Raw genomic sequence first — 144,179 nt, 5'->3', positions numbered from 1 at the left:
ATGTGAATTCACCACCTCTATCGGATCGAAGAGCCTTTACATCATAGCCACTTTGTTTTTCAACAAGTGCTTTAAATTTTTTTAAAATTCCATACACCTTCGATTTTTGTTTAAGAAAATACACCCATATTTTTTAGCTAAAATCATCAATGAATAATAAAAAATAATTATTCTTACTAAATGATGATGGAGAAATTGGACCACAAACATCCGAATGGATAAGTTGTAGTGGTGCCGTAGCTTTTGTGGTAGCTTCTTTAGGAAAACTTTTCCTTGATTACTTTCCAACGAGACATCCTTCACATAATTGATTTGGATTGCTAATGAAAGGCAATCCCTTCACCATCTTGTTTTTGCCCAACAACTCTAATCCTCCAAAGTTCAAGTGCCCAAGTCTCAAATGCCAAAACCAAGTTAAATCATTAAAACAAGCCTTCAAACATTTAGCCCCGTCTACTTAAATATCTAGCAAAAACATCCGGTTCTTTGTCATTGGAACCTTGGCAATCAAATTACCCAATGGGTCTTTTATCGAAAGACTACAATCCTTCATGGCAATATTATAGCCTTTTTCTAAGAGCTGTCCCAAACTCAAAATATTGTTCTTCATATTAGGCACATAATAAACATTAGAGATAAATTGAAAATGCTCATTCCTCAAACAAATCAATATATTACCTTTCCCTCTTACCAAAATTTGTGATAAGTCTCCAAATGTCACCTTGCCATTAATTGATTCATCAATATCAACGAACTTCTCTTTGCTACCACACATATGGTTGCTAGCACCGGTGTCAAGATACCACACATCTTCTTCATTCCTTTCACCTTTGTATGCCAACAACAGAGTAGGTTCCACTTCTTCATCAACATAATTGGCCTTTTCTTTAACATCGTTAGCAACATTTCTGCATTCTAAAGCATAATGACCATACTTTTGACAATTGTAACATTAAATTTGAGACTTATCATACCTCCTTAATTCCATATGACCTTGAGTAATTTCCTCTACTCCGACCTCTTATTTGTTATGAGTCATGGACTTTTTCTTCATTGTTGGTTGTGTGTTGACGGCTTCTTTCTCCTCTTCCACGGCCTCTTCCTCTTCCTCTTCCTCGGCCACGTGCATTTCCATGTCCTCGGCCCCTTTGATTTCCTCCATGTTTTTCGTCTCTTTCGTTCAACGAAAACTTTGTTTGTAGTACTTGCTCCAAAGCTTCTTGTTTATTTACCACCATTTCTTCATGAGCTTGCAACGAACCCATGAGTTGATCTACAGTCATGGAATCCAAATCCTTTAACTCTTCAATGGCTACAACAATGTAGTTAAATTTAGAATCCAACGACCAGAGGATCTTTTCAACTACCCTAGTATCAGTCATGGTGGTTTCGCCATATCTTATTAGTTAATTTACAATAGCCAGGACCCTCGAAAAATAATCTGAAATTGATTCAGATTCCTTCATATGCAATGCTTCAAATTCACCCCGTAACGTTTAGAGGCAAACTTTCTTCACTTTATCAACTCCTTAGAAGGAATTTTGAAGAATCTCCCATAGTTACTTTATATTTTTTTCACTATCAACTCTTTGTAGCATTCCATCATCCAAATATTGATGGATGGTTATCACCGCCTTTTGGTCCTTCTTTCTCATGACTTGTAAAACATCTTTTTCGGCTTGAGACAAAGTTGCCTCATCTTCTGGCTCGTCATAACCTTTGGAAACAACTTCACACACATCTTGTGTAATACCCCTAATTTTAAAAGGATAGTCCTGGTATTTTAATTAATTATTTTGTTTGCATTTTTAAGTATTTAATTGTTTTGTTGCTTGGGTAATTAACTTGTTTGGATTATTTGATTTAATATTTGATTTAATTACATTATTTGTTTTATTTGTATTACTTAGTTTAATTAAATTATCTGAATTATTTTTATTATTTATGTGTCCTTAATTCATTATGTAATTAGGTTAAATGAATATTTATATTATGTTAATAAATTCTTTAGGGTTTCTGTTAGAAGTCCCGTAGGTGGAAGCCGACAAAGTTTATAACGAGGGTTGTTCGTAGGCCGAGTTAGGGCTCTGTCTCTAATATTACAAGGATTAGGGTTTTAGGGTTAAGCTTATAAATACACCATTATTCTTTAAGGCTAGGGTTTATGATCATAACACTTAGCTTTTAAACATGAAGTTAGTTCTGTAAAAGCAGAGAGTTACAGAGTGAGGTTTTGAGAGAACAGAGCACGTTTGGTGTGGGTTTCGACTGAGGATTCAAGGTCGGACCTAAGAGAAGGGAAGAACAGAAGTAAGAGGAAGATAAACGGTAGTTCAGAGTTGCCGGAATAGTTGACACAACGCCGAGATTTCATAACTGAAATCACAGGCAAGTTTATAACGAGGGTTGTTTGTGGGCCGAGTTAGGGCTCTGTCTCTAATATTACAAGGATTAGGGTTTTAGGATTAAGCTTATAAATTGATAAGCACCGAATATTGTATATTCAAGCGCCCTAAATTACATTAGTTAAGTTCATCGTTTGATTATTTAAGTAGATTATCTTCATTTGTGTGTATGTATATATTTTCAGGTCCATTTGCCAAAAAAGGAGCAAAATCAAGGCTTTGTGGAGTTTTGGCCATCAAAAGGCACAAGGCTGAATTTCTGGCAGCAGTGGAACCTAACTTTTGTTGCCATTTTTGACCTAGAAAACTCAAGAACTGGACTTCCATCATAGCATTAAAGATTTAGAGCTCTGAATTAGCTTTCTAAATCTTCAAATGGTTTATCATTCGGAGCTTGGAGCAGAGAGTTATGGCCTTGTTACCAGAGGTGCGCAGAACTGCCTGACAGCAATGAAATTCTGCCTTGATCTTCATTTTTGACAAACCATCCTTGAGAATTAGATCTCCACCAAAACATGCAGTATTTAAAGCTCTGAATTAGCTCTCCAAATCTTCAAACGGTTTGTCATTCGGAGTTCGGAGCGCAAAGTTATGGCCATTTCATCAAAGTAGGTCCGGGCGGAGCAAGGCAAGAATGGAGCATTCTGCTCCAATTTCGAGTGCTCGAGCCCTTATTTCGAGTGCTCGAAATTAGGGCAGAATTGCATCCGGAAATGGCCCATTTTCAGCCACTTGCATCTTGGGTTCGTCAATTCTAATTTCCCTCTTTAATGATTGGTTGGAGATGTTGGTTGGTGGGGGTTTTTAGAGGCTTATCTCTAGAAGATAAGGGAGGGAGGTCACACATATCATTAAGCTTGATTTTGGGAAGATAAAAGGGAAAGAAGAGAGCAAGAAAAGGAGGGGTTCTTCAAGCTCCAAGAAGGTTGCACGAAAATGGCCATGAAAATAGAGCTTCTTCCTTCTTCTAGCTTGGCAATGGGTAACTAACTCCCTATCTAGGGAGGTGATGAAGCCCTACTTTGTAAGCATGTCTTAGTTTTGGTTTAATCTTGGGAAATATGTATATATATGGCACTTTCATGGTCTAGAGCTTGTATTTGATATAATGAACATAAACTCTTATAAATGATCATGTTAAATATATTATCTTCTCTTAGAGTGTATGTTCTCATGGTTGTATTGCTTTCATTTCCATAGTGACAATGGAAACAAGATTGTGAAAGTGTTTTTATTGGCATGTATTTGAGAATCTTGTTAATCCATAGCTTAGGGTCCCCCTTTGATGGATTTATTCTTGATTCTTAGCTCCATGTGCTATCACCATAGTTATTGAGGGGTTTGATAGTCCCTAGCTTAGTGAATATGTGAAGCTACAATTTCATTTAGGTAGTCAAGCATGTATAACTTTGAGGGATTATGCTTAAATCTTGATTCTATGAAATTCTTGGAGATAGTGTAGTAATTTTGTATTGCTACATATCATTGCCATATATCTAATTTGTTTCCCAAGTTAACCACATACTAGCATGTTAATAAAGTAGGTAGTGGATTCATCTCCCTAGTCTTTTCTACTTGTATCTCACTTCTTTACATTCCTTACAATCTACTAGTTTATTCATCTTTACATTTCTAGTTTAGTGACAAACAAACAAACCCTTATTACCCCTTATCATTCTAAGAATGATTCTAGACATTTAGGTTGCCTTAGACTAGCGCAGTCCCAGTGGTTCGACTTACCCGACCAATAGCCCTATTTTACAATGATTCGTGCTATTGCGAAGGTTGATGTATGATTGACCAACCGATCATAAATACACCATTATACTTTAAGGCTAGGGTTTACGATCATAACACTTAGCTTTTAAACGTGAAGTTAGTTCTGTAAAAGCAGAGAGTTACAGAGTGAGGTTTTGAGAGAACAGAGCACGTTCGGTGTGGGATTTGACTGAGGATTCAAGGTTGGACCTAGGAGAAGGGAAGAGCAGAAGTAAGAGGAGGATAGACGGTAGTTCAGAGTTGCCGGAACAGTGGACACGATGCCGAGATTTCATAACTGAAATCACAAGCAAGTTCTTTTCTTCCTCCTTCCCTTTAGTTCATGTTCTGTGCACCTAAATAGTCTCTAGGGTTTAATTAATCATTAACTAAGACTTACATGTATGATATATGCGATATTGATGATCTGTATGTGTTGTAATCTACTCTGTTTCAGTTATGCTTGTTTGAGTTCCAATGTTATTCTTTAAGCATGATAAACTAGAAGTGTTGTAATTACTGTAACTGCTTTTAACCACTGTAAACCAACCATGGGGATGCTACTAGGATTAGATAAGACTCCTAAGTTCAGAATTGAAGAGGAACAGAGGGGTTGGAATGGCCGATGTTAGGGAGCAGACGGGCTGAAACGGAGTGTATCGGAGCAGGAGGCTCTCAGAGGAAGTGAGAGCCGGCTCCATAGAAGTAGGAGCCGACTCCCACAAATGTAGAGCCGGCTCCAGGCTGATTGGAGCCTGCTCCCAAAGTTTTGGAGCAGGCTCTCTTCAATAGTAACATTCTTATGTTTTTTTTTACGCGTTGTGGTTACTGTTGGAGCATGGAATCTATTCTGAAAATTTTAGGACTTCACAGAGGGATTAAATGGTTTATTTTGGGTGTTATTAAGACCTTAGGTTAATCAAAGTTAGCCTCTGAGTTAGTAGGACAAACAGTATTAAATTAGTAAACTTTTTCTACTGTTAACGAATAAAAGACGGATTAATTGTTTAACTAAATTTTAGCAATTTAATGGGATTTGGAATGTTTTTAAAACTTATTTTAAATGCATGATAGGGTCATCTATGTATTTGTTTTGATCTATACATGTTTTGGGATGCTAATTGTGAAATATTAAACCTTTTCTGTAATTACTTGGATTACTGTTGGATTGCAATTGCTAGAATAATAAAACGTTTTCTGCAACTACTTGGATAATGGTTTGGACTGTAAATTACTAAATTATAATTTATATATTGTAATTTACATGGATATAGAGGATTGTATGCACCAGTATGGGACGGTGACATACTAGAGATGGCTTAGCTCAGAACTCTAAGACCTACCCTATTGGAATAAGGGAATGGATTCTAAAATATTGAATCCTACTTATAGTTGGGTCAGATCAACTGAGTAAGTTGAGTGACTTTCCGGATTAATTATTGTTTGTGTTTAAGTCAGATCAATTGAATAAGTTGAGTGACTAACAGGATTAGGATTCTTATGTCATATCAATAAATAATTGAATGACATACTCTGGTTCGGACAGACTTTAAATATATGATTATGGTACCACGATATGAGCTTGAGCCTCAGAGTCGTTGGTTAGGGCGCGTATATGCAGTGGATGCGTAGCTGGCTAAGATAGGTTGAGGTGTACCCTGTTAGGTCTAGGTATTCATGCCCACCTTTTGGGCGCGTTTTTGCATGTTGCCTTCTATTCAGGTTGAGACCCCATTCGTAGTCAAGTGAATGTCCCTTAGTGTGGATATATATATGTATGGGCAAGATAGATATTGTTGAGATATCTAAGGTGTATCTGCGTATCGGGTCACTGTATGGATTGCAGTTAGATTAGAACTTGTTCGTGGACCTGACCCACTCTTATATTTTTCAGGTATCGGACAGTTCCAGTCTTTGGCTTGATCGTGCTGAGCAGAGACTATCATTCACTCTACCGACAACGTAGGATTTCTTTCCATGTTTTAGTTTTGGTTTTATTCCAGTTATTTTAAAAGTTCAGTTGGGATTTTATTTAAGGGTCCACTAGATGGATTCCCGAGTTGTATTCTTGGAGGATTTTTATTTTATAAATTCTTTCAGCTTCATTATTTAATTCTTAATTCTTTTGATATTCTGTGTTCGTTATAAAGTATTAATTGTTTGATATTTCCTTCGGGTTTGGGCTTGGGCCTGATCAACCCATGTCTCGGATCCGAGGGGTATCACATCTTGTGCTCCCAAAATTGCCTTAATACAGATACACCAATTTTCATAGTTATCTTTGGTGAATCGAGGCATTTGAAATAGAACTGAATTGTTTGCCATTTCTTCTCTCTCTCACAAACTAGCTCTGATACCACTTTATTGGAAATAATGGCCTAGTTACATGCACAACACAATACTATTTGGAAGAGAATAAAAATGGAGGAAAACACCTTTTTATTTCACTTGATTGAAAATGAGTACAATACATGGGTTTATATAGGTTTCAAAATATAAATGTAAATGAAAAATTAACACCCCATTAACATAACGTTTAGTAGGCAAAACTCTCACTAACCCACTAACATGACCATTACTAGTTGTAACTCCTATGCCCCCCACTAACTCCAATAAAAACTCACATAAATATAAAATTAAATATCAAATAAAAAACATTCATAACCTTCAAAGACATTTAAAAATATAATCAAGTTTAATTTCTAACAGTGTGCTCGGAACACGGATGACGGTGTGCTCGCCTATGGAGATGGCGGCATGGGCCCACGAGCTTGGAACGGAAGGTGGAATGGACCAGTGAGCAAGGAAGGCTAAACGGCGGGCAAGGCGGTGACGACGATGGGCTGGTGCAACGGTGCAGAGAAGTGTGATATGGCTGGCGGATCTGGCGGGTGGTGCAACGGTGCGGAGGAGAAGCTCGGCTATGAGCTTCTCGGTGGTGAGTTCGACAAGGATGATGGTGCGGTTATGGCAGAAATTCGTATATATCATTATCAAATGAACAAACCCATTGTTGCTCGATATCGTAATACTCCCCATGCTCGGTTAGAAGTGTAACAGCATTGTTGCCTCTGCAGCCCCCTCTTCTCTAAACCCTAAAACCACGAAATCCCCAATCTTCTTTCCCCCCCCCCCCCCCCCCCTCCCCACCAATTCTCAACATCAAATCCACTGACACAATCACACAAAAGTGACGTTGACAACTCAGATTCAGTTGAATTACTTGTTTCGTGCCTTCTTGGAGGCCAATGCATTTGAATAATTTGTAATAAATTATAGTTTTGTGTGTGCGTGTTTGTGTGTGATTTCAATTACAGATGAGAGTGAATGAATCAGAGTATGTTGTTTGTAAATTTGTAATCACTTCATCTCTCTTCGAATCGGAGTAGAAAATGTAGAGAGACAAAGTGTTGTGGCGGCAGCGACCGGGGCTGAGGTAGGAGGAGGAGACGGATCACCATTTGCATTAAGTGTGATTAAAACTGTGGTTTTTTTACAAGGATAACATGGTCTTTTAACTCTTTCGGTACCGAAAAGTGAGCTGAGGGGGTAAACTATAATAACACAATAGTTCAGAGAGGTTTTTTGCAATACTCTAATAGTTTAGAGATTTTTTTATACTTTTCCATTAGAAGTTTGAGTCTTTGGAATCTTTATTTTTCAACAATATTTTGTTATTAGAAGGTTTAAGTTTCGATGGTGACAAGCCTAGTAATATTTTACCGTCTCTACTAGTGTGGGATAAAGTGGGTGTCATAAACAAGTCAATCAAATTTTGTCACCGACAAATATTTGCATTTTACTCATTTTCTGACACTATTAAAAAAAGTATTTTATCAATTGTTAATTGAAGTGTAGTGGATAATTGAACTGTCCTTTTTGTAAATTCCAAATGTATGCAATCCCGTGGCCCTTATTTACATAAAATCAAACCGTTCAAATTAAAAATCTATCAATAAAGCAGCTTCAACTTCAAGATGAGACTTTGTAGCTTCTAATCTACGAGGCCAGTTTCTATCCACTGGAATTACTTTGCAGTGTGATGTTACTCATATGTATATTTTATATGTATAGAAGAAAAAAAAAAAAAAAAAAAAAAAAAAAAAGTGTTGAAGTAATGATGGTAGCTGTCACAGAGGAAAATTCTGAACACGAATCTAGTGGCCCTGTGATGGCACTAAGCCAGAAATATGAACAACATTTCTCTGAATTTCTAAATTAGCTCAACCAACTCACACTTGCTGCCTAGAACACACAGCAAGTAAAACACTCTCACACACAAGTATAGTTGCAAGAATGTAAAAACAACACCCACGAATTTACAGAAGCACAAGGCTTCCAACCTTTTACTATTATTCATAAAACAGTACAAGGAAAGGCCTCAACCTGTAGAAGCATACAAAAGTCTCTCACAACACAACTCTATGTTTCACTCTCAATCTGCCCTCTCTACAGAATCCACATTAGCAATATATAGGCAAACTCTCAAAATCGCCCATAACTGCCCACTAAAGTGGTGGATGACATCCCCATCTACCTAAGGTCATGTTGGCACCCACTAAGTGTGCCAACACTACATATGTAGTTGACAAGCCCAACTACTAACTTGTTGGCACGCTCTAGTCATGCCACTTGTCCACAGGAAGTTACACATTATCTGCCACCTTCTACATATCAGCATAGTGGAAGAAAATCGACTCTAACTACCTGTGTGTTGTCCCCTCAGATCTGTACCACATACATGGGAAGTAACTCAGCACACCCCTACTCCCTATAATATATGCACACGAGTGGGAAGTGTTAGTAACTTCCCCCAACCAACTGAGCCCACTTAGTGGGAAGTGTTAGTAACTTCCCCCCAACCAACTAAGCCCACTTAGTGGGAAGTGTAACTTCCCCCAACCACCTGAGCCCACTTAGCCATCTTCTGTAACCATAAGCCATGTCTGAGTCCCCTGAGCCAACCTTGCATGCTGAGTAACTCAGCACACCCCTACTCCCTATAATATATGCACACGAGTGGGAAGTGTTAGTAACTTCCCCCAACCAACTGAGCCCACTTAGTGGGAAGTGTTAGTAACTTCCCCCCAACCAACTAAGCCCACTTAGTGGGAAGTGTAACTTCCCCCAACCACCTGAGCCCACTTAGCCATCTTCTGTAACCATAAGCCATGTCTGAGTCCCCTGAGCCAACCTTGCATGCTGAGCCTTGCCTACGTCCACTGCCTTGTGCTCATGTCCCTGACTTGACTATGCCACACGTCCCTGACTTGTGTGGTCCATGCTTTAAGCAACATTTGAGCCAACCTTATGAACTTAGCCCGTGCCAAGCCCACTAATCTGCACCCACATATAAATGTCTCAAAGTGCACGACATCCAAATCGAGTGCCGTCTGCGCCAACCATCTTCTATGGACTCAAGGTACCTCCTATAAAGATCCCGAGCCAAAACTCCAAGCGTCACTTTTTTGCCATATTTACGAAAATGTCACTGGGCACCCCCAATGCACGCTGACAGCATCCTATGGCTGTTAGGGGGCTTGTCAAGGTCCCAACCCCGTAACAAACCTCCCCCACTTAAGAATTTCAACGTCCTCGTTGAAGCAATCACAAAGTGTCACAAGTCTCTGCCTGCAACTTAGCATGTTGGCCTTGACCAACCTGAATGCTGAATATTAACACTACAATAACTCCACTGCTGCACTTGAATAATGCCATAAACCCCAACCTCCTCATCGATTCATGACATGAATTCTGAACACCTTTGGATTCTGTCCTCACAACCAGCAACTCAAATCAGAAAAACAAATAAAGAGGGAATTCACCATTACCTACCTTGGCAATAACTCCGTGAGCATCTCTGGCATAGCCTTCCCCCGAAGCCACGCGCCCACTTGCACCTATCATGACTGCATGACAAGAGGATTGACCCGAACATTACCCTCATCCGAGTCTGAATCTCTTCCATTAGCTTCTTTAGCAACCATATCATTCACCTTTTCCTTCTTAGGACAGTCCTTCGCCCTGTGTGGACCCTTGCAAATGAAGCAACCACTGTCCAGCTTTGGCTTCTGCTGGATGAATGTCGCCTCTGATTTACCTTTGTCTTTCTCTTCCTCAGCAACACCATACCTCTTGGGCTTGTCACCGAACTTGCCCTTCATCTTTAGTTTGCTGGTGAAAGTAGAGTCAGACTTTTCAATCTGCAAGTCTACCAGGATATCTGCTGCAACTATAGCAGAAGAGAGGTCGATCACTCCACTCCTCCTTAACTCGATTTGTGCCCATGATTGCAAGCCTGCCATGAAATTAAACAATTTGTCCCCCTCGGACATATCTTTGATATCCAGCATCAAAGATGTGAACTTTTTCACATATTCACGCACTGTACTCGTATGCTTGAGTCTCCTCACCGACTCCCTAGCCACCTAGCCAGAATTTGCTAGAAGAAACTGCTCCTTCAGTTCTTTCCTCAGCTCTGTAAATACAGCAATTTTGAGGCGTAACTCGTCCTCCACCCGAGTCCGCCACCACAATTTAGCATCACCAGACAAATATATACTGGTAATAGTTACCTTGTCATTATCTGGAATGTGGGCTGCTCGAAAATATTGCTCCATATCCCACAAGAAATTCTCCAGATCTTTGGCACTCCTCTTGCCCCCGAATGACTTTGGTTCTAGAATTTTGATTTTGGAAGATGATGGTTTCTCTCCCACAACAGTCTGATTGTGCATAGCCCTCTTCAACAAAGCCACCTCGCCCTCCAAATCCTTCACATGATCTTTGAAGAGGTCTGTCATGGACATCACATCATCCGTCATAATCTGCATCTTTGAGTTTGTCTCCCCCACAAACTCTTCAAGCATTGATCGTCTTGTCTGCAACTCAACTGCAAATAATTCCATCTGCTCCGTCAAGGCAGCAGCATCGTCAGATTATGGAGCACCCACCAAGGCCTTCAAACAAGTCACACGATCTTTGAGAGCTTCTGTAGTATTACTGTAATACCCCTAATTTTAAAAGGACAATTCTGGAATTTAATTATTATATTTAATTGCATTTTTATTTGTTTAATTGATTTCTTGAATTATTTGATTTAATTGTATTTTTTGTTTTTAATTGAAGAATTTAATTAGTATATTTAATTGCATTTTTATTTGTTTAATTGATTACTTGAATTACTTGATTTAATTGTCTTATTTGTTTTTAATTGAATTATATGATTTAATTGGTAAATTATTTTTATGGGGTGTTACTTTTGTCCTTAAATTATTTAGTTGTATTTTTATTTGGCTTTTATCTATTTATGGAGATTAAATTAGTGTAATTATTATAATGTTAAAATTTGTTTAGTAAATTAAGTTACGGTTATAACTAAATTAAAATTCACGTCTTAGTCGACATAAGTTATGATTTAGGTTTTATTGGGCTGACTAAGAGTTGCACTAGGGCTCTAATTATACAAGGATTAGGGTTGGAGTATTAAGCCTATAAATATAATCTTATGTGGGTTTAGAGTTTGAGAAAATACATAAAACTCTATTCATGTTACAGAGAGTTATGAGAGACAAAGACAGAGAAAGAGAGAGTGAGCTTGAGTAATTTACAGGGAGATTCAAGGACGGTTGGACGGGGTGTTTTTGGGTTGAACCAAGAGCGCCGGAGGAGTAGAACAGTAGTCGACGACGTTGACGGATAAATCCGAGACGGAGGTTTAGAGTTTCAAAGTCTGAAACTCAAGGCAAGTCTCTGTTATTCTCTTTCCCTTTAATTCGTGTTCTGTGCATGCCTAGTTAGACTCCAGGGACTTAATAAAAGCTAAAATGAATGTAATCAAACATATTAACATGTCTTTGATGCAAATATAAACTCTGTTTAGTCTCGTGTATTAACTGTTGTATAACTTTTGAAATTCTGTTATTTGGTCCTACTGTGGTGTTTACGTTTTAAGCTTTGATGAAATTGAGATCATAAGTATGTGTGGATGATTTGTAGTTGATCTAAGTCTAAAATTAAACCCTAGAACAAGTTCTTTAAAACAATGTTTAAATTCATGGAATTAATCTGTTTTGGGTTACTGAGATTGCTAACTGTATCTCTGTAGTCGTTGATTCAAAACCTGTGTTCAACACATGTTATGGATGGATATCTATGTTTAAGATGAACCTAGGACTAAGGTGGAACCTATAACAAGGATTAAAAACATCACAGAGGGTCTAGGAAAACACCGGAGTTGAGGAAGATGAAGCAGAACTGGACAATGGCAACTAAGGGGAGAAGAGCAGGCTCTTTCTACCCTTAGAGCCGGCTCCCAAGGAGTTGGAGCTGGCTCTACCTTGCTAGGAGCCAGCTCTAGCTTGCTTGGAGCCGGCTCTTGTTGAAGAAGAGCAAGCTCTACTTTGTTTTGAGCCTGCTCTAGCCCAGAACTCTCAGAGTAGGTTGGTTTTTGATTTTTTTTTTTTGCGTAGTTGAGTTGTACAGTGTATAACATCTCTTTTAAATTATTTTAATTGACGTGTTGGGACTATAATAGACTTAATCTAATATAGAAAACATTAATCCATGATTGAGCTAAGGAATGGAGCAAAATAAATCTAAAGAAAAACGGTAGGTTACAAACTGGGTTTTTGTGCGTCGTTTTGACTTTTCTAAGTATTTCTATTGTGTTTAAACTGTTTTGAATATTGAATGGAACTATTTTAGACCTAAACTTAGTATAGAGGAACATTAATCTATAATGGGATTAATTGAAGGAGCAACATAAAGTTTAAGGAAAACTTAAATGATGCACACCGTTTTGCTAGTTTTGTGCACTGGATTTTAGCAGATTTTTATTATAGGATTCAATGATATATATAATCATGTTTCCTCAGTGTTTTAAGTATGGTGACTTATTTATAATCAACTATACTTAGGTTGGACTTAATTGGTACTTAAATTGTATTAAATTGTATCAATTCATGGATCTTGTTGGAGGATGTAAATGTTTACATATATTATAACAGTTTACAGCATTGTATGTGGTTTTTTGGCCTGGTATTGAATGCTTAATATTTATGTATATAGATTCATATATTTATGCATAACTTGGAGTATGGTTGATAACTATTTAATATTATATTGTCAACTATGTTAATTGGAGAATTGTATGTACCTGTATGGGACGGTGACATACTAGATATGGATTAGTTCAAGGAGTAAATCCTACCTAATTTGGAATGAGTTGGATTAACCATAACAAGGTTAAGTCCTACTTATATGGATATATATGAATCGGTATGGGACGATGTCATATTAGGGCTGGCTAGTTCAAAACACTAAGACCTACCTATATTGAGAATGGATTAGTTCAAAATACTAAGTCCTACCTAATTTGGATTAAGGTATGGATTAACCATAAAGGTTAAGTCCATCACCTACTTGTGTCATGTCAATCAAATAAATTGAATGACCTATTATGGTTTCAGAATGGATTTGTTATACATATATCAGACCACTATACAGATGGATGATATTTTGTATTAAGAGTACGGACTTTATATATTTATTATATGTGTCATGGTATGAGCTTGAGTCTCAGGACCATGGTTAGGGCGCGTATATCGCCTAGGATGGATAACTGGACATAGCTGTTGTTCCCTGGTAGGTCTAGGTACTCATGCCCACCTTCGGGTGCGTATTCGCATGTTACCTTCTATTCAGGCTGAGACAGCCTACTGGACTAGCAAGTGTCCTATAGTGTGTACTATATATACATATATGGACTACTCTAGATATTGTTGAGTCTTTCTAGGATGTATCTGCGTATCGGATTACTGTTTGGATCGTAGTAGATCAGGACTTGCATGTGGGCCTGACCCACTCCTTTATTTTTCAGGTGTTCGTTAGTTCCAGGATTAGAGTTTGGACGTGCAGAGCAAATACAGATATTCATTCCTCCGATTACGTAGGAATCTTCTCTATATTAGCTTTAGACTTTATTTCAGTCATTTCAGTTTTGGATTGAGAATATTAATAAGGGGTCCACTGGATGGATTCCCGAGTTGTAAACTTATGGAGTTTTGGGATTATCAGATTTGAATACTCTTAGTTCAAGGTTTGTTAATTTAGTTTCTTCCAGTTATTTAATTTTATTTCTTATTTCATTTTGTATTCTGTGTTCGATTTAAAATACTTTAATTCTTTGATATCCCTCGGGTTTGGGCTCGGACCCAATCAACCTGCGTCTCGGATCCGAGGGGTATCACAATTACCATCGGCCATGATGAACCAAACTCTGGGCTCTGATACCAATTGTCACAGGGGTAAATTCTGAACACGAATCTAGTGGCCCTATGATGGTACTAAGCCAGAAATATGAACAACATTTCTCTGAATTCTAACTTAGCTCGGCCAACTCACACTTGTTGCCTAGAACACACAGCAAGTAAAACACTCTCACACACAAGTATAGTTGCAAGAATGTAAAGACAACACCCACGAATTTACAGAAGCACAAGGCTTCCAACCTTTTACTATTATTCACAAAACAGTACAAGGAAAGGCCTCAACCTGTAGAAGCATACAAGAGTCTCTCACAACACAACTTTGTGTCTCACTATTAATCTGCCCTCTCTACAGAACCCACATTAGCAATATATAGGCAAACTCTCAAAACCGCCCACTAAAGTGGTGGATGACATCCCCATCCACCTAAGGTCATGTTGGCACCCACTAAGTTTGCCAACACTACATATGTAGTTGACAAGCCCAACTACTAGCTTGTTGGCACGCTCTGGTCATGCCACTTTTCCACAGGAAGTTACACATTATCTGCCACCTTCTACATATCAGCATAGTGGAAGAAAACTGACTCTAACCACCTGTGTGTTGTCCCCTCAGATCTATGCCACATGCATGGGAAGTTACTCAGCACACCCCTACTCCCTATAATATATGCACACGAGTGGGAAGTGTTAGTAACTTCCCCCAACTAACTGAGCCCACTTAGTGGGAAGTGTTAGTAACTTCCCCCCAACCAACTAAGCCCACTTAGTGGGAAGTGTAACTTCCCCTAACCACCTGAGCCCACTTAGCCATCTTCTGTAACCATAAGCCATGTTTGAGTCCCCTGAGCCAACCTTGCACGCTGAGCCTTACCTACGTCCACTGCCTTGTGCCCATATCCCTGACTTGACTATGCCACACGTCTATGACTTGTGTGGTCCATGCTTTAAGTAACATCTGAGCCAACCTTATGAACTTAGCCCGTGCCAAGCCCACTAATCTGCACCAACATATAAATGTCTCAAAGTGCACGACATCCAAATCAAATGCCGTCTGTGCCAACCATCTTCTATGGACTCAAGGTACCTCCTATAAAGATCCCGAGCCAAAATTCCAAGCGTCACTTTTTCGCCATATTTACGAAAATGCCACTGGACACCCCCAGTGCACGCTGACAGCATCCTATGGCTATCAGGCGGCTTATCAAGGTCCCAACCCCGTAACAGTAGTCGATTAAAGTTTTGTTTGTACAACGAGTAAACTTAAATGGATCCATCCAAGTTGCCTACTCTTTTTCTTCTTTGTCCCCAACGTCCGAATCTTCTCTGCGCCTTCGATACTGAATCCTATAGCCTGCAAAGAGCAAACAAAAACAGAGCAGAGATCACCTAGTCCCCCTCTGCCTCCGCCTGTTCACCTGCATAAAAATTGATGGTGGTTTAGATGATAAGGTACGAATAAGAATCTGTACATATATAGATCAGTGGAACCTACAAAAATCTCTTGTCGTCGTCTTCAGGAGTCACATGTTATATATTTCAGTTATGTGATCACATTTGTACCTGTAATCTGTTTTTTGAAATTAGGGAGAATGTCCCTGTTACTTGTGGAAAATGATTTGAACCACCAAAACCTAAACAACCTCATGTAACGCCACCATCATCTAGTACTAAAAATCTAATAAACAATATTGATGTCTGGTTCTATGTATCAAATCTGTAGTTTGTTAAGCCAACACCCACATAACCAATTTTTTATTTTATTTTTATTTTTATTTTATTTTATTTTATTTTAAAAAAAAAAAAAACATTAGAGCAGATGCACACTCATTCCCATAGCATACCCTGACAAAAACATTTGTAAATCAATCAAAAGAGGAAGGCAACTTAGCCGTTAAGCAAGAGTTATGAAATATCCTATTAGATGCACTCGATTTATTATTATTGGGTTAAGTGCAAAAAAACCCCCTTTACTATCGATATAGTGCATATCAGTCCCTGTGTAGTAAAAAACCCCCCTATACTATCAATTTGGTGCGATTGGGTCCCTGGTGGTGTAAAATGATGATAATACCCTCCCTTCAGTTGAATAAATAATGATTATAAATACAGGTCATGTAAAATGACCCTTTTTTTCAAATTTGTATAAAATGGGGTTTGTTTGGCAGAAGGCTAATATAAATCTCAAATTGTATAAAATTGGGATAACCTAAATCTGAATATAATTAAATCTATAACCAAACATGCCGTTTGGTTCGGCAAATTGTCCTCATCGGCAAATCGAGCTGCACCAATCTGCCGTGGTGGTGGCCATTTGCGGCAACGATGTTATGGTGGCTGGAGGGCAATATGCAGCGACGACGGCGACAATATGCAGTCACCGTCGCCGCACTTATCTCATCGGCGACTATGGGTTTCCATGAATTCAGGTGATTGCGGCATCCATCGATTCTGGCATCAATCTGCCATGTGTCGGAGTAAGGGATCAATTGCGCCAGCAATTAGTGACGGCGAGGTCGAATGATTGGATTTGGTTAGGCAAATTATCCTCATCGGCGAATCGATCTGCAGCATAGGCAAGGATCTGCCGTTGCGGCGGCAACATTATGGAGGAGGGCAATATGCAGCGACGTCGGCGACAACTTAATTTCCTGTGATGGCGACGTTGGGTTCTAATATTGGGTCGAGGGAGAGAGAAGGTTGGGCTTTTAGGATGAGAGGGAGGGCAATATGTAGCGAACATGCCATTTTGACTTTTCAAAGAAACTGGCAAGGCACTAAAGGACAAAAATAAAAGAAAGGTTACGTATTAAAATGGCATGCCATTGGGTTATTTGGGTATTTACCACCGTTGTGCGGCTATAAAAGTAGCATTAGATTAAGCATTCAAGGGATGCTTACTCAGAGATTCACATTCACTGAACACGTATTTGATCCATGTCTACTTTCTTCTCTTCAACCAAATTTCTTCCCTGAGCCTCTCATATTTGTAATTTGATATCTCTAGTTTTTTATTGCATTATGATAAAAAACCCCTACAAATACTTATAATTTTTTATAAGTTATTTAGGAAAAAAAAAAAAAATTATAAGTTGACGAGTTTAATGTGACTTTTTAATTTGTTCAATAAAAATTGGGAACAAGAATTCGTGTATATGCATGGTTGCCATTTTAATTAAAATTGGTGCTAATATTGTTTTGTTATAATATATAATAATTTAATAAGTATAAGATAAATATTATATTTTTGTTAAAAAAAATAAATAAATATTACTCCATACAAATTCTAAAGTTGAATCAAACAGAATTAGAATTCTAATATAATTAAAAAATAATAAATTGAACTAGAATTGTAATTTAATTCCATAACCAAACGTACCCATAGTCTTTTTCTTTTTTTTTCATTAATAGATAAAAGTTGCCTATTGATAAAAAAACAAAAGAAAAGAAAAAAAAAAAACAAGAAAAGGGTATATTTTACTAGTAATGATAAAGTGAAATTTAATTTATTTATTTTTGTTAATGTTCTTTTTTTCTGTTAATATTTTTTCTATATCAAACATTTATTTTGATGTTGATGATACATTTATTTTGACTGCTGAACATAGTATGATGGGAGCCTTTTATGCACAAATGCTGAGGGTCTTTTATGCACAAATTGTGAGGGGCAAAATGGGAAAGAAAAGGGTAAAATAGGGTTTTAAGTTTTACTTTTCGTAAAAAGTTGTCAGAGGGACCTGTTATGCACCTTTTTTGAATTTTGAGGACTTGCATGCACTTTTTCAAAAAGTAGGGACTTGTTCTGTACAAAGTCTATATATGAGGGGGGGTTTTCTGCACTTAACCCATTATTATTTGGGTAATTAATTTGATGGACTTTAATTAATTAACCAACAAGTACGATTTGATAAAAATTAATGACATTGAACTGTATCAGAAAGCTTGAGATTGTCAATCCTCTGATTTGGATTAAAATAGCATTACATATTTGATTAATTATATTCAGATTTCAGCCTCCTGCCAGCCTCTCAAAATGGATTTCCCCTTATTTGAAAGAGTCCGTGCGCCAAACATCGTGTTGCTACACTACAGAGACACAAAACCTAATGCAAGCCAGTGTTGTGGCTTTGTGCGTCGTTTTGGCGCACAACACCATGTAATGACTCGTGGGATGTGCATGAAATCGGAGATTGTGTCCTGTATTTTTAGTTTCGTATTCTCAGTGGTTTGTTGCTATATGTATATAATTTGGCTGATTTTGAGATCCAGTGGAAAATATGGTGAGACCCAACCAAGGGTATACTCGCTATAAACAACATTTTATCCTAGTACGCTAGTACGTAGAGTTCAACAATACTTACTTTGTACTGCCTTTTGGTTTCGTGTATATATGGATAAGACAAACCAAACATGATACCTCATTTTAAATGCATGTTGTCACTGTAACTTTGTCGCAATTAGTTCCTGGCTACTGTTGAATCAAACTACCTTTTGATTTTCAATGGGGACAAGCCTAGTACTACTTTCTCGTCCCTATGGGTATGGGACAAGGTGGGCATAATAATTTTCATAGAATATATTTACTTAAAAAATAAATAAATAAGTCAATCAAATTTTGTCACCGACAAATATTTGCATTTTACTCATATTCTGACGCTCTTAAAAAAAGTATTTTATCAATTGTTATTATTGTAACGCATTTAACAATTTAATCTAAATAATTGAAGTGTAGTGGATAATTGAACTGTCCTTTTTGCAAATTCCAAATGTATGCAATTCCGTGGCCCTTATTCTACATAAAATCAAACCGTCCAAATTAAAAATCTATCATTAAAGCAGCTTCAACTTCAAGATGAGATTTTGTAGCTTCTAATCTACGAGGCCAGTTTCTATACACGGGAATTACTTTGCAGTAGGGTTCATGTCGATGTAAAGATATTATACTAAATAAGTAAATTCAAACCCAACCCATTTAATAATTGTGTCAAAAATTTCAACACTAACCTAACCCGTTTATTAAACAGGTAAACGTGTTAACTCGTTTAATGACCTGTTTATTAAAACGAGATATTTAATATTTAAACAAATACTAAATAATCGAAAAAAAAAATTGTCATAATTAACCCAAATATTCAAAATAAAAAGAAAAATCATAAGGCATAAATAAGATTTATATTAAAATGACTTAACTATTCATAATAATTGAGTTTAAACAGGTAACATATTACATAAGTTATAATCACGATTATAACATATTGAGTTAAATGGGTCATAAACAGGTTACACGGGTTGAACTCCTTAACCCTAACCTGACACGGTTAAGTAAACAAGTTAATCGTATTGATCCTTTTATGACCCAAACTCGTTTATACCAAACCCAAACTTTTTTAACTCGTGTTGGGTTCGTGTCGTAATTTGTCACCCCTACTTTGCAGCGTTACTCATATGTATATTTATATGTATAGAAAAAAAAAAAATTAAAAAAAAAATAATAATAATAATAATAATTTTGAAGTAATGATGGTACCTATTGAAGTTTTGTTTGTACAACGACTAAACTTAAATGGATCCATCCAAGTTGGCTACCATTTTTCTTCTTTGTCCCAATGTCCGAATCTTCTCTGCGCCCTCGATACTGAACCCTGTAGCCTGCGAAGAGCAAACAAAAACAGAGCAGAGATCACCTAGTCACCCTCTGCCTCCGCCTGTTCACCTGCATAAAAATGATGGTGGGTTAGATGATAAAGTACGGACAAGAATCCGTACATATATAGATCTGTGGAACGTACAAAAATCTCTTGTCGTCGTCTTCAGGAGTCACATGTTATATATTTCAGTTATGCGATCACACTTGTACCTGTGATCTGTTTTTTGAAATTAGTGAGAATGTCCCTGTTACTTGTGGAAAATGATTTGAACAACCAAAACCTAAACAACCTCTTGTAACGCCACCATCATCTAGAAATAAAAATCTAATAAACAATATTGATGTCTGGTACTATGTATTAAATCTGTAGTTTGTTAAGCCAAACCAAACATGATATCTCATTTTAAATGCATGTTGTCACTGTAACTTTGTCGCAATTAATTCCTGGTTACTGTTGAATCAAACTACCTTTTGATTTTCGAAAAGTTGAATCAAAAGCACTTAATGTAAGTGTACCAACTCTTTGGGATTGCCTTGGGTGAGAAAGCTGAAAAGACACCAGACGTGAAGTTTTGAACACACACATAAAGAGTAGCAAAGGTGATTTGTACCTACTTAATGTAATAATAAATTTGGTAATGAGATAACATATTGAGCTTCTTTCATGATTTAACGATACAGCATCACACATAAATTTCATCACTCAAAAGGATCTATCTCTAATATAATATAATACGTGCCAAATTCATTAGCTAGCTGGCTATTTCTGGCGATAATAACCTGCCTTTTGGATGGCACTTCACACCTAATTAAACTAACATTCATCCTTTGGTACATTATAAACTTAATAACGTTAGTACCTCTCACCTAACATTCACAACAAATCAAAATTAGACTATACTTTTTAAGGTTAAACAAATCAAACTATCAGTCCTCCAATGACAATGATGGAACAATTACAAAGGCGCAACAAAATTACAGGCTTATGGTGAGAATATATATATGAAGTACGAGGCCAAAGTTTTAGTGGGTGACATATCACATATATATATGTCCATGCGTGTGATATGGATGTGCAGTGTGTTTTTCAGTCGACGAGGTGACATGTATGTTGCGTGCAACTGTACGTGCAAGTTGATCTAGGGTTTGAAGCACCTTCATTTATGTTAGTCGATCTCATGCATGTTTAATATGTGTCTGTACGTGTGTGCATATATATATATATATATATGAACTTTTTAAAAAATAATACTAGCTAATGAAAATTCCAAAAACAGCTTCTTCTTTTTCTTAAACATAATAAAAATCTGACAAATGTGTTTTTCAAAAATATTGTTTTAAGATTTCTTTTCATATTGTTTACGTTCTTTCTGTTTTTTTAAAATAAAATAGATTTTAAAAAGAAGCGAATGCCAAATAAATCTTAAAATGAGTACTCAATACTCATGCATATGCAAGACTTCCCTTTAACCAAAGATACATAAAATATCTTACAGAATTTATATGAAGATTAAAATAGAAAGAGAGTGAATGGTTATACATTGATGGAAAACTTTGTTAAATTAAATTAAGTTATCCATTGCATGTTTGGTGATAAGCAAACGTGGCATAAGTTTCTAAACTAAACAAGTTTCATTGGTATGCTCTTGTTCTGATTCTTCTAAGATATATCCACTCTCACTCCATGAGCGTGGATTACACATTCGTCATCCAGCGGTTAACACTCGAAGCAATACTTAGACAACCTCCTCAGATTGAAGCGTGTGCTGTAATCGTAGCCTTGAAGTCTGGGATATTTCTCTTCCCATGCAGTCCAAACGAGCTTTTGAAGCCAATCCGTACGACTCCTATAAACAAGGTTACAACTATGTTTTTTGCATTTGTTAGGCAAAACAAAAGAGTGAGAAAATTGCGTTTGACCATTGCAAAACCCCAAAGCTCAAAGTTATTCTCTGACAACCACCTCCGCCGCCGCCGCCACCACCTCTACCATCACCACCACACTCAGTGGATGTCAATAGAAAGACATTTTCAATCCCCTAACCCCTATTGAATAAAAGAAACAAATAAAAATAGCCACCTAATTTATAAAAATCCTTGATATGATACCTCATAGCACTCAGTGTTTGTTTTGATTTTTGATCAAACAAACATTTGAACATCCAAAACGTTTTCTCACATCTCATTTTCAAGGAAAATCCAACTCTCTCTCTAGAACATATATATTGAGTTTTTGTTGGCAGTTTGAATATATATGGCTAGTGGTCCGCTTGGTGTGGCCATGGCGGACAAGGTGAAACTAATTCTAGCGAGGCCGATACAGTTGGGTGATCAGGTGGTGAAGGCGGCCGACAATGTGAATTCTATGAAACAGGAATGCGCGGAGATCAAGGCGAAAACGGAGAAGTTGCTGGGTCAACTTCGGCAGGCGGCGCGTTCCACCAACGACATCTATGAGCGGCCCACGCGCCGCATCATGGACGACACCGGACAAGTCCTTGACAAGGCCCTCAGCCTCATCATCAAGTGCAGCGCCAACGGCTTCAAGCGCGTCTTCACCATCATCCCCACTGCAGCCTTTCGGAAAATATCTCAGCAGCTCGACAACTCCTACGGCGACGTGTCTTGGCTCCTCCGAGTCACCAACCCGGCGGAGGAGCGCGATGACTATCTCGGCCTCCCTCCCATTGCCTCCAACGAGCCAATTCTGTGCCTCATTTGGGAACAAATAGCCGTCCTGTGTTCGGGGTCACTCGACGAACGATCAGATGCTGCAGCTTCTCTTGTGTCTTTGGCTCGGGACAATGATCGATATGGGAAGCTTATTATAGAGGAAGGTGGGGTTGTGCCATTGTTGAAATTGGCCAAGGAAGGACGACCGGAGGGTCAAGAGAACGCTGCGAGGGCCATTGGGCTTCTGGGTCGTGATCCGGAAAGCATCGAACACATTGTGAATGGTGGTGTGTGCCAGGTGTTTGCGAAAATCCTCAAAGACGGTCCCATGAAGATTCAAGTCGTGGTGGCTTGGGCTGTCTCGGAGATGGCCGCACATCACCCCAAATGTCAAGACCATTTCGCTCAAACCAATACCATTCGTTTGCTTGTGGGTCATCTCGCATTCGAAACCATTCAAGAACATAGCAAGTATGTTGTCCCAAACAAACATGCAATGACCTCCCTCCACACCATTGTAATGGCTTCGAAAACCGACAACAACAACGACGACGTTAAGCAATTACATAGTCAGTCTTCTCATCCATTGGGCAATAATACTACAAGCTCAATGCACAATTTGGTTAGTAATACCATGACCATGAAAAACCCATCCAACACAACCCCATCACAAAGCCACCCTAACCATGCCAAGAGTAATCACACCGCCACCAAGTCAAGCCGCCCCCAAAAGCAGCAACGCCACCAGACTCACGGCCACGATTCTGTAACCGCCGGGACTAGCCATAAGGCGAAGGAATCTGTGGATCCGGCTACCAAGGCTCAAATGAAGGCGATGGCGGCGAGAGCCCTCTGGCACCTCTGTGCAGGGAATGTCTCCATATGTTCAAGCATAACGGAGTCAAAAGCACTTCTATGCTTTGCAGTTTTGTTAGAAAATGGTCCTGATGATGTTCAATATAACTCAGTCATGGCACTTATGGAAATCACGGCGGTGGCAGAGCAAAATGCCGACTTGAGGCGCAATGCTTTCAAGCCCACTTCACCGGCTGCAAAAGCCCTTGTGGACCAGTTCATGAAAATAATCAAACAAGCAGACTCGGACCTCCTCATTCCCTGCATCAGAGCTGTTGGAAACTTGGCAAGGACTTTCCGGGCAACCGAAACAAGAATTATAGCGCCAATTGTTCAGCTGCTGGATGAAAGGGAACCTGATGTTTCGAGAGAGGCAGCGAATGCTTTGATCAAATTCGCGTGCACCGACAATTATCTCCATGCGAATCACTCCAACGCCATAATAGATGAAGGGGGTGCTAAGCACCTAATCCAACTTGTGTACTTTGGTGAACAAATTGTTCAATTACCAGCATTGATTCTGTTATCTTACCTTGCAATGCACGTACCGGATAGTGAGACATTAGCGAAAGAAGAGGTGCTTATCGTGCTCGAGTGGGCAACAAAGCAAGGGCCTTTGGTGCAAGATCATGAAGTTGAAGAGCTACTATTTGAAGCCAAAAGTAGATTGGAACTCTATCAATCCAGAGGGACAAGAGGATACCATTGATTCAAATCATTCAATCACTTTGTACATTATTTCTGAGAAAATCATGAAAAAAATTTATGCTTTTTTTTTTTTTTTTTCATTATCAAGGAGTGTATAGAGTTATCTTTTATGTAGTCATCAATTTTACAGAAGAATGCCCAGTTGTTTTTTTTGGTAATTATACTGATGGTCCTTATTATAGCTTTCCATACTATTTCATATATGTATATATATATATATATATTCTTAGTTTCTTACTCTTCTTGCTGTTACATCTGTTATTTCTGTGCTGGGGCTAGCTGGTATTGATTTGTTTCTGTCCCAGAAAAGTGCATAGGTGGGGGTTGATTTAGGGTTTGTTTTGATCATGAATACATTGGCTGCAATTAATTTATGCAAGTAGAGTTGGCTTAACTCAAAACATGAATCAATGACCTCCCATGGAGGCTTGGTTGAACAATGCATCTGCGCGCAGTGACCTCCCATGGAGACTTAATTCCCATTATTTCTTTTTTCTTTTTTTTTTTTCTTTCAAGGTAAATACTTTCTGATCTCGATCTTCTTTTTCTAAAATATTAAATCTCTATTATATTCTTTAAAATAGACACAACGTACTTGAGTTTCTAGTTTGACAAAAAACATTTCTTGTGATCATTTCTCTAGATTCAGCGAAATGATTATGACATCAATTGATCATGTTCATCAAACGGGCTTTTGATCATTGCATGTGCAGACTTTTCTTGCCAATAATAACGATTTTATGACACCATGCATGTGAGGATCTCAGAAATTATCAGATGTTTCTGTATCATTAATATTTAATATATTAGTTAAATGCATACTAATGAATTAAAAAAAATGATGTAAGATAGTATTAATATATTACAAAGTCTTATGATAGAAGAGCTTTAATTGAATTAGTTCACCATATATGTATTGAATAAATCAGACCATCAAATAATTTCTCGTGAGGACAACTAAGTTTTAAAAAGTTTTCCAAGCATGGGTCTGTGAAAGCTGAAAATGATGGATCTATTATGAGTAGTGATGCTAAGGTCAAAGAAATTGGCAAAATTTGTTGATCGAATACTCTTGATTGCCCCCTTCCTTACATTTTGATCGAATAGATGACCAATTAAAAATATTTACTCAAGAAAATCTTTACAACTCCTCGACTTTAAAATCATTTTCCATCTTTATTTGTTCCTTTCTAAGTCATGGTACTTAATCTTCTATTTTTTTGAAAATCAATTAGGAAGTACTTAATCTTCTATTTTTTTGAAAATCAATTGGTACTCAACCTTTATATTACATTTGTGTTCACTTCTTTAATCAGTTCCTCCATCACTAAATGATTATTTTCAATTAAAAAAACAAATGGTGAGTGTTTATTTATATAACAGAGTTACTAAATTGTCGGTTGTCCCTTGTAGCGCAAAATATACCATTTTCCATGTGATAAACCAAAGTAATAAATCAAGATATTACAAGTTTTCATAGAGAATGACGGGAAGGGAGGGGAAAGGAAAAACATATTAATGAGCAACAAAACCAAAAAAAAAACTAAATAAATAAATAAAAAGAAGGAGAAAAAAAAAAGAAAAAGAATAAAAAGGAAATACTTTTGGGGGAATATATACAGAAATTATCTTATTGCTGATAGGATATAAGTGTAAAAAAAGATAATTTTAAAATAATAATTAAAGAAAAAAAAATCATATCCAACGCCTGACTATATTTGGTGTGGATAATTTATTGTATGTGTGTGTGTGTATAAAGGATATAATGGATAATCCACCAACTCACTTAGCTATTCTCTCAATTTAATGTACTCTCACTTCTAAAGCAAAGGTGACGGTGCAATCCAATCACTTCTCTTCCTTTTTCACTTTTAACATTGCTTTAGGATGGAAAGAACACACAGAAAAAAGATAAAGGAGAATGGTCTAAGGAGAATCTTCTTAATTTATTTGGGGGTTTAGTTGAAGGAAGTGAATTAAAAAATAGAGAGATTGACAACAATATATTCCATTTTTGTTTTTCTGAACAATATATATATATATATATAAGAACAAGAAATTGACAAAAATAACATGTATTAATAAAATTGGAACAAATTAAATATGCAAGTGAACCTTGGTGGTTGGTGCTACCTTATCGGGGTATTGTATCATAATGGTGAGGGCCATCGCACTTACAGCCCTAAAAGGATTAAGCCCAAGCCCAAGACCATGACGAATCCATGCCTACAACCGGAAAGAGCTGGGTCAAATCATCATCGGTTGGGCAAGGGAAATTTCTGTTTTAGTAATGAGAACCAAAATTACACATGAACTTATGCCATCAAATCTTTCTTCTTGTCTGTAAATGTGTTAAAATATCATTTTCAATGTATGTATGGAAAAGTACTTCTCATTACAATAGCAAAAAGAAAAACAAAGGCACCACCAGGAAAAGTTTTTTCCACCCCACACACCCCCCCCCCCCCCCCCCCCACAAAAAAAAAAAAAAAAAACCTCTCCATCGTGATAACAACTACCCTGACTTTTCTATATTGTTTCATTTTATTGAGATAATTTTTTAAAATCGATAAAAATTTAAATAAATTATTTAATACATTTTTTAATATTGAGTAAATTTTCGATAAATCAGGCATATCACGTCATTAGTATGTCCAATCAATAAAAATTCACCTTGCAATGAAAAATGTATTAGAGTTGTCTGTTCTTGCGCATGTTGTGTACGAATGCCTCTAATGTGCCCGGTGTACCTAATACCATCTCCAAATATGAGAGATTCTCATGTTAATGGTTTCTCTTTTCTTTTTGGATTCTCAATTTCTCCCTTTTCCCATTTGAAAGGTCAAGAAAGATAAATACTTCTTTTCATTAATATTCTTCAAGTTTTCACAAAATTCTCGATGTAATATGATATATTTTTAAACTTCAAAGAATGGTTTAGTAATTTTAGAAAGAGACAATGAATTAATAACATTTCAAGTTAATACGAAAGAGACTATATGAACCCACTTCAATACATTTGAAGACATCTCAGCTCAGACTAATGGGCCAGACTATTTGCTTTAAAAATTATTTTTCAAAAAACTTTTATCTCACAGCCATCCATATTTGTGCAATAAGTACCAATGTACCAAATATTCAATTCATTTCTTTTTTTTTTCACTTTTGTAGTAATAATTCTCCATATAAGTTGATCCGTTGAGATTTGTTTTTTCCTTATAATAATATTTCAAATCATACAAAAATGACAGTTCAGTGTGATTGGGATACGTGAAAATCATGTGATCTTAGATTATATATGTAGTAATAATTTTTTTTTGGTACTTAAAGTTCAGATGATGTAATAATTTTTCTTATTTGAGGCATTGTTTGGATTCTAACTTAAAAAATAAATAAAATTATGTGTCAAGTATAAGTGCCTTTCCAAAACTTAAGTCTCGTGTGTTGTGAATTCAACCAATGATATTAATTACTGTCTTTTTGTGATTCAACTTTTATTGATTATTTTTCAAAGAAATCGCACGCAATAATTCAAATAAAAATATTTTCTATTAATTTCATGACATTCAATAAATATTTTATCTTATCACTTCATCTTCATGACATTCAAGAAATTATTTGATCAAGACAATATCAATACTCAGTTTTTGAACACATGGAATATGATCATCCACGTGATGTTAATGTCATCCATTTCCTGTTGAGTTAAATAACTTGAGAATTGCTTTTCTTAAGGAAATTCATGGCATTTGACTTTCACCTTATTCCAGTAAAGAAATCCACATGAGCAAGTAAATAATATATACAAAGTAAAATTGGAAAACCATTCCATTTACTAATTAAGAAATCTAAGAACAGCCATATATGCTCTTGAATTTCGTGATCAAGGAAGAAAAAGCTTGAATTTAACGGAAATGGTTAAAATATATATTTATTGTAGTGTGTTTAATTTTGTCATTTAAAAATGAAAGAAATATGGTATTATAAAATGTTTTCAACTTTTGAATGCAAGGATAGTGATATCTAAACTACCTCAAAATGAGAATATCTGCGAATTTTCAACCTAACATGTTTTTAATTTACCCCGACCTGCAATAGTGGAATCCAATCTCCTTTGACCCGCTGTGGCTGAAGCTACGTGACTTGTCTAGGGCATTTTAAGATAACATAGAGTATTTTCAACCTTTGAATGCAAGGAGATGTTATACACACACACACACATTTTTCTATCTTCCGCCGAAAAAGCAAAGATAATAGCATAATAACTAAGGGCCTATTTGGAATGTATTATAATATTGGTTTTTAAATTTAAACTCATATTATATTTGGACAGTTGATATTATTTTGAAATAATTCATAATATATTATATTTTTTTATTCAAATTTATATTACCAAATTAGTAATATTATATGTTTTGACATTATAATGGAAGAACTAAAACAAATTTTTTAATTTCTTAAAAACAAATTTTTGTTATTAAATATGGTTCGAATTTATACGCAAAACACACTTATAACAAAACAATTATTTTGATATTGACCTAAAATGCGCCCTAAGGAATGAGAGTATCTTGCTATGTTCACACTAGCGGAATTCTTTAGCAGAACTCTTAAAAATACTTGTATATTAAATAGGGTTAACTGCGCTAAACTCCCCCAATCTTTATTCTCTTTCCCAAAAAAAAAAAAAAAAACCTGAACTATCCTGTAATAATCCTAACATTTGATTTCCAGTAAATCCTCGACCCCAGAATTTCATGGTCAACAAACCATCGCAAAGGAAAGCTTGTGATACGATAGATAGAGTAGTGGGTTTATGGTTCTAGTATGATTTGAGAAGGGATGAAAGACCAGGTCGATCCAATTAAAAGGAAAACAGCCATAAGTATGTATGAAAAAGCATAAGCAATACATATACATACACATATATTTATTGATAGACACATAAAATGCAAGAGAATTAGAGGAGGATGCAGATGGTTTGGTAGTCAATGGATATATATATCTATATTTATACATATACACCATATAAGTATGTGTTGTATGTGCAAAAAAATAGAAATGTATTGAATTTCTGCATAGAACAGTGATTTGGGGTCGATTGATTTAGCACGTAATTGAGGCAACTTAGTGCTAAGGTGCGGATCACCTGAGAACTTCGGGTTTTAAGGTTTACAGAGCATCACTGGAACAAATGAAGGAGATGATGAAGGAAGAAAATGAAGAACGGAACTGTCCAGCGCTAGAAATTAAATATAACCGTACAATATGATAAGGTTGATGTGGTGTCACTTTTTTATTGGATGTTGAAATTACATTTGCCACATCACGAGCTGAAGTTGCATAGAACTCAAAATCACGCGGTTTAGTTTTAGGGCTAAAAGGTAATTTCATTTTTCTGTTAACAGACTTGATCACTGTCTTATTTGTGTTTTTTAGTTCAATTCGGAATTCTTGCTAGGGATGACAACGGTGCATTTTGGATGGATGTACCTTCTTTCGATTTCACAATTGTTTAGAAACTGTTGTGCCTATCCTCGTCCAAAACTGCCTAAATGGGAGATCTTTCAATCTCATTCCTGCCCCGTTAATTTTTTTACCCCCGCGAGCAACTGTCTCGTCTAGTTTCAGAATTTTTTTTTTTCCTTAAATACAATTATATAATTAATTTAAAAAATTATAAAAAAATGGGCAATCAATAGTTTAATATAAAATTTAAAAGTACAAACGTTCTAAATTTGTAGGGCTCTGTTGCTCATTAGAACTATTGAGAAAGAGAATAAATGTAACTTAAGGTTTATAGAACTAACTATAAAGTGAGTTAATGTAATTTAAGAATAATTTAGTAATTTATCTACTTAAATAGGAGGTTAAGGTGACTTCCTCCTTCCTTATCCTAAATCCGTGTGAGTTTTTATTATTAAAATTCATTCTTATCTATATAAATTAAACAGTCTTTTAAAATTGCTACAAGGGATGGACGAGTGTCCGTTTCCTCCCATCCCTAATTCTTGCAATGGCCTAATAGTCGAGGGAGTCAGTGCGAGAGAAATGATGAAAGAGAATGTTGATGGATAAATTTGGACGGTTTCTTTGGTCATAAAGAAACATTAAAATATTTTATGATTTTTTAGTGATTTTGTGCATAAATTATAACGAGGTAGAACTCTGGTGGTGTTTGGTTGCAAGGACATGATTCGCATCGATGAGTCCCGTCTCACACATGCTTTGACTGACATCTGACTTTTTGACTGCCATTTAACTCTTTGACCAGGTCGTTCAAGTTGTACCCCCCTTCTTTTGCTCAATGTTGTGGATTACATTGAATAACGAGAGGAATTAAAAAAAAATTGAAACGTGAGGTATTTTAAAAGGCATTTTGAATTTCAAGAAATTGTGGAGTTTGGTTGGAAGAAAATGATAAGGAAATAAAAAATTTAAACTTTCTGTAAACTTTAAAAGTTTAATAGGAAAAATATATTTTTAACTGTTCATAATCACCTAATTTTATAATCTTGGTTTACTAATATATATATATATATATATATATATATATATATATTTGATTTGTTGAGAAAAATTTATGGAGTTAGAATAATATATTTTCTTTTATGATTTTATGATAAATTTGATTCCGTTCAAATCATAAAATTATTGTTTCTCATATATATATTTTAATATTAATTAAATACACTAGAAATATTTTTTTTACAATTCTTTCATTTATTTATAGTTCGTTTGGCAATAAAAATTATTTTGTGCCAAAGTAGATATAATGTTTATGTTATAACATATATTTTCGAGACATGTTTTGTAACATATATCAGTTGCAAAAATTTTTAAGCAAAAACATAAGAACATGAAAATATAGTTGCCATAAAAAATGTTACAAATTTAAAATTTTAAATAACTTGTTAAAAACATTATTTTAGGATTTTTCATTTTTTTTTAATGAAAATTACTTTTGCTACAGTGTGCAATCAACAATTTGATACTTTGGATTGTGGCTGCTTTTTTATAGAGACTTCAGTATTATTCAAATAGTAATAAACGTGTGCTTGGTTTGTACTATAATACACTATTCGAAGCAAAAATAAATAAATAAATAAATAATTGCCAAACAAGCCCCTTAATTTAATTTTACTTTCATTTTCTACTATTTTTTTCATCCAAAATAAAGCTTCCACTTTATGACAATAGAATTATATATATACCAAGTAAATACATGTCTGTCATTTGTAAATTTGGCAATAAATAATATTTTCTCTCAAATTAAATATCCATTTTTTTATTTTTGGCTCTTAAAAAATAAATATTTTATTTAAAAAGTCAAAATATTGTTTTAGTAACATAACAATTTAACTTTCTTACATTAAACTTATAGAAAAGTAAATTAACACATCATGTAAACTGCTATAAACATATTTGATAATTCATTTACTATTAATACATCAAAAATCTATTAAAATCTATCATCTTAAAAAATTAAATTCTGAAAAAGTATGTCTAATTTGATCCGGATGGAGTAAACACAATATTCTTTTACTATTGAAATAGAATGTCAGAACTACCAAGCTCCATAGGACTGACCCATCACTAACACCTGCGTAAAAATTTTAATTTGGTCTGAAGAAATGGAGATGATCTTGAATGTATTTTTAATTGGGTTAATTCTGTTCATAAAAAAAAATGAATATAAATATCTAAAACTTATCTTAAACTTTGAAGAGCTTAATTTTTAAAGGATTGATATACTAGAAACTAAGCTATATAAAAAAAAAATTATAACAGTATATATATATATATTGGTAATTATATATATATATAAGTATAATTACCAATATATAGAGTTAAGTTAGTAGTTAGATGCTTAGACGTTAGAACTAAGAACTTGGGTAATTGTCTCAATTATGACAAAGAAGGTACGAGTATATTATATACAGTTCACATTTTGTATGTGACCAATGGTTGAAATATAGTTGACCATTCCTCGCCCATTCCCAGTGAGGCTCACACACCAATACTTTTCCATCCAACGGCTTAAACAAACTCATCAATGAATTCCCTGGCCGTTGGATTCCCACACACTACCCCACCTGTCGTTCCGATTACCAACAGAAGCGAAAACGGACCCCACTAAAATCCCCATTTCTAGAGAAAAAAAAAAAAATCCCCATTTCCTGCTGACGTGGCACTCCACCCTCTTGCAATTTCGGATATAATAGTGAGCCCCCCACCAATGCAAAATCCACAAGACAGAAGTTGGAGAGAGAGAGAGAAAGTGAGACAGAGAGAGGGAGTAGGGTTGGGTTGGGTTTGCTCTCTCGCTCCGAGTTAGGGTCTTTTGTGAAGAGGGTTGGATTTGGGTTTCAATGGAGGAGGGAGGTAACAGCAGAATGAAGGGGGTGGTGAAGTGGTTCAACGATCAGAAGGGTTTTGGCTTCATCACTCCTGACGATGGCGGTGAGGATCTCTTTGTTCACCAGTCATCCATCAGATCCGAGGGCTTTCGCAGTCTCGGAGATGGTGAATCGGTCGAGTTCGTGATCGAATCGGGCGGTGACGGACGTACCAAAGCTGTCGACGTCACCGGTCCAAACGGGGAGAACGTTCAGGGGAGTACCCGTGGCGGTGGCGGAGGAGGCGGTAGCGGCGGAAGAGGTGGTTCTGGTGGTGGGTATGGTGGAGGTGGAGGTTATGGCGGTGGAGGTGGAAGTAGAGGTGGACGTGGTGGAGGTGGCAGCTACGGCGGTGGAGGCGGAGGTTATGGAGGCGGTGGAGGCGGTTATGGAGGCGGCAGCGGCGGCTATGGAGGTGGAAGTTACGGCGGCGGAGGCGGCGGTAGTAACGCTTGTTTCAAGTGTGGCGAGACTGGACATATGGCGAGGGACTGCTATCAGGGCGGCGGCGGTGGCGGTGGCGGGGGGAGTTATGGCGGCCGAGGCGGAGGTGGCGGCGGAGGCAATGGTTGCTTCAACTGTGGGGAGGAAGGGCATTTTGCCCGAGAATGCCCCCACCCTTCTGGCTGAAATGGGTGAAAAAAGCAGGGGTAAATGTGTCGTTTCACGTTTTACTCCTCTCTTTTGCTCCTAGTATTAGTTTTACAGTTATTAAGCTTGTGGATGGTGAACCATATGAAATCTTTGTTTTGTGGGTGTTACTGTCATCATATGGCCACCTCTTTAAATATGTTCTCGTGTCTGCTTTGTTAGTCTTTTGACGGATATGGTGATTGTATTTTCTCTTCTCTCTTAGGTATTATGTTTGTGGTATGGTAGTTTAAAGAAGACGATTTAAGAGAGCTTTAGGGTTTGCTTTATCTGTGGTCTCTCTCTAGTCATATATATACACACATGTATATGTATACATGTTGGTTTTATATCAATGAACTGGGTTTTTCGTAATTCATTTTTTATATGTTGGTTCTAATTATCTTCTGAATGTGATGGTGATGATAACAATGGAGTTAATGGTCCCTTTCTTGTGTGTTATTTATTGTTGTTGCTTTTCATAAAAATTGATTACATTTGAACTTGATGGGAAGGTGTCTTTTTCTTGTTTATAAGGTATGTTTGGAATAGGGTAGGGCCGTGGTGCAAATAGGTCCAATCTCTTGCTTTCCATTGTTTGAGAAGTTGAGGGAAAGTTTTCATCAATAATTCAATTACTTGGGTTTCTATTGTTTGGAAAAGTTTTGAAACTATTGGTGGATAACCACATGAATAATGCAACATAAAGCAACCCATTATGGAATGTATCACATGGCTTTTTGGTTTTGTGCTTGTAGTAGTGTTCATACTTCCTTCATGCCTTGGCTCTCTCTCTCTCTCACACACACACACACACACACAAACATGGTCTCTTTATTGTTGAGACTACTTTTGTCTTTTAGACTCTGAATAATTGCTCCTTGCATTCCCAACTTTCCTAAAACAAAGAAAGAGAGAAAGGATAGAAAATATTTTCCATAATATATATATATATATAATCATGAAAGTGAAGTTAGGTTGTTGGGACTTAAAATGTTTAGCTGTAACAATGTGTTTTGAGTTCTTGATTGAGTTGTGAGAGGTTAATGGGGCTTTATTGGGTATTCTGGTAAATTCTAAGTTCTGGCAGTTTGATTAATCTTGATCTGGTTTGTTTGTGAATTTTTATACGTAGTATTTATTTTTCTTCAATTCTGGGGTTGCAAACACATAATACTGGTTTCTCATGCATAATACTAGTGCCAGATTTGGCTTATTATTCACTTTGTTATATGTTGGTAAGCATTTGGTCGGTTATAGTTGCAGTGAGCAAGGTGTTTAATGAAATATTTAAAAAGAAAGAAGGAAAAATGGTATTTGGGTTATGAGGTTACTATTATTATACAACAAATGGGCTAAATCACAGTGACCATTTGGTTGGTTAAATAGTCTTTTTTGCGGTTGGAGTTATATAGGGAAGTAGTATTACTACCGGCTTTGTGGTGGTTGTTTGACTGCAACAAATGGATATGGACTGCACAGGTTTAGTTCTAAATCACACACACCGAGTATTAGGGTGGGAGCTAAAAACGGCAAAATTAAATTAAATTATAGAGAGTTGGAACATGAGAGCTTCACCCGAAACTTGAGAGCGGCACTAGTTTAGCAGTTTAGTTTCATCAGCATATCACTGGATGCAATAGGTAATAGTGTTTTCATAAAGATGTATTCTAGAAAGAGAACGAAATGTGGTGGTCATCTACAGATTTGAATATAGTTTTGGAACTATGTAGCCCCTTGAATGCTGAAACGACATTGTTTAGTGACCTCATAAGCACTCGACCAGACCATTTCAAGAATTAACTCTGGGTGTAGCCATTCATGGGAGAAACTTATGAATTGTTAAGTGATTATGGTCTTCTTATTTATTATCTGACCATGGAGGTTGTTCGGGCTGTGGCATAAAAGTAAAGGATTGCACTTCTGAAATGCATTTGGTTTCTTGAGGTAGAAATTATTCATTGTAATTCTTGCAACATGATGTAGAAATTATTCATTGTAATTCTTACAACATGATGTTCAACAAAAGCAATGTAAACCTATAATATAATCAAAAAGTTGATATACGTGTTTTGGTGGAGGATTATTTGTAACTGGTCATCCTTGCAACAGTTATAATGAATAATTTTTCGTTTTTCAGGATGTTTACCATGTTTTTTTCGTATGTAATTAAATCCATGATCATGGATGTAATTTTCAAATTTGATAAAATTAATTTAATCAACCCAATATATATATATATATATATTCTGTTATTAGTCGAATAAGGAATGACGGCAACGAACTTGTGATCCAACTTAACTGTTTCTATTTTTATGTATTAATTATTTATTTTAAAATTTCAATATTTCTTTGTACGAGGTATTTTAAGTCGTTTGACGGGTTGGGCTGAATTAAGGAACTAACTAATATAAAAGTCTTATTCAAGATATTGAAGCTTTAACTTGAGCCCATGAGCCCAACTCACATTCACATTTTTGAGTTCGGGTTGGGGAAAATGGTTTAGTTTCATGTTAGATTACTATGCATTTAAAAAATTCTGAATTGAATGAAAGTTTCTGAAAAATAAATTAAATAAACTGGATATTAATTTTTTGAAATGAATAATATATAATAAATTAAAATACATAAAAAGGAAATTTTTTTATCAAGATTTTGAATTATATAGAATAAAGCTAACCAATATTATAAATATATAAAAAGTAAGAATTATAATTCGGATATGGGTATGGGCTGAGTTCGAGGTGGTTGAGATCTCAGAAATGGATGCCTAATATTACGAGGGCTTCTGATCATTCCTGAAATTGAAGCGAGGCCCATTTCCGTCCTTCACTCTTGTCACCCTAACAACATGCTGTGGAACAGACATACCCTTGTAAATTTACAATCAACGTAATACTTTGTCATGACCAATTTAAACATGAATTATATGAATCTTATGAATACACGAGTACTAGATTAAGGTTATGTGTTTAAATAGAGCAGAATAAAAATTGAAAAAGAAAAAAAAAAAAAAAAAAGACTTGATTGTTGTCGTGGACATATACTTATAGACAATACCTACGAGTGTTTAGTGCTTCTCTGTTCAACCATAATTAGAAGGAATAGTAAATTTAAGCGTTGGTAGAAATAATTCCTAAATTGTTTAAAAGTTTGAAGTAATTTGAACTAAACATTGAATTTGAACCCACAACATACCAAAAAAAAAAAAAAATTCATATTCAAATATTAAAATATGTCTAGCAAATAAAATGAGGACAGTTCCTAGGGGTATAACGGCATTGGTAGGAATTTGAAAAGTAAATTATTAAAGTCTTGTTTTCAAATCGCAATCTTTACTTAAATACTACGTGTATTGTAGGATCCATATACGTATTATAAGAGAAATAATAATAATAATAATAATAATAATAATAATAAAGTGGGAACAATATAAGAGAATAAAAGGGCTTTTTAAACTGAAAAGAGAGAGGCCTTTATGGCTTGGGTGATGAGGCTCCCATGCGCTAGATTGAAAAGGGATATTTAAGCAGGGTCTGACCACGACATATAAGCTTTTGCTTTTGGTCATGTATATATTCCATCAATGACACATCGAGCTTCCAACTTCGATGTCACACAATCCTTTGATAATGTCTTTCTGGTTAACTCTTTATCATGAATTATTCAACTATTCCAATAATATTGAATTTGTCTTGTCTAAGAATATGAGGATTCTCTCCATTACAAACATCCAAAAACTTGGTTGAAGACAAGAAAGATAAAGTCAAAATTTTAGTTCCTCTCCAACAGTTCCTATAAATAAGATTAAAATTGAATAATATTAGTTTTGTGATAACTCGCCTCAGAGAAATATTATTCAATATGAAACACACATCTACGCACATCCACTTGTACCAAATCCATGTCAATGGAGGTCAAATGGGTTAAACTTTGAAAATAAATTTTTAAAAAGATAAGCATATTTAAGGGTTCAATAACATTCCCAAACAGGTTTTTATAAGACCTATTTTTTCTTTTATTTATTTATTTATTTATTTTTGGGTAATTCACTTCTTCAAGTTAAAGGACAGTTTCATGGTGAAACGGACACAAATTATTTGCAATTGTAAGAAGCTGCATTGGTTTTGTCTATTTGTGTGTGTGTGTGTGTGTGAGAGAGAGAGAGAGAGAGAGAGAGAGAGAATCCTTCCTCTGGAACATTTAATCATTAAGCATAATAGGAAAAAGATTCACATATTGCATAGAACAATTTAAGGTCTAACCTAAACAAAACATTTGGTGAGAAGTGACAGAAAAAGGGTGGGGTTTTGTATGCTTTATAGGTAGAGAGAACTGATAAGAACCAAAGACACGTTGATGATCGCGATTGACACTACACTTTTCGTGATTGAGATCAATGGTGGGCCCGGAAGAGATTTTTTTTTTCTTTTTCTTGAAGGGGTAATTTCGGAAGTGAAATAGGTCCTCAATTCATAGAGCTCTGGAGTTGGCAAATGTGGGGAATAAAATAGGCGGATCAAGGGTTGTGAGACTAGTGGTGGTGCTGGTGGTGGAAGTTGGCCGGAGATGGAGTAGGTGCGGTGAAGTTAAGGAAGTGAGGTGGTGGTGTTGGTGTCTGTGGGAGGACTTGAGGAGGGCACTGGTAACACTTGGTGAAGAGTCCAAAAGTGTCAATCTGGTGTATAAAGTTTGTCATGCTCGCCCACCCACCGAATCCGAACCCAACCACAAGGACCCACACTACCACAAACACATTGATCGTATACGTGCCAGCCCACCTGCCGAAATACTTCGACGGTTGTTCCACTGCATTCTGCATCAAAAAAATTTAATCAAACGGTTAGGATCACTCCATAAAAGGCGCGTAGCTAACACGCTCCAAGCCTTTAAATTATAGTACCAGAGAAAAAAGACACTTTCATGTGGAGATTTTGGAGTACTATCTAATCTTTATGTAGGGAATCAATCATGTACCACCAACAGATATCCTGCCCCTTGGTGCAGCAAGAATCTCGTGCTTTTACAGTACTGTACCATATTATATGTATATATATATATACACACATATATGTGTTTGTACATATATAAATTAAGAGGGAATACTGTGAACGACTTTTGCAATCCAATTTTTTGGCACTGTTTAATTGAGAGCGAGAGGTTTTAATCAAGGACAATGCTACTGTAGTCTAATTGAAAATCAAATAGGACGTCCAAACGATGAGGCAGTATGATGGATGATGTATACCTCTCGGGCAGCTGCTGATTTGAAGGTGAAGATGTGGGCCAGAGCTGGGATGATGTAGACGGTGAAGCTAACGAGTAATGATCCAACGGTGGAGTTGATGGGCCCAAAGAAAGGGAAGACGATGGCCAAAAACCATATGGGGACGACCACAGGCAATCTCGCCGCCGCGCGCTTGCACATACTCTTGCACTCGTGCATGCCTACCGCCTTCTCCCACACAAAATATAAGGGTGTGCATGCGAACCCAAATGTAATAAACTGCATGCCATTTATCAAATCAACAATAATTAATTAATTAATTAGATCACTTTACTAAAGTTAAACCAATTAATTGCATTTATATATATATATATATAGACAAACAAAATGAATAAATGCTGGTGCATGCCTGATGGATAAGCATCAAAACGACAGCCATGTCTCTGAAGTGTGTTCTTGGGAGGAGAGCAAAAGCGTTGGAGTGATTGAGAAGCAAGTCGCCAAATGCCCAATACACTGCTGCTGCGGAGGGAAGCGTCAGTGTCAGCACATACACTGTAGCCACCAGGTATATGGCCTTGAACTTTTGTGGCTTCCACATTGCATGCATGATCTCTCTGCATGCCCAAACCAATCATATTTCACTATATTTCATTATCAATGCATATCTATCTATTGCAAAAAAATAATAATAATAAAAAAAATAAATAATAAAATCTATATCTATCTGATTTGACCTTAATTTTTATGTGGGAAATGATTTTTTTTTTTTTTCGCAATAATAGTTTGGGCCTATCCATAATTTACTTAAAAATAAATAAAAATGGGCCAGTTCCCAATTTAATTGGGCATACAGGTCTCTTGGGCTCAAATCCCTTCTTATGAAGCCCAGCATATATGAAAAAGGCCATCCGGTCGAGCATTTAGCTGTGTGTTTGGTTATCAAATTCTTAAAAAAATAATGCTATTTATTGTTTATTAAAATATAGAATATTTTTCCTCGGACGTTTTGCTCTAAAGCATTAAAATAAAATGTAGACACTCGAAAAAGATGGGAAAACATGAAAAGAAAAGAAAAAAATGTCTTGTAAAAATTTAAAATTTTCATTTTTCTCAGTTCTCTTTTGATCTACTAGTGTTGGGCTTTCTGGTGGGAGTACTAGGCCTTACTCATCATCAACCTCCCAAACCCTAGAAATTAGTACATGGTCTGCGGACTAATCCGATTTTAGCTGACATGCAAATAAATATTTAAATAAAATTAATATATTTATTTATGTGACAATTTAGTAATTGGCACAGGAGGACCGCGAGATTTTTATATTTTTACTCATTAAAAGCAATACAAACAGAGTACTACAATTCAATGATCAAGTGGGCCATCCCATGAGAAAAGCAAAAGTTACTAGAGAAAAGGAGGTTCTGGCTTTTCTAATCGAAAAAGAGTTTCCTAGAAAGGATGACTTTTTGTCTCCCACGCCTAACAAGGGCAATTTCGGAATATTATTTTATGAGAAATATTGTAAGGAATTTTGGGCTTTATTCATGATAGGATACGTACCTGAAGGAATAGATTGGTCCATGGTCCATATTATCAGATGGGTCAGATTTTTGGGGTACGTACAATAAGCTCTATGATAAAGATTGGTCCATTAGATCACATGGACAGGTCTTGTCAAAACGAACCAAGGTTAAGTCATTTTCACATGGACGTTACAGCATGGACTTTACTTTTACGGTTTTACCCAAGCTCAATTAAGGCCTTTGCACATTGATAAACGTAGTCAAATCTGTAATTAACGTAAAAGTCACGAATATATATATATATATATATATATATATATATAATCTAGGGTTGTCTTACACAGTGACGGCATGTCCCCCAAATGTGTAGAGAATGTTTGTGGCTCCTGTGAAGTAGAGAACCATCTTGCTTGCTCCCGTATGTTTTACTCCTTCCACCTAGCAAAATATAATATAGATATATCAATATAACATTATGTTATCTAAATTAAAGTTAATATGATTAAAAACAGAAAGCTTTTAGAAATTTTTTTTTTTTATAAAAAAATTAAATTATTTCTGTTAGTGTGTTGGAAAATACTAATCATTTCCTATTATGTAAAATTTATAAACTCTTATCCACTTCACTAATACTTAAAAAATAAATTAAATTAAATTAAAACTGTTTTCCATGGTGAAAAACTCCATAAATATGACTAATGCTCACTTTTTATTTATATTGCTTGAATATATTACTTTATAGGGTAGAAACAAAGAGGTTTAATTATGGGAATCTTTGTGCCTTAAAGGTCACACATTACAGTAAAAGAAGCAAAACTCATGCAGTGTTAATTTTCAAAATTTTAAAAGCCACGTAAAAATATCACTGTAGCTCACATGCACGTACGGAATAAAAAACATTGGATCCCACTGAAATTATTTTAGTAACAAGATTGTTTTCCCATCATTTTCAATATACGGTCATGGGTTTAGTTGTCAATTTTCATAATTACATACGTACTGATATATATATATATATATATATATATATATATTGTTGTTGTATTACCTGTCCATGGAGGAGTGATGCAACAGCAAGGTACCAAGCTGTATAAGTGGTCATTATTAAGCCTAGGAAGGACCAAATTCTGTAGTTGTGAAATGAAGGAATGAAGACTGTAGTGGCACAACAAGCTCCAAAGATGTAGGTCCAAGTTCTCTTGTCCAGATTATCATTAATGTAATATATATTGCTGCATAAATATATATAAAAGATGCCTAGTTAGTTTGCAGAAACTGTCAGTACTTCAAATTTTTTTGGTTCTTTACTCATTTGAATTAATTAAAATAGTTTTTACACATGAAAAAGAACGATAGGGTTAAAAGAAAAGGCCAGAGATATGGGTAATTAATTACCTAGCACAAGCAATGAGTTGAATCACAGATCCAAACAGAAGAAAAGTGCAATTGAATGCCAAACCCACGTTCCTCCAGTGCTTTCCAAGTAGCCCATCAAGAACTTCAAACCACTTCAATTGTAAAATAATGCCATACAAAAAACACAAACCCATGTGAGATATGTATTCTAAGTTGAATATAGTATATATAATGCAATTTTTAGAGATGAAAATATATAATATTTTTAGAGTGGAAATTAATTATATAATTAACCTGAATGACATGGTTTCTGAAATCAACTTTTTCTCTTTCTTTTCTGGTTCTGTACTCTACGTAGAGAACGCTAATGAGATAGGCTGTCCAACTACCCATCAACCCATAAAAGAGCTGAAACAGTATGCCAGAAACCATCCCAAGCTGAGAAAATGAGTATGGCAAAGTCAGCAGAACTTGAGCCACCTGCATATTATAAAACAAACATAATATTAGGGTTACCTTAGGTAGTTTGAAAGTAGTAGTAAAATTTTGTCACGATTAATACGAACATGAATTTTATGAATATTCGTTAAACATATGATTCATGTAACGGATTCAAGTAAGAAAATAGTATATAATTGACCTGATTTGAAGCACAACTAAACCAGGCATCATAGACAGAACCACCATGCCAGAAGAAGCTAGATAGTCTCGATTTGACATCCTTAGGCTTCCCTTCTGTTTCCATCTCTACATAATTCCCAACCATCACAGTCTCCACCACCTTGTCTGATGATGCCATCTCTCAGTCTCTCACTAGAACACACACACTCTCTCTCTAGAACTCTTTTCTTTCTTATATCTTGTATTATAATAATAGTAGTAAGTGTATCTATAAAATGTGATTGAGATTGGGAATGAAGGAATTGAATGAGGCTTATAGAGGTGGTTGATATGAAGTAGTAAATCTATGTGTATATTTATATAGAGAGACGAGAGGTCTCGAAGGTTGGGAAGGCTGTGTTTGAAAGGTATAATAGAGAGCGGTTTTGGGAAGCGAGTAAAATCCGCTTTTGGAGCTTCAACTTTGTAGCTTTGACGAAAACCCACTGGTTTTCGAGCCTTATGTTTGTTCTTTAATTTATTTTTTTTGTTTTTTACTATATAATTAAATCACCAAATAATTACTCTTTATTTTTTAACCATTGATTATAGGAGCGTGAGTGGTTGGTCCGCACGAGTGGGTTTTCCTACTTCCTAGACTAAAAAGTATTTAATATATTTTTGTAAACCTAATATATCCTTCTATTTCCAAATAATTATTAATAATGCCATTAATTCCACTTAAATTAATTGAGGATTGTTAGCAACAGTCACTTGGGCAAATTGACGCTTACCTGATGTGATTAATTGCCTGCTGGCATTGTTTTTTCTACAAATAACAAAAACTTGTAGTTGTGATCCAAATTCTTGTATTTGAGTGAAAGTGTGAATTTCACTACATAAATGTGACCTACACCTTACTCACATCACCCTCATAGCATTCTTTCGAATTCAGAGAATGTATCATTGTCCATAATAATAATAATTTATTTGTAATTTTAATAAACTGTTACAATTGATTGTAAATCGACTATTGCTAACATTCCTCAAATTATATATTAAAAAATCCCATTTTCGTGTTTTTTTTTTTTTTTTTTTTTTGGGGGGTTGGTGTTAGAAGGGATTTCATCTAGCATATATATCCAAAATAGATTCATTTAATTTTGATGAAAAAGCTGTGTAATTACAAATAAGAAGAGGGTTATTATGGGAAAAGAATAATAGTAGCAATTGAGAATGAATTAATAGATCGGGGAAGGTATTGGGGGGAGACAGAGGAAAGAGAAGAATAGTATAAGAAATGGGAAGGAGTGAAGAGATGAATTATAAGAAAGTAGACCACATGATTGCAGCCAAACGGGCGTGGTCGCTTTATAAGAAGAACAAAGCTGCTTTTATCACATGGCCATTTGCCTTAAAATAAACCCCCCCCTGTGGACTCGATAATCCATCACTCCCTCCGAAGCCCAGAACCCAAAAGTCTGCTTATTCACACATGGACCGGGGACAAATGGACATTTGGGAAGCCCTTTGGAGAGTTGTTCTCTATCATGTGCCCTTGGAAATACCATTCCTTTTCTCTATTCTTTATTATTATATATTCAAGATATCAATATAAATATATATATATATATATAGTTTTTGTATTTTGTTATTTATTACTATTCTTCATCATTTATATTCCCTTCAAGTACAGAGCCAAAGGCAACTATCTTTACACTTTTCTTTTTCCTTTTTCCCTAACTTTTTTTTCTTTTTAAACTTGGTAAATAGTGAGTAACTAAATATTATCATTAGTATCTGATGCAGAATTTGGGCTTTAATAAATGGATTTTTTATCTATCGATGCTCGTGATTTGTCAATGAATTTAAATTTGATGTGATAATTCGAATAATTCATTAATAATTCAAATTCGATAATGTGTTAATTAAACAAAATTCTATATAAATTATGATTGATTCAATTCAATAATAATTGGATAGATGGAATGATACCATGTAAATATATTTTCAAATAAATATAGTAATTTAAAAGACAAGGACAGGATATATAGAAAGGGAAAGAGAATCTAACAAAATTAAGTATAGTTGGAGCCACTTGGAGGGGATAAATATAACATATGAACATAATACGAGCTTAAGGAAAAATAATTTTTATGAAAATAACTGTCCACAAGAGACAAAATTTGAATACTACTACACTAAAGATATTATGACCTATTAACCCTCCTCTCCTAGTCCTCACTGTCCCAGAATTCTCTAGGTACAACTTTCTCCTTTTACATATAACCATGTTATTTTGAATTTTGAAGAAGCTATAAACCCAGAAAGATTTTTGATTATCTTTCATCTCATGATGATAAACTATGATGATTTTGTCTATAATAGTTGGCTAAGCATAGAGCCAGCATTGAAATTATTGTGAGAGCTTATTTTCCAGGCCTCAAAAAGCTTATTGTTTTGGTGCAGTGAAACACATTTATGGGGTTTGTTGGACATCACATCTCACATTCCCACTCCTTGTTAGGTCATGCTTTCTACCCACTTGGGACCAGAAACATTCCCTGTGACTTTGTCTCCTTGACTGCATAGTGCTGAGAAGAGCTCACACACCATGAGCTAATGTCTATTGTTTTTTCAATATCAATTTGGACATCAACTTTGACTGCATTCATCATTTGAATATGAGTCGATATGTTTGATTACAACAACCATATGTACGTTCTTCACAGTTCGAAATTTTGAACTATAGGTGAGTGGTGACTAAAGTTCGGGCTTGCATTTGAAGCAAATTCAATGAAGAATGACTTTCTTTAGTGAAATTTGACACAAAATTTGATCACTAGCCTTCCACTGTTGGTCTTAACATTGTAATTATTGATCCCATTCTCACAAAGACAAGTGTCGTTTTTATAGTTGCATTTCTAGTTAAAATTGAAGCACCAAAATAAACTTAACCTTACTAACAAACATTAGCACATATGGTATGAGCTCTCTCTCAAATGCGAGGTTGAATGTTCAAAAATAATAATAATAAAAAATAAATAAAAAATAGAAATCTAAAAAACGATTACTAAAATTGAGGTTGACCAACATACCTTCCACATAGGCATTTAATTGGTCTAGATTTGTAGCTTTAAAATATAAGGTAAAGTACAGGCACACCCCTTGAGATTTAACAAAAAGACACTCAGAGGAAATTTAATTATTTTTTTGACAAAGACACTTCCGGAAGATTAAAAAATGGACAAAGACACCCCTTTTACATGAGAAATTGACCAAATTACCCTTTGACAGTTTAGGAGACTTTTTGAACTTTACAATTTAATAAATTGGACCAATCTACCCTCATGAACAATTTATGCATAAAAAAAAAATGAAAAAAAAAACTTTATATTGTTCACTTATTATTATTATTATTATTATTTTGTTATTTACTTTATAAATATTCCAACTTCTTAAAAATGTAGACGTCTAGAATGATTTTTTGATCCAATACATTTATTTCAAATAAATTATATTTTGTTATTACTTCTTTTTTTTTTCTTTTTTATTTTTAAATTAAGACGCTTAATTCTTTCATCTAAAAAAATTAAACCATTTTTTTTCCTTAAAAATAAAAAATATTGTTCCAGTATAACTTTATGCATCTTAAATTATATATCAAATATTATGCATTTCCTAACATAAAAGGGGAAAAAATAATAATAAAACAAAAGGAAAAAAAATAATAAAACAAAGGAAAAAAAAAAAATAACGGCATGCATAAAGTTAAAATGCATAAAGTTATATTGGTACCTATTTTTCTTTATAAGAAGTTGGGACATTTATAAAGTAAATAACAAAAAAAAAAAAAAAAGAAGTGAACAATTTAAAGTTTTTTTTTTTTACTTTTTTTTATACATAAATTATTCATGAGGGTATATTGGTCTAATTTATTAAATTGTAAAGTTAAAAAAGTTTTTTTTAAAAAAAAAAAAAAGTGAACAATATAAAGTTTTTTTTTTTTTTACTTTTTTTTTATACATAAATTATTCATGAGGGTAGATTGGTCCAATTTATTAAATTGTAAAGTTAAAAAAGCCTCCTAAACTGTCAAATGGTAATTTGGTCAATTTTTTATATAAAAGGGTGTCTTTGTCCATTTTTGAACCTTCAGGGGGTATTTTTGTCCAAAAAAATAAGTAAGTTTTCTCTAGATGTCCTTTTGCCAAACCTCAAAAGGTGTGGCTGTACTTTACCCTTGTAGTAATTATAGGCTCCTAATATATTTTATAATAAAGAATCTTACCACAAAAGGTTTTGTATTGGATTTGGTTGATGATTGTGTTTAATTATAATCAGTTATATGCCCTACGCTTTGAATCATTTGAACACAAAAACCCACTACTAATACGGCGTGGAAAACAAATAAGCACGCTATGCTCCAGCAGGGTTGGTAGCTGATGGCTTAGAATCGTGGCTGGCTCATGCCAAGTCAACCTATGATGAACAATTATTTGCCCAAAATGATCCATGTTTCAAATGTAGTATTAATTAAGGATAGACAAAACAGACAACTTAGCATTAATTAGTTTGTTTGAAATCGACTCTCAATCATATGAATACCAAACTTAATAAAGCACCCTTTTTATTCCCACTTCTCCTTACCAAAAAAAGATGTGAATGCAACACACAAGATTTCTTTTAAACCAACCTAATTTATATTTGGGTAAATTAATAGAATGTCAAAATAACAAGAATTTTTTTTATAGTTTCAAAAATAACACTGATCTCCTTATTTAATGTCGTCTGTCTATCAAACACGTAAAATGACAATTATATGCACATTGTACTTTTACCATTACAATATATGGACAAAATTGTCTTTTCAAGCATTCTAGAGGCAAAATTGGGTATTCAGTTTAGACATGACATTGGTAGACAACACGGACAAATTTTATGACAAGGGAAGTTAGTGTTATTCCGACTACAATTATAATGGAGGTTAGTGTTATTTTTTAGACTAGAGAAGAGGACTTCTGTTATTAAGACATTTTACACTGGAGGCCGACGTAATATCCAATTTATATTTTCATTGGATGCTTTGATATGCCACACACACACATAAACGTAAGTATACATATTCTTAGCAATCATTAAAGGTGTTTTGTTGGGTCAGTCTTTAGCATTGTTTCACATAGCTTTTCATTGAACAAATTGTATGAGCTTTTATGTGTGGAATAGAGAAGCACAATTGCTTTTTGGATGGCTCAAAGGGCATGGAATTGAGAACCTGCATTGACTTAGTAGAATGCAATTAGAGAATGTGGGGTTTGTTAGCCTTTTCTCTACGCATACATTCAATGATGGTCAACTCCATTAGCAAAGCAATGGTTGCCCTTATTTAAGCATGCATTATAATTGAATTGAAGTCATTTATCAACAACGCCATCATTCTCAATTTCCTTTTCTGCAGGCCTGGCTACCAATTTTAGGACTCAAAAGAATCTGAGCTTTAACGAATATATATATATATATATATATATATATATATATATCTATTGTCATGCCATTCTTTCCACACTATTAAAGCTGCATTGGGCCAATAATTCGTATAATTCATGATATGATTTTGAAAAAAAGAGTGCATTGCTTGGTTAAATAATAAAAGTTTGGATTGGAAATACTTTGAGAATATGGATTCAAATTTGAGATTGACCAATTTTCTACAATCCAAACATCGGGTTTCTCCAATTTCCTAAAATCCAAACATGAGGTTTGGGTAGGCCAAACCAGTCTTCCACTTCCTTAAGCCCGTAGTTACATTTTTGGCTATCTGGGCCCATTCATAACGTAGGTATATATATAGGCCTTTACTGGGTTCTAGAAATCTATCGAGGATTGGATTTGCGATACACTATTTATAGACCAACTTCTTAATTGCTCTTTCCATATATCTTTAATACGTAGTAGTAACCAGCTTTAATTTATTCCCTACTATAGTACACTTAACCTTCCATTTGGTGATCGATCAGAGTTCATAGCATTGCACAAGCTCCAAACTTTGCACCACAAAGTTTTGATGTAATCTAAGTTTGAATACCACAAGTTTCATATATGACATTATTTTGTTGAATACACTCGGTCGCAAATGAGAAAAAAAATAAAAATAAACTTCCCATGAAGCCTTTACTTAGTGTTTTTTTTTAATTATATGTCAGTCATTTTATACACCTTAAATTTTTATATATAATATAACATGAATGCATATATTAAGTCTAGCTCCGACATTGTCTTGCTCTATTTTAGCTTGTGGTGGGAGTTTATATTTTTTGTGTTTGTACTTGTGTTTATGTTTATGCTCCGATATTATTTTGTTAAGAAAATAGAGTTTTTGAAATTTTTTTTTAAGTTCGTTGATCTCGAAGAAAAGTTTAATCTGTTTCATACATTTAGAATTAAAATATTCACATCTAAGATTTGAAGCTCATGCCATCACTTATTGAATATGAATAACATTTCTTCCGCAATAACTACTGAATATTTGTTTTTACAACCAAATAATAATAAAAAACTTTCTAACAATACATGATCTACATGTATATATAATCACATAGGATGGGAATGGGAGTTGTGGCCATTGATACCCCTCACCACACACTAGCCAACCCACTGTCACTCGATTTGCACTTATTAATGTTTATGTTCCGACTCAAAGCTTTGTACAAGGCAAGACTTGTTGGGTTACAAATGAGACTCCTCCCCTATTTATACAAATTGCTACTATGCATTTCAACCAATGGTTAAAATGACTTCTCTAGAATTGTCTTCTAAAATGTCTACCAATCTAGACAATATTACAATTCTTTATAATCTTGTAACAGTTTCTACAATTCCCAACACAACTCTAGAAGATTTATAATCAAAATATCCACACCCGCCATGAATATTCTCACTGAGTGCCTGGTCACTTGCGTCATGCAACCTCCAGGTGTGACACCGTGCTTAATTCGATGGATTTTTTTAATTGATAGGCCCAGTAAAAAAACATATGCCTCCATCCCAAATTCTACAATGGACTTAGTGTTTTAGTTGACACTATATATATGTGAGATTCCTTTGGATAAGGACTTTGATCTTGATAACTTCAACACTTAACTCCACCCACTAATGGAGCAAATATGCATGTCCTGAATTCAGATTTCATGATTACTCTACTTATTATAATTGAAATATGTGATTTCATGGTTATTCAACTTATTATAATTAAAATACGTGTTGAATCAAAAGAAGGGGTGATATAAGAGGAAGTGTAATAGAAAATTTAAATATTAATGTTATAACTCCTTTAATATCACTAAACACCCCATGTTAGCTTTTTGTACCCCGTCAAAACTCCTTTAAGATCACTAAACAAAACACCCCATGTTAGCTTTTGCGTAATGTGCCAAAAAAGTGTGAAATGACATTGTTACTCCCATTTTTAAAAATATCATAAATATAAAAGGACTCTCTCCCTCTATAACTTCCGCGCCCCAAAACTTTCGTCTCTCTAACGCACACCACCGCCATCACTTTGTAAGTAAACATATGGTCCTAACATTTTCGGTAATGGAAGAAACCGACTCGTTACTCAAATTGAGTTTGAGCTTAAAACTTCAGGTTCCCTGCATCTAAAATCATAGTGATCAATGAAAGAGTTTCTGGACTACTTTTTTTCTTTCCTATATGCAATTTAAAGATTTAGCACATTGAGCAAATGTGGTTAAAATGAAATTTATACATGGTGTGTCCACTAATTTTATTTTTTTATTTTTTTTCATTTTTCGTGGAAGGTGTAATAGACATATTATGGAGAAATCCATTATCCCTTTGTGTGGTACACTGGTACTGAATTAATTCACATAAGATTATGTAACTATGATATCCTCGAAGGCTTACAACCCAGCAATCATTGCAATCCAAGAAACTATATATAAGAAGATGGAAAAATGATATATAAAATGGGGAAACATGGGTGGTGAAAAAGGTTGGATTTCCATTTGGAGCTGCATATATAAGCAATTAAAGAAGTCATGAAAGCTAAATCTAACTGTGATTAATTTGTACAATATATTAGATTTAAGAAGGAACCTGACATTGTACAAAGCTGCAATGAAAGGAAATTGGGAAAGCGAAAAAAGATTGTTTGCCCAAGATGAAGCTGCTAACCTATGTTCATAATCTCTCTCCTTTTTCTTTTCTTTTTTTCAAAATAATTAAAAACTAAAGCAAAAGAATAATGTGAAAGGTTTAAAATTATATTATCTGTATTTCTTTTCATCTTCCTCTTGTTTTATTAGAAACCAAACATTTTTTTTTTCCCTTTCTGAATTGAGCTGAAGATTATTGTTTTCAATTATATTACATTGGGAAGTAATCCTTGTGCAAGGCAACTCACATTAGGTTGATTTATGGGGATAAAGCATTATCATTATCATCTGATGCCCTTGGTGTTCAATTGTGGTGATTCAATGGCACTTCAACTAATTCTGTATTTTGTAGAATTCTACAAAGGTGCTTCAATGGCAGTCGATCACTTTTCTAAACAATCAAACAACAATGTGGAATGATTGGTCCAAGTCTGATTCACCTCAATCGACATGGAGGCACCATGTGGAGTGATTGGTGGGTGTGATTACAAGAAGTGTTCAAATCGATCAGGTCGAGGAAGCCTAGGATTGTGCGTTGCCACCTTCTGCAATGACAATGAGCATGAATGGTTGTTTTTTATTTTTTGGCAGTGATATTCGCGCTCCATAAATATACTAATGGAGCTTCATTAATTCTTTTATTAAATTGACTGACAAAATAAGCCTGGGCCCTAATCAAACTTTCCTAAACTAGGCTCTCTTACCATTTTTTTTTTTTTTTTTTCTTCCTTAAAATCATTATTTTCTTTCCTTTTCCCGACCTTAACAGTTCATTTCAAAGACTCCTGGCTTTTTCGAAGGCCTTATTTGATATGCGTTGTGTTTTTGGAGTTTTATTTTAGCCTAAAACAAAACAAGTGTTTTGTTATGAAGTGTTCTGAGATGAAAACGGAGATATGTTTGGTGACGAAAATTTACAGTGAGAATTTCGGAAACAGAAACATGCATAACATGTCTGGCAAGGTCTTTCGTTTCAAGAAATTTAAAAACAAAACATGTTTGGCAGAGTCAAACTGTTACCAAAATCGGTGAAACAAAAATAAGAAACATATTTGGTAAAGAGTGTTTTTATTCTGTTTTTAAAATTTTAAAATATATTGATACATCTTATATTTATATATAAGAGTATATTTTTTATATGGTTTGAAAATTTTGTTACACATACTTTTTTTTTTTTTTTCCTTAAACATTTGGAATAAAATTAGAAATTATGGTTTAAGACTTTAAAAACTTTATTCTTATTTTAAATAATATATCATTGTGATTGCATCATTTTCACAAGTGCTTGCAATTGAAAATTTCAACTAAAAATTGAAAATTGATATTGCTCATTTCCTATTAGTAATTGTGAATTGCATCTACCTAGTGATGTTAATCAATTTCCCATTAGTGATATTACTCCATTTTCCATTACCGAATTGCATAGCATCTATATAACACTTGCAATAAATCTGTCACATAACCTGAAAAAAAAGAAAAGAAAAAACACAAACTAATAAGGCGAAGACAAATAAATTCCAACATCTGCAAAGACTTGTATTGCAATCAATATTGTCAAAGTTACATCAAAGGAAAACTGAAGTTAAATTTTCAAAGGAAAAACTAATGTCAACCTTCTATCGATTTCAAATCCATTAAAGATACAACATACACAAATAACAGTAGGAAATGAAAGCTAGCCTCCCTTGTTACAATGATGGAAATACAATTACAGATTGAAGATTACAAGGATGTTACAAGCGTGTAAAATGACATTTCTGACTTTTATAGTAACGAAAATACAAAGGATGATACAAGTGAGAGAACATCCTTGACACACAACAACAATAGAACCTTTTCTTCAACCAAAATGCATCATTTCTTTGCAACCAGATTCTCTAAATAATGTGATTGAACACAAGACACCGAACCTTAGCTTTGAAGGTTTGACTCTGAGTATGAAGCAATAACCGATCAGCTAGATCACTGAAAGAATGCACACTAGGAAGTGGAACCCCAAGCCAATCAAACAAGATACTCCAAACTTTCTTGGCAAAGGCACAAAACCAGAATAGATGCTCATTATGATCTTCTGCAGCCCAGCAATTTTGGCATATGGCAGAAAGGCACATACCTTTCCTTCTGAAATGATGCCATGGTGTAGTGCATCATTTCTCTTTTATGGCCCTTTCAATTCGCTCAGCATGTTAGCATTGTTAGTCATATGGTGCGACCGAGCGTGTGCACAAAATAATGCACAACACTTTAGGTTTAGAAATAATGTCAAGTGGGTACCATATTTTAAAATTTATAAAACCACTAAACACTTATACTATGGAGTATGAAGTGAGCAGGGATCGTCCCAAGAGATCTAAACAATTATAGGTTTACTAGAATTGAATTCTACTTTAGTGCTTATGTGATTGCTAAAAAGGTTTGGTTTTGTGATTAGACTAATTTTAAATTTAATAATGCAAATAAAGAGTAGAGTATAAAAAATTGGAAAGAGACTTAGGGTGTAGGATTCACCACTAAGTACATTCCCTAACTCATTAACTTTTAACTAATTAGGGAATAAAAATGTGTAATCTAGAATGTGGCTAATAATTGCAATAAAAAGTATAAACCATCAATTTCAAGCATGAATCAACTACCTAATGACAATTAAACTAAGTGTAGTGTAATTCACCAATTCAAAGCATGATTTATCAATTTAAGTTACAATTTCAACACACATTAATCTAGAGGGTAATGCAATTGTGACAATAAGTATGGATTTCAAGCACTAGTATGGATTGTCTACTTACCTAGGAATTAAATTGCAATTAAATTAATTAACTTTAAATTAAACTAACTAAGCCTGAAATTAAGCTATTTAGACAAGACATTAACCTAATTTTGTAGTACAACCCATCTAATAAAAGCAATTCCCATCAAATCAAAACACAATTACATCTAATTAATACAATGTATAGCCATCACAAGATTCAAGTCACAAAGAAATCAAGTGTAGAAATTGATTATCATTCAAAAACATAAAAGACAATATGAAATTGACATAGACAATCAAATGAAAGAATTAATATATATATATATCAAGGCTATAACATAAATTACACAAATTAATCCCCAAAAGTCAAGAGTTAAGAATTAGGTTACATGCTTAGGGTTTATCCAACTCTAAGTTAAAGAATCAGCCACTCATGGTTGATGGATGCAAGATGTCAACAAGCCCCATCCTTTGATTCATCTGGCTCATCTTCTTCTTCTCTGAGCTTTTCTCTAGAACCCTAACTTTTTCCTTTTCGTGTTTTCCAGAGAGAATCAAATATCGATACAGAATACTAAAAACTTAATAATAATAAAAAATCTAATAATATTCACCTAAATAAAATAAATACTAACCCTAATCTAATGGCTCACTGGGCCTTAAGTAACAACCCTATTAAAGCCCAATAGTTCACAAAATAAGCCCAAACAATAAAAAAAAAATCTGTAATGTTGCCAAGTCCTGGGGGATCGATCCCAGAGTTGGAAATTTCCTTTAAGCCTTATTTAGCTCCATTTTGGCTCCGGGCTAATTGGTTTGCTTCTTCATCTTTGGGAACATCATCAAAGGCCCGAGATTGACCGCTTTCGAAGAATAAACACACTATACGAGCAATGGGCTACGACATCTTTTTGTCATTTTCTGAACTTTTTCTGAATATCTTTACTTGACTCCAAAAAGGCTTTAATGGACCGTTTTTAGCTCATTTTAACTTTATTGCCCTGAAATACACATAAATATAAATTAGGACTAAAACATGAAATTAAGATAGATGAAAAGACTGAAATACCTTAGCTTAGGTGCTGAAATGTGCAACATTTAAGCACTTATCACACCCCTAAACTTAGATATTGCTAGTCCCTAGTAATGAACTAAAGCATGGAAATGAAACAAACATATGTACAACTATGAACTAATAAAGCAAATAGAGATAACACCACTTTCGTAGGGATCACGGTTGCATTTAGCATATGCAACAAGCCTTTTAAACCCCTAGGTTACCCCTAGTGGACGAGTAAAGTCTCGTGAGGGTTTCCAGAAATGGTACCCACAAACATCAAAAGCTCTTTCTTACTTGAGAAGCAACGACACATATTAAACAAGTGTTGAAAGTAGACTACCTCAAGTATGCAAATTTTTGCCATTTCTAAGCTATTATCAATATTTCAACATCATGTAAGCAAAAATGGTCCTCCACACATCAATCAATTAATCATGCAAATTGAATCAATTCTGTTATCCTTTTGAGTGAACCGGCATCAAAATGTGTTGCTATCCTAGCAAATCAAAGTAATGGCATAGCCTTACCCTCAAACTAGCATGCAGATATAGTACCAGACATCAAGACATTGAATGAATCTTGTTATTTAATCAAACATTTTTTTTTTTTTTTATTGATTTCATTTTTTATTTTTTTTTTATTTTTATGTATGACCATGTGTAATGTCCAAGTTCCTTAAGCTCTCTAATCACCCCATGTAACAAGCGTTGAGCCAACTACTCCCAAACCAGATGGTCTTAGGGCGTTAAGTGTAAAGACACTCCTAAGGGCGTAATGACTCGGAATGGCTAGGCTACGAACTCAAACTAATCATACATCTTACATTCTTTCCTTGTCTTCCTTTTTAATCAGTTGACATGTTGAAAGAATGCAGTTTTTTTTTTTTTTTTTTATTCCTCACTTTTGGTGGGTGCTTTTATTTCTTTTTTTTCTTTTTTTTTTTTTTTTTTCTTTTTTTTTGCAAGGTCATTTTATCAAGAATGAAAGCTTTCAAAGCATACTAGCTCAATTGGGATAAACCAAGACAATAATCAACTAAGCATGTACCCCAGAAATTGAATGCTAGTGTGCGCAAGTGCAAGTGTAGAATTCTAGAATTAACTCTCAATGCATTTTCAACCAACAAGATGATTTGTACCACAAGAGCAAACATGATATCAAAAATTAAAAATTTACCCCTAAATGACATCCTAGAGCATACAAGAAGTATTAGACCCTAATAACTTGCTTTTCAAAGGAACTATACTTCAAAAGTTCGAAATCATTGCCAAACACATCTCAAATCTCATCATGCATTTAAAGCTCAACTTAAAATAGAATAAATCATGATGACCTTACCCCCAAACTGAAACTGTACATTGTCCTCAATGTGCAATGAGAATAATGAAAAATGATGGAAAGAGTATACCGTGATGGAAAGACTATAAAGTCCAGCAATGATCCAGTAGGAAAGATGTCTCCCCCAAACTTGGATGCAAAAACCTAACTGTATAATCATACTAGCAAACTCACAACAAATTTCACAAGGGATAAGTAATGCATATAGGTCAAAATAATATATAACACGATGCAAAGAAATATGAGATGAAACCTTTTGTAAAATCGGAAAACATTCCTAACCAGTCAAAAGGGCATACTGGAAACACATATTTTTGAAATTTTTTTTTTTTTTTACAAGAATGGGATTGATCTCCCAGATTTTTTTTTTTTTTTTTAACACAAAGAAAAATATACTAAACTAGAAAGAAAAATATATACTAAATTAAAAAGAAAAATATATACTAAAATAAAATAAATATATAGATACATAATAATAAACAAATAATAATAAATGGAAAGAAAATTAAGTTTTTTTTTTTTTTTTGAAGAAACAAAAAAAAAAAAAAAAATGTATATACAACCTACAAAATAAAAAAAAATAAATGGGCTAAGTTTAACGTCTCTAGCAAGACGGAATGCTAGTGAAATTTATTTATTTATTTTATTTAAAATAAATCAATTCAAATTTTTTTTTTTTTTTAAATTATCAATGCAATTTTTTTTTTTTTAAACAACAATTCAAAATTTTTTTTTTTATTATTTAAATTTTTTTATGTATTATTTTTTATTTAATTTATTATTAAATTAATTTTTTATATTTATTATTATTTTTTTTATATTTATTTAATTTTTTTCTTTTCTTTTTTCTTTTTTTATTTATTTTTTTATTTTTTTCCTTTTCCTTTTCTTTTTCCTTCCCTTTTTTTTTTTTTTTAACATTACAACCTCGCCGGAGAAGACAACCGGCAGAGCTGGGTAAACCGGCCAAGAATCGCCAGCAATACTAGCAAACAAGCTGCGACGCCGATGAACCCAGAAAACGGCGCTACAGAAGACGAAAAGCCGCGATGCTGTAGAAGATGAACAGCCGCTGGAATCGCTGCTGGGTCTCGCCGGCGGAACAACAATCCAGCCGGGACCTGAAGAAGAAGAACCAAATCAAATCGGCGAACCCAACTCATCTTGTAATCGTCCCAATCGAAACCCAAAGAAACTCAGCCGGAATCGCTGGGGAAAACGGCGACCCAGCCACGACAAGAGAAGAACCCAGCTGCGGTTCGCCGGAAAAATAGATCGCCGGTCCAAGCCGAGATCTGAAGAAGAAGAAAAACTAGCTGCGACGCCGCAAAGATCCAGCCTTGACGCCGGAGAAGAACTGCGAACCAGTCGCAACATCGGATGACGAAACAGATCGCCGGAAAGATGAACCCAGCTGCGAATCCGCTGCTGGGTCTCGCCGGCATATGAAATAGCCATGACCCAGATCTGACGCCGGAAAAATAAAGGCCGAAACAGCCTTGATCACTGGAGAACACCAGCCTAAATCGCTGGAAAAACTCAGCCTCGACAGAGAACGGCGAAATCAAAATCGCCGGGAAATAACCCACAACCCAACAGCGATCACCGTTGAAGAACCAACCTTGATCGCTAGAGAAAAAAAACAGCCACGACGCCGGAGAAGAACTACGAACAGCCGCGAGAAGAGAAGAGAAGAGCGAATCGTGAGGGTTGGACAATGAAATTGGGTTTAGAGATTTTTGGGGGAAGAAGTAGAATTTCAAGCAACATAAAAGAGGAATGTATTTATGGTTTCAAGGGCTAAGGTGCAATCGATCTGTTTTGACGGGGGATCGACAATTTTAGGCAAAAAATGTCCCCTTCACTTCACTGTTTAATGAGAAGGGTTGGACGGGGATCAATCCACTTGGCCTATTTAGTGATCGATCTTTCTTTCTTTTTTTTTTTTTTCAATTTTTCATTTTTTTAAAAAAATTTAAATAAAAAATAAAATAAAAAATAAAAAAAATAAAACAAAACTAAACTAAAAAGAATATATACACTAAAATGAAAAATAAATAAAAAAATAATAATAATAATAATAATAAATAAAATTGAAATAAAATCACTTATCAACCTATACTAATTAATACTTTTTAAAAAAAAAAAATTTTTTATGTTTTTGAATAAATCAAAACTAACATGAAATGTATATAAAAATAATTAAAATAATAAAAATCAAATAGAAATAAAATTAAATACCAACCTACATTACTCATTTACAATTTTTTTTTTAATTTTTTTTAAATTTAAAAATGCATAAATGTACAAAAGGAAAAATAAAAATAAAATAATAATAAAATGGAAATTAAAATGCAACGAAGGAGAAACTCGATACAACTAGTGTTTAACGTCGCTAAAAAAATGTGAGATGTTCTCAATCTTCAAAGTAAATGGGATCTACCAAGAGGGCAGATTCCACATTTCTTTGAAAAGTTTGTCCATCAATGTATGGTTTAAGCCTTTGACCATTAACTTTGAAGGTCCCTTCATCTTTTAGATTTTTAAGTTCAACCGCCCCATGAGGTGAGACCGAGATAATTTGATAAGGGCTTTCCCATTTGGTTCGAAGCTTTCCAGGGAAAAATTTGAGCCTAGAGTTGAATAACCAAGCTTTTTGACCGGCTTCAAAGGACTTTTTCACAATATGTTTATCATGAAATGCTTTTGTCCTTACCTTGTAAATTTTTGAACTATCATAGGCATCATTTCTCAATTCCTCTAGCTCATTGAGTTGGAGTAAATGGTCAATTCCAGCCTTATCAAGATCAAAGTTGAGCCTTTTTATTGCCCAAAGTGCTTTGTGTTCTACCTCAACCGGAAGATGACAAGGCTTCCCATAAACAAGTCTATATGGAGACATGCCTATTGAAGTCTTGTAAGCTGTCCGGTAAGCCCACAAAGCATCGTTCAATTTTCTTGACCAATCTTTTCGGGTCGGATTGACAGTTTTCTCAAGGATATGCTTGATTTCCCTATTTGACACCTCGACTTGCCCACTTGTTTGGGGATGGTAGGGAGTGGCCACTTTATGTGTGACGGAGTATTTCAAGAAAAGTTGTTTCAAGAATTGATTACAGAAATGTTTTCCTCCATCACTTATCATAACCCTTGGCATATCAAAACGAGCAAAGATATTTGATTTAACGAATGCAATTACCACGGAGTGGTCATTCGTTTTGGTAGCACAAGCCTCAACCCATTTTGAAACATAATCAACGGCAACGAGGATGTATTGAAAGCCATAAGACATTGGGAATAGTCCCATAAAGTCTATGCCCCATACATCGAAGATTTCAACAACGAAGACTGAAGTTAAAGGCATCATGTCTCTCTTTGACATTGATCCCAACTTTTGGCACCGAACACACACCTTGCAAAAGTTATAGGTATCTCGGTGGATAGTGGGCCAGAAGAGCCCACTTTGAAGAACCTTCAAAGCGGTCTTTTTTCCACTGAAATGCCCACCACAAGCAAGTGTATGACAAAACACAAGGACTCTCGGAACTTCACTTTCCGGCACACATCTTCTTATGATTTGATCCGGGCAATAACGAAACAGAATGGGATCTTCCCAATAGTATTTCCGGATGGTAGCAAAAAATCGGTCATTTTCTTGTTTTGACCAAGTAATGGGAAGTTTGCCGGTTACAAGATAATTAACAATGTCGGCGAACCAAGGCAACGTCCCATTTGAGATTTGAAAGAGTTGTTCATCCGGAAATGATTCATGAATTTCAAGATTTGGAGAAGATTCAACCATTAATCTAGACAGATGATCGGCAACGACATTGTCGGAGCCCTTTTTATCCTTGATTTCAAAGTCAAATTCTTGAAGAAGTAGAATCCATCTTATCAAGCGAGGTTTGGTTTCCTTTTTCATTAAAAGATGCCTAAGAGCGGCATGATCGGAAAACACAATTACCTTGGATCCTAAGAGATATGAACGAAATTTATCAAGGGCATATACTACGCAAGTAACTCTTTCTCGGTAGTAGAATAGTTCAATTGGGCACCTGAGAAAGTCTTACTCGCATAGTATATAGCATATGGTAGTTTACCTACCCTTTGCCCCAAAACAGCACCTATTGCGAAGTCGGAAGCATCACACATAATCTCAAATGGTAATGACCAATTTGGAGGTTGCATGATGAGAGCGGATGATAGAAGAGTACGAAGTTGATGAAAAGCATTTAGGCATGCTTCATCAAAGACAAATGGAGTCTCCTTGGCAAGAAGGTTGCACAAGGGTCTAGCAATTTTGCTAAAGTCTTTGATGAACCGGCGATAAAAACCGGCATGTCCTAGAAAAGAGCGGATTTCTCTGACCGTAGTAGGTGGAGACAATTCAGAAATTAGCTCAACTTTCGTTCTATCTACTTCTATTCCTCTTTTAGATATGACATGTCCAAGCACGATTCCTTCTTGAACCATGAAATGGCTCTTTTCCCAACTTAACACAAGATTAGTCTCACGACATCTTTAAAGCACTTTTTTAAGATTTTGGAGACACGAATCAAATGAGGACCCAAAAACCGAGAAATCATCCATGAAGACTTCTAAATACTTCTCCACCATGTCCGAAAAAATTGACATCATACACCTTTGGAAAGTGGCAGGAGCATTGCACAATCCGAAAGGCATCCGTCGATAAGCAAATGTACCGAAAGGACATATGAATGTGATCTTTTCTTGATCCAATGGATCTAGGGCCACTTGATTGTACCCCGAATAACCATCTAGGAAGCAATAGTATTGTTGCCCAGCCAATCTTTCTAAGATTTGGTCAATGAAAGGCAATGGAAAATGGTCCTTCCTAGTGGCAGAATTTAGCTTTTGGTAATCTATGCAAACACGCCATGAAGTGGCGGTGCGTTTCGAAATGAGATCACCCTTAGCATTTTCAACAACTGTGATTCCCGACTTTTTAGGAACCACTTGAGTTGGATTAACCCATTTGGAATCAGAGATAGGATAAATAATTCCCGTATCTAGAAGTTTCACAACCTCCTTCATGACAACTTCCTTCATATTTGGGTTCAATCTCCTTTGAGCATCCCTAAATGGCTTTTCATCCTCTTCCATGTGTATGCGATGCATACAAATAGAAGGGTCAATGCCTTTTAAGTCAGCCACACTCCATCCAATGGCTTCTTTGTTAGCTTTAAGTACTTCCAAAAGATCATTCTCGTGGTCATTTTCAAGATTGGAAGCAATGATGACCGGAAGAGTCTCTTTTGGGCCTAAGAAGGCGTATTTCAGATTTGATGGAAGGGGCTTAAGCTCAAGAATAGGAGGAGAGATGAGAGATGGAACTGGTGGAGTACTACAGAGTGAATGAAGAGGTTCTTTCTTACTTTTCCAAGGTGGGTAATCCAAAGTGACCACAGAGTCCATTAAAGTATTCACCTCACTTATGGATCCTTCTGTGTCAAAACCACAACTTTCAAACATTTCGCAAAGGCACGCCTCAAGAGGGTCCTTAGATAAAATAGAGGAAAGAGTCTTCTCTATGGTTTCATCTTAGACATCTACTAGGAAACACTCGTCTTCATCTGTGGGATGTTGACTTACATTGAAAACATTAAGTTTAACTATCATGTTGACAAAAGAGATGTCCATAATGCCGGATCTACAATTAATGGTGGCATTGGCAGTGGCAAGGAATGGCCTTCCTAGGATGACTGGAATGTGATTGGTGAGATTAGGGACTGGCTTAGTATCTAATACCACAAAATCAACCGGGAAATAAAATTTATCAACCTTAATTAGAATATCCTCAACAATTCCCCTTGGTTTCTTAATTGATCTATCGGCTAGTTGGATTACTACCGATGTTGGCTTCAAGTCCCATAACCCTAACTGCAAGTAAACAGAGTATGGAATGAGATTGATACTTGCACCTAAATCAAGGAGAGCTCTACGAACTCTTGGTTTCCAATAACACAAGAAATGGTCGGAGCACCCGGATCCTTGAACTTAGGAGGAGTGTTAGACAGAATGATGGAACTCACTTGTTCTGTTAAAAGCACTTTCTTAAGGTCCCTTCCCTTACTCTTCCTCTTTTGTATGCACAAGTCCTTCAAGAACTTTGCATATGGTGGAATTTGCCTAATTGCATCTAGAAGAGGAAGATTGATTTTTATTTGTTTAACCACTTCCATCATATTATGAATTTTCCCTTCTTGTCTCCCAAATGATGAAGTCTCTCTCAAAGCTTGAGTAAATGGAGCTTTTGGCTCATAAGGCTTCTTTAATTGGGGAGATAATGATGAAGATGACGGAATGTCCATTTTGGAACCACTAGCATCCAAAGAAATAGGAATAGGATTTCGAATGTGTGATACCCCTCGGATCCGAGACACTGGTTGATCAGGCCCAGGCCCAAACCCGAGGGAATATCAAACAATTAATATTTTATAATGAACACGGAATACAAAATAAATTAAGAAATGAAATTCAAGCTGGAAGAAACTAAAAATAGAATCCGTAAAATATTATAATTATTAAAATTCATCAAACCCAAACTCCAAAACTCCATCAGGTTACAACTTGGGAATCCATCTCTAGTGGACCCCTATTAAACATCCAAACGGAAGATAGAACAACTATAATAAACGTCCAGAAATAAAACTATAGAGAGAGCCCTACATCGTCGGAAGAGTGAATAAAGACCTCTGCTCAGCACGAACACGTCTAAGTCTGGAACTGTCGTGTACCTGAAAAATAGAAGTGGGTCAGGCCCACGCGCAAGTTCTATACTACTACAATCCAAACAGAGGCCCGATACGCATGTATATCCTAAACAATTCAACAATAGCTAATAGTCCGTAAATATATATATAGTCACACTAAAGGACTCTCACTGGACTACAGGCCGGTCTCAACCTGAATAGAGGTAACATGCTAAAACGCACACGAAGTGGGCATATGTACCTATACCTAAACAGGGTACACCTCCAACCATCGTAGCCAGCTACACATCCCGATGCATATACGCTCCCTAGCCATCGGTCCTGAGGCTCAAGCTCATACCGAGGCACCATAACAGTACATATATAAAATCCATCCAAAATCCCTGGTATTGCCGCTCAACAAGTAGTTGCCATGACAATACAAATCCACGAGACTTAACTTTTAGTTAATCCCATCCTTATTCCAAGTAGGTGGGTAATGGTATTGTTTTAAAAACCAAACCCATCCTTAGTATGCTACCGTCCCATACCGGTGCCTACTTTCCAATCCTCCAGTAGTTAATAATACCAATAAATCAAATATATATCAACTAAATTCCAATATCCAACATTCAATGTTAGCAGTGATAAAATAAGTATTGATAAACAGGGTCACAATAACAACATATACATGCCCAATTTAAGTTGTTCCCTTTAGTCTGATATAAAAACAGAATTAATTAAAACTTCCATTTAACACCTTACAACTGACATACAGATATGTAGGGTATGTATCACAAAATCCTAACCTCCACAGTTGATACTAACTGTGATAATGTAAGCATCAAAACAATATTCACAGTATGTATGTAGACATGCTCAAATTATAGTGTTCCACAAAACCGATCTAGTGTTAAACTCAAATCCTCCTAGTATTTAAGTTCCAACAGTTGCTATTACAGAAGTTAAGATAGCTATCATCTAGACCCATCCTTCCAATAATTTATACTAGCAGTGGTAAGGAAAAACGTGAATCACAGAACCACAATGCATCCACAAACATGCTTAGTCTAGGTTAAACAAGCATACAACACTACTGTAACTACCAATTTCATAGCAAAACAGATATCATTTTAGTTTGGTTTAATCTTCATTAATCCTGGAATCATTTAAGAGTGCAAAGAGTATGAAGCCTAAGGGAAAGAGTAAGGATAGAATCTTGCCTCATAAACTTTTGTTCAAAGTTTCAACGTCGTCTTCTTAAAAAAAAAACCCGGCGAGTTCCAAAACCCGGTTACTGTTCATGGGTACGAAACACTATTCCCGAACTCAAAAACTGATCTCCACCGTTCAGATTGTGCGACACTAAGTCATGAACCTATCCTCCAAATTTCAGCTCGATCGGACCACAGACAAAGCGGGATGGGATGTTTGATAAAATCTGGGTAGAATGGAAAAAAACCTGTGCGACCCGGTTACTGTTCACGAGTACGAATCACTGTTCCCGAGGTAAAACTCTGATCTCCATCGTTCAGATTGTGCGTCACTGAGTCGTGAACCTATCCTCCAAATTTCAGCTCGATCGGACCACGGACGAAGCGGGATCGGGTGTTTGATGAAATCTGGGCAGAATGGAAAAAAACCTGTGCGACCCAGTTACTGTTCATGAGTACGAATCACTATTCCCGAGGTCAAACTCTAATCTCCACCGTTCAGATTGTGCGTCACTGAGTCGTGAACCTCTCCTTCAAAATTCAGCTCAATCGGACCACGGACGAAGCAGGATCGGAGCTTTGATCAAACCTTGGCAGAATGTGAAAAACTACGTTTTTCCTTCTCCACTTCCACAAAACGTGTGCTTTGTTTAAAAAAACTCTACACAGACGTCTACCTTATACTTATAGAGTTTTCCTAAACCCTAGGTTCATTTAAGTCCAACTCACAATCCTAACCGGCCCATCCAATTAACGTAGAAACCTACGACGGTTATAATATAAAACCCTAATTTATACTGTAATTAAAACCCTAGTTAGATGTATTTACCTAATTACCCTATTCAACATTAAATACTTAACAAATAATCTAATTGAACAAAATAATAATTAGTAAACCCAATTAAACCAAATAAGACACACATAAAATAAGACACATATAAAATAATTAAACCAATTACACTTAAACCATTAATGCCAATTAAATAATTAAAACACTAACAAGTAATTCCAATCAAATAACTAAACCAATTACACTTAAACCATTAATGCCAATTAAATAATTAAAACACTAACAAGTAATTCCAATCAAATAACTAAAAATAAATATCATTTAAATAAATTAAATCACCACAAAAGAAAACAATTAAGCACCTAATAAAAAATAATAATGACACATAATCAAATAAAATGCACTTAAATAATACATTAAACACCATTAAATACCAGGAATATCCTTTTTAAAATTAGGGGTATTACAGAATGGGACGGATGCTACCACTTGGTTGCTTCAGTTCATTATCCTCCTTAGGTACCTCTACCGTATTATCCACTTTCCTACCACTCCTCAAGGTAGTAATTGCTTGAACTTGCTCATTTCCAGAAAATTCTGATGAAGGACTTGCTTGCGCCATAAATTGCCCCTTAGGATTGGTCTCAGTTTGACTAGGCAACTTACCTTTCTCTCTCACATTTAAAGAATTAGCTAATTGCCCAATTTGAGCTTCAAGCTTTGCAATTGATTGAGAGTAAGAATGAAACAATTGATTATCTTTTCGAAGATCACCTAAGGCTTGCAAGACTTTGTCCTCAAAAGCGGAACTTTTAGGAGGCGCTTGATTTGGATTAGAGTAAGATTGAGAATTTGATGCTTGAGGTTGAGAGTATTGATTCACATTCTGAGGATAGAATGAAGGACGGTAACCTTGAGAATTCTGATTTTGATTTTGGAGATGTGGGGGAACATACTTTGTTTGGTAACCTTGATTTTGAGGAGGGTTTGCACCGTCTCCTTGATTTCTCCATGCAAAGTTAGGATAATTTTTCCACCCCGGATTGTAAGTATTGGAATAAGGGTTGTTCCCTTGATGAATGAAAGCTGCATTTGCTTTTTCTTGAGACTCACTTGGTATGACTTGTCCAAGAGGGCAATTTGAAGTATGGTGAGTGTAACTAGAACAAGTCATGCACATTTCATTGGAAGGATGAGAATAAGATTGAATTACCGGACCTTGATTCAAAAGGAATTTATCAAATCTTTGAGTAAGATTTTTGACCTCGGCGGCAATTTCCATGGAAGAGTCTATTTGATTTAGAGCTTTCTTTCCTCCCATATTTGCTAGGTGACCACCCCTAGAAGATGAAGATCTATGCATTGAGTTTTCACTCATTTTTTCGAAAAGAAGCCAAATTTCATCTTCATTTCTTTCTATGTAGCTTTCGCCACAAGAAGCATCAACAATGCCCTTATTGGCATCGGATAAACTTGAAAAAAAACATTGAACTAATTGCCACTTAGGAATGTCATGATGTGGACATTTCCGTAGCAAGTCATTCAAACGTTCCCATGCTTCATGAAGGGGTTCTCCTTCTTGTTGTTTAAATTCACGAATGGAAGTTCTCATGGCATCGGTTCGACTTGCGGGGTAATACTTTTTTAGGAACTCTTGTTGCAATTGTGCCCAAAAGGTGATTGTATTTGGTCGCAAGTTGTTAAACCAATATTTAGCTTTATCCCGAAGAGTGAAAGGGAAAAGCTTCATTTTTAGGACTTCTTCCGGAACATCCGTGATTTTCACGGTGGAACAAACTTCTAAGAACTCATCTAAATATTTATAAGGCTCTTCATTGCTCAACCCATAGAAAATGGGGCACATGTTAATAGTGGAAGCCTTAATCTCATAATGATGAGCACGAAAATTTGACAATTGAATGCAAGTGGGTGCATTATATTGATTTGGAGTGTAACGATCCCTAAGGACCATTGGAGGATTGAGAGGAGGATATGGCATTTGACCTTGTTGATGATATGCCATTTGACCTTGTTGAGGGTATGCCATTTGAACATATTGTTGTTGTTGCGCACCAATTGGGGGAACAACATTTGGCCTTGGCATCCCTAGATTAGGTTGTTGCACCACATGATTAACTGGTTATGGCATTCCCAAGGGTGGATGCACACCTTGAGGATCCACAATATGAACTTGTGGTGGGTGGTGCACACCATTATGATCCACATGACCAAGATCTACAATGGGATCTTCAATTGGATCTATTAGGTCTTCCATTAAAGGTGATGGAAGATCAAAATTTGAAAGATTAAGATGACTATCCCTAGTACTACTTCTTAAACGCCGAAGAAAAATTTCGAGATTTTGATTTACAGGAGCAAGAGGACGATTAAGTGATCTACGACCATGCATGCACTAGAACAAGTCAACACACCAACATTTCAAAATTTCAACCTCCACATACGATGTTCCCAAACTCCTCAATAATATCAATGCACTTAAAACAAATAAATGCCTCCACACGGGCCAATGCATTCTACAAGAAGGTATGCTTGGACTTAAAAATAAAACAACTCAATTTAAGCCTCTACTTGGGCTATCCAAAGCATGCAAATTGGTATACAATTAAAGTACTAAAATTAAAGAGAACTTACAGATGGTCCTTAAGCAACTTCAAATTTTTTTAATTGCTTCTAAGTCCAGCGTTTGCTCCACTTTGCTTCAAGTACCTAATTGACAAATCAAATAAAAAAAAATTAAAAATTAAAATGACTTAAAAGTAGACAATCAATAAAGAACTAATGTTTAATTCAATTCTTTAAAACCGTTAGATCCCCGGCAACGGCGCCAAAACTATGGTGCGACCAAGCGTGTGCACAAAATAATGCAAAACACTTTAGGTTTAGAAATAATATTAAGTGGGCACCATATTTTAAAATTTATAAAACCACTAAACACTTATACTATGGAGTATGAAGTGAGCAAGGATCGTCCCAAGAGATCTAAACAATTATAGGTTTACTAGAATTAAATTCTACTTTAGTGCTTATGTGATTACTAAAAAGGTTTGGTTTTGTGATTAGACTAATTTTAAATTTAATAATGCAAATAAAGAGTAGAGTATAAAGATTGGAAAGAGACTTAGGGTGTAGGATTCACCACTAAGCACATTCCCTAACTCATTAACTTTTAACTAATTGGGGAATAAAAATGTGTAATCTAGAATGTGGCTAATAATTGCAATAAAAAGTATAAACCATCAATTTCAAGCATGAATCAACTACCTAATGACAATTAAACTAAGTGTAGTGTAATTCACCAATTCAAAGCATGATTTATCAATTTAAGTTACAATTTCAACACACATTAATCTAGAGGGTAATGCAATTGTGACAATAAATATGGATTTCAAGCACTAGTATGGATTATCTACTTACCTAGGAATTAAATTGCAATTAAATTAATTAACTTTAAATTAAACTAACTAAGCCTGAAATTAAACTATTTAGACAAGACATTAACTTAATTTTGTAGTACAACCCATCTACTAAAAGCAATTTCCATCAAATCAAAATACAATTACATCTAATTAATACAATGTATAGCCATCACAAGATTCAAGTGACAAAGAAATCAAGTGTAGAAATTGATTATCATTCAAAAACATAAAAGACAATATGAAATTGACATAGACAATCAAATGAAAGAATTAATATATATATATATATCAAGGCTATAACATAAATTACACAAATTAATCCCCAAAAGTCAAGAGTTAAGAATTAGGTTACATGCTTAGGGTTTATCCAACCTTAAGTTGAAGAATCAGCCACTCATGGTTGATGGATGCAAGATGTCAACAAGCCCCATCCTTTGATTCATCTGGCTCCTCTTCTTCTTCTCTGAGCTTTTCTCTAGAACCCTAGCTTTTTCCTCTTTGTGTTTTCCAGAGAGAATCAAATATCGATACAGAATACTAAAAACTTAATAATAATAAAAAATCTAATAATATTCACCTAAATAAAATAAATACTAACCCTAATCTAATGGCTCACTGGGCCTTAAGTAACAACTCTATTAAAGCCCAATAGTTCACAAAATAAGCCCAAACAATAAAAAAAAATCTGTAATGTTGCCAAGTCCTGGGGGATCGATCCCCCACCCTGAGAGATCGATCCCCCCAGAGTTGGAAATTTCCTTTAAGCCTTATTTAGCTCCATTTTGGCTCCGGGTTAATTGGTTTGCTTCTTCATCTTTGGGAACATCATCAAAGGCCCGAGATTGACCGCTTTCGAAGAATAAGCACACTATACGAGCAATGGGCTACGACATCTTTTTGTCATTTTCTGAACTTTTTCTGAATATCTTTGCTTGACTCCAAAAAAGCTTTAATGGACCGTTTTTAGCTCATTTTAACTTTATTGCCCTGAAATACACATAAATATAAATTAGGACTAAAACATGAAATTAAGATAGATGAAAGACTGAAATACCTTAGCTTAGGTGCTGAAATATGCAACATTTAAGCACTTATCATCATACTTGCCATAAAATTGCTCATTGTGGTGGCAAAACTATCTTTTTTTGGTTTCTTACCATGAGGTCGAGGTGATGGACTGATCTCATGACCGTCTACCTCTACCAAATTATTATTTTCAGGGCCACTATATGTGGCTGTATGGTATAGGGGGACTTGGTTGATAGTGGGTGGTCTAGTAAAATGATGCACATGCGTACCTGAAGCATACGTGTCCCTATAGATGGTGGTCATCTCGTCAAAATACTTACATCCCTTTCCTTTGAAACTTTTTTGTACCCCTATTCACCTACAAATTATTATCTTATTATTAATATGAAGTAAAACCCACATTTGAATATGATAGATAAATTAACTTTCACTACTAACCTTTATCAACCTATCAATCTTTCAGGTTCAAGTATAACCATGCCTATCTCAGCATTGTATCCAACACTTGTTTCTACTAATAGTTTCACAGAGTCTTTGTAATTTGCCCTCAACTGGTTGAATTTATTCCTAAGTTGGTTCCTTATAAAGTTATTCCCTATTTGAAGTCTCATGCCTTCTACTAAATTTTTCCAACCAATAGTGTTAAAAGTTCCAGAAGTACGATTACCGGGCCTCACTTCTTCCTCCATAAGGATACTGAAAATTTCAATATAAGAGTAATCCCATACTACTTTTCCATCATCGGTAATGTCTGTAAGGTTTTCTACATCTACTGACATCATATTCTCATCATTCACATCCATCTAATTGATCATTTTAATTTGAAGTTAGATTTTAGTATAACTTTTACTACGAATATACTCTTAACACTATGCGTGTGGGTACAGTTTTAACAATCTCAAAGATATGACTACTCATGTGTGTGTGTAAAAAAAATTATTCACTGCCCATTAGTATGTGTAAAGTATCATGGTAGCATAATTAAACAAATGACTTAACATTTCTATAGGAGAAACTTTATTAAAAATACTTCTATATAGAGTAAACAAAACACTTTCCATTTTGAGCAAAAATATGACTACTTAAACAAATGACTTAAATTTAAGTATAGTTTTTGGATAGAAACAAAGGAAGTGATTAAAGAAGCATATTAGATAAGCTTTAAAACAAGTGAAACATGTATACAGAAGGGGTATAGAAGGGGTTCATTCTGTAACAGTTTGGACAAGGTTATCTAGCATGTATACAGAAGCTAAAATTATACAAAATTAACATATATACAGAAGCTAAAACTAAAGAAAGTAACATGTATACAGAAGCTAAAACCGTCAAAAAAAAAAAAAAAAACTAATACTGTATACAAAAGCTAAAACAAAGTAACATGTGTTATCTTTTGAATCAATAAATAGTACTTTCCAAAATGATGGTGGAAGGAGGTAGATGACCATTTCTTGTGAAATATATTTGCTAAATCTTTGAAGCAGAGACATTAATGATATAATTTGACACTAATGAGCATTCAATGACTTAATATATTATTTTTTATAAATTTGGATTTATAGCACATCCTATCATTATCTATTCGGCTGAATCAAAATCCTTTGTTAATCTACCTTATACTGTCAATGGCCTTTGAAAATAAATAAATATGAAATTACATCAATCACGTTACAGTATCGTTTTCCAAGATTCTGGGCTCAAGATTGCCACTCATGATTTGGAATATTTGGAGCAACAATCTGTCACATACAATATGTCACAACAATCTTTGATGTCACAACAATGTATAATCTGCAAAAAAAATTATGCCCTATAACATATTATACAAAATTAACATATATTCCTCAATTCCATCGATTTTGAACACAAGATTGCAAGTAATTTGTTATACAAACAAATACAGTACGTAAAAAAAATCAGGGTTTCAAACAAAATCATTTCAGTAATCGTCAATTCCGTCAATTTTGAACACGAAATTCGAATAAATCCGTCATAATATACTAAAGGTAAATTATACAAAATAAAAATAAAAATAATAATAATAATAATAAATTATGGTTTGAACAAAATATGCTTTCAGTTTAAAGAATGCCCAAATAAATACCAATATTTTAATATGTAGATTCCAAAACACAAAAGTCTAAGAAAGCAGATGGTAAAACTAAAATCGAAAATATTAGGGTTTCCAAAAATTTCGAAGTTGCAATAAAACTCCAAATTCGAACTCCATGTGTGGATTTGGCACCGCTAAAAAAAAAAAAAAAAAACCACCCAGAATTTGTAGATATTCAAAGAAAGTCGTCAAACCTGTTGAGATCGTCGAAGATGACAGCAAAGAAATGAAGATCGATGAAGGTTTACAGTGGAAGCTTCGATTCAGTGTTCGTTTTTAGTCACCATACGCAGTCGCCAAGAATCGCAAGAGAGGAGAAGAGTAAACGTGAACCCTAAAAATGCTAACATTTTCCTTTTATATGTCCTTCAGTTGTTGCCTCTGCTATAGTAAAATGAAGGGCCTTGTTTGCTTTGCTACAATAACTGTTATGGCCAGTGCAAAAACAAACAAAAACACCTAAATGGTGTTTCAGATTTTGGGCCACTTTTTGCAAATGTTTAAAATATAACAGGCCCAACCAAACATGTGTTTGGGTTGGAATTGGGCTACTGTAGCAGGCCTACAACATAAACACCAACCAAACAGGGCCTCATTATTGATGAACAAGAAAGGCTTACAACCTAACTATACCATACTCAACATAGTCATTGACCAAATATTCTTGTCAATCCAAACAAATCAATTTGTTTCCTCTAAAGTTTTAGTCATAATGCTTGTTTTTTTTTTTTTTTTTTTTTTTTTTTTTTTTTTTTTCAATTTGCCAGTTCTAGAGCATTTCTATTATATGTGATTGGCTTCATATTTGTCTTCAAATGTAAATGCCAATTAATAAAGTATTAGCAAATGATATAAACAACACTAGATTTTGCATTCAAATTGTTAACAAGCTCATTAAAATTTGAAAATATAGAGAGTTAAAAGAAGAAGGGTTAAGTACATTAACCCCCCGAACAATCTTCTCTCTTCCAAGAAACCCCCTGAACTATGGTTATGATACTTTACCCCCTAAACTATTTTGTTTATTTAAAAAAATCACATTTCATTAATTTTCAGTTGATTCAATGACAGTAAACAGACTGTGCAAGTCACATAACCAACCCATCTTTGAAAAAAAACATTATTACCATTTCCAAGCATAATCTTATGAGTTAGGCCCAAACACAGCTTTATGCCTATCTACATAATCGACATTTTCCTCACCATCGTTGAAATAATCTCTGGTTGTTTTCATTGGAGCATTCTTCATTGTCGTTTGTCTCGCCCTTAAGGCTGCTTTCTTCATCGTCGTTTGTCTTCATCATCATTTTGAAGTCCTAAGGCTGCTTCTGGTACATGATTTGGAAATATGGCCAATTATATGTTGTATATTAACAGACCTCTTCTGATAAATTAACAAAACACAGAATTATATTGAACCTTTGTAATTATTCTTGTGAACTTTGGGTTAAGCTTTTTCCTATGTAGGGAAGACTAGCCGCAACCATGTCCACTTACAACCACCGCCGCGCACCATCATCAACAACTTTACTATAGCCACCTGGCCTCCACGCACCATCATCCCTTTATTGTAACTGCCACCACCATGTCCACCTTTCAACCACGGTAGCGCCACCACCCCCACACTGGCATCGTCGCCACCACCACCCAACCCCACAATCGATAGTAGAAATCAAGGGAGAGAGAAAATAAAGGCGTCTACCACCATCCGCACCCCAAAACCACCATTACATATTCCGGATAAATTCTGCAAATGAATACCCAGCAATGACAAAATTAGTAACTGAATCACAACTCCCTCTCTGACTCTATTTTTTAATCGATTGAGAAATAAATCCAGCCATCTCCGGCGAAATAGCGCAACCAATTCTCAAACGAATGATTCGATAATCCAGATGAAGATATGGATGCAGAGATTAATTGGGCTTTGAAGCAGGCATGAAGCTTTGTCCTTGATTGCAGTAAAATTGGAGATGATCGGCCACGTTCAGGATGTTCCTTTTCATATAATGGCGGCCGCTAATCTCCGCAACCTCTTTCTAACTGTAGTTCTCGTGGTCTCCGTCGACAGCGGCGTTGTTCTACGCATGGTGGCGGCGTTGTTCAGGGTATGGTGGCGGCGTGTAACTAGGATTTGCAAAAAAAACGTTAAGGGGATGAGAGGAGAAATGTGCGTGAGAGGGGAAAAAAAAAAAAAAAGTTGGAGTAATTAGGTAACACGACATCGTCAAAGTAAGGATTAAATGGTAATTTTGTTTTTCGTTAACGCCTTTTTAACGGTTTGTCACTAAATGCAATAAAGTAATAGTTTAAGGGGGTTTACTTCGGGGGTTCTTGCAATTGAGTCATAGTTTAGGGGGTTTAATGCATTTAACCCAAAGAATAATTCAAAATTATCAAAGGAAAAACGTTGCAATGGGAACAGGAGAGGAAGAGACAAAAATGAGATAAGAAAGGAAACAAGAGAGATAAAAACCCTTAAAACACAAGGAGGACCTTTTTGGTATTTTATTATAATGACAATAGTAATGGAGTGTTAAAAGTACCATTTTGGAGTGCCAATATCACCAACCTTTTTTTTTCTTTCTCTGAATTTCTATCTTCCAAAAAGGATCCCAAATCTATTATTGTTACATGGAGAGTATTTGCATAAAAAAAATTCAACCCAATCGGTAAAAGACTATGTTATGTACAAAAATTTGTTAATTTGTAAGTGATTCAAAATATATCTTATTTTGTGTTCATTGATAAAAATGAATTTATTTATTTATTATTATTATTATTATTTTTCAGATTTATGAAATCAAATAAATGAGAAAAGTCATTTTATTTTGAGTTATGAGGGTAGAAATGTCATTTTATATATAAAAAAACCATTTAGTAAATCAACACAAAATTAAAAAGATAATAATACAGTATCATTTTACAAGCAAAAAGTGTGCTGGCATCATTAAAAATTGATGTTTGGTAATAATTTTCAAAGGATAAATTGCATTGTTTTTTACAAACTTTAACAATCACAACCCCCAACACCTTTAAAAATACCTTATTACCATCCAATTGAAACCCTGAAATGACCATTTTAACCTTTGCAAATAATTTTAAGAAGAAAAAAAAAAATCTCAACAACTTACCCCCGCAAATACACATATACGATTCCCCTCTCCTCGCCATTTCCTCCGGCCACCACCACCATCCTCTCCGCCGTTCCACCACCACCACACACACACATACAGATCTATATATATATATACACACACACACATACAAAATAAAGGGGTTGAACACAAATACCCACAAATTTTTGCACATCAAAACATAACAACTCAAAATCCAAACAATATGAGATTAGGTCTTTTGATTAGGTGCTTAATTGGGTACCTTGTAATTTCCAACGACGATGGAAGAATGAGATTGATTTGATGACTTCGTCGCCACCGATTGCTGCCTTGTACTCGTCGATGTCACCTATGTAGAATGAGTAGGAAAGGAGTTGTGGCCCAATTGAAACGCGATGTGTCATACGACACCGCCGAAGGCTTCATCATCTGGTCCCATCCGCCATGGAGCCAGTATAGGGGACTAAACCCCGGATTTTTTTCTTCCCTTACTTTATATATACTAGGAAAAGGCACGTGCGATGCACGTGGTGAATATTTTGTAATTTATAAAATTTTTGTTTTAATATTGATTAATAAAAATTTATTTTATATTAATAAATAAATACTGAAATATTTTGAAATTGGTGATAGAGTTTAAGTTTCGTAAATTAATAAATTCTTTTATGTTTTTATATTAATACTGAAATATGTATATTTTATTTTTTATTGAATAATAATTTTTTATTTAAATAGTAAAATATTTGAGTTTTGCAAAGTAACAAATTTTTTTAGGTAATTTGTAATTTGAATTTTATTAGATAATTTAAAATTTAGTATAATTTTTAATTTACAATAGAAATTCAATTATATTAATTTTTAAAATAGAAATTCAATTATACTAATTATACATTACATTGAAATTGATATAAAAATTTATTATACGGAATTTGTGGTTTTTGGAAGACCCTAGGTTATATTTTAATTTCGTTAAATATGTAATTTGTGATAGAATTTTATAGAAATTATTTCAATTTATTTAGATATATCTTTGTAAAATTAGATTTTCTTTTATTAAAAAACTCATAAAAAATAGATAAATACAAGGGTTATATACTTATATGTGATAGAGTTCTCTTGTTCTATTAATTAATAAATATTTTTTATATTAAAAAATAAATACTTAAATGTTCAAATTCTTTAACATTTATATTTTATTTATATGTATTATTATATTATTACATATTTTCTTTAAATATATCCTTGTCTAATGTGATAGAATTATAGATATTGTTTTATTTTCTTTAAATATATCCTTATTTAATTAGATTTTATTTTATTAGAAAACTCATAATAAATAGATAAATACAGGTTATATGTGATAAAATTTTAAAGAAAATAAAATACTTAATTTGTGGTAAAGTTTTGGTAATTTGTGTTAGAGTTTATAAAAACTATTTAAATATATTCTTATCTAATGTGATAGAGTTTCATTGCAAATAAAATAGGTAATTTGTAGTAGAATTTTATATAAATTATTTATTTTCTTTAAATATATATATCCTTGTCTAATTAGATTTTTTTATTTATTAAAAACTCATAATAAAAGATAATTTGTGGTAGAGTTTTAGAAAAATTATTTTATTTTTTATACCAATTATTAAATATTTTTATATTAATAATTCTTGTCTAGTTATATTATATTTTATTAAAAAATTCATAATAAATACATAAATAGGTTTATTAGAATTTTATATAAACTCTTTTAAAAAAATATTATATTTTCTTTAAATATATCGTTGTCTAATAAGATTTCCTTCATAAAAAAACTCACAATAAATAGATAAAAACAAGTTATATGTGATAGAATTTTAAAGAAAATAAAATAGATAATTTGTGGTAGAGTTTTATAGAAATTATTATATTTTCTAAAAATCTATTTATAATAAATAAATAAATAGGTAATTTGTGTTACAGTTTAATAGAAATTCTTTAAAAAACACTTTTTGTATCAATTAATAAATATTTTTTTATATTAATAATTCTTGTCTAATTAGATTTCCTTTTATTAAAAAACTCATAATAAATAGATAAATAGGTAATTTGTGTTAGAGTTTTATAGGAACTCTTTTCAAACCTCTTTTTATATTAATTAATAAATATTTTTTAATCTTAATAATGCTTTTCTAATTAGATTTTCTTTTGTTAAAAAAACTCATAATAAATAGATAAATAGATAATTTGTGATATAGTTTTATAGAAACTCTTTTAAAGACTCTTTTTAGATCAATTAATAAATAATTATTTATATTAATAATACTTGTCTAATTAGATATCCTTTTATTAAAAAACAATTGATAAATATATAAATAAAAAATTTGAGTTAAAATTTTATAGAAACTCTTTAAATATTATATCTTTGTCTATTGTGATAAACTTTTATTGAAAATAAAATTTGTGATTTGTGATATAGTTTTATAAAAATTATATTATTTTCTTTAAATATATCCTTCTTCCTTTTAGCAGTATAGTGTACCTCATAATCCAGCATTTTATTAAAAAAACTCATAATAAAAGTTAATTTGTGGTAGAGTTTTAGAAAAATTATTTTATTTTATATATCAATTAATAAATATTTTTTATATTAATAATTCTAGTCTAATTAGATTTTCTTTTATTAAAAAATTCATATTAATAAATAGATAAATAGACTAACTTAAATTTTATTAGATAGATTTTAGAGTTTGATTGACATTTTTTTTTTTATAAAAACTCTTTGCATATCAATTAATAAATATTTTTTTTTATAAAAATAGATAGTTAAATACTGAAACTCTTTACACATGTAATAATACTATTTATAAAAACTTTTTTTGTATCAATTAATAAATATTTTTTTATATAAATAAATAAATACTTAAACACCTAGGCACAGCTTCTGTATTTTACTCAGAAAATTAGGTTTTCTTTCATTAAAAATTTCAAAATAATAATTAGGTTAATTTGAATTTTATTAGGTAGATTTTAGAGTTTTATAGATGTTTTTTTTTTTTTCTATAAAACCTCTTTTCATATCAATTAATAAATATTTTTTATATAAATAAATAAATATTGAAACTCTTTCCACATTTAATAAATATTTTTTGAATAAATAAATAAATACTGAAACTTTAGATTTACTTTTATTAAAAAATTCATAATAATAAATAGATAAATAGGTTAATTTGAATTTTATTAGGTAGATTTTAGAGTTTTATAGAGTTTTTTTTTTCTTTCTTTTATTTAGTTTTTTTTTTATAAAAACTCTTTGCATATCAGTTAATAAATATTTTTTATATATATAAATAAATATTGAAATACTGAAACTCTTTGCACATTTAATATTTTATTTTCTTTAAATATATTCTTGTCTAATTAAATTTAATTTTATTAACAAACTCGTAATAAAAGTTAATTTGTGGAAGAGTTTTTGAAAAATTATTTTATTTTATATATCAATTAATAAGTATTTTTTATATTAATAATTCTTGTCAAATTCAATTTTCTTTTATTAAAAAATTCATAACAATAAATAGATAAATAGGTTAATTTAAATTTTATTATATAGATTTTGGAGTTTGATAGAGTTTTTTTTTTTTTTTTTTTTTTGTTAAAAAAAATACTTTTCATACCAATTAATAAATATATTTTTTTATAAATAGATACTTAAATACTGAAACTTTTTGCACATTTAATAATAGTATAGATAAATTTTTTTTATATTAATTAATAAATATTTTATTATATAATTAAATAAATACTGAAACACTTTGGTAGATCTTCTGTATTTTACTCTGAAAATTAGATTTTCTTTTATTAAAAAATTGTAATTTGTAATACGTGTTAGAGTATTATAGAAAATATTTTTAAACTCTTTTTACATGAATTAAAAAATATTATTATATTTTAATAATTCCTATCTAATTAGATTAGCTTTTATTAAAAAAAAAAAAAAAAACAATTCATAATAAAAGGTAATTTGTGGTAGAATTTTAGAAAAATTATTTTATTTTTTATATCAATTAAAAATATTTTTTATATTAATAATTCTTGTATACTTAGATTCTCTTATATTTAAGAACTTATAATAAATAAATAGGTAGTTTGTGCTAGAGTTTAATATAAACTCTTTTAAAAACTCTTTTATATCAATTAATAAATATTTTTTATTTTAATAATTATTGTCTAATTACATTTAGTTTCATTAAAAAATTAATAATAGATAGATAAATAGGTAATTTGTGTTAGAGTTTTTTAAAAACTCTTTTAAAACCTCTTTTTGTATTAGTTAATAAATAATTTTTTATATTAATAATACTTGTTTAATCAGGTTTCTTTTTATTAAAAGACTCATAATAAATAGATAAACAGGTAATTTGTGTTAGAATTTTATAGAAACACTGTTGATAGAGTTTTATGGAAAATAAAATAGGTAATTTGTAATAGAGTTTTATAGAAATTATTTTATTTTCTTTTATATATCAATTAATTAATATTTTTTATATTAATAATTCTTTTATAATTAGATTTGTTTTATTAAAAAATTGAGAATAATTAATAGATAAATAGGTTAATTTAAATTTTATTATGTAGATTTTAGTGTTTTATCATCTTATTTAATAAATATTTTTTTACATATATAAATAAATATTGAAACTCTTTACACATCTAATAATAGTATAGATAAAAACTCTTTTTATATCAATTAATAAATATTTTTTTATATAAATAAATAAATTAAATATTGAAATACTCAAACTCTCTAACAGAGTTTCTGTATTTTACTCTGGAATTGAAGAATTTCTGTATTTTACTCTGGAATTCTAGATTTCTAGAATTCTCAATTTCTATACCCCTTCCTCCTTCCTCTATACCTCTATTTATAGGCTTCTTTGATGAATAGGATAATGACATATGTCCTTTTTTGTTAATGACATAATCATAAATGGGCCGGGCCGGTTATATTGTGATAATTATTTCTAAAAAATAACAAAAAATAAGAGTTTTATATAGAATATGATTGATTTTATTAGATAATTTTTAGATTTTTATAAAAACTATAATTATCCATAAAAAAAAACTAAAAATAAGAGTTTTATATAGAATATGATTGATTATATTACATAATTTTTAAATTTTTATAAAAACTATAATTATCTATAAAAAAAAAAAAACTAAAAATAAGAGTTTTATATAGAGTGTGATTGGTTTTATTAGGTAAATTAGATTTTATTTAATTAAAAAACTTGTAATAAATAAATAAATAGGTAATTTGTGTTAAATTAATATAAACTCTTTTAAAAACTCTTTTTATATTAATTAATAAATATTTTTTATTTTAATAATTCTTGTCTAATTAGACTCAAAATAAATAGATAAATGAGTAATTTGTGTTTTAAAAACTCTTCAAAAAACCTCATTTTCTATCAGTTAATAAATAATTTTTTATATTAATAATACTTGTCTAATTAGGTTTCCTTTTATTAAAAAAACTCATGATAAATTGGTAATTTACGTTAGAGTTTTATACAAACTCTTTAAATATATCTTTGTTGATAGAGTTTTATTGATAATAAAATAGGTAATTTGTAATAGAGTTTTATTAAAATTATTTTATTTTATTTAAATATATACTTTTCTAGTTAGTTTTAATTTTATTAAGATACTCATAATAAAAGCTAATTTGTGGTAGAGTTTTATAAAATTATTTTATTTTATATATCAATTAATAAATATTTTTTATCTTAATAAATCTTGTCTAATTAGATTTTCTTTTATTAAAAATGGATAATAATAAATAGATAAATAGGTTAATTTAAATTTTATTACGTAGATTTTACTGTTTTATAGTTTTTTTTTCTTTGTTTTAGGAAAACTCTTTTCATATCATTTAATAAATATTTTTTTATTTAAATAAATAATAAAACTCTTTACACATCTAATAATAATATAGATAAAAATTCTTTTTATATCAATTAATAAATATTTTTTTATATAAATAAATAATGAAAACTCTTGACAGAGCTTTTGTATTTTACTCTGAAATTCAACTCAATTAATAGAGATTCTGTATTTTACTCTGAAATTCTGGATATTTAGAATTCTCAATTTCTGTATCCCTTCCTCCTTCCTCCATGCCTCTATTTATAAACTTCCTGAATGAATAGGATGATGACATGTGTCATTTTCTGATAATGACATAATCATAATTAGGCCAGGCCAGTTATATTGTGATAATTATTTATAAAAAATAACTAAAAAAAAGAGTTTTATATAGAATGTGATTGATTTTATTAGGTAATTTTTAGAGTTTTATAGAAACTATAATTATTCATAAAAAATAACTAAAAATAAAAGTTTTATATAGAATGTGATTGATTTTATTAGGTAATTTTTAAAGTTTTACAAATTATTTTTATAAAAACTATTTTTATATGAATTAATAAATATTTTTTTATATAAATAAATAAATACGGAAATACTTTGCACATGAATTAATAAATATTTTTTTTATATAAATAAATAAATACTGAAATACTTTGCACATTTAATAATAGTATAGATCATTTAATAAATATTTTTTTATTTAAATAAATAATGAAACTCTCTACACGTCTAATAATAATATAGATAAAAACTCTTTTTATATCAATTAATAAATATTTTATAAAAAATAACTAAAAATAAGAGTTTTATGTAGAACGTGATTGATTTTATTAGGTAATTTTTAAAGTTTTATAGAAACTATTTTTACAAAAACTATTTTTATATCAATTAATAAATATTTTTTTATATAAATAAATAAATACTGAAATACTGAAACACTGAAACACTTTGCACATTTAATAATAGTATATATATATATATATATTTATATATTCCTATAATATGTAGGGGTGGAACAGTTGGTGCAATTTACCCATTTTTAAAAAATTGTCTCCATATAAAATTTGTCATTGAAATTAACCCTACTGAGCCTAATCCAAACAGAGATAATTTGAAAAGCAAAAGGAAAAATCTGTCTTGTCCTGCTATTGTCAATTATTAGCTAAATCAAAATTTATATCAATCATTATTGTATTATTAAGGTCTTTTTCTTTTCATCAATATGGTCGAAGTTAATAAAATACACACATTTAGCAGCGAACAAAAGTTTATAAGTAATCTTTTTCTTTTAATTTTTATAGATTTGTTTAAAATTTGAGTTATTTTATCAAAATTGTGTAAGAGGGACTAATACATCAAATCTTATAAGAAGATTTTCTTCATGGACAAGAAAAGTTAGATACCACGGTCTGACTTGAAACGAAATTTTCTAGAATTATTTAGTTAGCATGAAATTGTTTTAAGAAGAGAAAATCTCATTTTATAATTTAGATATTGTAAAAGTTAATAAAAAATATTATGATTTACATGAATTGTCCATTATTTTTTATATTAAATATGACAATAGTTATAAATAAATTTATATTTAATAAATATTTTTATTTTTTTAAAAATAAAAGTAATATAACAAAATTTTGTAAAATACGTAAAGAGAGATTACTAATATAATATAATATTCTAACAAAAAATCATGCATAAACACAATTTATTTTAGAAATTGAAAATGTGGTATAATTGAAATTTCATATAATTTTTTCAAAAAAGCAAAATTTTTCTGTATTTTTTGTAGGAAAATTTTATAGAAAAATTGGGTGGTTATGAAAAGTTAATTTCCCACGAAATTTCTTTTTTTAACTAACCCAACTCTTAAGAAGGTTAAAAATTTTCATTTTTCCTTTTTTTTTTTTTTTTTTAATTTCTATCTAACCAAATTAAGCCTAGGATCTTAAACAACCTTCGGTGGTCATTTTAAATCAAAATATTTTTTAGGAGTAAAATGTTTTTTCAAGTTTAAGAAAATAAAAATATATCCTTTTATCACTAGTTTTTTTTGTAATTTTCTTTACTAAAACACTTATTATGTTATAGTAAACTATTTTTTCAATTTCATGCAAATGAACAAAAAATCTAAAATATTATTCCCTCCGTCCCATAAAAAATGTCATGTTTGAGGAACTGACAAAAAAATGTCATGTTTGGAAAATCGACACGGTTCCCCAAACATGACATTTTTTATGGGACGAAAGAAGTAAAAAGATAACAATGCTAATTAGATGAATTAATAAACACTTCTTCCTTTTTTCAGTTCTCCAAACATGACATTTTTTATAGGACAAAAGAAGTAAAAAAATAGAAAGGCTAATTAGATGAATTAATAAACGCCTCTTTCGTTTTTCTATTCATTTAATTTCTCTCACTTTTTTAAACCAAAGAGGCCTGAAAATTTTCCCTCATTTTCTTTTCCTTTACTTTTGGATTTGTGGCGTTGGAGAAGATGAATCATAAACCCAATAAATAAGTGACATTTAAGCATAGGCAAATACAGTAAAAGGGGAATGAGAGTGAGAGAGCCACTTATTGCCGCCTTTTTCTTTAATTCCACTGAAAGAAAAGGCAAAGGAAAAGTAGAAACTTGTGGACAAACCCACCCATTATTCTCACTCTCACTCTGCTTCCAAATGAAATGGATCGGGTCTTCATCTCCGCCACCATTCTCTCTCTCCTTTTCACCTTCTTTCTCGTCATCTCAGGTAATCACATCAATTAATCATCCTCTACTTTCCTTTCTTCTCAATTAGATTTCAATCTTGTCCGATCTTGTCGTTTTTTTTTTTTTGTTGCTGATTCTTTTTCTGATCGACAGAGGTACACTCAACATCGTTCACGATAATCAACAAGTGTCGGCGCACGGTATGGCCCGGAATACTAACGGGCGCCGATAGGCCTGTACTCACCCCCACCGGCTTCACCCTCAAGAGCGGCAAATCCAAGACCCTCTCCGTTCCCCACGCCTGGTCGGGTCGGTTATGGGGTCGGACCCACTGCTCCCGAGACTCCACCGGCAAGTTCTCTTGCGTCACCGGCGATTGCGGTTCCGGCAAGATAGAGTGCGCCGGGAGTGGCGCAATACCCCCCGCCACCCTCGCCGAGTTCACGCTTAACGGCGATCAAGGGCTGGACTTCTATGACGTCAGCCTGGTGGATGGGTACAACCTCCCGATGCTGGTGGTGGCCAAGGGAGGTACAAGAGGGGGATGCAGCTCCACCGGGTGTTTGGTGGATCTGAACGGGGTTTGCCCGGCGGGGCTGAGGGTGGCGCGTGGAAATGGGAGTGCGAGCGTCGCGTGCAAGAGCGCGTGCGAGGCGTTTGGTGATCCCCAGTATTGTTGTAGTGGTGCGTACTCTACGCCGGACACGTGTCCACCGTCGCCGTATTCGGTGTTCTTCAAGCACGCGTGCCCACGTTCGTATAGCTATGCTTACGATGACAAGACCAGCACCTTCACTTGTGCGGGCGCGGACTACATTATCATTTTCTGCCCCTCACCTTTCACGAGGTGAAATTCCTTCATAATCCCTCTGAATTGTTTCTTTCGCTTAAGTTGTTTCTTTATGTGCATGGTTAGTTTAGTCTATTCACTGTCCACGGCAATTGGGGCTCTTTCGTCTGTAGCATACATATATGTATAATCAGTATTATTATTACTAGTATTATTTTCCCTTATCACTTCATATGATAGTTTTTTGTATTATATAATATGATATGATGAAGCATGTGAATTTTATGATTAAAAAAAAAAGCATGTGAATTTTATATTTACATATTAATAAAGTTAAAGCAAATAAGTGTTGAGTGATTAAATGACTTTAGAATAAGATGCTACTTTGTGACTGGAATTTTATAGTTCTTAGGATGTTTGTTGACTATGTAGTTGTAGTTTGGAATTGAATTAGAAATTTAGACCTATAAATTGTGTTTTATAATCTTCCTTTATATCTACTACTTTTTTACAATAAAATATAATGCAGGTAATGGATTTTGAGCAAACATAAAATTACATATATCTGTGTCTTTTGTTGATGAGCAGTGGGTGGTTAAACAAGATATTTTTTTTCATAAAATTAGGGTATACATGCAGTGGCAGAGCCAGGAATTGACTTTAGAGGGGGTAACCAATAACAATAGTATGCTAAGAAAATTCGAACCAAAATTTATACATAGCAAAGGAAAGGTCTTTCCTGAATATTGATTTTTAAAATTTTGAGATCCAGTTAAGGAGAAAAAAATAATTTTTAGTGAGTTAGAAAATAAAGGATGTTTTTGAATTTTGAAAATTTTCTTAAAAGGTTTTTTTATTTTTTATTTTTTTGTAGGGGTTCAGAGTGGGCAATTTTAGAAATGTTAGAACTACAGTATAAAAACTACTAACAACACAAAAGTCCAGTAGGGGCAATTCTCAATGTGGCTCCGCCACTGTATGGTGCAGAAGTGCAATGTGATCATAACATTAATTAGCTAAAGGAGGAACTTTTTATAGGAAACAATAAGCTTCTCCCAAGTATACAAGAGCATAATGTCATGTTCCGCCAATTTGCAAGGAGATTCTGCCTTGGGCGAGCACTGAGGAGGCTTTGCATGGCATGAGTGGAGTTGGGTTTTAGAGTTTTCTAGAAGATTGTGAAGTGTTAGAGAGAGAGGGTAAGAAGATTTCAGAATACTGGAGAGATTGTAGATATTTGTAAAGAGTGAAAGATTTTAAATAGGAAAGAGTTCATAGATTGTAAGTAATTAGTAAATGTTACATGTAGAAAGTTCTAGAGGAAAGATATGATACCAATATATAGGTGAGAAATTCATTTGTAACCCACAACCTCCAGAGGAGAGAGGCTACAAGGGTGAGAGTCAGCCCGCAAGCACGCGAGTGTGCAAGTGGAGTGAGTGCGGCTAGGATAATGGAGAAACTCTCGTTTCCAAGAAAGAATCTTAGTTATGCATTATGATACAGAATGTTAAGCCAATTGAAACAACACACCAGCAATTCTATCATGTGCGTGATTATTCTTTTACCCGTATTGTTCGTGTTGCGTTGCATTAATTATGCATTATGATACAGAATGATAGACAACTTGAACTGATTAGGACCCTAGTCATTGTAGAAAACATTGAGTCCGATATAATAAAGTGATTATATAGAGAAATTGGATTAATATTTTTTAAGATTCTAAAATTATCATTTTTTTAATTTAAATTTTTTTTTTTTTTTTTTTTATGTCAAGCCACATCACTTATTTGTATCATTCCGAATAAAATTTAATAAATTTGTGTACTAGTCTCCTCGGGTGAGCTTTTAATTTATATTTCTTCCTTTTCTTACTATATAATAATTTGCAAGCATCGAAAGCTAATATACAAGCAATATCACTTGAAATAATAGAAGATACAATGCAAATCCACAACCAAATAGCTACGGAAATTGAAAGAACATGAAAGCTACTATGGTAGATCCTAACTACTACTCTCATATTAGTTGTCCACTTCAAAAACTTTGACTCAAAAAAATTGTGAGTCAAAGTTACCGAAGTAGACATCTTATAAGAGATAGTATGTAAGTATATAAAAGGAATATTACTAAAAATGACCTCAAATGACTCAAAAATAAAAGGTAGTAGCGAGTCAAAGTTTTCGAAATGGACAACTAATATGGGACGGAGGTAGTAGTTAGGATCTACCATGGTAGCTTTCATGTTCTTTCAATTTCCGTAGTATTTGGCATTTCAAGAATAAATGTAGAAGTGTTAACATTTCTTAATTGAACAAGCTCTCTCTATATATGGTGCTTTTGGCCGAGGTCTCCAAATATGTACTCCTCTAGCTTGTTATGTATATGTAGAACTATGGTTTATGACATGGCGCAATGTATTTTGGATTTTCCTTTTGTATTATTCTTTGTTTTCAAAATATGACAAAATAAAAATCATTTCTTGCTTTAATTTTTCTTTCTCTACTGAATTTCCATACCAAGGCTCATGAAACATTTAATAGTCTACCTTTTAGCAATTTATAACCTACCAGCTATTTAATGAGCTCTCAACCTAAAAATTGTTAGTCGGGCATAGTTGATGAGTTATGACACCTTTGCTTTGCACAGGTACATTGAATTAGGTTCAGCGTGCTGGTATACATGTCTATTTAATTGTTAGCTGGGCATAGTTAAGTTATGGCACCTTGCCTTTTAGGATGCACACGCACATTGAATTAGGTTCGCCATGCTGGTATACATGTCTATTTAATTAGCATGTGTAGATTGGTTTGAACTTTGAAGTTTTAACTAAGATGATTAACATATATTTAGCAAAATACTGGTGCTTTTAGTATTTCTTCGGAATCAAATTGGGTAACTTGTATGTCTTGAATATAGTACCAATGAAGCTAATGAATATATTTGATGTTTCCTAAGGTGGTCATGAATATTTTTATTGAAGCTCTTTTTAATATTTTGTTTGGATGATCCATCTCTTTCTCTCTCTCTCTCTGACATAATCAAGAAGATTGGTCTATGTCACTATGTGCCTTTTATACACAGCTCAAAGTTACTGGGCTTCATGCTGAATTTTTTTGATAACGATCAGATTTAAGTAATACTATCAGTATGTCATGAATTACCAGACTTGAATTCATTTAGAATTATAAGCATCTCTTTGCTCTCTCTCTCTCTTTTCCTTATTGCCGATTGACTATCGATCTCCCACATTTTCTGAAAATATCCCTCTTTGATCATTTGGAAATTCCCGAATTAGTATCCCTGGCAATGGTTAGAGAGTTAGGAGTTAGGAGTTAGTGGGCGGTTAGGGGGTTCGAACCTAGGAGCATAGGGTAGCGGGAAGGGGAATTCTCTTTCACCCATTTAGAAGTAGTTGTGATTTTGTTCAACAGAAAGGCATATCTCTGTTCATGAATAATGGGCCGACCTTGTTAAATGGAAAGCAGAAAGGTCAGGTAGAATGAACTTAGACGCCCTCTTCATTTTTGACTTGTGGATCTCTTGCAGGGTGGTTTTGTTTTTTTGCTTTTTAGCATGCGCTCATACACTTCAAGAGAGCACTGCAGTTCTCTATCCACCAGAATTCTGTATGCTTTTCTTTTGGTGAAATCTATCCTCTGCTTTGCTGCCATCATGTGCGCCCCACATCAATGATGGATCGTGAGACTCGAGAGAGAGGGAGAGGGAGGGAGGGGAGAGAGACTTTCTAGCTATTTGGTTGTTTAATTGAAAAGAAAAATGCTTGCCTGTCATCTATCCCCAATGTGACAACAAATGTGGTAAGAAATGCAATTGGCCAAAAACTCTCTCATATTTCTGAAACCACTTGACTCTCATATGATGCTTATTTGGCATTGAATTTTTATTTTTATTTTAACTTTCTAAGTGCTCGTTTAGTTGTCAAAGATTACGTCCACTAAAATGTTTGTTTCGCAGCTTTTAGTGGTTTGCAGTGTCCATGTGTTGGAGAAATTATCCTCCATTTGTTTATTATCATGTTTAATGATAATGTTGCTTTCCCGAATGGTTTCTTTTTTATACTGAATGATAAGTTCTGGTTGATATTAAATTTTATGGGTCTTCAGTTTGAGGGTAGAGCTACACCGACATCAATTTGCAACCCTCTTAACAGCTTTCCAATTTGATGGGAACTGGGATAAAGTCTGTTTTGGACAATTGACTTGCATTCAACTCAATTTTAAGTTCTTTGTTGACTTTTTGGCTCAATTCTGATGTCAGCACTTGCATCATCCATTTACATCATTCATTGCATCATCATCTTGGCCTCCAAGATTTGTATTCAGCAAGCTTCCTGTATGTGATCTCCAAGCTGTGCTTTCCATGCGTGATCACCAAGTTCTCAGTCTGTGTGATGGAATGTTGGCTATAAATAGCCTAGCCCATGGCATCCAAGTATCATCCAAAAATTTGAGAGTGAATTGCTTAGTAAAGAAAAACAAAGAGTTGGAGAGTTTTGAGTGTAATTGGGTTTTGGGTGTGAGCCACTTAAGCATTTTATCTCTTTATTTCCATAGTGAAATATTGTTCTGTCTTCTCCCCGTGGATGTAGGCACAGCCGAACCACGTAAATCCTTGTCTCGTTTGTGTGTGCGCTTCATTTATTTTCTTGTCGTTTATTTTTCTCTTATTCTCATAAACTCCTACTCGATCCTTATTTCCATAACAAACTGGTATCAGAGCTCGGTTTATGTATTGTGTACAGATACTGTTATCACATACGGTATTGTTAATAGATATTTTTTGGGTACTGTTCACAAATACGGTACTATTCACTGAGGAATTTTTTGGGGGAGTTTTTTGAGATGTCAACTAGATATGAAATTTAGAAATTTGATGGCAAGATTAGTTTCAGTCTTTGGCGCATCAAGATGCAGGTTCTGCTGACTCAACAAGGTCTAAAGAATGTGCTGTTCAGGAAGGACAAGTTGCCAGAAACTATGTCCAATGAAGACAAGGATGAGGTTGATGAAAAGGCGCGCAGTGCGATTCTCCTGAATCTTGTTGATGAGGTGTTGCGTGAAGTTATTGATGAAGACACGGCGGCAAAGTTGTGGCTGAAATTGGAGAGTCTGCACATGACGAAGTCTTTCACCAACAGACTTTACTTGAAACAGAGACTCTACACCCTTCGTATGAAGGAATGTATGCCTCTTAAGGAACATGTTGATAATTTCAATTCTATTATTATGGATCTGAAATATACTGATATTAAAATTGATGAAGAAGATCAGGCCCTTATTTTCTTGTGTTCTTTGCCTCCTTCCTATGAGCATTTTGTTACCACATTGTTCTGTGGAAAAGATACCATTAGTATGGAGGATGTTAAATCCTCATTGAACTCTCAAGAGTTGAGAAAAAAGGTGTCTGGAAATAATGGAGATGAACAGGTCGAGGGTCTGGTTGTGAGGGAAAGAAGTGAGAAAAAGGGCTATGGTAGTAGGGGCAAATCAAGATCTAAATCTAGGTCTCATAAAGATACTGAATGTTATTATTATCATCAAAAAGGGCACATTAAGTGGAATTGTCCAAAATTGGAAAATAAGAAGAAAGATAAAAAGGATAAAAAGGAGTCTAAGGATAAATCCACTAGTAATTCTTCTGATATTGTTGGGGTTGCTGAGGAAAGTTCCTCGGATGTTGAAAATGTTCTTTCAGTTTCTGTCAGTGATTGTCACTTCAGTAGTGAATGGATTCTTGATTCTGGTTGTTCCTATCATATGTGTCCCAATATGGACTGGTTTTCTACTTACCGTTATGTTGATGGTGGTACTGTCTTAATGGGGAACGACAATCCCTGTAAGACTGTTGGCATAGGCACAATCCAAATTAAGATGCATGATGGTATTGTTAGAACTTTAACTGATGTTTTGCATGTTCCAGATTTGAAAAAGAATTTAATTTCTCTTGGTACTCTTGACTCTAATGGTTATAAGTTTTCAGCTGAAGGTGGAGTTTTGAGAGTTTCTGAAGGTGCTCTTACTATGCTTAAGGGAAAACAGAGAAAATGCCTCTATTTTTTGCAGGGTAGTACTGTGACAGGCGCTGCTTCAGTATCTTCCTCAGTTGATCAAGATTCAGAAACTACCCATCTATGGCATATGCGTTTAGGGCATATGAGTGAGAGGGGTTTGACAGAATTGAGCAAACGAGGTTTGCTAGGTGGACAGAGGACAGGAAAGTTGGACTTTTGCGAGCATTGTGTCTTTGGCAAGTAGAAGAGACTCAAGTTCAGTACAGCTGTTCACAGGACCAAGGGCACTATTGATTACATTCATTCAGATCTTTGGGGTCCTTCCAGAGTTCCCTCTTTTGGTGATTAACGATATATGTTGACTTCTTCTCCAAGAAAGTCTGGATTTATATCTTGAAGCAAAAACATGAAGTGTTCCTTAAATTTAAACAGTGGAAGGCCATGATTGAAAAGCAGACCGGAAAGAAGATCAAGCGTCTCAGAATAGATAACGATTTAGAATTTTGCTCAGGAGAGTTTGACGAGTTCTGCAGTAATGAAGGCATTGTCAGACACCATACAGTTCGAAAGACTCCACAACAGAATGGTGTAGCAGAACGCATGAATAGAACTCTCTTGGAAAGAGCTCATTGTATGCTTTTCAATGCTGGGTTGTCTAAGGGATTTTGGGTTGAAGTAGTCAACACAGCTTGCTATCTGGTGAACAGGTCACCATCGACTGCTGTTGAGTGTAAAACACCTGAAGAGGTACGGTCTGGTACTCCTGCTGATTATTCTAATTTAAGAATTTTTGGATGTCCTGCTTATGCTCATGTTAATGAAGGAAAACTTGAGCCTAGAGCCAAGAAATGTATTTTTATTGGCTATACATTCGGGGTGAAGGGATACAGGTTGTGGTGTCCTGATCCAAAGTCACCTAAGTTTATTACCAGCAGAGATGTTACTTTTGATGAGTTTGCTTTACTTCACCCGAGAAATGAGTCTTTTGTTACAGGTGAATCTCAGGTGTTAAGCAGCAGGTGGAGCATGATTTTGAAGCTCCAGAGAAACAAGACAGCACTCCAGTTCAGCCCGATGTTGAAGAGGTGCAGAATGATCAAATACTAGATGAGCAACAGTATAGTATTGCTACAGGGAGACAGAAAAGGTGGATTAAACCTCCTGAGAGGTATGCTTATGCAGATTTAGTTGCTTATGCTTTGTCTGTGGCAGAAAATTTTGAATATAAAGAGCCTTCCACCTACCAAGAAGCTGTTACAGGAAACGAATCTGCCAAATGGACTGTTGCTATGACTGAGGAGATTGAATCTCTTCACAAGAATCAGACGTGGGAGTTGGTGAAACCTCCTAAAGGCCAGAAAATTGTTGGTTGCAAATGGGTCTTCAAGAAAAAGGAAGGAACTCCAGGTGTTGAAGATGCAAGGTACAAAGCACGTTTGGTGGCAAAGGGTTATAGTCAGAGAGAAGGTGTGGATTTCAATGAAGTTTTCTCACCAGTTGTGAAACACACCTCTATCCGCGTGTTACTTGCCATGGTTGCTCTATTTGACTTAGAGCTTGAGCAACTTGATGTCAAAACAGCTTTTCTACATGGTGAGCTTGAAGAAGAAATTTATATGCATCAGCCAGAGGGGTTTGTTGTTCAGGGAAAGGAAGACCATGTTTGTTTGTTGAAGAAATCCTTGTATGGGTTGAAGCAATCTCCAAGGCAGTGGTACAAGAGGTTCGACACTTTTATGGTTGGACATGGCTATTTAAGAAGTAGCTATGACAGTTGTGTCTACTACCGGAAGCTCTCAGATGGTTTTTTTGTATACTTGTTGCTATATGTTGACGATATGCTTATTGCTGCAAAAGACATGTCAGAAATCAACAAGTTAAAATCTCAGTTGAATACTGAATTTGAGATGAAAGATCTCGGTGCAGTGAAGAAGATTTTGGGCATGGAAATTCAAAGGGATCGTCAAGCTGGCAGATTGAGTTTGTCACAGAAGAGTTATATTGAGAAAGTGCTTAAGCGGTTCAACATGCAGAATTCCAAGCCTGTGAGCACACCACTTGCTGCTCATTTTCGTCTTTCTGCAGCTTTATCACCGCAGTCTAAAGAAGAGAAGGAGCACATGTCACGTGTTCCTTATGCTAGTGCAGTTGGTAGCTTGATCTATGCAATGGTTTGCGCTCGCCCTGATATTTCACATGCAGTTAGTGTAGTTAGCAGATATATGGATAATCTAGGAAAAGAGCATTGGCTAGCCGTGACGTGGATTCTTCGGTATTTGAAAGGTATTGCAGATATTAGCTTAGTTTATCAGAAGAGCAGTGATGATTTTGGCAGTGTTGTTGGTTTTGTGGACTCCGACTACGCTGGTGATTTAGATAGAAGAAGATCTCTGACAGGATACGTCTTCACTCTCTCAGGTTGTGCAGTTAGTTGGAAAGCAACTTTGCAATCCACAGTTGCTCACTCTACTACAGAAGCAGAATATATGGCGGCCACTGAAGCAGTGAAGGAAACCATTTGGTTGAGAGGTTTGGTTAGTATTTTGGGTTTGTAGCAGAGCTCAACTGTTATTTATTGTGACAGTTAGAGTGCGATATATTTGACCAAAAATCAAATGTATCACGAGAGAACCAAACACATTGATGTCAGATATCATTTTATTCGGGATGTCATATCAGAAGGAATTACTACATTGAAGAAAATTGGCACAACTGAAAATCCGACGGATATGATGACTAAGTCTATTCCGGCTCTCAAGTTCAAGCATTGCTTGGACTTGGTTGGTATTCTCAAATGTTGAAATTGCCCTTAGGGGCTTAGTGGAGAAGATAGTTTGTTTTGCAGAGATATAGTGGCTCATTGAATTTTCGCCAAGGTGGAGATTTGTTGACTTTTTGGCTCAATTCTGATGTCAGCACTTGCATCATCCATTTACATCATTCATTGCATCATCATCTTGCCCTCCGAGATTTGTATTCAGCAAGCTTCCTGCGCGTGATCTCCAAGTTGTGCTTTCCATGCGTGATCACCAAGTTCTCAATCTGTGTGATGGAATGTTGGCTATAAATAGCCTAGCCCATGGCATCCAAGTATCATCAAAAAATTTGAAAGTGAATTGCTTAGTAAAGAAAAACAAAGAGTTGGAGAGTTTTGAGTGTAATTGGGTTTTGGGTTTAGCCACTTAAGCATTGTATATCTTTAATTCCATAGTGAAATATTGTTCTGTCTTCTCCCCGCGGATGTAGGTACAGCCGAATCACGTAAATCCTTGTCTCGTTTGTGTGTGCGCTTTATTTATTTTCTTGTCGTTATTTTTCACTTGTTCTCATAAACTCCTACTCGATCCTTATTTCTATAATATTCTTCAAATTATTTTCCTGGGATCTAATAGATCTATAGATATCAACAAATAATTAACTAATAGAAACATCATGTTGGTTTTAATAATTTCACTTTTGCTTGCAGTGGATCAGTTTTACTTGTAAAATTGAACGAGTGTGGTTAAATGCCTAGAGTGGGTATTGGAGGTTTAACATTAAAGAATAGGAATTGTACTTCAGTACTTGGAAGAAGCTGGTACAATATGCATGCATTGTTCTTAAATGCACAAATAACCAAAGGGTTCTATTTCTGAAATTGATGATTCCTGTCCTGTCTGAACTCTATTAGTGGAAATCTGCTTCAACATATCCATAAAGACCTTCAGATGTAAAGCAGATAATGGTCAAAAGCTATTACATCAATTAGATTTTTTCACGCCATTGGTCTGAATGAATAGGCTCAGGCTCAATACATTAAAAGAACAATATAGAGTTTATTTATATCTTGTTAAATGTTATTTTTGTGTGATTATTGCAGCCAAAAATTGCTGGGAGCAAGAAGGGAAGTAGCAGAGCTGCCACTAGTTAATAAAACAATGATGTATATTCATGGGAGCAGTGTTTCACCACCAGGTTCTGTTCCAGTACAAATTGTGGCCTGTGCTGTCTCTGTTCTAGCAGCAATATTGCAGTTTTGGCTGCTTCTATAACTCCCTATCACTAACACTGGTGGACAGTTTCAGGCTGATTCACCAAAAAATGCAGATGAAGGAAGAATGGGTTTCATCTTTTGAGCTTTATTGCTGTCCTAGTTCCCTCATTCACTTGACCAAGGATTCTACATACTGTGGGATCAGAAAAATTCCTTCAAGTAACTCTGTAAATATCTTGTTTGCTGCTTTTTTTTTTTTTTTTTTTCTACCTCTTCAGATTTACTGTTTGTCTATCTTGCCCACAATTTCAATGTATAGGAGATTCAATTAGTTAGAATTATAATTAGAAAATCTGTTGGTCTTCGGGATTTTTGATGTTGCTGAACCCCACCAAATATTCCACTTCCACCACGGTAGACGGGAGATCTTACGAAGTTTCAGTTTACCCAGGTACACACACTACTCCATGAAGTTGAACAACTTATCCTTAGACATGTTCTCCATCTCTAACGTCAGAGAACTGAAATATATCATGTACTATTGCATAAAACCTCATGTTTTGACTCTTCTCAACTCATTTTGAGCAACATAATTAGAGTTTGCATAAAAATCGATCTTTGGCCAATCTTGTTTGAGAAACTTGGCATTCCCAGTCAAATGTATATACATGTTATGGGTTGTTTTGAAATACTGCTCCATATTCCACATCAACCTTTTGAATTCCTTGCGCTTTTTAAGTGCAACAAAGTGGCTTAAAGAAAAGCAGAGGCAAAACCAAAACATTTTCCAATGCATTGTGAAGGAACACAAAACCTGTTAAGCTTTCTAAATGCAAAATCAAATGCAAGCTTGGTCGGTTCAGTATAAGAATTAGTCCAGGTTTCGATTTTCCACCATGTGATGGATGTGATTAGAGTTTAAAAATTATACTACATGCATGTGAACAATGTGTCGCGGACTTAATATTCTTATGGAAGTCGGTGACATAAGAGATCTTATGAGGTGCATGGTCTAACATAATCACATGTGACACCTATTTTTCTTTCGCGTAATGATGCAACAACGATTGGTTTTTATTGTGATTCTAATTAGAATTGCAACAAGAATTCTTTGTAAAAAAAAAGAGATAAGAATGGACTCTCTCTCTCGTCATTAAGTGTTTCATTAGTAGCTGTTATATTAGTCGGTACAAAATTTCGATTGACATTTATATTATTTTTCTTAGCTTTTTCGTTTTTTTGGTAGATCAATGACTGTTCCACCACGTTTCAGGTTGTGAACATTTCAAACTTAACATCAAAATGATCCACTTTAATTGTCAGCCACATTAAAAAAGAAAAAAAGCAAATCAATAGAGAACAAAATTGTCCTTAAAAGTTAAATTCTGTTGCAAAAGTCACTCCTCGTTTACCCTCTAATTCTCTCTAAAAATTTGCTAGAAAATCAAACATGGGACTTTGCTTCATGTAAAGTGTGAATCGAATGGTCTCTGCTCCGTGTGTTGTGGGCTCCCGAGGATGTAAATCTCAAAAGGTGTCAAATTAAGCAAACATCATCATTTGCAAAAATTTACTTTTAAGTTTAAAAAAAAGGAGTAGGGAGCTGGAAAAGGAATTTCTTTTGACCGACTCTGTGTCTTTTCTCGAGAAAAATAAAAAAGAAAAGGAAGAGGAAAACACTAATGTTTTATTTGTTTAATTCTACTTTGCATGTATTCGAAAAATAGCCCCAACAATAAGCTAAAAGCCCTGGTTCGAGCTCCTTAGTAGGAATTTTGAAGCACATTTTTGTCCCATATTTTTATTTGCTTTTAAATCGAAGGTTCAACCAGCGGATATGTGACATCAGTGCAAAAATGTTACATTCTTGAATTAAAATTTTTTGAGTTTTTGACTGCTGTTTCATTTTAATGCAAATGTGTTGGATAATGTGTTGCATTTTCAACGTGATGTTTATTTCGGTTTTTTTCATTAAAATAGTTGGAAAGTAGTGTACAAAATTGAGTTAGGCAGAGGATCCAATATCAATTGTCATAGATACCTGCTGATGCGGGACATAAAGCCCCGCATTGTTCCATCATTTCCTCACAGTGTTCGCTCCATTATTGCACTCTTTCTACTTTTACTTTCCCTCCAATACCATCTTTAATAGTAGTAACATCTAATTAACTCACAAACAAATAAAATAAAATCCTACCAACCTTCTCTTCCTCTGTTCAATACATGGATATGTCTTCAGCTCTCATTTTCAGCATTTCTTTTCATCTCCTTTTGCTTTCAAGAGGTAAATACAACTATTCTTTGAACTGCCTTTCTCTCACATGTATGTTCCTCTCTACAATGCGCACACATATATCACTAGAAGAAATTTAGTTTAAAATCTTAGATTCTAAATCCGAGCAGCGATCTTGAGTTTTTGTTGTTGTTCTTGTTGTTCAGGAAATCTGGAGTAATTAAGTAATAAAATTTTACTTTTCAGGTGTTTTAGGGGCTACATTTACCTTTGTGAACAAATGTGAGTACACAGTATGGCCAGGAATTCTTGCAAACGCAGGCACTCCTACACTCGACACCACAGGATTCGAGCTCCCACAACACACCTCACGCTCCTTCCAAGCTCCGACTGGTTGGTCCGGCCGCTTCTGGGGTCGAACCGGATGCAACTTTGACCAAACGGGTTCTGGGTCGTGCAACACAGCGGACTGTGGGTCGGGCCAGGTGGAGTGCAACGGCGCTGGAGCGGCTCCGCCGGCCACACTGGCAGAGTTCAGCCTCGGGACTGGTGGGCAAGATTTCTATGACGTCAGCCTCGTGGACGGGTACAACATTCCGTTGTTAGTCGAAGCGAGTGGCGGGTCGGGTATGTGTGCGTCGACTGGGTGTTTGGAAGACCTGAACAGGCAGTGTCCGGTTGAGTTGAGGTTCGGTGACGGTGAGGCTTGTAGAAGCGCGTGCGAAGTGTTTGGGAGTCCCGAGTACTGTTGTAGCGGCGCGTACAATTCACCCGCCGCTTGTAAGCCGTCGGTGTACTCGGAGATGTTCAAGTCGGCTTGTCCCAGATCATACAGCTACGCTTACGATGATCCTACCAGCACATTTACGTGTACAGGTGCTGATTATACGATGACGTTTTGTCCCTCCATGCCAAGGTGAAGTACCTTACTTATTCTTTTGATATTACTATGATTATGTTAGCTAAATCTGTAACACACTTACATATACTTATACAATTCACTATTTTTATTTATTAAAAATTTTGAGTACAGAAAGGATAAGTGTGAATTTAATTCCAAGTTCAATATGTATATTTATGTAATAATTACAGGTTGATTTTTATATGGGCAAACAACGACTAATATGTTTTTGTTTATACGAGAATTAATTTGAAAATTTTGAATTATTTGTTGAGATGTGTAGTAATTAATTGCTAGTTATGTTTGGTTACATAAAATTAATGTCTTGAAATTGAGTTCATTTTTTTTTTTTTTTTTAAATTTAAATTTATTTACCATACAAATTGAACATTGAGGGCCATTACATTAACCATTAATATCTGTAAAGCTCATTTAATATACATTTGGTATGTACATTTATCTGAATATTTATGTAATGTGTGTGTCATTTTTGGTACGCAGTCAAAAATCTTCAAAAGATTCATCGTCAGGTACCACAACGGCAGGGTTAGGGTCAGGGTCGGATATGACAGTCTCCGATTCAGGGTCAGGATCTGAAGCTATATTGGCTGATGGATCATGGTTAGCTGGTTTGGCTATGGGTCATTCAACCAGGGCTCTCTCTGCTACTGCATTGCATTTTGCACTGACTGCCTCTTCAACTCTCTCTCTCATCCTCTCTTTGCTTTACTTGTAGTCTCTAGCGCTCTCGTGGATTTTGGCTCTTCAGCGCATTGGATTAAACTCTAGCACCTTTGATAGATTCATCCACATTGTAAACCACCCACCTTTAGATTCTCCCAGTTATGCAATGTTTATATGCTTGGAAGTGTTCTTCATTTTTCTATGATTTGGACTTTTTTTTCTTTTTCCTTATTTTTTTTTTCCTTCTTTCAAGATTGTGGTTTTTGTGGAGCTTAAAGCAACAAGTGATTAGTGTTATCTTAGAGCATATATCTAATTGGCATTTTTTGTTTATTTTCATACCCAAAGGATTATTAATTACAACCTGACAGAGATGTGGTGTAACGAACGGTTATAAATATTCCACCAAAATACATATATCAATCTTTTAGTTTTATTATAAGTTCACTTTGTTTTAATAGAACATTTATAATCATATGTGAAAAGCGAGTCACTGACTCACTTGTTAGGAAACACGGACACTTCTATGAAGGAGGCGTACCCGTATCGTACCCGTGTCGGACACCGACACTCCTCGAATATATGTCCGACACTTCATATACGTGTCGATAAATAAAAATTAATTTTATTATTTCGGACACTTCGCCAACACTTGCTGGACACTTCTAACACAAGTCTATCTAATAATCTTAAAAATAATATAAATACTATCATAAAAAGTAATAAAATAATGATACATATGATATAAAAAATTATTATAATAATGACATAATTTCATTTTCTAACTTATTTCATAGCAACTCTTACTATAAAAATTATAAATAAATTAAAGTTTTATAATACTATTACTGAATAAATGTATAAAAATAAAAATTTATATTTATATGTAGCTGTGTCCGTGCCGTACCCGTGTTCTACTCTTTTAAAATTTGACATATCAACGTATCTATGTTGTATCGTGTCCGTGCTACATAACTCACTTTTCATACCCAACGCATTTGGGAAGGGGTGGGCCAACAGGGGCCTCCCAACTTTTTTTAAAAATATTATACCTAAATTTCATTAAAAATTTCATTTGGCCCCTTCCAATTTTTTCAAAATATTTATATAGTGATGCAAAATAGATAGTTTGAAAATAAATTTAGTACGTGTAATCGTTAATATTTCTTTCCAATTTTTTCAAAATTTTATTTGAGAATTAAAAAATTTAAGTTCATTATTATTGTAGTCGTTTTCACAACACATTGTTATTTTATTTACGTATGCATTTTTACAATATCTATAATATTAATTCAAGAAAAAAAAAGGGATAAAAATCACTAATATTTCCTCATGTTTAATTAAAATGCATTAAGCATTTCTTGTCAAAACTTTTTTGCAAAATGATATTTACAAGAAAATATCTATAATTACATAACAAACTTTATTGGCATCTTGTTTAATTTAAAATTATTTTGTTTACTTAAAATTCATTTTTTTTTTTTCTAATCTTTCATCTAGGTATATCTTTCCCAAGTGAAATCAAAGTACTCAATTTTTTTCTTACAAAAATTATATTTTTAAAAAACTAAAACAATTGATGAAGAAAAATTAATTCTTTAATAATGTTTATTTCTTTACCTTTTCTCTTTTTAATTGCAACTCATTGTATTTTCTCTATATTCTTCTTTCTAATATCAGTTTTTCGTCTACTATTAACTTGTATTTTTCTCATTTTAAAATTTTCTCAAAGTTTATATACTAGGACTAGTATTTAAACAAAATTATATTACAATTGATTTAAAAAAAAAAAAAAATCAACTTTAGTTACATAGTACAAATATGACGCTAAACCTAAATTTTCTAGCTCCACCCCTGCTTGGAGGGAGGTTGTGCATGGCGTCTTGTAGAGTAGTATAGAAAATTATGGAGTGTAGAGAGACTTGGAGGATTCTAAAGTTTTAGAGGACTTGTAAATAGTTGTAGAGAGTACATAAAATTTTAGAGAATTTTGTAGTGTTATAAATGTTTAGAATGTGTGGAAAGTTTTAAAGAGTTGCGAAGATACCTATAAATAGGTGAGACTTATTTGTAATTAACAAGCACTAAGATTTAGCCGTAACAAGCTCCAAGAGCAATAGTGAGAAGCTCTAAAAGTGAGAGAACCTTGTACATTAGGTAGTAAATAGGAGTGTATGGGTGTGCAACCCCAACTGAGACAGGAAAATTGCTACGGATCTCCCATTCGCTCAAGAACTCTATTATCACCCTCACAAATGAATGCTGCTCTGGTTGTTTCACATTGTCTTCGAACCGAATTGAATTAAAGCAATGGCCTTCTATCAACTTTTCTTTATTTGTAATAAAAAAATTAAATGTCCCAAAAATGTATTACAAATTCCACAATCTGTTTGAAATTTCATTCATTTGTTTGTGTCAATTGGTATGTTTAGTTAATGAAAATGTAACATCCAATAACATTTGTCTAATTTAACTTTCATAATACTGACAACAAATTTAAAAATTATATTTTTATTGGTGTGTAGACTAATAAGATAGTATGTGTGACACACCCAATATCTTTTTCATTCACAATTACTTCTTGATTACCTTAAAAATGCACTATTTAACCATTTTAAAAGAGGTGATTTTTAGTGAACGATATCGAAGAATAGTTTTAGATCATTGATATAGCTTACGTGCATTTAAAACAGACCACCAAAAATCATTCAGGTGATCATCTCAAGCTTGTGACACAAAAACGTTCGAAAGTTTTGAATATGAGAGAGGTGGTCATTTGTTTGCAGTGGAAAATGATGGACATTGTGGAATCAGATAGATAATGTATACCAAAGTTTAACTTAGAGATAAGTTGGCGGAGGTCGGAGGGGCAGAGCCCCCTGCCCGAAGGCGGGGTTCGGGGGCATGCCCCCGACCTGTAATTTTTGCACTTGTGTTATCCTAGTGCGAGAATATATATATTTTTATCATTAATGAAATCACTGTAATCCTTGGACGTAATCCTAAATTTTAGGTGAACTAAGTAAAATTGTGTGTTCTTATTGTGTGTATGTTTGATCTCTTCTTTGTGTTTTTTTGTTTAATTTCGCAATAGAAAATATGTAATTATTAGAACAACATGCAGAAAAAAATAAATGCTTTATAACTATGCCTTGACAATACAACTATATAAAATGTGTAATGTCTGTGTATTTATGTGCACAGGTGTATATATAATATGTGTATTATGTTGTGTTATGGCTCAAATTTAAGCAAAAAGTTAAAGGAAAAAGAAAATAAAAGGTGGTGGGACCTACCATTAAACCAACTAAGGGCCAAGAGACCACAAATGGTCTCATTTCTCTCCTTCTCTCCCGTGCGCCTCTCTCTTCCCCTCTTCCTCTCAGTTTTTCTTTTCATTTTAATTTCCAAAACTTTGAAACAAGATCTTGATCTCATTTCTTATCGAAATTGAGTGCCGTTTGAGGCAAAACGAAGCTCGTGTCAAGCTCTACACATCCATACAAGCGATTTCAGATTTAGTGCACTCGTTGGAGTTCGAATCTTAGGACCCATTTCTAGGGTTTGCGAAGAAAATTGGGGTTTTTGCTCAATTAGAGGTAAAGGTGTCTAATTCACACTTTTCTTGTACCTTAGTGAGTTATTCCTCTAGAATTTTGGCCAAACATGCTTGATTTAAGGTTGATTGCTTTAAAAATGATTTAATGGTGCATATAAAGATTTTATATATGTGTGTTTGTTGACTTATGTGATAAGCATGCTTAGTTTAGATGGATTATTCCTTAAATGATTTAATTGTGTATGTGAAACATGTATCTATGTGTATTTGTTGGATTGTATGGAAATTGTGATAAATGGTTGATTTATCATGCTTATTATAATGCTAAATATCTAGTTGATTGTTGTGAGCATGTGTGGTAAATTGTGGTATTAAATTCCCCATTTTATGATATTGTCACGGCACGACAAATGTTAGAAATCCCTTATATTACAACATTGAAAGTATGTGGCATTCATGAATTCATCATTGGGGATTGCACGTATGGAAATGACTTTTGAAAAATGAAAGAATGGGGATTTTCGGGAAAGCTTTGTTGAAAAAGTTTTTTTTTGAGAAACCCGGTCGCCGCGGGGGTACCAAAGGGCCGGAGGTTAATATAGCCTAGAGGGGACTAGGGAGTCGCCCTAGCGTGGTTGAGCTAGCTGGGCCCCTTAATGACGCCGCGGGGTTACCAAGGGTCAGGGACACTAGCCAATCCTCCTCTCGTGTCGCTGCGGGGTCACCAAAGGGCGGGTTATATTAACAGTTTGAAAAGTATGGTTGTTTTCTGAGAAATGGGGAGTGACACGCATATCATAGCATTCATGGCATTTTACATATGATTGTTTGGAATTGGAATTTAATATGTGTTTCCCTCATTTTGCATGACCCCTCTTCCTATTGGCCTATGCTTTGTTTGGATTCACGGGGCTACAAGAGGTGCGTCTTAGGCACTCTCTACTGAGCTTTATGCTCACCCCATTTTATTTAACATTTTCCAGGAACCGGTAAGGAGGTAGTGGATGCTGATCTTCCACAAGCTTAAGGATGACTTGGAGCTCATTTTGTATCTTTTGTATATCTCCCATTTTTGTAAGGCCCCAAAAGTGTAGTAATGTGTATTTATTTTTCAAAACCATGGTTAGGTAATATAATTATGTTATTAGATGATATTTTGGATGTGAATTTGATAACATGTAAACCTTATTGATGAATGGGGAGAGTAATACTAGTTTGAAGTATTTTTGAGGTCATTTGATTGTGTATTATCATCTACGATTGCCGTGAATTCGGAATTTGAGCCATGATAGGTTAAAAATGAATTTAAATAGGTTGTGATAGGCCTATTTTTAGGGGAGGTCATGCCGAAATTTTTTTTTTTTGTTTAAAAAGTATCAGTTTTGGAATCGTTACAAATGTGGTATCAGAGCAAAGGTTCGAAAACCTTTAGGACGGCGGGTAGAGGCCTACATAGAGTCGCATGGGATGTTGTTTATATTGTTTACTTGACTACTTGCTACGTGGTATCTTATTTAAATGAGCATGCTTAACTGCCTATGTGCTTACTTGCTTACTTGTTTATGTTAAAACGTTTCTTGCATAGTCTTGCATGCTAAGTGTTGTACGATATTAATTCTTGTTGAGTCGTCCACAGTGGACCTTAGTGTCATGTTTCTGAATCGTTTTCTTATTTTATAGCACGATGTCACGGCGTGAGGAACCTAGAGAAGTTGGCCCTAGGCCAACAAGGGGCGATGTTGGTGAGAGCTCTAGCTCCAATCCGGCGGAGCCAGTTGATGAGAACATGCTTCTTAGGGACTTGATTCCCCCAAGAGCTGTTCCCCCAAGAAGAGAGAATGTTGAAACACCCGTACCCGTAGAAGTGGGTGAAGGTTCTGTGGCACTGGAGTTTAATCGTTTGTTGCAAAATGTCGTGAGAGCAACTATTGTTGCTCAGCCGCAGTTGGTACCACAACCTACAGTTCAAGTTGAGGAGACTCCAGCTCAGAAGCGTCTCAAGATCATTAAGGGGTTTTCTCAGCTGATGCCGGTTATGTTTGAGGGCAGTGCGGATCCAATGGTAGCAGATGACTACTTGGATCAAGTTGAAACCCAACTAACTTCAATGGATGTGACAGAGGATCATCTAAAGATCATCCTAGCTACGTATAAGTTTGCTAAGGATGCTAAGGTTTGGTGGAAGTCAGTCACCAACCAGTACAAGATTGAAGAGATGAGCTGGGACAGGTTCAATGAACTGTTTTATGAGAAGTATTTTCCGCTTTCCAAAAGATGGGAGTTACAAGACCAGTTTCATAATCTTATTCAAGGGAACATGTCAGTGGCGGAGTATGAGAACAAGTTCACCTCACTCTCCCGTTTTGCTCCAGAAGTGGTGAGAGATGAAGCTAACAAGACTCGGAAGTTTGTCTCGGGTCTTAATGATCGAATGAGGCCGTTGATCACGGCACAGTTTATTAAGGTTTACTCTGAAGCAGTGGAAAGGGCTTTGATGCTGGAGGCTGACAATAGAGAGAAGGATGCAAGAAGAGAACAATTGAAGCAAAAGAGGGGTGCAGGGCCATCCTCAGAGGGATCTTCTTGGAAAAGGAACAGGGGCAGTCCATCTCAGTTTCAGGGACAGCAGTCTGTACGATCCGCTCCTACCACTCCGTTGCCAGCTGGGTTTGATAGAAATGCAGTTGTTTGCTTTCAATGTCAGCAGCCCGGACATTACAAGTCCAGTTGTCCGATGAGATCGTCTTCAGTTTCGTCAGCTCCGAAGGCTTGTTATGGGTGTGGCCAGCAGGGTCACTTGATTCGTGATTGTCCAGGCTAGGGAGCAGGCACGGGTAGTGGCAGGGGGTTACGACAGAGGCCATCTCAGTCGGCTACAGTTCAGTCAGGTTTCAGACCGCCACCACCACAGCCTGCCATGTCTTCACAGGGTTCACGGTCAGTTAGGAGGGATACTCCTACTATGTCAGTGCAGCAGTCAGGTGTTCAGGTTGGCAGTCCTCAGGCACAGGTACCACAGGGACGTGTTTTTGCACTGGCACAGACCGATGCATCTTTTGGACCGTCAGTTCTTCGAGATATATTTCCAGTGTTTGGTTGTTGAGCCCGTGTTTTGTTTGACTCTGGTGCATCTCATTCTTTCATTTCATCATCATTTGCACTTGCATCGGGGTTGGAAGTTAGTTTCTTGGAACGGGCGTTGAGTGTTGATACGCCAGTTGGGGTTTTAGTGTCTTTGAGCCGAATTGTGCGGGAGTGTCCCATTGTGATAGTCGGGCGGACTTTCGTGTTTGACCTTATCCTCCTGGAGATGACTTGCTTTGATGTCATTCTCGGGATGGATTGGTTGGCTTCATTTCATGCCACGATCGACTGTTACAGAGGAAGGGTTACAGTTTGCACTCCCGAGGGAGACTGTTTCTTTTTCGTGGGAGATCGGAGTGATTCCCACATTTCATCGTTTTATGGAGTTCGTGAACGAAGTCATGGTGATTACTTCTTGGCTAGCCTTATAGCCGAAGAAGATGATGTTGGGAAAGAGGATTATCCTGCGGTTGTTTGTGATTTTCTGGACATATTTCCGGAGGATTTGACAGAGTTGCCTCCACACCGAGGAGTGGAGTTCTCTATTGATTTAATGCCAGGTACCGTGCCGATTTCTATGGCACCGTATCGTATGGCACCAGTTGAATTGGAGAAATTAAAAAGATAATTTGATGATTTGAGGATGAAAGGTTTCACCCGACCGAGTGTGTCACCGTGGGGCGCACCGGTCTTGTTTGCTAAGAAGAAAGATGGTTCTTTGAGGTTGTGCATTGATTATAGGAAGTTGAATCGTGCCACCATCAAGAATAAGTATCCTTTGCCAAGGATAGATAATTTATTTGATCAGTTGAGGGGAGCCAGTTGTTTCTCGAAGATTGACTTGAGGTCTGGCTATTATCAGTTGCGGGTTAGGGATGAGTATATCCCGAAGACAGCATTCCGTACACGGTATGGACACTATGAGTTCCTTGTTATGCCTTTTGGCTTGATTAATGCGCCAGCAGCATTCATGGACTTGATGAACCGCGTCTTTCATGATTACTTGGACCAATTTGTGGTAGTTTTCGTGGATGACATTCTTGTGTACTCACGGACTCGGGAAGATCACGAGGTCCATTTGAGTATTGTTTTACAGATTTTGCGGGAACACCGATTGTATGCCAAATACGAGAAATGTGAGTTTTGGCTACAAGAGGTGAAGTTTTTGGGGCATGTTGTTTCAGAAGGTGGAGTATCAGTTGATCCATCAAAGGTTGAAGCAGTTTTGACTTGGGAGCGACCCAAGAATATGTTTGAGATCCGCAGTTTCCTTGGTTTAGCGGGTTACTATCGGAGATTTGTGAAGGATTTCTCCCGTTTGGCAGCTCCTATGACCCGTTTGACCCGGAAAGGGGTCAAGTTTGTCTGGAATGAGGCCTGTGATTCATCTTTTCAGGAGTTGAAGACGAGATTGACTACAGCTCCAGTGTTGGTGATACCTGAGTGTGGCTTAGGTTATGTGATCTATTGTGATGCTTCACGTGACGGGTTGGGATGTGTGTTGATGCAGGATGGTAGAGTAGTGGCTTATGGGTCTCGACAGTTGAAGACTCATGAGTACAACTACCCTACTCATGACCTGGAGTTAGCGGCAGTTGTATTTGCCTTGAAGTGTTGGAGACATTACTTGTATGGTGAGAGATTCTAGGTATTTTCAGATCACAAAAGTCTCAAGTACCTTTTCTCCCAAAAGGACTTGAACAACAGACAGAGGCGATGGGTCGAATTCTTGGAGGACTACAATTTTGACTTGCAATATCATCCGGGCAAGGCGAATGTGGTAGCGGATGCCTTAAGCCAAAAATCTCGTGGAACTTTGGCCAGTTTAGCTATTCAGAAGTGGAAGATGCTTGAAGATCTGGCAGATATGGGATTACAGTGTTGTGATGATGATGCTTGCAGTGAGTCGGCATTCTTATTTAGTCTTGTGGCTCAGCCTACTCTTGTTGTACGAGTGATTGAGTCACAGAGACAGGACCTGGACTTAGATGCCATCCACGCTTTGATCTCTAGTGGTGAGACAGTGAAAGATTGGGCCTTGCATGCAGATGGGGGTCTACGGTTCAGGGGCTTGTTGGTGGTTCCCATAGTTTGTCGTGAGGATGTCCTACGGGAGTTTCACACTTCCCGCTTTGCAGTTCATCCAGGTGGTACTAAAATGTATCACAATTTGAGGCGTCAGTATTGGTGGAGCGGGATGAAGAATGATATTGCACAGTTTGTGGCTAGATGCCTTACCTGTCAGCAGGTGAAGGCCGAGCATCAGAGGCCAGCAGGTTTGTTGCAACCGTTACCTGTAGCGCAATGGAAATGGGAGCATATTGCTATGGATTTTGTGACAGGTTTTCCAAGGTCAAGGAGGGGCAATGAGGCCGTATGGGTCATCATTGACAGATTGACCAAGACGGCTCACTTTTTGCCTATTAAGGCAACAAATGATACAGAGAAGCTTGGTGTTCTTTATGTGAAAGAGATTGTAAGGTTACATGGAGTCCCTGTAACCATTGTGTCAGATAGGGATGCCAAGTTCACTTCGAAGTTCTGGGAAGGACTTCAAGCAGCGTTTGGTTCAGCGTTGCATCTTAGTACGGCATTCCATCCACAGACAGACGGTCAGTCGGAGCGTACTATTCAGATTTTGGAGGATATGCTTCGGGCATGTGTACTTGATTTGGGAGGTAGTTGGGAGGATCACCTTCCACTTATTGAGTTTGCCTACAACAACAGTTATCAGGCGAGCATCCAGATGGCTCCATTTGAGGCGTTGTATGGTAGACCTTGTAGGTCTCCTGTTTGTTGGACTGAGGTAGGCGAGACAGCCGCCTTAGGACCCGACATTGTACTCGAGACTACTGAGAAGATTAAGTTGATAAGACAGAGGTTACTTACAGCTCAGAGCCGACAGAAGAGCTATGCGGATAAGCGGAGACGACCGTTATCCTTTGAGGTGGGAGACCACGTTTTTCTACGGGTTTCTCCACGGAAGGGATTGATGAGATTTGGGAAGAGTGGCAAGTTATCGCCACGATTTATTGGACCATTCGAGATTTTGGACCGAGTAGGAGAGGTTGCCTACAGGCTTGCTTTGCCACCACAGTTGGATAGGGTCCACAATGTTTTCCATGTATCGATGTTACGGAAGTACGAACCGGATCCATCTCACATTTTGAGTTGGGTAGATGTGGACATTGATGAGGATGTTTCCTACGAGGAAGGACCAGTTTAGATCCTTGACACACAACAGAAGGTGTTGAGGAACAAGACGATACCAATGGTGAAAGTCCTTTGGAGACACCACAGAGTCGAGGAAGCTACTTGGGAGCTCGAACAGGAGGTTTGGTCCAAGTACCCAGTGTTGTTTTCTTCCTCAGGTATGTCTTGATTTCGGGGACGAAATCCTTTTAAGTTGGGGAGAATGTAATGTCTGTGTATTTATGTGCATAGGTGTATATATAATATGTGTATTATGTTGTGTTATGGCTCAAATTTAAGCAAAAAGTTAAAGGAAAAAGAAAATAAAAGGTGGTGGGACCTACCATTAAACCAACTAAGGGCCAAGAGACCACAAATGGTCTCATTTCTCTCCTTCTCTCCCGTGCGCCTCTCTCTTCCCCTCTTCCTCTCGGTTTTTCTTTTCATTTTAATTTCCAAAACTTTGAAACAAGATCTTGATCTCATTTCTTATCGAAATTGAGTGCCGTTTGAGGCAAAACGAAGCTCGTGTCAAGCTCTACACATCCATACAAGCGATTTCAGATTTAGTGCACTCCTTGGAGTTCGAATCTTAGGACCCATTTCTAGGGTTTGCGAAGAAAATTGGGGTTTTTGCTCAATTAGAGGTAAAGGTGTCTAATTCACACTTTTCTTGTACCTTAGTGAGTTATTCCTCTAGAATTTTGGCCAAACATGCTTGATTTAAGGTTGATTGCTTTAAAAATGATTTAATGGTGCATATAAAGATTTTATATATGTGTGTTTGTTGACTTATGTGATAAGCATGCTTAGTTTAGATGGATTACTCCTTAAATGATTTAATTGTGTATGTGAAACATGTATCTATGTGTATTTGTTGGATTGTATGGAAATTGTGATAAATGGTTGATTTATCATGCTTATTATAATGCTAAATATCTAGTTGATTGTTGTGAGCATGTGTGGTAAATTGTGGTATTAAATTCCCCATTTTATGATATTGTCACGGCACGACAAATGTTAGAAATCCCTTATATTACAACATTGAAAGTATGTGGCATTCATGAATTCATCATTGGGGATTGCACGTATGGAAATGACTTTTGAAAAATGAAAGAATGGGGATTTTCGGGAAAGCTTTGTTGAAAAAGTTTTTTTTTGAGAAACCCGGTCGCCGCGGGGGTACCAAAGGGCCGGAGGTTAATATAGCCTAGAGGGGACTAGGGAGTCGCCCTAGCGTGGTTGAGCTAGCTGGGCCCCATAATGACGCCGCGGGGTTACCAAGGGTCAGGGACACTAGCCAATCCTCCTCTCGTGTCGCTGCGGGGTCACCAAAGGGCGGGTTATATTAACAGTTTGAAAAGTATGGTTGTTTTCTGAGAAATGGGGAGTGACACGCATATCATAGCATTCATGGCATTTTACATATGATTGTTTGGAATTGGAATTTAATATGTGTTTCCCTCATTTTGCATGACCCCTCTTCCTATTGGCCTATGCTTTGTTTGGATTCACGGGGCTACAAGAGGTGCGTCTTAGGCACTCTCTACTGAGCTTTATGCTCACCCCATTTTATTTAACATTTTTCAGGAACCGATAAGGAGGTAGTGGATGCCGATCTTCCACAAGCTTAAGGATGACTTGGAGCTCATTTTGTATCTTTTGTATATCTCCCATTTTTGTAAGGCCCCAAAAGTGTAGTAATGTGTATTTATTTTTCAAAACCATGGTTAGGTAATATAATTATGTTATTAGATGATATTTTGGATGTGAATTTAATAACATGTAAACCTTATTGATGAATGGGGAGAGTAATACTAGTTTGAAGTATTATTGAGGTCATTTGATTGTGTATTATCATCTACAATTGCCGTGAATTCGGAATTTGAGCCATGATAGGTTAAAAATGAATTTAAACAGGTTGTGATAGGCCTATTTTTAGGGGAGGTCATGCCGAATTTTTTTTTTTTTGTTTAAAAAGTATCAGTTTTGGAATCGTTACAAAATGCTTACAATACTTGAATGCTAAAATGTCTAGTTTCGTCACTTTGACAGACAGAGAATGTTGAATTTGCAGTTCTGTTGCCATACTTCACAGTCGCCTTGTACTCTCCTAAAAATCCATAAAAACTATATGAACCATGGTCATCCGTCTGACCCTCCACCACTCCAGTTTGCCATTCTTTCAGGAGCTTGTCCACGACATCTCCGGCTGGGAGGTTATGAAAATTATTATCTGTGAGGCACATTCGGTAGCACCCATATGGGTGCAGTGCAGTCCAGAGCATTATTCCATTGACAGAAGGGTGTGAGAAGCCTTCTCTCAACACTACTTCAAGATATGAAGCCTACGAAACAGTAACAAACGGGAAAACCAAATTTAGTGGGAGATTTCATTGAAATATTCACACCAAATATTCACTTAATGATATCAAACTGGTTTAATTTTTTTTAATAATGAAGAGATTAAAGAATTTACTAAACTTTGGTGTATTTATGTTTACTGCTTAAGTGGCTTAAATTAGTTGGAAAATCTTGATAATTGTTATAATTGCGTACCTGTGTTTCCTTATCAAGTGTATCGCTGATATCAACCTCTGTAAACCAAATAGGAAGCTCTAGTGTGGCTAACTTGTCTAGGACAGCTCTGATTAGAGGAGGGTTTGGTACTGTAAAGTGGGCTTCTAGGCCGATTCCATCCATCGACACACCACTGCGTTTGAGTTCTCTTAGCCTCGAAATGTAGGTGTCAACGGTGGAATTAACATCGTTGCAAGTCTCCACCACATTGAATTCATTCATAAACAAGGTTGCCAGAGGATCTGACTGGTGCGCCATCTCAAAAAAGTGGAAACTGGCATTAGGACCAAGCCTCTGCTCATAGAAATCAAAATGAAGCATTTCATTGTTGACATCCCAGTGTATGAATTCATTTTTGTAGTTACTCATTAGACTTTGTATTCGGGAGTTGACAGCTGACTTTAGCTCAGGACCTGTTAGGTTGCGAACCCATGAAGGATTAAACTTAGGATTTTCCCAGAAGATGTTATGGCCTCTGACCATAATTTGGTTAGCTCTAACAAATTCTAGCATTTGATTTGGTATTGTGTAGTTGACCTTCCCTGGTTGGGGTTCTGTAGAGTACCACTTGAGTTCATCTTCAAAAACAGCAGTGTTGAATCTCTCAACAAACCAATTCTGAAACAAATTATATGTTATTTTAGTTATAAATTTCGGTTTCTCAAAGGCTCATTAGAATTCAATGTAGGATATGGACTGTACCAACCTGATAGGGCAAATTTCCAAGAATGGTCTTTGCTATAGCAGAACCGAATGGGAAATCACTTGAAACTTGCTCTACTATAATACTTGCTCCTAGCAACCTATCTCCATGTCCATCTGAGACATGAATTGTGACTGCGCGCTTTCTTTCCTACACAAAGAAAATTAAAAATTGGTAAGAGATATAGAAAATTTAGTAATTCTTGACTATTTGAGAAAAAAATAAGATAAAAAATGGATGTTGAAAATTTTCAAATTTTCATTTTGTTTCCTCAGACTTCTTGCCCAAAAATCAAATAAAGCCATCAACCATGGAGTTTCTAGTAGTTACAGTGTTGATTTGGTGTTGTTGGTTTGTTCTCCATTGCTCATCTGTAAATGGCTGCAAAGAAGCACTAGCAATTCTTATATTGATCACTCTCCCATCTGTGTTCTGCATCAGAAAAAATTATCAAAAATAAGGTTGGCCTTTTTTTTTTTTGCTTCCATTTCTTTTTAAGTCTCATGGCACTTGTAAATTTAGCAAATTTGTGAATTTTTATGACAATGTATTGAAAGTAAGAATACCAGAAAGTAGAGGAAAGAGTGAGATGAGGGTGAATCAAGAACAAATCCACCTTTGAGAAATGACCAGCAACCACGCCTAGCGATAACAGTCCCTACACACTGGAATGTAGTATTATCCATTGTTAGGTTTGCCATTACCAGAGCTGAATTTGCACCCTTTATTTTTACCCAACCTGTTCAACAACATCGTGCAACATTATTCAATAATTCGCGGCAGCCGAACCAAGAAAGACATTTACCTTCCGGAAAAAAAAAAAAAATTATTCAATAATTATGTGTTATAACTGAAAAAAAAAAAAAAAAAAAAAAAAAAAAATCATTTACTTTGCGTTGTGAGTAATGAATCCGCACCTTAAAATAAAAATAAAAATAGTTCAGAGTACTTTAAACAATAGGCTACACTTCACAATCTCGTTTTTTCAGAAAATGATCAACTTTTCAGTGCCCCTTAGAAATTAGCAATTTTAAAGGCAGTTGTCGGCTCGTGGAAGTCAGATTATAATTTTTTTAATACTTAAAAAAGTATTTTATTTACGGAAAATAGTAATAATAATCAGGCAAAAGTGTAAAAAAAAAAAAAAAAAAAAAAATCCTTGAACTATTACCAAGATTGCAAATTTTCCCCTAAATTATTAAACGTTACAAATCGAACCCCACACTATAAAAAAGGTTGCAAAAAGGATCCTCTCGGTTACCGGACCACATTTTTTGGCGATCAGAGGGTCAAAATTATCAAAATACCCCCACTTATTAATTTATATAAAAATTATAACATATCAAAAATATACAATACCCATAATACCCTTCAAAGGCCATATTGCAACTAACCAATAGTTCAGGGGATATTTTTGCAATTTTGCCTAATAATAATAAACCATATCAATAATAATAATATTAATAATAACTAATAATATTAGTAGTAGTAACTACTACTATAATAATAGTAATAGTTGTAGTAGTATTAATTATAATAATAGAATAATAATAATAACAAAAATAAATTGCTTAGTTGCAAGATATGTCAATCACTTTTAACCCTTGTGAATTAACGATAAGAATAATAATAAAAATAATACTAGTAGTAGCAGCAAAAATAAAATTTTAAGGTGGTGGTGGTAATAATAATAAAAGTTTATAATAATAGCAAAAATAAATACCTATAAATAATTTTTGCAAGCTCATAAATTGTCAAAAAAAAAAAAAAAAAAAAAAAATGAAGTGTTAGTTGAGTTGACTGTGTAATAGTAATATATGTATTTTGTGGGGTAAATAATAGTAATATCTACACCGGACTAACTGTGCGCCAAAAATAAAAAAGTACAAGAGAAATTATATATATGTCACCAAACTGACCGATTAAAAAAGAAAGTGACCAATAGATAGATTACGAATTTACGTGGAATCCATGCATTACATTAGCTCATTAATATTCTCTTTCTTTACCATTGTTTTGGGCTTCATTTGTTTGGGTGGAAAATATTTTATTTTTTTATTTTTTTGTATTTGGTCGGCCAAAATTTAAGTAAAATATTTTCTGAGTAAAATAATTTACAAAAACCTTAAAAAAAAATAACTTATGCGTTTGTTCTGGAAATTTTTTTCAAGACATTTGCCAAACACCGAAAAAAAAAATTAAAAAAAATATATTTTATCTCAAAAAATTTAAATAAAAAATATTTTTCAAGGAATATATTTTAAAACAAATAAAAATTTGCCTAATTTTTCACTTTAAAAAGTATTTTCATATATACACATGTATGTACAAATATGTTTAATATCGTCATTTTTTAAATTTATTTATTTGTTTTTTTATATATAATTTATGAGCTTGCAAAAATTATTTATAAGTATATGGATTCATCAAGCAACCAATCAAGCAATTTATTATTATTATTATTTTAAATTTTTATTATTATTACTACTATCACTACTAGTACTATTATTATTAGTTATTATTATTCTTATTGTTAAATTTTTATTTTTATTTTTAATTCGCAGGGACTAAAGTGATTCACATATCTTGCAACTAAGCAATTTATTATTATTATTATTATTATTAATACTACTACTACTATTATTAATAATTTTAATATTATTATTAATATTATTATTATTACTACTACTACTGTTATTAATAGTAGTAGTATTAGTATTACTACTACTAATACTATTAGTTATTATTAATATTATTATTATTATTGATATGGTTTATTATTAGACAAAACTGTAAAAAATTTCCTGAACTATTGGTTAGCTGCAATATGGTCCCTGAAGGGTATTATGCGTATTGTACATTTATGATATTTTACAATTTTTCTATAAATTAATAAATGGGGGTATTTTGGTAATTCTGACCATCCGGTGGCCGAAAATTGTGGTTCGGTGACCTGGAGAGTCCTTTTTGCAACATTTTTTTTTTTATAGTACAGGGTTCGATTGGCAACGTTTGATAGTTTAGGTGATATTTGCAATCTTGGTAATAGTTCGAGTTTTTTTTTTCACTTTTGCCTAATGATAAAAATAAGATCGGTGCTATACGACCCGACCACTATTTACCCCAAAAAAAACCGACTGCGTAGGCGGCTGTCCAACGTGGCAATTTTCCCTCCTCTCTCTTTCTCTAACAATCGGCGACGAACCCATCTTTCTGGCTAAAATTCCGCGTCCACCTGTAAAACCATCCTCTCTCTCTCTAAACTACAAAATCTGTAAGAATCAAACTCACATCTTTCATTCTCCCTCGTCTGTTGTTCACTAGCTCCAACCGCCATCCACAGCTGATTAAGCTTGCCAATCTCCAGCTGCTCCTCGCCGGTGCAGCGAACCGTCCGAACCATCCAGCTGGGCACCGCCGCCGCAAGCATACCGCGTTGCAAGTCCAAGACCCGGATCTGTTTTGCCAGCTCTCCATGACCGGATCGGACCCAGCCATCTCCCTTTTCGCCGGCGCCGCCATCAACATCCTCATAGCAAGCTTCTACCGTTGTCCAAAGCCCACACTTACTGCCATCACGCCTCCGCGAGTCGCAATCGGTGCAGCACCATAGCCCATCTCTTGCTCGCCGCCGCCGCCGCCTCCATCACAACAAGATCGACATCTCTGGATCTTCATCGCCGACCCAACTATTCTGTGAAACCAGAGGGATCATCTCACTTCATCGCCGACAGGATAATCTCACTTCATCGCAGCATCGCCATCATCTCACTTCGTCGCCGGAATTGTGTTGGTCTCCTTTGGTTTGGGTAGCAAATGCGGAACTGGGTCTACCGTGGTGGAGGTGAGTTTGGTCCTCGACCATGACAGTTTGATGGTTTCGATACAATCAAGGTTGGCGAGTCTAAGTATGGAGAAGAAAGCAGATCAGCGACGGAGACGCCGACGATGGAGAAGACAAGCACCGGCCAGAAGCTTATCATTGCCGACAGTGAAATCCCGGCGATGATGAACTTGGAAGAAATGGGTCTTCACAAGAAAGCAAAAAAAAACTTGTGATTAACCGAGAGAGAAGGGAAGGAGAAGGGAACGTTCGAGAGAGATGAAGGATTCTCCACCGGAGAGAGAACGGAGAAAGAGGATCGAAAGAGAGATGAGAGAAAGTAAAGTTGCGTCAAGAAAGGGAAAAATCGGCTGCCCAGTTGTACCAATTTGCATTTGACAAGTGTGTGTCGGCTTATGCCGGGTGAACAGTAATAGGGTCTTTTAGCATTTCTTTAAAAATAAAAAACAGGGTGGCCTGGGCAAGGGTCCCACCAAATCTTTTGACCAATCTGGGTCGTACCAGGCCGTAATACAAACACAAGCTCAGACCCAAGTAATGGTCCCAACTGTTACATTGAGTACATGAATTAGAAAAAGTAACAAATAGACAAGTCTATTATGTATGTCTACATAGGAAGCTCCACTATAAACAAGTTTTTTTATTTTTATTTAAGAAATGCAACATTGTATCCATCTTTGGATTTGCAACTTTTGTACCATGCATTGTAATCAAGTGGTTACAAATTGAGAGACTAATTAATTTATAGCTTTGAAATTGAAATAAATAGAGAGATTGAAACTCAACTGGAGAAACAGTAGATGGTGTTGGCAGTGAGATTGTTGAACACCAAAGTAGGCATAATGGGGGAGTTTACATGATTGTGACCCTTCTTGAATTTGATGATCCCACCATGGTAAAGTGGATCCTCTGGTAATGCTTTACACTGCATGGCTTAATTGCAGCTTAAATTAGCACAAGACTCATCACAATGAACAAACCTATGTACCTCCTTAATTGTATTACTACGTATGTAGTAGAACTGTATAAGCTAAACATTAAACTTAATTCTGAAAGAAATGAGGATTAATATTGAATCTACCTCGGTGTAAGCAGAATTGTCATACGAAGGTCCCTCTGTGTTAATTGAAATCACCAGAAAAAAATGTCAGCACTTCATTAAACAAATACCACATAGTAAAATGAATGTGTGATGTGTTAGTTGTTACACAAACACACACACACATATGTGTATGTATAGGAGAGAGAGAGAACGAACCGTGGATAGCCAAGGAAGGGAGCCCTAAGAGAAGAAAGAGAAGCATGAAGCAAAAGGCTTTTGGTGGAAGATTTTTCTTCATTTTATGCAGAGTAGTGGAAGCTCCAAATGTGTATAGAAGAAAAAACTTAAAAGAGTTCTCTGCACAAAATACGTATGATTAACTTGTTTTCTCTATTCAAAGAAATCTTCTGCAAATACAAAGGTCTCAGATATATATATATATATAGAGAGAGAGAGAGAGGGTGAGAGAGAGACGTTAGGGGTCAAGCAGGGTCACAAGGGGAACAATTAATATAGCTTCTGAATATTAACCTGTCCTAAGTCACATGTTGAGGCATATTTCAACGTTTTCTTTATCATTTGCCGTATGGGAAGGACAATTTTGTTGACTTGTTCCTCAGCTTTGTTGAAATTAATTTATATAGGTTGGACTGCATTTATAAATAACCACATACAGAGGCAAATGCTTCTTTCGCTTGGCCTTTTTATTTTTTTTATTTTTTTTTATTTTGCCTCCATTAATTACTATTATTGCAATGGAGAGCTGCATAAGACAGAATTTACCTAATACAAATCAAAATCTGAGATTTGGTAGAATTATAGATAACAAATGCAACTCTTCTCTTGATAACTCTCTTTGTCTTGATGTGCCACCTAAATTTGTGGAGGTTGTTGGAAACTTTTATATATATAAATAATAAAAATTATTTTATGGTTGTATGTACTTTGTTTGTTCGGAGTATGGTTTTATATCGTTCAATTGTGGTTTTCCAACTTATGTTGTGTGATTTAATTCTAACTATTAATATTTAAGTTATTCTAAGTATTGATATCTAAGTTTACATGATAGGAAGGGAGATTTAGGTATGCTTATTGGTAGGGAAGCCGTTCTCCTATTATTATAAGGGTTTTAAAACAATTAGGATTAATCAAGTACGAAGTAAGATTCTCCTCTTTAATTAATTAAAGATTCTTGATTTTTACATTAAGTATTGAAATAAAACTCAACAATTGATATTAGATCAAGGTTTGTAGAAATCAAAATAGTAAAGATTAATTTATATAATCTAGTATACTTGAGTCAGTGTATTTGAATTATAAATAAATAATTATTAATATTTGAAATCGCACCAATTGTGTAAACTTTATATTTTTTGTAACTTTGTGTCCTTGATTTTCGTGAGTGAAATTAGATGTAATGTTGAAAATTGTGTATGTTTGTATTGGTATGGATATGTAATTAATTTATATATAATCATATAAGGGTTTGTTTTAAAATACTATCATATATTGTGCACGCTGCAAGCATGAACCAATTTGTAAAGCAATGTATTAAAATTCGTTTCCTTTATAAATTGTGCACGCCAAACGAGAAATTTTTTAAGCAACCAAATTTGTTACTCAATATATCAGAATTTGTTTCTTTTATAAAGCATACACGACGAACAAGAAAGAAAAAGTCAATGGATTTAATTCTGAAAACTTAAATGCTTTATAAGGCACGTTTTATATTGTGCACGCCGAAAGAGTTACATGCATAATAATATATATATATATATATATAATAATGGAATTCTCAATTATAAAATGCATATATATATATATATATGCATTTTATAATTGAGAATTCCATTGTTGTTAGTAGTATTTTATTATATTAATTTTAATGGTAAAATTCAAAAAGTTTTGGTTACTTTTGAATTCTATATATTTGAGATGTATATATATATAAATTTTAATGGTAAAATTCAAAAAGTTTTGGTTACTTTTGAATTATATATATTTGAGATGTATATATATATGTGTATATATATATATATATATATATAAAAGCTAGGTTTGTTTCTTTTTGAAATTATTATTCTATTTAATGTAATACTCTGGTGAGAATTATTATTGGATTAGTATAAGATTGTTCACTCTTGAAAAAAATTTATACACAACATCATTAGACGTGATTAATAAAAATATGTGCTCCAATAAATTAAACTTAAAAATGTAGCTTGTAGCTTTGTATCCATGGATACATCTAAAGTTGCATCATGTACACAAGCATGCATTTCTTTGAATATTAACCCATTAATTAAATATGAAAATAGTGCATGTTAGATTTATTGTTTAAAGTTTTAAAGATACAGTATGCATTGAATACTTTATTTTCACGAAGAATTTTAGAGGTCACAATTGCTATATGTAATAAAGATTCAAAATATTTACTGGCTATTAGAATTTCCAATTATAAATTCAGTCATGATACTAATAAAGCTTTAAAACTCTTTTCTTCAACCAGTAAGATATTTGTGATTAAATTGTGAGTAATGGATATATATTTAATGCGTGTAATTTGTTTACATGCTTCAAATAATGTTATGTACATGGATGGTATTCAATATTTATTTTATTATTCTCAGTTGAGTGATATTTGGTTCATGTTCATATGTTGTTCTATCATATTTGGATTCAAGTCTTTAATTGTTTATTTTTAGGTTGGAAAACCTATGGAGCTTGCGTGCAATAAGCAAGTAATATTGACTTGATTGATTTAAAAATTCAAATACTTTAAATTGTTTACTGAATATATAATATACATGCATCAAGTATTTATAATTTTCTCTCAATTAAAGTATAAAAAGAATTGAGATTTTTTAAAATCTTGATTAAAGTGCATGTTATTATATTGTTTACTATAATTTTTTGATATATATGAGGAAGATTAGGAAATTTATTTATTTATTTATTTTTTGTGTGTGTTATAACCATTTATATTACGTGAAATTAAGTATTCCATAATATTTGGGTTTAGTTTATGTGCATTATAAAGAGATTGTTGAACTTAAATAAACGAAACTTCTGTAGTTTAGGTTCTTCCTTGGGATTTGAGAAGACCGGTAAAGTGACCATTTCAAAGGTCGTAGCCAAAGTGGGTGATACCTGCAAAAGGTGACACGCTCACAGAGGTTATTATTTTTTGAAATTTAAGACATTGGTCTTATTGAGGTCTCGCAGTGCACTTACCTACATGAAGGTATTTATTCTGCAGAAAGGTGATCAATGTCTTAGTGTGGGATAAGTGAGTAGAATATTTGAAAGTACTTGAATTATAACTAAATAACCCTCTTGCCAAAAGTGTAACGACCTGAATCGGGGGTCCGAATCGCTAACCGAGTCCTTAACCAAACCCGATGATACACTAGGGGTAAAATGGTTATTTTACGATATAAGAGGATAATATGACCTTAAACTTGTCAAATGAGGTTTAAAACAATCATTCAAGTCGTTCCATGATGTTCGAAGAGGTTTTACGGCCATCGATTATGAATTCCCAAAAGTCCTCTTACTTGGTTCAAGGGAAACTCAACATGAATAGAATTTGAAGATGAGGTTGGTCTCATAGGAAAGCTAACTCAAAATCCTAAAAAATGGACTCAAGAATAACCCTATTTGGGTTTAGAACGAAGAAGTTATGACCAAATAAAGTCAGGTGGTCCAAGCTGATAAAACTGTGAAGGGCAAAAAGTCCACTGAGGACTTGAACCAGGTTCCATATGGACAGAATGCCCAAATGTGAACCAAGGTACCCCTTGAACCGGTTCCATGAATGCTGAACCGGTTCCAGAAGTCCAGAAATGCCCGGAAAAGCCTAAAATCAAGCACTTGTGCACATGGGTACTCCATTGGTGACCTTATTTAAAGTCTAAACTTGTCCCCAAATTATATATCTAACAATGTAAAACATGAATATACATACATATATTGAATTTGACCACAAATGTGTTTGATACACCGATTTAAGTCAAAATGAGTCCCATCACATTGGATTTATTTTGTAAGTCATTTTTCGTTTCAAATTCTCAATATATAAACATAAGTTCGTTACATGCCTTAATGATCCTTACAAAATAATTCAAGTTACTAATAAATAACATAGTTCCAATTACAATCACAGAATATACAAAGTTATACAAATTGGGACTCGGTTACAAAAAGTGACACAATAGGTCTTCTAAATCTCATCTAAGCCTGTGGTGGAACATCATCCGTCACTTCCCTTCCAAGACCTGAAAAATGTTAATAATAAAGAGGTAAGCAAATTGCTCAGTAGGTGGTGCCTAAGACATGCCTCTTGTGACCGCGTGAATCCAAACAATGAATAGGAATAAGGGTAATGGGATCATACCATGCCGAGAAAAATACCATACAATTTCAAGGTCATAAGTAACCATGTCGTGCCATGAAATGCAACGCCATGCTATGTCACTCCCCGCTTTCAAAATCCATTTCATTCATCACTTTTCAAACCGTTAACACAACCGGTCCCATAGTGACCCCATGGCGACACGAGAGAAGAATTAGCTACTGTCCCTGACCCATGGTAACCCCGTGGCGTCATTTGGGGCCAGATAATTCAACCACGCTAGGGCGATCTCCCTAATTCCTTCTAGGTTACATTAACGCCACAAACCCTAGGTACCCCTCGGCGTCCGGGTTTTCGCAACCCTTCTATCAAAAAAATTTTCCAAAAATCTTTTTTTTCATTTCAAATCAAATCATCCCCATTCTATGCCCAATGACATGCATGGATATCTCATGCCTTTTAACAATATATATAAGATAAATCACATACTATACAAGTCAAATATTCACAATCTAACAAGCCTTGAAGGAAAGTTTCTAATAATAACCAACAAGCTTCCATATTGCTAAATCTAGCAAAATTATACACAATAGGCATAAAAAATTATCACTAAGCATGCTTTCCAATACAATCTCAATTTACACACATAATCACATGTTTTATATACACAATTAAATCATTTTAAAGAAAAATCAATACAATTTAACATGTTAGACAACAAATCAAGAAGAATAATTCACAAAAGTGCAAGAAGTTTGTGGATTCGGAACCCCTACTTACAAAAATGCAAAACCCCTAATTTGAACCCTCAAATTCGAAATTCCTAAGGTTGGCCAAATGGTGAATTGCTTCTATCAACTTGTAAATCACAACGAGCTCTCCGATTTGCCGCAAACGGCACCCAAAAATTCCAAAAGATGAAAGAAAAATCAAGATTGAAATTGATGTGCAAAGAAAAACAAAAACAAAAAAAGAATGAGATGGAGAGAGATAGCTTTACGGGAGAGAGAAAAATGAGGCCATCTAATGTCCTTTTGGCCACAAAATGATAATAAGTGGTGGTGGATCCCACCACAAAAAACATCTAACCTTTATATATTCCATTTTATTTACAACCACACAATTTATCACACTATCATAATATTATGCATAAAATAATTACACATGATATGCAATGGACCCGTGACACCACCCCCGTGCACAACAATTCCGGTAACGGGTCTCACCCGGGACTGTCCGATTCGAAAAACAGAAAAATGCCGAAATGGTAACCGTTGCATTTCAAAAAGTCCTGAACTCAATGAAATACCCAACCAACTCTTGGACACACCCGGCATACCCCACGGTGTCCGGTACGCAAAACGAGAAAAGACGAAAATACCCTCAAAAATTTAGAAAATTTCAAAAAATGAAAAAAGGCGAAAATTAGAAACATTACAAAAAGATAGTAGAAATGTTTAGCAATAATTCAAGTATAATCAAATAGGTCTATGTGCGATTTTGATCACAGGTTTGGGGGTTAAAGTAAAATCTCAAATTCTGCGAAAAGATGATTTTTAGATGGCATTTTATCTGTTCCCACAGGGTGGACTATTTTTGCATACAGTAAAACATCCTGAGAAATTCGGCTTAAAACCCCAAGCACAAATTAAAGTAATAATCCCTAAAGTTGTGACATATTATTTTATATATTGTTTATGTGGTGTTATTCAAATAACATTTATTCAGGTTACATACGCTTCCGCAATTTAAAGATAGCTCATAGGGATGGAACCATGGAATTGTTAAAATGATATTGCCTAGAAGATAAGTTTTGATATTATATTGGGTTTCTTGGACTACGACTCTGTGTTTTTTTTCAGGAAGAAACCTATATGCCCAGTGTAAAGTCTTCTTAGGTAGAAAAGTTGTTACATTTTTAAGTGGACTAAAGGTACTACCATGCCATTAGGTTAATTTATGCTTCCATTAGTGATATTATTCATGGTGGTATTCTGGTTTTTGATCCTGCCAATGAGCATCTTGATTTGATCAAGAAAGAGGTAATGTGCATTAAGAAGCAATTACAATACTTTTATCTGACATAGTTTATGTTAGTCAGATATAATGATAATGGTTTAGTGAGGGAGTACATCTATAAGATGTGCAAGGTGGTTAATGATATGAGGTGGTAGGAAATCATATTTGATGATAAGTTATTAGTTTACATGGTGATCTACTCTTTACTTAGATTTTTTCAGCTTTTTAAGGTAAATTATAATTCACAAGAAGTTAAATGTGGCATTAACCAGTTGTTAGCACTTTGTGTGATTGAAGGGGAACAACTCAAGGGTGTTAAAACTGAGTCAACTCATTTTGCCATGATAGCAAGAAAAGTTTCAAGAATAAACTAGGCGACAAGAAAATGAATAAGGCTAAAAAGAATAAAGAAAGGTAAAACAATACATGAAAAGACATTGACCATGGAATGATAAATGTTGGTTCTGTAGAAATAAAAGGACATCAAAAGAAGAAAAAAAAAGAAAAGGTTATTGTTGTGAAAAAGAAAAACAAAGAAGGAAAGAAAATTGCCATGTTAATATTTGAGACTAACTTGGTAGAAGTATAGGTATAGACATGGTGGATGGATTCGGGTGTGATCCTACCTGTTTCTTGTTTTTCTATAGACTCGATACCATCCGAATAAAATCGTATTTTGGATAGAGAGGATTCATCTACGCTATACATAGGATATTGGAGAATGTCTCTCTAAAGAGACTTGAATGCTTGGTCAAGGATGAGATTATTAGGCAACAAATTTTATGCGTTGGTTGTGTCAAAGAACATATACAGAGAAACGCAATTTTTAAGGCTAATTGATCATTTGGTCTTTTGGATTATATTTATACCGACATTTGTGATCCATTTCTTATTGTAACTCATTTGCGGTAAAGGTATTTCATTACTTTCATTGATGAAATCTCAAGGTATGATTGTGTACTTAAGCCACCAGATGTTCGAAGCATTTGATATATGTAAAATCTATTAAGCTAAAGTTGAAAATAGTTAGGCAGACAGATTAAAGTTTTTTTCTAAAGACCGGACAGAGGTGGGGAGTATTATGGGAGAATCGATAAAGAGGGTGTAAATTGTAGTACTTTAAGTAAATACTTAAAGAGCAGGGCATTGTGCCACAGTGCACCACTTTTAGTTCTCCTAAGCAGAATAAAGTTACAGAAAAAAAAGAAGAGAAAGTGTGGGGATGCCTTACAGAGGCAAAGTTATATAATGCAGATATCAAGGTGCTTGATACTCACACTATCACTTGTTATTTTATTGGGCATCTTGAAAGATTAAATGATTCGAGATTTTACTGTTCAGTAATCCTATGGAGATTATTGGAATATGTCATGTAGATTTAATGAGATCCCGTGGGAGTTTAAGATATTGTAATTTCTTTTGCAAAAAGGGCGATTTTCAATATTTATTCCATTTATTTTAGGCTTCATTCCACTTTTTCTTTAGTGGTTTCATTTAAAGCTTATATTTCCATTCAATTAGTTATTTCTCCTTTGCAGACCTTTTCTTTCAGTTTTCAATCTAGTTTCAAAGCTTGTTTAGCTTAAAAGATCTTCTGGAGCTTGGAAGTGTGTTGTGGTTGGTGATTTTGAGGTGTATGAAAGATATAAGACAAAATTGATGACTAAGTGCTTAAGCGAAAGTTAAATATTGATTTCGTTGAGTTTTTTCTCCAGTTTCATTAAAGGACTCTTTAAGAGTCATTTTTTCATTATCGCTTATTTATGGCTTAAGCAAGTTTTACAACAGTAGTATCCGAATTTTGATACATTGATTACTAATTCTAGGATCAAAGAGAATGTTATAAATAAATGCATATACCTCAAGTTCAATGGGAGTCATTTTTTTGTTTTTCTTGTCCTATTTGTTGATGATATTTTGCAAAGTAGCGATGACATTCATGTGATACATGATATTAAGAATTTTTATGTAAAGTGTTTGACATGTAGGACATTATATATCCTTGGCATTAGGATTAATTCATATAAATCACGTTACTAAAATACTTGGACTTTCTCTAAAGGCTTATATTAATTAAATATATGAAAAAAATTTATGGATGACCAAACATAGTGAGCTCATTGTCATAAAGTACATTTTCAAATGTGAGAAGGTTAAGGTTTAAGTGATTAAGATTTCCCCATATGGTTACAAAAAGATTGTTACAAATCTTCTCACTAAAGGTCTTCAGCCAAAGATAACAAAGTATTTATAAAGCACGTGATTCGGATAAGTGTTCGAGAGTAATTATGTTATGATGTATGGTATTTCTTTTATGTATGTTACATTGCATTTAGTTTCTTTACGCTTTGTGGTGACAATTATTTTTCCTCCAGTTTACACCTTATGGTGACAGTTATTTGCATCCAAACTAAAGTTATGATGCATTATTATTATTATCTTGATATATATGGTTTATACATATGCTATTATGTTTTCCTGGGAGTGGTATTTCACTTATGAGGTTGTTTGGGTTAGATGTAAGATTGGTACCACATCGGTAAATCCAAAACTAATTATTAAAGGTTGTCTGGGAGTGATATTTCACTCATGTAGTTGTTTGGGCTAGATATGAGATTGACACCATATCGGTAAATTCAAATATAAGATTTGTTTGGGAGTGGTATTTCACTCATGAGGTTGTTTGGATTAGATGTGAGATTAACACCACATTGGTAAATCCAAACATAAATATTAAAGTTTTCCTATGGGAGTGTTTCATATTCCATGAGGATAGCTTGGACTAGATATGGGATTTGCTCCATATCAGTAAACACTCACACTGAACAAAAGGTTGGCGATTTGCTATAATATGTTCAGGTGACATACCACGATAGTATGAAGTAGGACGGATAGTGAGGTGCGCATTTAGAACACATGCAGTTTGCGCATATCATGAAATACAGTAAAAACCACTATATTTGCTTGAATGGTAGATGGAATCGGTTTTAAGATCATGGAACTGTTTAGACTAATATATTACTTGTTTACGGATTCATGATCCACTATTGAGGAAGTCTATGGAGGAAAGTATTCTAAAGTATTAATCCATCTATTTCGATAATTGTATTTTTATAAAAACAAAATAAGTGGCCACTCGACTTTTCTAAAGTGTTTTGCAATCCGTAGTGTCATATTTTTTTTTATAAAACTTAGAGTGCATGGACCAACTGGGAGATTGTTGAATATATATATACTAAAAATTATTTTATGATTTTATACACTACGTTTTTTAAAATAGGATTGCAATGTAATTATTGATACTTGATGGATTGCGTTGTACTTTCTAATTTGGTGGTTTAATTAGGAGTATAGTTTTATACCGTTATATTGTAGTTTTCTAACTTATTTGGTGTAATTTAATTCTAACCGTTGATATCTAAGTTTCAATGATAGGAAGGGAGACTTATGTATGTTTATTTGTAGACGTCCTCCCCTCCCTTGTTGTTATATATAAGGGTTTTAAAACCCTTATTCAGCCCTATCAAATGATAACTCTCAGTCGGGTGTAAAACACTTTAATGTTTTGCAGGAACTCACAGAGGATTACATAAATATTCTAAAAGTACTAGGCAATTTAATCATCAACCAGGTACGAGGCAAGATTCTCCTCTTTAATTAATTAAAGTATTCTTAATTTCTACATGGAGTATTGCAATAAAAACCCAACATGATTTCTAGCTAAATATTGAAATTTTAAGTATTAATTATAAATTTAGAACTTTTCATTTGTATTTTTTCAATTTTAAGCTCTTATTATTTAAGTAACACGTCGCCTAAATTTTTAGATCAATTTTTCTAAGCTCAATATCATATTGCAATATTAAATGCACTTAATTGAATAATTAATTATTTGGTTCTAAATGAAAAGAAAATATTAGAGAAATGGCAAGACTGAAATTGGTGCAATTTTAAAAGCAAGGCCTTAAAGAAGACTGGCACTGAAGATGTCCAGATAAGGTTTCTTTTTAATCAGAAATCCGGGCCATTTCGTGCCGTGGAAAATGGTACTATGCAAAGTACTGGTCTTTTGTAATTTGACCACTACTTGTACAAGTTTATCATTGTAGGGTTTTTGATTTGTGAATGTGCTCATTTGTTTTGTAATGCAGACTAGAGATTCCCATATAGACAGTAACCTAAATGTTTTCTTTATTGATTTGGGTATGTCCATATAAATAATATAATAATTGAGAGCAACCTCATAATAGTGATTAATCACAATGCCCTTTCTAAATCAATAGTGCTTTTGTGACCACATTTGCCTCTTATCATACAGCTCTACCGTTAATTCATCAAAATTCAAAAGAGATTTTGAATTTGCCTACTTTTTTGTTCATCCATGTACAGCTATTCCCGCCCAGGCACATAAATAAACACATCTGCACCAATCTCTCCCAAAATTATATATACTGATATATAGATACAGTATATGTATGAATGTATTTGTGTGAGAGTGAATTGTGTTTGATGAAATGTCTTACTGAGGATTATTCTTGCTTACCACCCAATAAGGGGGAGGTTGAATTGTGGTGCTAATGACAAGCCACTGTCCGCCATATATAACCGATGAATCCTCCGGTGCAACTAATAAGAAGGAGGAGTGGAGTGGGCAGGTGGTCGGAGGAGATAGCAGAATAGTACGCCGACGTCTTTGGCAACAGAGAGGTTGTTGAGCTGGAATTGGGTGAGGTTCATGACTATTTTGAGAGATTGGTAGTAGTTTGAGAGCTGTAGTTGGTGCCGGAGACATGTACCGGCGGGAGACGTGTGGAGGAGCCACATGGTACACATGGAGTAGCTATCAGCCTATTACTATCAGTGTACTCGGTTGATGGGAGATATTGACGCATGAATATTGAAGCGCATGAGTTTTTATGTTTGGCTCTGCAATTGTATATGGCCTTATCACTTATAAATGATATTGGAGAACACAATAGTAATTGGTAATTTGGTCTAGTTTACCTTTAACTGATGCTCATTGTCTGGCTCATTATGTAACACCACACTGGTCTACACCAATGTAGGTTTTGAATTGTGTTGTGATATATAGTTTTAATGGCTTTGTGATAGATTTTGATTGAATTATGTAATGAAAAGCATATGTTTAGACAGTTTCATTAATAATGAGGAACGGTTTGAACATTATGATGCATTTAGAATAGGGTGGGGGTAGAACAGGTGGTTGTGAGATCCCAAGTTCTCCTCATATGGGCTTTAACAGTAATCAAGAATAAAGATTTGGGGAAAAGGAAGGATAGGTGGTTCAATTCCATCTTTTGTTTTCTTTTCAATTCCATAAATTCAAATTTAAAACAAAAATGCTAAAACAAAATGCAGATAACAATATTACTAAAAATATATATATTAAAAAGCACATTTCATGAAGAAGTATTTACACAAGTACATGAACTTTCTCAAGCAAGAGCTAAATTTAATTACTCCGATACATCTTATCTATCCAAAATAATAATAATAGTTGTAACTTGTAACTATAATGCTATGTACAACAATACAACTAGCCTAATGCATCAATGCCGAGGCTTCTGCAATTGAACTGATGAAGAGAATATATCCATCAATCGAATTTGAGCATTTCCCATTGCAATTATAGGCCTTCAATGGAATTTGCTTTCTTGGACTTATTGGATGCACTAGTCCTTGCATAAAGGTTCTTTGTCCTAAAAGCCAGCAACACATCTAAACCAAAAACAATAATGCACCCAATAGCCATGACCACATAGACAAGCCTGTAACAGTGTGCACCTACGCATGTATCGCCACCTCCGGCCGTGCTTGCAGCCTCTTCATCATGTTGGCTATAGTTTCAACCAATTAAATAATTTCTAAGTGAAGAGAGGAGAGAAACAAATATTGTATTGAATTGAATTCTTTGTTGTGTTCATATCTTAACAACAAATACATTACCCTATATATACTATTCTCCCATAGACCTTTGAACTTTTCAAGACAATCTCAACCACACACATGATACATGCACACACTTGATACATGTACACTCTTGATACATGTATCCACTTGATACATGTACAATAATAGATGCATGAATGAACATATACATGAATGAACATGGCATTAATTATTTTTAACACACCCCCCTTAATGCCATGTTGTGACACCCAACAATTCTCTAAAGTATTCAAACTTATTTTTTGGAAGTGCTTTGGTAAAAATGTCCGCAACTTGGTCTTCTGTCTTACAGTACTTGAGTTGAATCTCTTCATTCTCCACGGCTTCTCTAATAAAGTGATGCTTGATTGCAATGTGTCTTGTGCGACTATGGAAAATAGGATTCTTTGTCATAGCAATTGCGGATTTGTTGTCACATAAAATTGGAGTAGCTTCCCTTTGCTTCTCACCAACATCTTCAAAAATTCTCCTTAGCCATATTGCTTGTGACGCTGCCATTGATGCTAAAATATACTCAGCCTGTAGTCGCCATCACGATGGATCTTCTTCGGGGTTTGTTTTCCCGTCAATAAGCTTCACGCCCAGTTTGCTCTTGATCGAAATCAAGCTTTGATACCACTTATGTTGGTTATAGTTTCAACCAACTAAATAATTTCTAAGTGAAGAGAGGATAGAAACAAATATTGTATTGAATTGAATTCTTTGTTGTGTTCATATCTTAACAACAAATACATTACCCTATATATACTATTCTCCCATAGACCTTTGAACTTTTCAAGACAATCTCAACCACACACATGATACATGCACACACTTGATACATGTACACTCTTGATATATGTATCCACTTGATACATGTACAATAATAGATGCATGAATGAACATATACATGAATGAACATGGCATTAATTATTTTTAACACATCATGTAAGAATCCGGCAATGAGGCTAGAGAATGTTAGAAATTAAACTTTATTTTATTTTAAAATGTCTTTGAAGATCATGGGTGTTTTTTTATTTGGTGTTTTATATTTATGTGAGTTTTTTATTGGAGTTAGTGGGGGGCATGAGAGTTACAACTAGTAAATGGTCATGTTAGTGGGTTAATGGGAGTTTTGCCTACTAAATGGTCATGTTAGTGAGAATTTTGCCTACTAAATGATATGTTAGTAGGGTGTTAATTTTCATTTACATTTATGTTTTGAAGCCTATATAAACCCATGCATTGTACTCATTTTCAATCAAGTGAAATAAAAAAGTGTTTTCCTCAATTTTTATTCTCTTCCAAATAGTATAGTGTTGTGTGTGTACCTAGGCCACTATTTCCAATAAAGTGGTATCAGAGCTAGTTTGTAAGAGAGAGAAGAAATGGCAAACAATTCGGTTCCATTTCAAATGCCTCGATTCACCAAAGATAACTATGAAAATTGGTGTATTCGTATAAAGGCAATTTTGGGAGCATAAGATGTGTGGGAAGTTGTTTCCAAAGGTTATGATGAGCCAGAAGATGAGGCAACTTTGTCTCAAACCGAAAAAGATGTTTTACAAGCCATGAGAAAGAAGGACCAAAGGCGGTGATGACCATCCATCAATGTTTGGATGATGGAATGCTACAAAGAGTTGCTAGTGCAGAAAATGCAAAGCAACTATGGGAGATTCTTCAAAATTCCTTCCAAGGAGTTGATAAAGTGAAGAAGGTTCGCCTCCAAACGTTACGGGGTGAATTTGAAGCATTGCATATGAAAGAATCTGAATCAATTTCAGATTATTTTTCGAGGGTCCTGACTATTGTAAATAAACTAAGAAGATATGGCGAAACCACCATGACTGATACAAGGGTCGTTGAAAAGATCCTTCGGTCGTTGGATTCCAAATTCAACTACATTGTTGTAGCCATTGAAGAGTCAAAGGATTTGGATTCCATGATTGTTGATCAACTCATGGGTTCATTGCAAGCTCATGAAGAAAAGGTGGTGAAAAAACAAGAAACTTTGTGTAATACCCCTAGTTTTCAAAAGGACAAAATGGGAATTTAATTTTGCATTTTGGTTTTTATTTCATTTTTATTTGATTATATGACTTAGTTGTTTGAATTGATTGTTTTATTTGGGGAATTTTATTTTATGTGTATTTGCTTAGTTGTTTAATTATTAATTGTGTGTATTTAATTTTATTGTTGAATTATTTATGTGTGATTTAATTTAATTATTTTATTAGTATGATTTAAGTGACGTGTATTGTTGGTTAGTTTATATAATTTATTTGTCAATTATTTATTTAATTTTTTGTTTGCTTTATTTACAGTTATGCTTGGGTGACTCATTTGGTTTATATTATAAATGGTCGTGGATATAGATTAGGGTTAGGGTTTTCTTTTATGGATAGTATTTAGCCGACTTGTAAATTAGTAGAAATTTAAAGTAGGTTAAATATAGAATGAAGGCCTATATATATTGAACAAAATAAGTCTGCTAGGGTTAGAAAACCGTATGCACGTATTAGTTTTGAGAAGGCAAAACAGAGGAAAAAGGGGCAGTGACCAAAGGAGGAAGGGAATGTGTTAAGTTTGCCGGAATTTGCAGACGAAGGTTGAAGGTTTCAAACTGAAACCTAGAGGCAAGTTTCAGTCTATCTCTTTTCTATAAACTTGTGTTCTGTGCATTCTTTATAGACTCCAGGATTTAATTCAACTCTTAAAACGGATGGTTGATGCATGTTTCACCGGACTGTAACTTGTGTTATTGGTGCGACCGAGCGTGTGCACAAAATAATGCACAACACTTTAGGTTTAGAAATAATGTCAAGTGGGCACCATATTTTAAAATTTATAAAACCACTAAACACTTATACCATGGAGTATGAAGTGAGCAGGGATCGTCCTAAGAGATCTAAACAATTATAGGTTTTCCAGAATTGAATTCTACTTTAGTGCTTATGTGATTGCCAAAAGGGTTTTGTTTGTGATTAAAACTAATTTTAAACTAAATGATTGCAATAAAGAAATAGAGTTTAAGAGATTGGAAAGAGACTTAGGGTGTAGGATTCACCACTAAGCACATTCCCTAACTCACTCACTTTCAACTAATTGGGGAAATAATACTATGTAATCTATATGTGGCTAACAAGTGCAATGAAAAGTGTAAACCATCAATTTCAAGCATGAATCAACTACTTAATGACAATTAAACTAAGTGTAGTGCAATTCACCCATTCAAAGCATGATTTATCAATCCAAGTTACAAATTTAACACACATTAATCTAGAAGATAATGCAATTGTGACAAAAAGTATGGAATTCAAACATAAGTATGGATGGTCTACTTACCTAATAATTGAATTGTAATTAAATTAATTAAACTTAAATTAAACTAATTAAACATGAATTTAAAACTAATTAGACAACAATTTAACCTAAACATGTAGTACCATCTATCAAATGGAAGCATTTTTCATCAATTTGAAACACAATTACAACTAAGCAATACCATGCATAGCCATCACAAGAATCAATTAACAAAGAATTCATGTGTAAAATTTGTTTATCAATCAACCACACATAAGACAATATGAGATTAATACAGATAATCAATTGGAAGAATTTAATTCATAATATTCCAGACTATACACTAATTACATAAATTAATCCCCAAAAAGTACGAAAAGAGAGAGAGAATAGGTTACATGCTTAGGGTTTATCCAACCCTAAGTAGAAGAATCAGCCACTCATGGTTGATGGAGTCGAAGATAGGACAATCCCCATCATCTGCTTCATCTTCTCTGAACTTTTCTTCCAAACCCTAGCCTGTTCTTCCTTTTTCCCTTTCTTCGCGTGTTTTTCCAGAGAGAAAATACGATACTACGATACAGAAAAAAAAAAATCAATTAGAACTTTTCTTTTTTCTCTAATAATCTTTACCTAAATAAAAACTAAAACTAACCCTAATCTAATGGCTCACTGGGCCTTAAGTAACAATCTCATTAAAGCCCAACAGTTCCCAAAATGAGCCCAAAAATTAAATAAAAACTGTAATATTGCTAAGTCCTGGGGGATCGATCCCCCACCCTGGGGATCGATCCCCTCAGAGTTGACAAATTCCTTTAAGCCTTATTCAGCTCCATTTTTGCCCCGGGCTATTTGGTTTGCTTCTCCATCTTTGGGAACATCATCAAAGGCCCGAAATTAACCGCTTTGTGCCATTGTCTGAAAATCTTTGCTTAATTCCAAAAAGGCTTAATTAGACCGTTCTTAGCTCATTTTAACTTTATTGCCCTGAAATACACATAAACATAAATTAGGACTAAAACATAAAATTAAGATAGATGCAAAGACTGAAATACCTTAGCTTAGGTGCTGAAATGTGCAACATTTAAGCACTTATCAGTTATATTAATTTAAACTGAAAACGGGTTCTTACTTAAACTGGTCTGTGTTTGTTTTAAACTTCTTTAAATCAATTAAAAATTAAACTTGAGGTGTTCTAGGACTGTTGGGACTTATCTTGAACTTTAATAACTTTAAGGAAACTTTGGAACAGAGGTTAGAATTTTACCGGAATCAAGGAAGACGAATAGAGGCAACATAAACTGTTTTTGGTTTTGGTTTAGATTTTTGTTGATTAATTCATACTGGAAGGAGAGGAGTTTCTAGGACAATAAGAACTTAAATTGAACCCTAGGTATGTTAAAAATATTTTGGACAGGGATGTTGAACTTCGCCGGAAGCACAGAGATTACCGGACGAAGCAGAGACGAAGCAATGGAGCAGAGATGGCTCTCAGAGGAAGAGAGCCGGCTCCCTAAATGAGGGAGCCGGCTCCCAAGAAGGTAGAGCCGGCTCTCTATGAGGGAGAGCTGGCTCTGGAAGATGAAGAGCCGGCTCCCATGGGGGGTAGCCGGCTCCTTTGAACAGAAACCCCTCCGGGGGTATTTCTGGTAATTTTTGATACTTCAGGGGCGAAAGGGTAATCTTGCAGTTTCATGGGGGTTCTTAAGTGGTGTACAGAGCATGTTTAAGACCTAAGATGTATTGATTCAGGTCATGGGAATGGACAACTTAAATTTTAAAATAAGAATGTTCAATACTGTCAAGAAGGAAAGAGAACTGGAATCGTTGGTTGGCTAGCAAATTAAATGAACTGCTATAAAGGTAAGTGTTAGGAATTTATACCAATGATATAAATGACATGTTTCAGTTCCAAGAGGGTTGTTTATGCTATGGTTAGGGTCGTCATGTAATTTTAATTGATAGGTTGCATGCCGACAGGAGTTGTAGGAGTTTTAGTTGCTAGCTTATTTTAGCGAACTAAATGGACTTGTATGGGAAAACTTTTGGGGTTTCATAAGATGTACTCCGGGTAGATTTCTGGGTGTCATTATATCAGACACATGATCTAGAGTGAGGATTAAAGGGACATCATGTAATTTAAGCATTACTTGGCATGCTGTCAAGGATGATGTAGGTTGTGATTACTATTTTTGTTTTAGCAAACGAACTGGACTAGTATGGAGGTATTTTTGGCAGTCTAGTATAATGTGCACAGTTATAACTCTATTTGTCATTATATTGTGCTATGGATGTTAATTGATGAACTGTTAAATCAATTGTATGGAATTGGATAATTTAAGTTGGTTATCATTACTTTAAAAATTTAAAGGAAGGATTTATGGTTAAATTATTATACCCTGTTATGGTTGTTAATTGATGAACTGATTTAGTTTCTGTTTTGTCAATTGGATGGATGTGGATAATTTAAATTGTTTAACAGTACTATAACAATTTAATAGGAGTTTTATGATTATAATCATATACTGGATGTATAATAGGATCTTAATAATACCTGTTTTCTATTATGCTGGTTCATGGATATACTTGATGTTCTAATGAATGTGCATCACTGGTGGATCATTTGCATTATATGTACCGGTATGGGACGGTGACATATCAGGGATGGATTAGATCAAAAAGCTAAGTCCTACCCCTTCATACATATGGAATGGATTAACTAAAACAGTTAAATCCTACATGGATGCATGTCCTGTCAACTAAAACAGTTGAACGACATAATGGATATTTGTTTTATCTTTGCACTAGGAAGGAATTTATATATATGTTTATGGTACCGTGATACAAGCTTGAGTCTCCTGATCATGGTTAGGGTGCGTATATTGCAAAGGTTGAGTAGCTGGATATAACTAATGTTCCCTGGTAGGTCTAGGTACCTGGCCGCTGAAAAGCGTGTTTTATAGGTCACCTTCTACCCAGGCTGAACTATATTATAGGCTAGTAAGCATTCTATAGTATGTATTTATATATATATGGACTATTGTAGATATTGCCAAGCTATCTAGGATGTATCTGCGTATCGGGTTTATGTACGGATTGTAGTAGATTGGAACTTGCATGTGGGCCTGACCCACTCCTATTTTTCAGGTATTCGTCAGTACCAGGCTTAGAGTTTGATCGTGTTGATGCAGATACAGCCACTCACTCTTCCGGTTACATAGGATTTCCTTTCTATTTTGGTTTTGGATTTTAATTCTGTAAATTTATTTAAAGTTTTGGAATTAGGGGTCCACTAGGTGGATTCCCGAGTTGTACGGATTTAAATTATATTAACTTATTATTTAAGGTTCGAGGATTTTTATTTTAGAATTCTTTCAGCATTTTGTTATTTTATTCTTAATTCAGTTTTATTCTTGCTTGGTTACATATTAATTGTTTGGTATCCCTTGGATCTGTGCTCGGACTTGATCACCCGTGGCTCTAGAATCGAGGGGTATCACACTTTGGAGCAAATGCTACAAACAAAGTTTTCGTTGAACGAAAGAGACGAAAAACATGGAGGAAATCAAAGGGGCCGAGGATGTGGAAATGCACGTGGCCGAGGAAGAGGAGAAAGAAGCGGTCAACACGTAACCAGCAATGAAGAAAAAGTCCATGACTTACAACAAATAAGAGGTCGTGGTAGAGGAAATTACTCAAGGTCATATGAAAGGAGGTATGATAAGTCTCAAATTCAATGTTACAATTGTCAAAAGTATGGTCATTATGCTTCAGAATGTATAAATGTTGCTAACGATGTTGAAGAAAAGGTTCATGAAGAAGTGGAGCCAACTTTGTTGTTGGCATACAAAGGTGAAAGGAGTGATCAAGAAGATATGTGGTATCTTGACACCGGTGCTAGCAACCATATGTGTGGTAGCAAGGAGAAGTTCGTTGATATTGATGAATCAATAAATGGCAAGGTGACATTTGGAGACTTATCACAAATTCCGGTAAGAGGGAAAGGTAAAATATTGATTCGTTTGAGGAATGGACATCATCAATTTATCTCTAATGCTTATTATGTGCCTAATATGAAGAACAATATTTTGAGTTTGGGACAACTCTTAGAAAAAGGTTACAATATTTTCATGAAGGATTGTAGTCTTTCGATAAGAGACCCATTGGGTAATTTGATTGCCAAGGTTCCAATGATAAAGAACCGGATGTTTTTGCTAAATATTCAAGCTCGCGAGGCTAAATGTTTGAAGGCTTGTTTTAATGACTTAACTTGGCTTTGGCACTTGAGACTTGGGCACTTGAATTTTAAAGGATTAGAGTTATTGGCCAAAAAGAAGATGGTGAAGGGATTGCCTTTCATTACTAATCCAAATCAATTGTGTGAAGGATGTCTCGTTGGAAAGCAATTAAGGAAAAGTTTTCCTAAAGAAGCTACCACAAGAGCTACGGCGCCACTACAACCTATCCATTCGGATGTTTGTGGTCCAATTTCTCTATCATCATTTGGTAAGAATAATTATTTTTTATTATTCATTGATGATTTTAGCCGAAAAACATGGGTGTATTTTCTTAAACAAAAATCGGAGGTGTATGGAATTTTTAAGAAATTTAAAGTAATTGTTGAAAAACAAAGTGGCTATGATGTAAATGCTCTTCGATCCGATAAAGGTGGTGAATTCACATCAAATAATTTCAAAAAATTTTGTGAAGAAAATGAAATTCACCATCCTTTAACGGTTTCGAGATGGCCCCAATAAAATGGAGTTGCAGAAAGGAAGAACAGAACCATTCTCAATATGGCTCGAAGCATGTTGAAAAGCAAGGAAATTCCTAAAGAATTTTGGGCTGAAGCGGTTGATTATGCGGTGTACTTGTCCAATCGGTGTCCTACTAGAAGTGTGCAAAACAAAACACCACAAGAAACATGGAGCGAAAGAAAGCCAAGTGTCTCTCATTTGCGGGTTTTTGGGAGCATTGCCCATGTGCACGTGCCGGATGAAAGGAGGACCAAGTTAGACAACAAAAGTGAAAAAATAGTGTTCATTGGCTATGATGCAAGTTCCAAAGGCTACAAGTTGTACAATCCAAGCAATGGGAAGATTGTCATTAATAGAGATGTTGAATTCGAAGAGGGAGCCACATGGGATTGGAACACTCCAAATGAAGATTATAATATTTTTCCAATTTCTAACGAAGAGCAAGAAAATGAAAGCATGGAGCAGCCCATTTCTCCACCAACATCACCTCCACCACCATCAATTCAAGATCAATCAACTCTATCATCATCAAGTTTAAGTGACACACCACCATTTCGCATAAGGAGTCTTCATAACATATATGACGAAACAGATGAGGTAACGGAAATGTTAGGTGATCTAACACTTTTTTGTCTCTTTGCGAATTGTGAACCCGTAGGATTTGAAGAGGCGGCACAAGACAAAAAATGGAGAAATACTATGGATGAAGAAATTAAATTCATAGAGAAGAATGACACATGGGAGCTTGCTATACTTCCAAAAGAGCAAAAGACAATTGGTGTCAAATGGGTATATAAAGCAAAGAAGAATACAAATGGTGAAATTGAAAAATATAAAGCACGATTGGTCGCCAAGGGGTACAACCAAAAGCCTGGAATTGACTATGATGAGGTATTTGCACCCGTAGCTCGTTTGGAAACAATTAGATTGTTAATTTCTTTGGCAGCCCAGAACAATTGGAGAATCCACCAAATGGATGTGAAATCGGCTTTCTTGAATGGATTTCTTGAAGAAGAGTTGTAGGTTCAACAACCCATGGGCTATGTTGTAAAGGGGCGAGAAAATAAAGTCTTGAAATTGAAGAATGTTTTATATGGTTTGAAGCAAGCACTAAGGGCGTGGAATAAGCGGATTGACAAATATTTTCAAGACAATAATTTTTCAAAGTGCCCATATGAACATGCTCTTTACTCCAAAGTAAGTGAGAATGGAGATATATTTTTTGTTTGCTTGTATATGGATGATTTAATCTTCACAGGTAGCAATCCAAAAATGTTTGAAGATTTCAAGAAGGTTATGGCTCGAGAGTTTGAGATGACGGACATTGGCATCATGGTTTATTATCTTGGCACTGAGGTCAAGCAAATGAAGGATGGAATTTTCATTCATTAAGAAGGCTATGCTAAGGAAATTCTCAAGAAATTCAAGATGGAAGATTATAAATTGGTGAACACGCCCATGGAAGTTGGAATTAAATTGTCAAGAGATAAAGATGGAGAGACGGTGGATCCAACATTTTTTAAAGTCTTGTTGGAAGCTTGAGATACTTAACATGCACAAGGCCGGACATATTATTTGCGGTTGGGCTTATTAGTCGGTTTATGGAAAGACCCACCATAACTCATTTCAAGGCAGCTAAGAAGATTCTTCGTTACATCAAAGGTACCCTTGATTTTGAGTTATTCTATTCATTTACTAATGATTTCAAGCTTGTGGGTTATTTTGATAGTGATTGGGCCGGAGATTTGGATGACAGAAAAAGTATTTCTGGTTATTGTTTTTTCATGGGAAATGTTACTTTTACATGGTGTTCAAAGAAGCAACCCATTACCACTCTCTCAACTTGTGAAGCAGAATATGTTACAGCCACTTCATGTGTTTGTCAAGCAATTTGGTTGAGGAATTTGTTGAAGGAATTACACATGCTACAAAAAGAGTCAACGGAGATTTTTGTGGACAACAAATCAACAATTGCTTTAGCCAAGAATCCGGTGTTTCCTGAACGAAGCAAGCATATTGATACAAAATTTCATTTCATTAGAGAATTCATAACCATGAAGGAGGTCGAGCTCAAGTTCATCAAGTTACAAGATCAAGTTGCTGATATTTTCACCAAGCCCCTTAAGTTTGCAAATTTTCACAAGTTAAGGAGTTTGCTTGGAGTTGAAAAAAAATCAAGTTTAAGGGGGGTGTTAGAAATTAAACTTTATTTTATTTTAAAATGTTTTTGAAGGTCATGGGTGTTTTTTTATTTGGTGTTTTATATTTATGTGAGTTTTTTATTGGAGTTAGTGGGGGGCATGAGAGTTACAACTAGTAAATGGTCATGTTAGTGGGTTAGTGGGAGTTTTGCCTACTTAATGATCATGTTAGTGGGTTAGTGGGAGTTTTGCCTACTAAATGATATGTTAGTGGGGTGTTAATTTTCATTTACATTTATATTTTGAAGCCTATATAAACCCATGCATTATACTCATTTTCAATTAAGTGAAATAAAAGTGTTTTCCTCCATTTTTATTCTCTTCCAAATAGTATAGTGTTGTGTGTGTAACTAGGCCACTATTTCCAACAGAGAAGAGGAAGGAGCCCAGTGTAATTTGAGTCTGATAACGTTGTAAATGAGACCACAATTTTTTAGTCTAAATAGTTCGGTAGCAACCGGAACTTTGACAGCAAAAAGGGCTCCATCGCACATACCGACCAACACTGAACCAATACATAGTGAACCAGGCACGGCCAACGCCATTAACCTATCACTATCAGTATACTCGGTTGATGGGAGATATTGATGCATGAATATTGAAGTGCATGAGTTTTTAGGTTTGGCTCTGCAATTGTATATGGCCTTATCACTTTTAAATGATTTTGGAGAACACAATAGTAATTGGTAATTTGGTCTAGTTTACCTTTTACTGATGCTCATTCAACACCACACTGGTTTACACCAATGTTGATCTTGAGGTTTTGAATTTTGTTGTAATTTATATAGTTTTAATGGCTTTGTGATAGATTTTGATTAAATTCTGTAATGAAAAGCACATATTTAGACATTTTCATTAATAATGAGGACCGGTTAAAACATTATGATGTATTTAAAATAAGGTGGGGTAGAAAAGTTAGTTGTGAGATCCCAAGTCCTCCTCGTATGGGATTTAACAGCAATCAAGAATAAAGATTTGGGGAAAAGGAAGGATAAGTGGTCCAATTCCATCTTTTGTTTTCTTTTCAATTCTATCCATTCAGAGTATTATCTTAGAGACCAAAAAGAAAAATATTATAAAGCACATTTCATGAAAAATTATTTATATAAGCACATGAACTTTCTCAAACTAGAGTTAAAATTAATTAGATGTTATCTATTCAAAATAATAATAATAATTGTAATTTTAATGATATATACAACGCTACAACTAGCCAAATTCCCGAGGTTTAGGCTTCAGCTATTGCAGAGCTTGAAGAGGTTTATGTAGGGAGTTTTACCTCCACATGCAAAGAGGTAGCCAATAACATGACATAAACTCATGAATAGAATATCCCATCAATGCATCAGTTGAGCATTTCCCACTGCAATTATAGGCCTTCAATCGAATTTGCTTTCTTGGACTTATTGGATGCACAAACCCTGGCATAAAGGTTCTTCATTCTAAATGCCAGCAACACATTTAAAACAAACCCGATAATACACCCAATAGCCATGACCACATAGGCGAGCCTGTAACAGTGTGCACCTACACATGTATTGCCGCCTCCAGCCGTGCTTGTGGCCTTTTCATCATATAAGAATCCGGCAATGAGGCCCGAGAAGAGGAAGGAGCCCAGTGGAATATTGAGTATGATAACGTTGTCCACAGTTTTTTAGGCCAAATAGTTCGGAAGCTACCGGAATTGTGACTGCAAAAAGGGCCCCTTCACATAAACCGACCAACACTGAACCAATGTATAGTGAACCAGGCACGGCCAAGGCCATTGGGATGAACCTAATAGCCATCATAATATGAGCAGCTACATTCCATAGTGGCCTCGGCGTTCCAGTTTTCCTGCAAGTAACAAAATTATTAGTAATCACCAAAACAAAATGGTATACCCAAATATTAACTTCTGTAGTTTATTTGCAAATTGCTTATTTCCACTACTAGACTAGGCCCACTACTTTAGAATAAACTTTGTCACTTACTTTAATACTCCATTTTAAATTGTTCTTAACTAAAATTGACCCACGCACTAGAGAGTCATATATTTTGTGCCTATTGTGACTGTTGGCAGCATAGTTTCATGGGCCTAGAGATTTAGCGCAGCGGCACGGCCCATGCGGCACCAAGGCGTTGCTTCAGCTCGCGCAAACGCCCTGATCAGCCACCACGACCTGCCCTCCAAATGATACATGCTGACTGGTTTCAGCTTACCTTGGCCTCGTTAAGGGAACGGCTCCAGCTCCCGACTAGTTTGTGCAGGGATGTCCAACTCCCTTCTTCATAGTCAAGTCCACGACCAGCGACAAGCACCTCGAACTGAACCGAGTCGACCTGCCTGAACTCTGAAGAGGTACCATCCTGTGGTCCACGCCCCTTCCCTAGAACCATTCCCAGTCAATGAATGTTCTTAACCAACCAGCATGCGTGTCTTCTATGCTCATGGCGTCGTTAGGAATCAGAACGTGACATTCTCCCCCGCCCAAATCCTGCGACGCCCTCGTCGCAGTGCGGCGCTGACTCTGCTGCGTCCAACATTCCAAAGTCTCTCTCCTCCAAGTGGAATGCTCGTCTGCCCACCATCGCTTCCTTGTACAACCCTTGACTGCACTCTCCCAATGATAGGGTTTCGGGCTAAAGGGAGGCCCACTTCTTCGGGACGCAATCCCACGTTATGCCGCCTCCGCGACACCCCGAGCAAACAAGGGCCCTCCGGCTAACTTGATACCCGCCTTTCATAACGGTTTGCATGCCTCTTAAATTTGTAAGAACTTTGGTGCGCGCGGCCCTCCGGCCATCCGATGCACGCGGCTCTGATGCCATTTGTCACGGGCCTAGAGATTTGGCGCAGTGGCACGGCCCGTGAGGCATCAAGGCGTTGCTTCAGCTCACGCAAGTGCCCTGGTCAGTCACCATGACCTACCCTCCAAATGATACATGCTGACTGGTTTCGGCTTGCCTTGGCCTCGTCAGGGGAACGGCTCCAGCTCCCAACCAGTTTGTGCAGGGATGGCCAACTCCCTTTTTCATAGTCAAGTCTACGACCAGCGACAAGCACCTCGAACTGAACCGAGTCGACCTGCCTGAACTCTGAAGAGGTATCATCCTGTGATCTTGCACGCCCCTTCCCTGGAACCATTCCCAATCAATGAATGTTCTTAGCCAACCAGCATGCGTGTCTTCTATACTCATGGCGTCGTTAGGAATCGGAATGTGACATTCTCCCCCACCCAAATCCCGCGACGCCCTCGTCGCAGTGCGGCACTGATTCCGCTGCATCCAACATTCCAAAGTCTTTCTCCTCCAAGTGGAATGCTCGCCTGCCCACCATCGTTTCCTTGTACAACCCCTGGCTGCACTCGCCCAATGATAGGGTTTCGGGCTAAAGGGACCCCCACTTCTTCTGGATGCAACCCCACGTTATGCCGCCTCCGCGACACCCCGAGCAAACAAGGGCCCTCCGGCTGACTTGATACCCGCCATTCACAACGGTTTACATGCCTTTTGAATTTGAAAGAACTTTGGTACGTGCAGCCCTCCGGCCATCCGATGCGCGCGGCCCTCCGGCTTCAAAAGATGCCCCTCTTCATGGGGAGATGGAGGCTTTCCTCCAACAGCATTGATTGCCTACTGACGCTTTAGTGCACCCACTTCATTCTCAAGACCCCCGGATGGACAAGGGGGCACACCTTTGTGCTTTTCCCCAGGTACTACTCTGATACCATTTGTCACGGGCTTAGAGATTTGGCGTAGCGGCACGGCCCGTGCGGCACCAAGGCATTGCTTCAGCTCACGCAAGCGCCCTAGTCAGCCACCATGACCTGCCCTCCAAATGATACATGCTGACTGGTTTCAGCCTGCTTTGGCCTCGTCAGAGGAACGACTCTAGCTCTCGACCAGTTTGTGCAGGGATGGCCAACTCCCTTCTTCATAGTCAAGTCCATGACCAGCGACAAGCACCTCGAACCGAACCGAGTCGACCTGCCTGAACTCTGAAGAGGTACCATTTTGTGGTCCTGCACGCCCCTTCCCTAGAACCATTCCCAGTCAATGAATGTTCTTAGCCAACCAGCATGTGTGTCTTCTATGCTCATGGCGTCGTTAGGAATCGGAACGTGACAATAGGCTGCTTACTTGATGAAGAACTCAGAAACCCAGCCGGAGCTGATCCGTCCGAAAAATCCCGCAATGCTAAAAAGAGAAACAAAGATAGAGCCATCCTTTTATCCTAATGCCACCGCCATCTGTCCTAAATTATTTGTCACCGTCGTACCTGGTCAGTAACGGACCCAGAAAATTTTGTGAGGGGGCGGCTTTTTAATTTGTGGGTACAAAATTATATGATGGGTTTATTTTTGTAATTTTAATAAAGTTTTTTTTCATAAATTTTAAAAAATTTAAAGTATAAAATGAAAAAAAAAAAAAAAAAATTAGTGGGGCAAATTATAATTCTAGTGGGGGTATCTTCATAAATTATCAAAATTTGATGTATAAAATGCTAAAAAAAAAGAATCCAGTGGGGGCAAATTGTAATTTTAAGGGGGGCATTTTCATAAAATTAAAAAAAATTAGAGTATAAAATGAAAATATTAAAAATCCAGGGGGGGCATCCGCCCTCCCGGGTTACCTGCTGGGTCAGTGCCTGTACCCGGTCCCATTCCAAATAGAAAAGATAGAAACAGTACCCAAAAGTCAACAGTCTTTAATGCCTCCCACGTTGTGTGATCCTCTCCAATCACCGCTCTCCGCCTCTGCTCCAATTCCACTGCCGCCGTGTCCGGGTTGCTCACCTCCCCTGACACCAGTAACGGTGTTGTCACTTCGCTCTCGCTGTACGAACTGGATGTAAAAGTGGATTTGTTTAAGTTACGTAACGCAACGTATAGAGGGATCAACAACGGTGAAGCCAAAAGGATGAGAAGTGTAACGGCGAAGAATACAGAAAAGGCATGGCCGTGAGTGCCGCTGAGATCAAATGCTAAAAGATAAAGAGCGACTGCGACGGCAACGATATTGAAGACTCTAAAGTAATAAGTTTCCTCCCTTGCTCGGTGGCGGACGACAGTAGAACTTCACGGAGGAAGAAACTGGCAACGAGGCAAACCACAACAGGGGCGATTGCGAGCGTGAGAAAATAAGCGGAGTCACTGCCTGATAATAAAGCAGTGCACAAATCGGTGACTATGGCGGTTCTGAGACCTAGAGAGCCTTTCAGAATCCCCGAAACTGGACCTCTGTTGTTCGGGAAATTTTGAAAGCTTGTCACGATCACAGCTGTGTTCAACCATGGAACGGTATTCCATCCCAGGCACATAAATATACACATCTGCACCAATCTTTCCCAAAATTATATATATATATAGAGATATATATATATATATATATATATATATATGTATGTATGTATGTATGTATTTGTATGAGTGTGAATTGAAGTGTACATGTTTGTTTAATATTAATTATACTAAGCTTACCACCCAATAAGGGGGAGGTTAAATTGTGTTGGTAATCACAAGCCACTGTCCGCCGTAACCGATGAATCCTCCGATGGAACCAATGAGAAGGAGGGTTACAATGGGCAAGTGGTTAGAGGAGAGGCTGGCAAGAAGGCCGAAGACGACGCCGACGTCTTTGGCGATGGAGAGGTAGTTAAGCTGGACTTGGGTGAGGTTCATGATTATTTTGAGAGCTTGGGTGTAGTTTGAGAAGCTGTAATTGCTGTCGGCGACAGATTGTACCCAGACGGCGGTGACAAACCCTAGCCATTTAACGGCCGGAGAAGCCGGAGACCGGTGGAGCCACATGGGCCTAATAGAATGCGTATCACTATTAGTCTACTCAATTGTTAGTGGGAATATTGAAATTGACGACTTATAGCTTTGTGTCACGGACTTGAACCTTTCCAACCTCCCATGCGGCCTTAGACACTTTCAAGTCCCCTTGAAGCGCTAAGTCAACCTACCCGAGTGTGCTAGCTTAGTAAAGACTAAGGCTAGACAAGTGCTTTGCTTACGTGGGTGTGTAGGAAGAAATTAGGCAAGTGAGCAAAGAGAGTTTGGGAATGTATGAACACTTGTATTACTTGAGAGGAGATTACAACTTAGGTTGCTTGGTGAGGAGCAAATGAACTCCCACCTCCTATTTATAGGCCTTTGGACTTATAAGAACATTTTAGATGTGTACAAATGTGTGGCCTAGATTTAGTGTCTAGAATCCTCCAAAGAAATATCTACACAATTCTAGAACTATCTACAATGTACAAGACAAGTCTAGAGAATTCTAGAGAATTTTATACAACTCTAGAAAAGGCTAGACAACTTCACACTAATCTAGAGAATTCTAGAAAGTTCCATACTTGTGTAGAGAAGTCTAGAAAGCTCCGGTCCATGCAGGCTGCATGTCATCGTCTGCTGGGCGTCCGCGTGGCGCCTGCGTGGCGTAGCTTCTTGGTTGCGGGGCGTGACATTCTCCCCCACCTAAGCTCGCGATGCCCTCGTCGCGTCTTCTTGCTTGAACCACTGGATATGCTCCGCAAACTGCCAAAGTGTATCCTCATGCTCCCAGCTCACCTCGCTATCTGGCAGGTTCT

The 144,179-nt window shown here is 35.1% G+C and overlaps 8 protein-coding genes, 2 long non-coding RNA genes, 1 other non-coding gene and 1 pseudogene across 13 annotated transcripts; 7 read left to right on the top strand and 5 right to left on the bottom strand.

Annotated features, from left to right (window-relative positions):
* Positions 1-457: 457 nt before the first annotated feature.
* Positions 458-1,382, bottom strand: LOC132295705 (uncharacterized). Its single transcript, XM_059793997.1, has 3 exons — positions 1,044-1,382; positions 692-934; positions 458-604 (listed from the first exon to the last, which is right to left on the bottom strand). Exons 1-3 carry the CDS (start codon positions 1,380-1,382, stop codon positions 458-460), a joined length of 729 nt encoding a protein of 242 aa, XP_059649980.1.
* A 20,977-nt stretch (positions 1,383-22,359) lies between these two features.
* LOC132285691 (uncharacterized) lies at positions 22,360-24,498 on the top strand. The gene has a single exon (XM_059787884.1). The coding sequence runs from the start codon at positions 22,360-22,362 to the stop codon at positions 24,313-24,315; it is 1,956 nt and encodes a 651-aa protein (XP_059643867.1). The 3' UTR covers positions 24,316-24,498.
* An 8,064-nt stretch (positions 24,499-32,562) lies between these two features.
* Positions 32,563-33,718, top strand: LOC132293864 (glycine-rich protein 2). The gene has a single exon (XM_059791509.1). It carries the CDS (start codon positions 32,687-32,689, stop codon positions 33,341-33,343), a length of 657 nt encoding a protein of 218 aa, XP_059647492.1. The 5' UTR covers positions 32,563-32,686; the 3' UTR covers positions 33,344-33,718.
* A 3,804-nt stretch (positions 33,719-37,522) lies between these two features.
* LOC132293863 (auxin transporter-like protein 5) lies at positions 37,523-42,671 on the bottom strand. Its single transcript, XM_059791508.1, has 8 exons — positions 42,091-42,671; positions 41,745-41,930; positions 41,490-41,602; positions 41,143-41,326; positions 40,435-40,532; positions 38,980-39,187; positions 38,592-38,849; positions 37,523-38,159 (listed from the first exon to the last, which is right to left on the bottom strand). The coding sequence occupies exons 1-8, from the start codon at positions 42,247-42,249 to the stop codon at positions 37,878-37,880; spliced, it is 1,488 nt and encodes a 495-aa protein (XP_059647491.1). The 5' UTR covers positions 42,250-42,671; the 3' UTR covers positions 37,523-37,877.
* A 22,925-nt stretch (positions 42,672-65,596) lies between these two features.
* LOC132297774 (small nucleolar RNA R71) lies at positions 65,597-65,703 on the top strand. The gene has a single exon (XR_009479405.1). It is a non-coding gene; the product is annotated as a small nucleolar RNA R71 (small nucleolar RNA).
* A 2,084-nt stretch (positions 65,704-67,787) lies between these two features.
* Positions 67,788-71,070, bottom strand: LOC132293862 (uncharacterized). Its single transcript, XR_009477928.1, has 2 exons — positions 70,862-71,070; positions 67,788-68,512 (listed from the first exon to the last, which is right to left on the bottom strand). It is a non-coding gene; the product is annotated as an uncharacterized LOC132293862 (long non-coding RNA).
* Positions 71,071-82,247: 11,177 nt separating this feature from the next.
* LOC132293861 (thaumatin-like protein 1b) lies at positions 82,248-93,773 on the top strand. Of its 3 annotated transcripts, none has more exons than XM_059791506.1 (4): positions 82,248-82,440; positions 82,554-83,247; positions 93,084-93,178; positions 93,283-93,773. In XM_059791506.1, exons 1-4 carry the CDS (start codon positions 82,374-82,376, stop codon positions 93,291-93,293), a joined length of 867 nt encoding a protein of 288 aa, XP_059647489.1. In that variant the 5' UTR covers positions 82,248-82,373; the 3' UTR covers positions 93,294-93,773. The 3 variants fall into 3 exon arrangements, with proteins under 3 accessions (XP_059647489.1, XP_059647490.1, XP_059647487.1); XM_059791507.1 differs by having other exon boundaries at positions 82,249-82,440; positions 93,289-93,773; XM_059791504.1 differs by having other exon boundaries at positions 82,249-82,440; positions 93,084-93,773.
* Positions 93,774-95,275: 1,502 nt separating this feature from the next.
* Positions 95,276-97,324, top strand: LOC132293860 (thaumatin-like protein 1). The gene is made up of 3 exons (XM_059791503.1): positions 95,276-95,481; positions 95,677-96,346; positions 96,833-97,324. Exons 1-3 carry the CDS (start codon positions 95,421-95,423, stop codon positions 97,065-97,067), a joined length of 966 nt encoding a protein of 321 aa, XP_059647486.1. The 5' UTR covers positions 95,276-95,420; the 3' UTR covers positions 97,068-97,324.
* Positions 97,325-100,224: 2,900 nt separating this feature from the next.
* On the top strand, positions 100,225-103,677 carry LOC132295704 (uncharacterized). The gene is made up of 4 exons (XM_059793995.1): positions 100,225-100,614; positions 102,255-103,260; positions 103,391-103,462; positions 103,549-103,677. Exons 2-4 carry the CDS (start codon positions 102,259-102,261, stop codon positions 103,675-103,677), a joined length of 1,203 nt encoding a protein of 400 aa, XP_059649978.1. The 5' UTR covers positions 100,225-100,614; positions 102,255-102,258.
* A 3,372-nt stretch (positions 103,678-107,049) lies between these two features.
* LOC132293859 (uncharacterized) lies at positions 107,050-108,717 on the top strand. Its single transcript, XR_009477927.1, has 2 exons — positions 107,050-107,497; positions 108,441-108,717. It is a non-coding gene; the product is annotated as an uncharacterized LOC132293859 (long non-coding RNA).
* A 142-nt stretch (positions 108,718-108,859) lies between these two features.
* LOC132295703 (endo-1,4-beta-xylanase 5-like) lies at positions 108,860-113,811 on the bottom strand. Its single transcript, XM_059793994.1, has 7 exons — positions 113,704-113,811; positions 113,425-113,662; positions 110,700-110,872; positions 110,464-110,565; positions 110,137-110,283; positions 109,410-110,048; positions 108,860-109,198 (listed from the first exon to the last, which is right to left on the bottom strand). Exons 1-7 carry the CDS (start codon positions 113,809-113,811, stop codon positions 108,860-108,862), a joined length of 1,746 nt encoding a protein of 581 aa, XP_059649977.1.
* A 25,160-nt stretch (positions 113,812-138,971) lies between these two features.
* Positions 138,972-143,394, bottom strand: LOC132295701 (protein NUCLEAR FUSION DEFECTIVE 4-like; annotated as a pseudogene).
* Between the last annotated feature and the right edge of the window lie 785 nt (positions 143,395-144,179).

This window comes from Cornus florida, unplaced genomic scaffold (assembly GCF_030987335.1).
Source record: "Cornus florida cultivar Cherokee Brave unplaced genomic scaffold, ASM3098733v1 CherokeeBrave_3.0.0_Hap2_Chr02, whole genome shotgun sequence".
Classification (NCBI taxonomy): Eukaryota; Viridiplantae; Streptophyta; class Magnoliopsida; order Cornales; family Cornaceae; genus Cornus; species Cornus florida.
This window is presented reverse-complemented; position numbering and strand designations above follow the sequence as displayed.

Bases quoted from the DNA above. Each gene is read 5' to 3' on its own strand.
- LOC132285691 (XM_059787884.1), top strand. From the start codon at position 22,360: ATGGCGGACAAGGTGAAACTAATTCTAGCGAGGCCGATACAGTTGGGT.
- LOC132293864 (XM_059791509.1), top strand. From the start codon at position 32,687: ATGGAGGAGGGAGGTAACAGCAGAATGAAGGGGGTGGTGAAGTGGTTC.
- LOC132293861 (XM_059791504.1), top strand. From the start codon at position 82,374: ATGGATCGGGTCTTCATCTCCGCCACCATTCTCTCTCTCCTTTTCACC. The intron at 82,441-82,553 runs GTAATCACATCA...TCTGATCGACAG, and splicing joins CTTCTTTCTCGTCATCTCAG to AGGTACACTCAACATCGTTC. The intron at 83,248-93,083 runs GTGAAATTCCTT...TGATTATTGCAG, and splicing joins TGCCCCTCACCTTTCACGAG to CCAAAAATTGCTGGGAGCAA.
- LOC132295703 (XM_059793994.1), bottom strand. From the start codon at position 113,811: ATGAAGATCCAGAGATGTCGATCTTGTTGTGATGGAGGCGGCGGCGGC. The intron at 110,873-113,424 runs GTGAGTTTGATT...GTTGTTGAACAG, and splicing joins GACGAGGGAGAATGAAAGAT to GTTGGGTAAAAATAAAGGGT. The intron at 109,199-109,409 runs GTACGCAATTAT...ACTGTTTCGTAG, and splicing joins CACTTGATAAGGAAACACAG to GCTTCATATCTTGAAGTAGT.
- LOC132295705 (XM_059793997.1), bottom strand. From the start codon at position 1,382: ATGACTGATACTAGGGTAGTTGAAAAGATCCTCTGGTCGTTGGATTCT. The intron at 935-1,043 runs GTCCATGACTCA...AATTGTCAAAAG, and splicing joins CAACCAACAATGAAGAAAAA to TATGGTCATTATGCTTTAGA. The intron at 605-691 runs GTAAGAGGGAAA...CCTAATATGAAG, and splicing joins GAGACTTATCACAAATTTTG to AACAATATTTTGAGTTTGGG.
- LOC132293860 (XM_059791503.1), top strand. From the start codon at position 95,421: ATGGATATGTCTTCAGCTCTCATTTTCAGCATTTCTTTTCATCTCCTT. The intron at 95,482-95,676 runs GTAAATACAACT...TTTACTTTTCAG, and splicing joins TCTCCTTTTGCTTTCAAGAG to GTGTTTTAGGGGCTACATTT. The intron at 96,347-96,832 runs GTGAAGTACCTT...TTTGGTACGCAG, and splicing joins TTTTGTCCCTCCATGCCAAG to TCAAAAATCTTCAAAAGATT.
- LOC132295704 (XM_059793995.1), top strand. From the start codon at position 102,259: ATGTCACGGCGTGAGGAACCTAGAGAAGTTGGCCCTAGGCCAACAAGG. The intron at 103,261-103,390 runs GTTTGCTTTCAA...GTGATTGTCCAG, and splicing joins GGTTTGATAGAAATGCAGTT to GCTAGGGAGCAGGCACGGGT. The intron at 103,463-103,548 runs GTTTCAGACCGC...ATGTCAGTGCAG, and splicing joins GTCGGCTACAGTTCAGTCAG to CAGTCAGGTGTTCAGGTTGG.
- LOC132293863 (XM_059791508.1), bottom strand. From the start codon at position 42,249: ATGGCATCATCAGACAAGGTGGTGGAGACTGTGATGGTTGGGAATTAT. The intron at 41,931-42,090 runs GTCAATTATATA...TATAATATGCAG, and splicing joins TTAGTTGTGCTTCAAATCAG to GTGGCTCAAGTTCTGCTGAC. The intron at 41,603-41,744 runs GTTAATTATATA...TTACAATTGAAG, and splicing joins TCAGAAACCATGTCATTCAG to TGGTTTGAAGTTCTTGATGG.